Below are 105944 nucleotides of genomic sequence, written 5' to 3'. Positions count from 1 at the left end.
TTAGGCCCCGGGACCGCTGGAAGTAAGACCACGTCACAGCAAGAAGCAGGGTTAGACAGCAAGCCCAAGGCTCCTGCCAGCAGAGGGACTCGGAGAGCAGGAGCAGGGCCTGGGAAGCTGCTTCCAAACCCCAGACAGAAAAGTCCTGGCCTCTGGGAAGTCCTTTGGCTCAGGCCTCTGAAGCCTCCGTGTCGTCATTCCCTGACCCCTGCTAATCTGATACAGGGAGGCGGGGGAGAGAGTCCTTGTCCCCAACAAGCTCTCATGTTAAGGGCGAGTCACAGGACCCACCACAACCCTCATAAGAGACCAAAGGCAGAATAAAGGTCAAGGAACACCGAGCAAGAAATTCTGACCCAGAAGGGCTTCATGTAGGAGGTGATAGCATTTGAGCTGAGCCTTAGAGAACTGGTGAGCTCTTGCCCTGGCCGGTTTGGCTCCGTGGTTGGAGCATCAGCCTGCAGACTGTCTCAGGTTTGATTCTGGTTGTGGGCTTGATCCTCAGCCCCAGTTGGGGCGCTGGTGGGAGGCAACTGATCACTGAGTCTCTCTCACATTGATGTTTCTCTCTCTCCCCCCGCTCCCTTCCACTCTTGCTAAAAAAACAAACAAACAATGGAAAATATATCCTCGGGTGAGGATTAACAAAAACAAGAAAAAAAGAATTGGTGAGCTCTTAACAGATGGAGATTTTTTTATCCAATAACATTAATTATGTAGCTCATCTTTATGCCATTGACTTTTCTTTCCAGAATAAGTCTGCCATTCCATGAGTTCAGTTTTCTTTTTCATCATTCAGCGGTGTTTTAAATTCCCCTTCATATAGTTTTAATGCGTTTCTTTTTTTTTAATGCATTTCTTATTAAGTCTATTCTTAGGTCCTTTACCTTTGTGTTGCTATTGCAAATGGGATCACCGCTCCATTATACCTTCTAAGTGGTTGTTGTTGGTATAAATAGGGAAGCCATTGATCTCCTTAGTTTAATTCTGGACCCAGACAGCTGATCGAATGTTCGTATTGGTTGTTTTTTTCAACAGATTCACTTGGATTTTCCAGATATAAAACTGTATCATCTGTAAATCAGGTTAATTTTACCTCCCTTTTTCCATTTTCTAAGGATGACTGAACATCGAGGAGGGCATTCCCCCTGATTTCAAGCCTTTCGTGTTCCGTGAGGAGGGAGAAGAGAGAAATCTGCATCTACTGTAGTAGCTCAGGGCCCTGACATATGTTCTTTCCTTTGCCACCCTCTCTTCCTGTACATAGTACACTAGTTCCCTGTCTACACTACGTATATTTTAGATATACACACCTATGATAAAGTTTTGCTTGTAAATTAGGCAGTTTCACAAATGGCAGATTTGTTCTTACTGTAGATCTTAGCGACCTCAGCATACAATATTTTTTTCTTTCCCAATTAAGTCGAGAACTTTCACCTTTTCACTTAAAGGAAGCACTTTATGGTTTCTCCCCGGCAGATCTGAATCCCAGCATCGCGATGCTTATGCTCTGGGGCCGTGAATAAGTAAAATAAGGGCGACGTGAACACAAGTGCTGCGATGCCGCGACAGTGGGCTAAGTGGCTACCGGGCGCCAAGCAGCCACAGTTGGACACGCTGGACAAAGGGATGACTCACGGCCCGGGCAGGGCGGAGCAGGACAGCAGGAGACTTCCTCATGGGACTCAGGACAGTGAGCGATTTAAAACTTAGTTAAAATGAACTTGTTGACCTCTAAAATTTTTTATTTAACATTTTCAGACCATGGTTGACAGCAGGTAACTGAAAACTTGGAAAGCAAAACCATGGATAAGGGGGGACTAGTGTACATCCCCATCACTTTTCAAGCCTGAGAACAAATGTCACTTCCTCTGGGAAGCTCTCCTTGACTTCTGGGCCCAAGTCTGTTTGCCTGTACTTCCCCATCACAGAGATCAGCAGGTCCGTTGTACCGCACTGTGGGAGGGTGGGGTTCGAGGGAAACAGGCTGTGAGCCTTTGGGGGAGCACATGTTTTCAGCCTGCCCAATGTCCATCTCCCCCTCAACTCCCCCTTGAGGTTTTCCTCCTTTCATTAAGCCCAACTTTGCCAAGACTTAAAGACCAGCTCAGGACAACAGGTGAGATGGCACATACTTCGGTGCCAACTGCGCTGCACCAGCAAATGTGGAGAGCAGAGAGATGCACTTTGGGCTGAACCCAGTGATCAGGGAAATCCTCAGAGACGTGGCTGAGTTCAGGCCTCGGGGGGGGGGGGGGGGGGCTGTGTGCACACCCATCCTCACAGGGACGCTTGGGCTCAGGCTCCACTCAGGCGCACTGCACTGCATCTGACAGCGGGCAGTCTGGGCCTTGGGTCTCAGCCTCGGTGCCTAGGTGCCACGTGATTTGTCATGGGCTAGACCTCTGGCTACTGTTCTAGTTTGTGTGATAGAAAAACAATTCAAATTGGCTTTAACAAACAAGGACATATTCTGATTCGCATATATTAAAAGTCTAGGCGTAGGAGGGCTTCCGGCATAGCCTGATCCAGGGGCTCCTGCCACATCCTTGGGACTTGGTCTCTTTGTCTCTTAGTTTTTGCTGTGCTCTTAGCCAAGCTCTCCCCTAGTGATGGGCCCTGGCTGCTGCAGACTCTCATTCTCTCGGGAATAACTGAAGGAAAGAAAGGTTTTCTTCCCGAATTCTTCTAGGAAGAGTTCTATGGTTTATTCTACAACTGGGATGTCTTGGTCCATCAGTTTTGAGCTGGATGGAATCTGACCTGGAGTCCCGGGTGGTGTACATGCTCCACGCGCCGACCAAACCTGTACTCTGTCGCCCCTCCACTGCCGGTCGTGATTTCAGTTGCGGAAGGATGCAGAAAGGAGGGCTTCTCACAGAAAGGGAGCCCTCAGGCTGCCACTCCCCTGCGAGCAGTCAGGAACAGTCTTGCATCCACATGGTGCAGAATTCAGGACAATAAAGAGAAGCTCGCTTCTGCTCATTTTAATAAAGTGATAATATATACATTAGGAATGCTTTCGGCAGCAAGTAACTAAGACTTAAAAATGAGGATTTAGCCTGGCTAGCGTGGCTCAGCGGTTGAGTGTCGACCCATGAACCAAGACATCACAGTTCAATTCCCGGTCAGGGCACATTAGGGGGTGTGCATGAGGCAGCCGATCGACGATTCTCTCTCATCATTGATGTTTCTATCTCGCTCTCCCTCTTCTTCCCTCTCTCTGAATTTAATTTTTTAAAACGAGGATTCATTTTTCTCAATCGTAACTGAGTGATGCTGTGTAGACTCAGCTGCTCGATGGTGCCACGGCACCTCTGTGGTTCTCGTAGCATTGACCTCGGGTGACAAACCAGCTGCTGCAGCCCCAGGCATTGTGCTCACATTTTAAGCGCGAAGCGGAGGTGCCAGCCACACCTTGCTCCTGTTCTGGATACAGTGAAGCCTTCCTGTGAACCTTGAGCGGTTTTCTGCTCCTATTTGACTGATCAGAACTGAGAAATACAGCTTCCCTAAGCTGCCAGAGAGGGTGTGAGAGGAAACATTTAGCCTTTCTAGACTCTATAGTGGCAGAAGCAAGAGAGAAGTAGGTAAGGAATGCCAAATAATGCCAAACACAGCAGTTTATTGTAAACATAGCAGGATAATATTTGGGGGGCGTTAACCTATGTTATTTCAATTTTCCGATATTTCCTTTTTTATTCCTTGTCAAGCCAAAGCCTGCGCTTGTCCCCCCGAGAGAGGAATGTGAGTGAGAGGGTGGAAAGCAGAAAAGAGCCATGAGTCTGACTTCTTGGTGTCCCAGTAGCGTATGTCCTTATTGGAGAAACATAAAGACCAGAAATAGGACTTGTCACCTTCAGGTCAGTATTCTCCTGAGGTGTGGCAGGGGTTGGGCCTGGGGGGTGAAGGCAGAGGAGAGATGATGAGTCAAAGAAAGCATTCAGGAATTCTCTGAAGGCCAGGCCCGGAGCCCCACTTCTTCTGGGGAACAGGACGGCAACACTCCAGAGAGAGAGTGAGAAGCCCGAGAGCAGGCGGAAGACGGCGTCCCAGACTCGCCGGGCCCCCAGCAGGCACAGCAGCCACAGAATTAGCCCTGAGCCTGGAGGATGGTCCAGAGAGACCGACAAGCTGCACAGACAGAAACAAGGCAACTGTAAGAGCTGGAGGTCGGGGGCAGATGGCTGAGTGCTGACAGCTTGGGCAGAGGACTTCAGAACAGATACCGCTTCCACAGTGGGCACTTCGAAAGTCACCCAAGAATTCATAAGGGGGTAGTGCCGTCCTGGCTTGCAATAGAAATGATGCTGAGTTATGACAAAATGTAAAGGTCAATGCTCAACCACTGAGCCACACTGGCTGGGCCCCATTAACTTTTTAAAAAGTAAGTAGTTCACCAGTTTTTTTAAAAAAGAACTAAAGCCCTGGCCAGAGTGGCTCTATTGGTTGGAGCATCATCCCGTAAACCAAAAGGTGGTGGGTTCGAGTCACTGCCAGGGCACATACACAGGTTTCAGGTTCAATCCCCAGTTGGGACACATTTGGGAGGCAACTGATGATTGCTTCTCTCTCACATCCATTTCTCTCTCTCTCCCTCTCTTTAAAAAATCAATTAAAAAAAAAAAACCTTAAAACAAGGTCCGGACAGCGTCGCTCAGTGGTTGAGTGTCGACCTATGAACCAGGAGGTCATGGTTCAATTCCCAGTCAGGGCACATGTTCAGGTTGAGGGCTCAATCCCCAGTGTAGAGTGTGCAGGAGGCAGCCGATCAATGATTCTCTCTCAGCATTGATGTTTCTATCTATCCCCTCTCCCTTCCTCTCTTAAATCAATCAATATATATTTTTTTAAAAAACTTAAAACAAGAATAAATTTACATTTGTCATTCTTTTTTTTTTTTAATATATTTTATTGATTTTTTACAGAGAGGAAGAGAGAGAGATAGAGAGTTAGAAACATCGATGAGAGAGAAACATCGATCAGCTGCCTCCTGCACATCTCCTACTGGGGATGTGTCCGCAACCCAGGTACATGCCCTTGACCGGAATCGAACCTGGGACCTTTCAGTCCGCAGGTGACGCTCTATCCACTGAGCCAAACCGGTTCCGGCACATTTGTCATTCTTCTTCTCCATTTTCCCCATGCTCCAACCCCTTTGTGGTAACCACTGTTTACTTTTTTGTTGTTGTTAATCCTCACCTGAGACTATTTTTTCCATTGATTTTTAGAGAAAGTGGAAAGGTGGAAAGGAGGAAGGAATGGGGGAAGGGAGAGAGAGCGAGAGAGAGAGAGAGAGAGAGAGAGAGAGAGAGAGAGAGAGAGACATCAATGTGAGAGAGACACATCAATCTGTTGCTTCCCCACACATGTCCCAACCGGGGCTGGGGATCGAACCTGCAACCCAGGTACATACCCTTGACCAGGAATTGAAACTGTGACCCTTCAGTGACCGTTGATGCTCTAACCCAGGGGTCCTCAAACTACGGCCCGCGGGCCACATGCGGCCCACCGAAAACATTCATCAGGCCCGCCGGGTGTTTTTGCCGCCGCTGCCTGTCCTCCAACTCGTCCCGGGCCCGCAGTGCGCATGTGTGGAATGTCTGAGAGACAGGGAACTGGCCCCCTGTTTAAAAAGTTTGAGGATCTCTGCTCTAACCACTGAGAATACCAGCCATGGCCACTTTTCACTTTTTCCTCAGGGTTTTTTAATGCAATTACAAATACATTTTCATATTTCCCATTTCTCCCATGTCTTACACAAAAGAAGGCACAATAAATATACAATTCTTCCTCTTGCTTTTTTTCATTTAACCGTATACCCTAGCAATGTTTCCAATACAGTACATAAAAACTTTCTTCATTTTTTTTGTAGCACATAATGTTCCATTGTATGCATGTACCATAGTTTATTTAATCAGTCTCCTATTAATAGCCTCTTGGGCTATATTCAGCCCTGTGAGGAAAAGTCAACAGCAACCACCACCAACATACACCCATGTGTGTGCTTGCACACACACACATTTTTATCTATATCAAGTAGCTGTGTAGCATAAATTCCCAGAAGTGAGACTGCTGAGTCAAAAAATAAATGCATTTGTACTTTTGATAGATAATGACAAATTGCCACTCACAAGAATTGTACGAATTTGCACAACCCATCTGAAATGGACACAGGGGCCTTTGTTCTTTTACCTCACAAGAGTCAAAATAGAAATGAAAATATTTACAGCTCATACCATAAAAGAAGAGCTCTTCTGCCTGATGTATAGAATTCTTAAAATCAATAAGAAAAAGACCAATGAACCAAATGTGGAATCTAAACTAATAAAATAGGTCCAGAAGCATGGTTGCATAGAACAGACTGACAGAGCTCAGGGGGCACAAGAGGTGTGGGGGATGGGAAGAGATTAACTAAAGAATTTACGTACATATATGCATAGCCCATGGACACAGACAGTAGTGTGGTGAAGGCCTGGGGTGGGACAGGGACTGAGTGGAGGGGAACCAAACTGAGGGGGGGGGGGGATGGGGAACATCTATAATACTGTCAACAATAAAAACATAAAATCAATAATAATAAATAGTTGGCTGGGTGGCTCAGTTGGTTGGAGCATGGTCCAGTACATCAAAAGGCTGCGAGTTTGATTTCTGGTCAGGGTGTGTATGGGAGGCAACTGGTCAACGTTTTTCTCTCACATCAACGTTTCTGTTGCTCTCTCCCTCCCTCTCTCTAAAAATAACTGCAAAAACATATCCTTGGGTGAGGATTTTTTTAAAAATAGTTGGCCATAACTTTTGTTTGTGTTAGTTTTTGCTGTGTAGAATATTTTTAATTTAATTTTTTTAAAGTTATGATTTCTGAAGTTTGTTTCTCACCTGGAAAACACTTTCTCTTTGAGATTTTTTTTATAATTAAATTTCACAACAAACGTTTTTATTTTTTTAATTCTCACCTGAGGATATTTTTCCATTGATTTTTAGAGAGTGGAAGAGAGAGGGGGAAGACAGAGAGAAATATTGATGTGAAAGAAGCACATCAATTGGTTGCCTCCTATATGAGCCCCAACCACCCTGCATGGGTGGGGAGGAGCCTGCAACTAAGGTACATGCCCTTGACCAGAATCAAACCTGGGACCCTTCAGTCCGAAGGCCTACGTTCTCTCCACTGAGCCAAACCGGCTAGGGCCACAACACACCTTTTTTAAAAATATATATATTTTTTTATTGATTCCAGAGAGGAAGGGAGAGGGAGAGAAAGATAGAAACATCAGTGATGAGAGAGAATCATTGATTGGCTGTCTCCTGCACACCCCACACTGGGGATTGAAGCCACAACCGGGCACGTGACCTGACCAGGAATCAAACCATGACCTCCTGGTTCATAGGTTGACGCTCAACCACTGAGCCCCGCCAGTCGGGCTCTTCTGATTCTTTTATAGTTTTTTTTTTTAATTAAATCTTTATTGTTCAGATTATTACATTTGTTCCTCTCTTTTTTTCCCCCCATAACTCCCCTCCTCCCAGTTCCCACCCCACCCTCCGCCCTCACTCCCCACCCACTGTCCTCATCCATAGGTGCACGATTTTTGTCCAGTCTCTTCCCACATCTCCCACACCCCTTTCCCCCCCCAAGAATAGTCAGTCCATTCCCTTTCTATGTCCCTGATTCTATTATAATCAACAGTTCATTCTGTTCATCAGATTATTTATTCACTTGATTCTTAGATTCACTTGTTGATAGATGCATATTTGTTGTTCATAATTTGTATCTTTACCTTTTTCTTCCTCTTCCTCTTCTTAAAAGATACCTTTCAGCATTTCATATAATACTGGTTTGGTGGTGATGAACTCCTTTAGCTTTTCCTTATCTGTGAAGCTCTTTATCTGACCTTCAATTCTGAATGATAGCTTTGCTGGATAAAGTAATCTTGGTTGTAGGTTCTTGGTATTCATCACTTTGAATATTTCTTGCCACTCCCTTCTGGCCTGCAAAGTTTCTGTTGAGAAATCAGCTGACAGTCGTATGGGTATTCCCTTGTAGGTAACTGAGTTTCTTTCTCTTGCTGTTTTTAAGATTCTCTCTTTATCTTTTGCTCTTGGCATTTTAATTATGATGTGTCTTGGTGTGGTCCTCTTTGGATTCCTTTTGCTTGGGGTTCTCCGCGCTTCTTGGACCTGTAAGTCCATTTCTTTCACCAGGTGGGGGAAGTTTTCTGTCATTATTTCTTCAAATAGGTTTTCAATATCTTGGTCTCTCTCATCTTCTGGCACCCCTATAATTCTGATGTTGGTACACTTGAAGCTGTCCCAGAGGCTCCTTACACTATCCTCGCATTTTTGGATTCTTTTTTCATTTTGCTTTTCCGGTTGGATGTTTTTTGCTTCCTCGCATTTCAAATCATTGACTTGAGTCTTGCGCTCCTCTGGTCTGCTGTCGGGCGTCTGTATAATATTCGTTATTTCAGTCCGTGTATGCTTAATTTCTAGTTGGTTCCCCAATATAAGATCGAGGGTCTTATTAGTTTTCGTGTAGATCTCATTAAGTTTATCGGCAGCTTCTAAACAGTTCTTGAGAGACCTTAAAAGTGTGGTTCTGAACTCTATTTCTTCCATTGACAATTTTGTCCTGTTTCTTTGTCTCCGCATTTTGTTATGCTTCCTTGGTGCACCCCCTAGTGGTCTTTGTTCGCAGTCTTATAGTTAAATCTTGATTGTTGTAGCTAATTCCAGGGAGGGTTTGACCTCCAGGCCAAGTGGCTATGAGAATCAGCTGTGTCAGCAGTGAGAGAACTTCTGTCCTCTAGGGAGGTGCTAATCTAGCCTTTGCCTGAGGCTATCCGGCAAATGCCTCTGTGCAGGGCTTGGGCGGGGCGGGTCTCACAGGATCAACAGGGTGGGCCGGAGAGAGCAGTTATGGCGGCTCTCAGTCCTGTCCCCAGGGGCTCTGCCTCTCTGAGTCCCAGCACCCGCTGCAAAGCTCGGAGAGAAAGCTGCACTCGCTCTGACCGAAGCCAGACAGTCCCGCTTCTCCCGTTTGAGTCTGGGTCCCTAAAGACTCGCCCGGATCCGGTGCTCAGAGTCTGAGACTCCCTCCCGATTGAAAACAACAACCGCGCCCTCCGCCGCCAGCCCGCTCCGCGCACTCCGCACCTCAGAATTTGGCTTCAGCACTGCGGCTCCTCTGAGTGTCCGTATGCGTTTCTCTTTCCTCCTAGTTGTAGGACTTCCACTCAGCCAGCGTTCCTGTGGTTCTGGGTGATGTCCCTTCCGTTTTTTGGTTTCACTTTTGAAGTAGTTGTTCAAAGCAGCAAACTCCGGCGTTAACCTATGCCGCCATCTTGGTTCTCTCTGATTCTTTTATAGTTTTTATAAACCTTTGAAGTCTTGGATCCTCCTGTGGTTTCCTCTGCCTTAATGAGTGAGGTATCCAGTAAGTGAGATCCAGATTTGTATTTTTCAAGGGCTACCGAGTTACCCACCTCTTCCTCGCAGATTTGGCCTGCCCAGGTGCCAGGTATCAAGCTCAAACCTACCCCTTCTTCACTCACTTTGCAATGCGGAGAGTGGGGCTCCGTAAGCCACCTTTCTGCTGGGTCAGTGCTGGTGGTGGAGTCGGCCCATAGGCGGGGGCAGAAGTAACCTTGGAGGCTGGAGGGGTGAGAGAGACTCACATACACCCCGGTTCCTGCAGCCCTGGGCAATGCTGATGCTAAGCGGTAGCTTGAGGGGCTTACACCCTCCCAGTCCACCAGTTCCCCCCAAAGTCATCCCAAATAAGCACACCCTTGATCTCCATCACTGTCTCAAAGCAAACTCCTCTTCCACTTGCAATCAGATCGCTGTCCCAAATATATCTACAGAGAAATTCTGGAAATGATCTTACTTGGGACTCGGAAGGCGAGATCCTGAGGCCTAAGGGGCGGCTCTCCCAGATCCAACACCCGCTTGGCTGACATCTGCATGCCGCTCACCCACCCACGAAACTTCTCTTTGCGAGCTGTGCCCGCCCAGGTGTGTGGGCCCAAAGACAGCATTCCCCACCCCTCACGCTCTGTTCCTCCTCCCACCTTAGATCAGGAGGATGAAGGACCTACGCCTGGAGACAGAGTCCCCTGGTGCCAGGGATTCCGCTGGGCTGGGCACCCAGCACCCTCCCTGAGGCCGCCGGGTCTCTTCAGTGGTGGCAATTGCCCATGGCTCTTTGGGTGGCTCCATCACAACACAGGGTCGCGTGGCGCTGCAGCTCTCTCATCCAACAGAAGGCGGCTGCTCCCAGAGGAAGAGTCCACTTCTTTCGTATGGGTCCCCAAGGACAGACTTGGGGCTCGTGGGTGCAGGCCCAGGGCTCTTCCCACTGCCAGCGGCTGCTGGGGAGGTAGTACATTCCCCATCCCTGGCCCTTGGCCTGGAAGGCGTGCCCCTCAAGTGTTACTGTATCTCACCACTCACCTCTGCGTCCTTTATCAGGGAGGCCATCCACGACCACCTTATCTAAGATTGCAAGCCTCCCACTGCATCCCTCTCCCTTGCTCCACTTCCTTAGCACTTTATCGTCATGTAATTTATCGTGTTTATTATCTGTCTCCCACCAACAGAATAGAAGCTCCACGAGGGCAGGGATTTTTACCTCTTTTGTTCATCACTGAATCCCTGTGTCTAAATAGTCTCTGGCACATAGTAAGTATCTGTTGCTGAATAAATGTCTGTGGAACACATTCCTCCCAACCACCTTCCGAGGTAACTGCTGTTTTTATCTCCATTTCACAGCTACAGAAACTGAGGCACATAAAGCTTGAATAACTGGCCTTAGCAGCAGCCCTGGGTTTCGAACCCCAGGCACTCTATGCCCAGGGCCTGCGTCCTTAACTCTACACTATATTGCACTTACAGAATGCTATTGCAGCATTGTAACAGAAGAAGCCTGGAAACGCCGAATTTTCCCATCAGTAGGGGAGTGGTTAAATAGATTACAATGCTAGGCATCCTGTAACAGCATATAAAAGCAACCTATAAACGAATTAAGCAGATCTATATGTGCTTCTTTGGAACAATCTCCAAGATATTGTTGAGTGAAAATAGAAAGGTGCATTGCTTGTGCTCGTGTCTGTAAGACATAAACAGGGTCCCAGGCACACATCTGTTGGCCGTGCATAGGGATAGTCCGAAGGGACCCTCTGGGAGCTGTTGACAAGGTGGAGAGCCTGGGGGTCTCCAGTGGGAGGAAGCCTTTGCGCTCCATTTTGTACTGTTGGGATTTTAAATCATGCACATGATTTACATTTTTATTTTTTTTTAGCAACATAAATCTTCCACATGGTTTTAAAAAAATTTAAAAAGGTGTACCTAGCCAGTTTGGCTCAGTGGGTAGAGTGTCAGCCTGCAGACTGAACGGTCCCAGATTTGATTCCGGTCAAGGGCACATACCTGGGTTGTGGGCTCGATCCCCAGTAAGGGGTGTGCAGGAGGCCGCCGATCCAGGATGCTCTCTCATCATTGATGTTTCTATTTCTCTCTCCCCCTCCCTTCCTCTCTGAAATCAATAAAAATATAAAAGAAAAGAAAGGTACAGGGCTTATATAAAAATCGGCAGTCCCCTAGCCACCCACTCTGTACCCCAGGACTCTTCCTGAAGGCAGTGGATTGAGCCTTTAGCTCTCCTTCTGATTGCCACTCTCTGTCAGGGTTTTCAGACTTTAAGGAGCCATGACTCACCTGGGATCTTGTTAACATACAGGTGCTGACTCAGCAGGCCTGGGATGGGGCCCAGGACTCTTCATTTCTAATAATCTCCCAGGTGATGCTGATGCTATGGTCCATGGGTCATACGTTAAACAGCAAGGTTCTAAATAATCTGCTAATACAGGTTTTATCTTACTTTATAATATAAAAAATGAAATTTAGATAAATGATGATGGGGAAAAAATAAATTAAATGGCTGCCTTGGCCGGTTTGGCTCAGCAGATAGAGCTTCAGCCTGCAGCGTGAAGAGTCCTGGGTTCGATTCCAGTCAGGGGCGTGTACCACAGTTGCAGGCTCCTCCCTGGCCCGGGCCCTAGTCGGAGCGCGTGCAGGAGGCAACCAATCCATGTGTTTCTCTCACATCAACGTTTCTCTCTTTTCCTCTCTCTTCCACTCTCTCTAAAAATCAATGGAAAAATATCCTCGAATGAGGATTTAAAAAAAAAAAAAGCCGGGTGGGCTCAGTTGGTTGGAGCATCATCCTGTACACCAAAAGGTTCCAGGTTTAATTCCCAATCAGGGCACATATTTAGGTTGTAGGTTTGATCCCTGGTCAGGCTCGTATGGGAGGCAACTGATCAATGTTTCTCTCTCATATCAGAAAAAAAAGGAAAGAAAACCTATACCCTTGCCCCACTCTCCCATAGACAGGCATCCTGTCTTCGTCCTCCCAAAGTAGTTATATACCCTTTGTGGTTAAAAGAATTGTTGGCATTTATATCGTTATGCCTGTATATATAATATTCACAGCTCAGCCACATAGTATACTATGACTACATTTCCTTTCTTGTACAACTTTTTGTTTTCCCTGGAGTTAAAATTGCTTCTCTCTCTCTCTCTCTCTCTCTCTCTCTCTCTCTCTCTCTCTCTCATTTCACCTTCAGTAATGCATTCTCGAACCCTCCATGCAAAACTGAAAGCTCTTCTTGGCAGATTTAAACAAATCACATAATCTACATCTTGGAGCCTCTGTCCTTTTGGTCCAAATCAGATTGGTGGTTCCATACATTTCCTCAATTAAAAAGACCCAAACGTGGACTGGTAAACAGTTTGTGGCAGGAAGCAGAGAGGAGGGTTCGGAGCCTCAGCTATGAATTAGGCCCCCATAACTGCTAACTGTGTTTATTCTCCCTTCTTCCTTCCGAGGGACTCCACTGCTGTCCCAGTTTTATGCATTTGGTTGTGCAGATAGAGACTGAATTTCCCATCTCCCTTGCTGCTAGGAGACAACTGGGTGGTGACAGAATGAGTGGAAGTGAGGAATGCCACGTGATCTCACTCCATCTTGCCTCCTTGAGGACTAAAACATGAACTGATGGTGCCCAGCCAGCATGGATCAGTGGTTGAGCATCAGCCTATGAATCAGGAGTCACGGTTCGATTCCTGGTCAGGGCACATGCCTGGGTTGCGAACTTAATCCCCCGTGTGGGGCGTGCAGGAGGCAGCCAATCAATGATTCTCTGTCATCATTGACGTTTCTCTCTCTCTCTCTCTCCCTTCTGCTCTGAAATCAATAAAAATATATTTAAAACAACAACCAAAGTACTCATAAGCCACTTCAACCAAGAGGACCACCTCCCTCCAGACTGTTGCCTGAAGAGGAATAAAATCCCACCTTGTGATAAAGAAAACTTGGACCAAACCTGGTTTGCTACAAACCGTGTTGTCATGCACAAGCTCCTTCGGGTAAGACACCGGCCTTCGTGAGGCAACATTCTAATCAGCTGGACCGCCACCTCCACCCCTCAGCTGTCACCCACTCAGGCAGCCAATGATCAGAATCAGACATTTTTAAAAAATATAACACTATTGATTTCAGAGAGGAAGTGAAAGGGAGAAAGAGATACAATAGTCAATAGTGAGAGCAAATCATTGATCGGCTGCCTCCTGCACGCCCCACACTGGGGATTGAGTCCACAACCCGGGCATGTGCCCTGACTGACAAGCAAACTGTGACCTCCTGGCTTTTAGGTGCTTAACCACTGAGCCACGCCGGCTGGGTGGAATCAGACGTTCTTTTTTCCAGTGTCTGGCAGAACCAAGAATAGCTAACCATTCTCTTTCCTGTAAAAGAGAAAGGTCTCTTTCTTTCTTGCCGGGAGCCGGTCCATCCTTGCTGTTTCAAGGGACCTGGCATTTATGGCATACTGTTCTTAATATGTTTGCTCACCTTCTTGGCACTGTGTTTTAACCAAGGTCACCTCTCTGAGAAAGGTTGTTTCCCCAGGTAGGGATTTTCCCCTGAAGTTAGGGAGGGAATAAAACCCCTTAACTAAGTGCCAGGCGGGTAATTAATCACTTTAACTACAAACAATCATGCTTAAGCTACATAATCTTTACTCCCTGGAATGGAGATAAGAAACGCCCTAACCTTTGGAATAGAGATTGATAGGATTGGAATCAACTGGTATAAATACAGATGTAACAAGACAACAGGACACAGAACCTAGAGACAGAACCTAGACACAGAACCTACACAGAACCTAGAGACAGAAGAACTTCTCTGGAGAGAACATGGCAAAAGATCCTGGACAGAAACTGGCCACAGAACCTAGAGACAGAACCTAGCAAGAGAACCTGGCTGAAGAACCTAGAGACAGAACCTGGCTACAGAACCTGGATAGAACATGGCAAGAGAACCTGACTAGAACCTGGTGACTGAACCTGGCTGGAGAACCAAACCAGAACTTGGCTGGAGATCCTAACCAGAACTTCGCTGGAGATCCTAACCAGAACTTTGTTGGAGATCCAGACCAGAACTTCACTGGAGATCCTGACCAGAACTTGGCTAGAGATCCTGGCTAGGCTGCTGAGGCTGCTGATCAACTGAATGCTGTCTCTGTGTCATTCCTTCTTTGCCGACTCCGTCCACACCTTTGGGGACCTCTGGACCTGCTGGGGTTGGACCCCAAAACTTTCTTTCTTTTTTTTTACAGAGAGGAAGGTAGAGGTATAGAGAGAAATATTGATGAGAGAGAAACATAGATCAGCTGCCTCCTGCACACCTCCTACTGGGAATGTGCATGCAACCAAGGTACATGCCCTTGACCGGAATCGAACCTGGGACCTTTCAGTCCACAGGCCGACGCTCTATCCACTGAGCCAAACCAGTCAGGGCGGGAAAGGTCTCTTTCAACCAGCATGGTCCCTTTCTCCTTCCTCATGGCAAACCTGAAATAAAACTTTTGGCATATGGTCCTAAGTAATCTGTCAGAAGACTTGTTTGAGCCACTGTAATGTGGGGCCTCTTTGTTACAGCAGCTTGGCTGCACCCTACTTACCAGAGCGAGAAGGGCCATCTCCCATGCACCCCCACCATTCATGGGGGTAAAAGGAAATAGAGAAATTAATAAAAACAAGAGCGGGGCCCCGCATGGACCAAGAATAGCAATGTGCTGCGAATGGAAAAGGATTACTGAAGCCCTCTGCCCACCTAAACCCAAGAAAGAAAAGAAGGGAGTGTGGGGGAGCATGGAAATTAAATGTCAGAAAGGGATCCAAGCCCTGGCCAGTTTGCTCAGTGGTTAGAGTGTCTGCCCACAGACCGAAGGGTTGAGGGTTTGATTCCCGGCCCAGGGCATGCACCTCCGTTGCAGGTTCGTCCTCGGCCCTGTCGGGGCACGTGCAGTAGGCAACCAATCGATGTGTCCCTCTCACTTTGATATTTCTCTCTGTCTTCCCCTCCTCTCCATCCCTTCCACTCTCTCTAAACAAATCAATGGAAAAAATATTCTCTGGTGAGGATTTTTAAAAAGAAAAGAAAGGAGCGGACTCGAGCCAGTCTGCCCCACTGGGAAGCCATGCCTCAGGAGCTCCTCGTCTGGCCTGGGATGGCCCGTGTCCGTGGGGGCCTGGGGCGGGCGGTGGGGGGGACGAGGTCTAGAGGCCAGGGCTGGGTCTGGGTAGACAGGATGTGAGGCCTGGCAGTCACCATTCTCCGTGCCCTGGTTCCTGGGTTCTGGAGGCCACAGCACTAGCTGGGAACCCAGCAGACAGCCGGGCGTGGGCCCTGGGTCCATGGGGGAGGCCTGGGTTCTTTGGGAAGCAAGCAGGGACTCTCAAGGTCGCGACATCTCAGGCCTCTTCCGTTCTTGGAGGCTCATTGTGTTCTGGAAGCATTAAGAATCCCGAGAACAACATGACGAGGACCGCGGTGTGTCTTACATACTTATGCCTGTCTGATTAATGCTTTTCACACACACACACACACACACACACACACGCACGCACGCACGCACGCACAGTGTGACACAGTTGTTCTGTTCACAAGGTAATTACAGGCTCATAAGGATGTTAACTCGGGAGAGGGGAGTCTGGGCTGGGACGCACTCTTATGCCCCAGAAATGTTCCCAGGTCTCAGTCCTGTCAGAGAAATTGTCTGGCTCTGTAACTGAATGTGTAACTTCTGGTAGAAACAATGTCAGTTAGTATGAAAGGCTCTTCAGGAAAGTGAGGCCTGGGCAGCTCCTCCCCATGCCCAAGCCAGGTCTGCGCCGGGCCTGAGCGGGCCACGTGGTGAGCAGGGCAGCCTCCTCCAGGCCCCAAACCAGCAGAGCCAAGAGCTGCAGGCCTGACTCAGCCTCCCAGCCTGGTGGGGCTGCTTCTGCTGGCTCACCTCTGGCCGTAGGTCTGATGCAGGGCGCAGCAGGGGCCAGCAGGGGCCAGCAGGGGGCATGGTCTCTTTTGGGGGAGGGACCAGAAGGTGAATGGCTGAGATTTAAGGACTTAGACCCTCCAAGATGCTTGAGGCAGAGTTTGGAGCTGCCTGCTGACTCTTATCATCCCTCCTCGGGCTGAAGTCAGGGGGTCAGGGGTGGGAGAGGGAAAGGTTGGGTGTCAGGCTCCTGGGAACTGGGTCTGAGCCTCCAGCCCCACTCCCAGCCCCAACCAGGCCCAGCCACTCAAACGGGAGACAGTCAGAGCTTCGCAGCCACTGAGAATTAAAACTCATTGATTTTCCCCATTAGCTAGAGGAGGCCATCAGCGTGCATTAAACCAGGCACAACAGCAGCTTTGTGAATAATTAACGTTCGCAAATGACAACCACGCCCCCTCCCCCCCAACCGGGAAAGGCAAGGGGTGACTGGAGGCCTGGGGCAGCCTGACCCCTCTTCTCCCACCTCAGGGAGCCGCAGCCTGGCCTGCCCTTCCTCCTCCTGGTCCCCTAACGCCCACTCCTCTTCTTGCCCCCTGTCCTCTTCCCAGAGAAACCCCAGGTCTGAGGCACATGATCCTGGCTGCCCTGGAGCCTGGAGCCGGCACTGACAGGCGCTGGGAGTGCCGCTCTGCTCTGCTGTGTGTCCCCACGTGGCCTCAGAGGGTCTGCCCTTCCTGGGCTCATAGGGGTTGGATTCGCTGGCCTCTAAGTCTCTAGGTCTGTGGTTCCAGGGAGGGACAGCGACCGGCCCAAAGCACGCAGGTCTGTAGCAGAGCCCACCCTGGAACCCAGTGCCCTGTGTCATCGCCCCAGCCCAGCCTAGGGGACTCCTTAGTGCAAGTCAGAAAAAGTCACCCCCTTTGGAGAGACTAATTCAAATAAGGAACCCCTCTGGGTGGGCCAATTAGAAAAAGGCACCCTCCTCCCCACGCTGTCACAGTTCTGAAGGTGCAGGGCGTGGAGACCAGCCCCCCCGGCACCATCTGCCTGGGTCCCTGTGCTCAGCCTCAACAACTCAGCTGACCCCACCCACCTCCTCACCCCTCTGCTGACCCACGTTCCCACTTCCATCCTCCTCCCACCCGTCCTTCCTCCTCAGAGCCCTGGGAGGGCCCGATCTGGATCTGGTGTGCATACCTCCCACACCCCTGGCTGTGCGAATTGTAAATTGCAGAGGAGGTGAGTGGGACTGAAAGCCGGCCTGCTATCCACACGACAAGCTGGTTGGGGCTGGGGGTGCGGGTGCGGGGTGGGAGGCTGCACCCGCCCAGAGGGAGCACTGGTTCCTAATTCACACAGGGCACCATGTGGATGCCTGCGGCCCCAGGGGCCTCCCACCAGGAGCCCCAGCCCACGAAGGCAGGAGTGGGGTCTGCCCTCTTCCTTGCCGGGTGCCTGGCACATAGCAGGTGCTCAAGAAACATTTTCAAGCAAACAGCTTCTCCTGGGATTCCCCCACACCCACCCTCTCACACGCCTCAGCGGCACAGATGGCTGTGTGCAGTGCATCTCCGGGTCCCACGGGAGCTGTGTGCGGAACATCAGGGCAGGCCCCATGGGAAGCCGGCCACGTAACTGGACCCGGAGGCAGTGATGCTGACTGTTAAGGGAGCAAGGGGCGGGGAGGGGGAACCCAGGGAGCTGAGGGGAGATGTGTGAGTGGAGGCATCCGGGATGCTCTCAGGAGCTCAGAGCCCTGCCCATCCCAGAGTCCCAGAGGTGCTGCCCTGAGCCACCAGCCTCACCCGGCTCCCCGAAGTATGTGTGGAGGGTGCAAGTGGCCAGGGCTCTCTGACCGAGGTACAGATGCTGGAGGTGGCTTCCGAGGGTCCTTCGAGGGGCAGGCCAGGTTCAGTCGGGGGCAGAACGGAGGCCACGCCCTTCCCTCTGCTCGGTGGTGGCGGCGTGGCCATCTGCTCTTCTAGCTCGCCACCCCAACAGCTCTGGCAGGGAAGGAGTTAACCTCCCGGCTTCTCAGCAAGAATGTGGAGCTATTAATACCCACAGCCTAGCGGTCTGCCAGAGCGGCTCCCAGTCCCCAGTCCGAGGGAGCAGGGAGCAGGGACTGAGGGAGAGAGCTCCAGTCTAGGCAGAGACAGAGCCCAGCGAGGACCCCAGGGCCCAGAACTCCTCTAGGGGACAGTGTGGGCACTGTGCCAGCCTCACCCGGCCCTCTCCCACCTTCAGCTGCGGGTCCTGACCCTCCCTCCTAGAGGCCACCGGTGCCACCCACTTCAGGAGAACAAACTTTCTTAGGGAAACCAGCTCTCCTGCCACGCTGGCTGCACAGGGAGGAGCAGACGCCTGGACGGACAGATGAACAGACGGTCGGGACACCTGAGCCTCTCCTCCCAGCCTCGCCTCTGACAGGCGGCAGCAGAGTGGGCAGCTGAGGGCACGGGGGCCCTGCTGGACCTTCGTCCCACAGTGAGCCCCTCTGAGCACGGGCGTCCAGGCGCTGCCGCCCAAGGCCCAGCACTTCTCCTGGAAGGCCCGTGGGCCAGGGCAGGAGTCCCGGTCGGACAGAGCCCCGGGCTCTTCCACCCACCAAGGCGACGGGCAACCTGAGTGCAAAGGCACAGGTGGCAGGGGGGCGGGCGCGAGGCCCCGAGGCCAGCAGGCTGCTGACCCTGGAGCACTCTGGCTCAGGGACCCCTGCCCAGACCGCGGAGGATGCTGCCGAGCCGGCCACCCGCCACCCCTGCCCTGTCCTGGAGCTGCCTCCCGCCTGGCCCCTGGGCTGTGGGCCGGAGGATGTGCCCGCCTTCTGCTTCATCTGCTTCCACAGGGAGGAGGAGGAGGAGCTGCTGGAAGAGGTCCCACTGCAGAGGTCAGTGCCCCTGGTGGGCAGTGGGTGGGCAGAACTAGCGACTTGGGGCCCCTGGGGCCTGGCAGGCCTGCGCCCGAGTCTCTCGGTCCACTGCTTACCGGCCGTCGCCACCTCCCTGCACCAGACTCTCAGATCCCCCACCTGTCCCTCCTCTGTCTCCCCTGTCCTGGACCCACCGGGACCCTCTGTTCTCTCCCATGTGGTCATGGCCCTCCTGCTCAGAGCCCTCCCTGGCTCCCAGCTCCCACAGGATGAAATGGACACTCAGTCGGGCATTCGGAGGCTGTGTGTTCTAACTGACCCCACCCACCCCATCTCTCTCTGCTCCCTACACTCACCCTCAGTGAAACCCTGCCCAGACTTCTCTTCCCCAGCCCATCCCGGCCCAGCTGCAATGCTTCCTCCTCCGGGAAGTCCTTCAGGGACGCCCAGCTCCACCCGGAGCTGAGAGTCACCTTTACTCCCTGCACTGAACCGACCACTAGTAGGGTTGAATCTTTGAGTGGAAATATCTGTGTGTGTATATGCGTGTGTGTAAGGGGGGACCAAGGGGAGTGAAGGGTGTGTGACTGGGTATATGAGTGTGTGATTGTGAGTTCACGTACAGTTTGTGGGAGCACGTGTGGCTTCTGCGTCACCATGAGGAATAGGGTTTGTGCACTGTGCCGAGGTCGGGGTTCATTGTCTTTATTGCCAGCTCTCCCCACCCCCATCTGCAGGGAATGCATTACCCGACCGTGACCTCAGGCTCCCAGGATGGACAGCAAATCCAAAGGGAAGACAAAGGTCACCTCTGCTGTGACCCAGCCCGCCCACACCCCCGTCACCGCCCAAGTCAGCGCTGCCCTGGGTGGGGAGAAGGGCAGGCTCAGGGCCAGCCCAGGTGCCCCTCGGGCCCTTTGCCGGAGAGCTGGGGCTCGGGTGGGCGCCTGCTGCCTGGGCCGCTTCCTCCCTGGATCTCTGTTAGACCCCTGGTCTGTAAGTTTCCCTCTGTGGGCCTTTGTCTCCTCATCTGCGAAATGAGGGGATGCTCCTGCCACGGTCATCAGTGACTGAGCACCCACAGAGGCCAGGGCGTGCCATGGGGCTGGAGCCCAGCCCTCCCGGGGTCACAGCCTGCTGGGCGAGACAGACAAGCAAACAGGTCAGTGTGGCCGAGCGCTGGGCGCCTGGATAGGCGTGGGTGCACTGTGCGCAGGGTCAGGGAAGACTGGCCACCCCAGGAGCCCTGCTGCTCTGTCTTATAGTCCAGACCAAGTTAGGGGACTCAGAAAGCCAGATCATAGGTGCGGAAGTGCTTCTCGAACTCCAAAGCAATGAACCCCTAAACATCGCTATATTTATTGTAGGAGTTCAAAATGCTTGTTGAATGAATGAATGCATGAATATGACATGGGGAGACAGGACATCAGAATCATCTGAGTTGGTTGTTAAAAAATACACGCTGTCCTGGCGACTTTGCAGTCTCGGGTCTTGGAGGAGATGGATGTGTAATTTTAATCAGCCCCAGTGAGCAGCTTGAGCAAACCAGCATTTGGGAACCCTGAGAATCAGAGGCAACCATGAGTTCCTGCCCTCCTCCCTCATCCCCCCACCCCCCATCTCCCACCTCCAACTTTGGGGATCCCCTTACAGGGGAAGACCCCGCTGCCTCCTGCACTGGCAGCATGGTGGCCTATGTTTGCAGGCTACTATCCAGCTGGTAGATGCTAGCCCTTTAAGTCCTGGGGAGAGGACACCGCCAGGCTGGGCAGAGGCAGTGACCACAGGTGCCAGGTGGTGAAGCTAAAAATACTGAGTGATGTGAACACGGAGGCTGCAGGAGCCTGGCGTGCTGCTGGGGTGGGGGGAGGGGGCCCTAGAGTGCTCTGCCCTCCCAGAGGAGGGCTAGTGGGCAGAGGGGTTGGTGGGTCACCTTGGGGGCTTAAGCCTGCCCCCCACCCCCTCCTCTCAGCGCCAGGATTCCCTCCCAGTAGGGCTGCCATGTTAGCCGCCGTGGGGCATGCTGATTCCACTGCATCCTCTTCCCTGTGACCTGGGGAAATCATGTCTTCTCTTGGGGCCTCTGCAAAGTTAGATAGTTGAGCTTTCTCAGGCACTTTGAGGGACAGAGGCGATGAGGGGTGTAGGTGACCAGTTCAGTCATTTGTGGATTCAACAAACTTCCCCTGAGGCCTCCTGGGACTGGCTGCTGAGGCCACAGAGATGAACATGGCCCAGGCACCTCCCTGGAGGGAACTGGTGAGGACAAGGCACACCATGCATGCCATGCGTGTGCTGCGATGGAGAGTGAGCACAAGGGACATGGCATGCCATGTGTGTGCTGCGATGGAGAGTGAGCACGGCGCCCTGGGCTCCTGGGTGCTGTGAGGAGCTGCCCACAGAACACAGCTGCCTTTGATGAAAACTTGTCAGCAAAAGCATCACCCACAGCGCTGCTCACCAGCCACCTACATAGGTGCTTTGAGGTAGTCATTAAGGTTGTAACAAATGCGCCTGGAACTCACAATGCCTTGGCTCGGTAGAGCCCATATCCTGCTCATGCAGAGTCTAGGGGGGTTGGGGGGAGACTCTACGCCCTCAGCCTTTTGGGGACTCCGGCTCCGCCCACCCTGTGACTGTCACCACCCTCTGCAGCCCCTGGAAGGTGAATAAGAAAGAGAACGGGGATCACGTGTGAAACTTCTATGAGCCAAAGTTGGAAGTGGCCCACTTCACTTCTGCCCACACTCATTAGCCAGAACAGCTAATTGTAAGCAAAACTGGGGAATGTAGTCCAGTTGTGACCATTTCACGGGGCTCTTGGGTAAAACACCACAGAAAACAGTTGGTACGCGTGAAAGCACCTGGTATATAATAGGCGTCCGGTGTGTTCATTCATGCCCTCATTCCACAAATCTCACTGAGCACTCGCTGTGAGCTACTCGAAACTGGGCAGTGAAAATGCCATCCCTGCTCTCACGGGGCTTATATTAAAGGGGGAGTCAAAGAAAACACAAGCAAGCAAATAAATGGATCTGATCACCAATAGTCAAACACACTGTTAGAGACATAACCAGAAGGATGGTGGGGACATTGCTATTCCTACCTAAAGAATGAGAAGGGCCCTGGCCGGTTTGGCCCAGTGGATAGAGCGTTGGCCTGCGGACTGAAGGGTCCCGGGTTTCAATTCCAGTCAAGGGCACATGCCCAGGTTGCGGGCTGGATCCCCAGTAGGGAGCCTGCAGGAGGCAGCCAATCAATGATTCTCTCTCATCATTGATGTTTCTAACTCCCCCCCTCCCTCTCTGAAATCAATAAAAATATATTATAAAAAAGAAAAAGAAAAAGAATGAGAAGGAGCTAGGCAGGATGGAGGTAAGAGCATCCAGCAGGAACAGAGAGTGCAGAGGCCTCGAGGCAGGCTAGTTTGGTGAGTGTGAGGGAATATCCAGGCAGTGTGGCCAGGGTGAGTGAATGATGGGGTGAATGACACAGTGGATGGGGGGAGGCAGGAAGGGGTAGATCCCATAGGCTTTGTGGACCATGTGAAAATGGATTTTTCTCTGGATGGGATTGGGAAGGCTTTCGGGGCTTTTAATTAAGTTCAGGAAGCGATATATAACCTGATTGACATTTTAAACAATCACTCCAGCGGCTCTGGGGAGAATCCATGGCAGCTGGGCCAGAGTGAGCACAAGAAATCAGTGCGGAGGCCATGGTGATGGCGGAGGGGGCGTGGCGGTGGCCTGGGCCAAGGCCGGCCTTGGAGGCAGTAGGTGCCTTCTAAATACGTTTAGGAGACAGAACTTGCTGATGGTTTAAGGAAGAAGGGGATGGAGAACAAACCTGGGGTTCCTGGGTTGGATGATGAGAGGCCCAAGAGAGAGAAGAGGCATGGTGAGAAGCTCAAGAATCCTGCTACGGAAGCTTCCAACTTGAGAAGCGCGTGATGTCCAAGAGAAGATGGCAAGGGGGGGCTTGACAGTAAGAGTCTGGGCCTTAAAGGGGGGCTCTCTTGGCTGGCGATAGACTACCAGAGACAACACCAAGGTGGCCTTGGAAGCCATGATGTTACACTAAAGAGAGAGGGGAGAGGAGAGGCCCAGGACCCAGCCCCGAGGAGCTCGGCGATTTAGAGGTCACCTGAAGGAGAAGCCAACGAGGGTGGAGGAGAAGGAGCAGCTGGCAAAGTGGGAGGAGAGCCAGGGGTGTGGGCGGTCATGGAAACCAGGAGAAGGGTGTCCTAGGAGGAGAGAGGGGGTGGGCAATGGACTTCAAAGGTGCTGAGCGGTCAGGAAATCAGGGTGGATTCAGTGACCGATTAAGTCAGAATTGCCTTGGATAAGAACATTTCCTGGGGGTGTAGACAAGAGCAGGGCTGAGTGGAGGCTTCTGGTTAAAGATGGTGCGTTGAAATACACATTTCAGTTCTCTATGTCCTGAGTCCCCATTAAAAGGAAGTGAGAGGGTAATTTCAGGTCCGTGCAGTAGCCCCCTATCCACGGTTTCACTTTCTGACCAATGAGTTATCTGAGGTCAACTGCGGCCGGAAAGTATTAAAAGAAAAATTCCAGCCCTGCCCAGTGTGGCTCAGCTGGTTGAGTGTCATCCCGTACACCAAAGGTGGTGGGTTCGATTCCCGGTCAGGGGCACATACCCAGGTAGCGGGTTTGATCCTGGTTAGGGGCCCATGTGAGAGGCAACCAATCAATGTTTCTTTACATCAGTGTTTCTCTCTCTCTCAGATCAATTAAAAAAATAATAAATAGCCCTAACCGGTTTGGCTCAGTGGATAGAGCATCGGCCTGCGGACTGAAGGGTCCCAGGTTCGATTCCGGTCAAGGGCATGTACCTTGGTTGCAGGTACATCCCCAGTAGGGGGTGTGCAGGAGGCAGCTGATCGATATTTCTCTCTCATCAATGTTTCTAACTCTCTATCTCTCCCTCTTCTTCTCTGTAAAAAATCAATAAAATATATTTTTACAAATACTAATAATGATTAATTAATTAAAATAAATAAATAAAAGAAAAATTCCAGGAAAAAACAGTTCGTACGTTTTAAATGACACTCTGTTCTGAGGAGCATGACGAAATCTAGCACCATCAGGCTCCATCGCCCATCGCCGTGCTTGTGTTCAAGTCGCCCTTATTTTACTTCATCGTGGCCCAAAGCGCAAGAGTAGCGATGCTGGCCATTCAGATCTGCCGCAGAGAAACTATAAAGTGCTTCCTTTAAGTGAAAAGGTGAAAGTTCTCGACTTAATAAGGAAAGAAAAAAAATCGTATGCTGAGGTCGCTAAAATCCACAGTAACAACAAATTTTCTATTTGTGAAACTGAAAGAAAAAGAAATCCATGCTGGTTTTGCTGTCGCACCTCTAACCGCAAACATGACAGCCACAGTGCGAGGTAAACGCCTCGTTAGGGAGGAAAAGGCATGACATCTGTGGGGGGACGACACGAGCGGAAAATGTGCTCTGACTGATGGCGACCTGTTGCCGCAGAAAGCAATGCGCCTATGAAGGCTCCAGCAAGGACTCCCCTGACACGAGGGACACGCGACCATTTCCTGCAAGTACGGGACGGTCACCCAGTCAGGAATCGGTGTGGACGGAAAAATATAAAAATTACCGGAGAGAAAGAGAGACGACATTCACATAACTTTTATTGTTACAAGTGTTCTATGTTATTATTAGTTACTAGAGGCCCGGTGCACAAATTCATGCATGGGTGGCGTCCCTCAGCCTGGCAAGTGATCGGGGCTGATGGGAGGCAGGGGAAGGGGACAGGTGGCCAGGGGTAGGGACCTCGGGAGGTTGGCTGGCCAGGGGCAGAGACTGCGGGAGGTTGGCTGTGGGAGCACACTGACCACCAGGGAGCAGCTCCTGCGTTCAGCACCTGCCCCCTGGTGGTCAGTGCATGTCATAGCAACTGGTTGCTTGGTCGACCAGTCAGTCAGTCGTTGGGTGGCTTAGGCTTTAATATATATAGATCGTTGTTAATCTCTTAATATGCCTAACATAAATTAAACCTTATAGGTATGTACAGAGTGGGGCAAAAGTTGGTTTACAGTTGTGAGTGCACAAATCACAAAGTTTATTCTTTTTTTAATAAATATTTTTTTGTTGATTTCTGGAGAGCCGGGAAGGGAGAGAGAGAAAAAAAAAACACACAAAAAACAAAAAACATTGACGTGAGAGCGAAACATCCTTTGGCTGCTTGCCTCCTGCACACCCCAACCGGGCACGGAACCAGCAACCTTCCCATGCATAGGACGCCGCCCAACCACCTGAGCCACACTGGCCAGGGCCAGAGTTTATTCTTGTATTGTGATTTGTTAATTATTGTGTTATTTCCCATGCGAACAACTGTAAGCCCACCTTTGCCCCACCCTGTGCGTATAGGTAAAAACAGCAGACATAGGGTTCAGTATGATCTGCGGTTTCAGCCTCTGGGAGTCTTGGAATGTGTCCCCCATGGAAAAGAGGGGGGGGGGAACTGTATATTAGTCTTTTGTTGCTGCCATAGCAAATTATCACAAATTTAGTTACTCAAAATCAAACAAATGTATCATCTTAAAGACCTCATGTCAGAAGTGCGGCACAGGTCCCTTTGGGCCAAAGTCAGGACTTTGGCAGGGCGACTGTAGGAAGCTCTTGCTGGAGGAATTTCCGGAGGCTCCAGGGGAGACTCCCTGTCTGTCTTTTCCAGAGGGTACCCGCACCCCTGGCTCCTGACGCCCTCCCTCCGGCAGAGGGCGTCTCCCAGGCCCGCCTCCTCCCCTCACATCTTTCCCTCTGACCGCAGCTGGGAAAGGCACTCCCCCTGTCGGGTTCCTGTGATGAGACGGGGCTCATCATCCATCTCTCTCTCTCTCAAATAATTTTTTAAATTTTTTAATGGAAAAAAAATCAGAAAGAAAATCCAATGCAGGCTGGCCGGTTTGAAACTAATTTGATAAAGAAAAGTCCAGAAGTAGAACCAACTCCGTTCAGCCCCTTCCTGCCATGTAACACAGCACACAGGTCCTGGGGATGAGAGCACGGACATTCGGGGCCGTGATTCTGCCACCACAGTATGAATCAGAAAGAATGACGTGAAAAGGGACCGGCAGCAAACATCTAAATCTGGAAGGCGGATGAACGTGGCCTGTGCCTGAGCAGTCCGAGGACACTGCCCCTGAAGTGCACTCTAAGCCAGGAGTGAGAAAGGCCAAGGGGCACCAGAGCTTACCCCACAAAACCCCCAAAGGCGCCCGTGTTAATGAACTAAGCACCCTTGGAAGTGGGAGCAAAGCTGGGGCCCAACACAAGAGGATTGGTCCACCAAGGGCTCTAACCCTCAGATTTCCTGCCCCACTCCGCACCGCCCCAACAAAGACAGAAGGTTCATTGTCCTGAGAGGATAAAACAGGGTCTCTGAGCCCCGGACACAGCAGGACAACTGGGAGGGGCAGCCCTGTGACCCACCAGCGGCTAATTTGACTGCTCCATCCTGGATGCGGGAAGCCCCCGCCGCCCGCCCGTCCCATCACCTGGGCCTCCTCCCCTCTGGCTCCCGGACAGTGAAGCCAGGGCTAAATTCTCCAGACAGGGCACTCCAGGATTTAGTCCCTTCAATCTCGTGAACAATAAGCATTTTGTTACTGTTGTTTCATTTCCTGTTTGCTTTCGTTTTCTTCTCCCTGCCTACTGTTTTCTCCAAATTGTTGGGTTTTCTCCTGTTTGTATTAGTCCTCTTTCAGCGTCCAACTGGCCAGGAAGAGAATACCTAAATAGGTTGGCATCAGAGATTTCCCAGCGAAACAGCCCAACCCCAACTCTCCGTATTGAGCCCCTGAATCAACCAGCCCTCCCACCCCCCGCATAGGCCTACTCAGCAGCCTTCTTTCATACACCGTTTTTTATATTCCTTAATCAATTATAGGAAAAGGCAAAGGTCTTAAGTGGTCCGTATAATGAGTCTTGGCAGTTGTGTACACCTGTGCAACCCATACCTCACTCAAGATACAGCACATTTCCATCTCCCCAGAAAGTTTCGTCATGCCCCAGTCAACACCTCCCCCACCAGAGGCAACCGCCATGCTTCCAAGCTCTTAGACATGAGCAGATGACCAGGGGTCATCAATATATGAGAAAAACCTCCAATATAACAAAAACAAACAGAATTTTGAGGAAACAATATGCAGGGGGGGGGAAACTTAAAACTATTGTCACTATATTCAGACTTAGGAAGATATATGGCACATTTGCAATAAAAATTAGATGCTGTTTTGGGGGGGAAACACTCTGAGAATAAACAAAACAAAACAAAAATGTTCTTAGATAATATCCCAGCAGAAATGCAAACTTACTTAAAAGGGGTCAGCAGCCCTGACTGGTGTGGCTCAGTTGGTTAGGCATCGTCCCCTGCACCAGGAGGTTACTGGATTTCCTGTCAGGGCACATGCCCCAGTTGTGGGCCCATTGATGTTTCTCTCTCTCTCTCTCTCTCTCTCTCTCTCTCTCTCTCTCTCTCTCCCATTCTCTTCCTCTCTCTCTCTAAAAATCAATAAACTATTCTTTAAAAAAATAAAATAGGTCAGCAAACTACAGCCTGCAGGCCAAATCCAGCTTCACCTGCTTTTTACATAAAGTTTTATTGGAACACAGCTACACCCATTTGGGTTTTTTTTTTTTAAATCTTTATTGTTGAGAATATTACAATGTCTCCCTTTTTTCTCTCTGTTGCCCTCTCCACTGGGCTCCTGCCCTGCCCCAGGCCTTCACCACCCTATTGTCTGTGTCCATAGGTAATGCATATATGCATATAAGATCTTTAGTTAATCTCTTCCTGAACCGCTCCCTCTCTGAGATTCATCAGTCTGTTCCATGTTTCCATGCCTCTGGTTCTATTTTATTCATCAGTTTATTTTGTTATTAGATTCCTTGCTCATTTATTTTGATTTTTAGATTCAATTGTTAATAGATATATATTTATTGCCATTTTATTGTTGTTGTTGTTGTTGTTGTTGTTGTTCTTCTTCTTCTTCTTCTTCTTCTTCTTCTTCTTCTTCTTCTTCTTCTTCTTCTTCTTCTTCTTCTTCTTCTTCTTCTCCCTCTTCTTAAAGAACACCCTTCAACATTTCATGTAATACTGGTTTGGTGGTGATTAACTCCTTTAGCTTTTTCTTGTCTGTGAAGCTCTTTATCTGACCTTCAATTCTAAATGATAGCTTTGCTGGGTAGCGTAATCTTGGTTGTAGGTTCTTGCTATTCATCACTTTAAATATTTCTTGCCACTCCCTCTGACCTGCAAAGCTTCTGTTGAGAAATCAGCTGACAGTCATATGGGTACTCCCTTGTAGGTAATTAACTGCTTTTCTCTGGCTGCTTTTAACTTTAACTTTAACCATTGGAATTTTAATTATGATGTGTCTTGGTGTGGGTCTCTTTGGGTTACTTTTGTTTGGGACTCTCTGTGCTTCCTGGACTTGTAAGTCTCTTTCTTTCACCAGGTAGGGGAAGTTTTCTGACATTATTTCTTCAGATAGTTTTGAATAGCTTGCTCGCTCTCTCTCTCTCTCTCTTCTCCTCTGGCACCCCCATAATGCAAATGTTGGTACGCTTGATGTTGTCCCAGAGGCTCCTTACACTATCTTCATATTTTTTTATTCTTTTGCTCTTCTGATTAGGTGTTTTTTGTTTTTTTATTGGGTATTTTTTGCTTCCTCATGTTCCAAGTCGTTAATTTGATTCTCAGCATTCTCTACTCTACTGTTTATTCCCTGTAAATTATTCTTCATTTCAATTAGTGTATCCTTCATTTCTGACTGGACCTTGTTCATGTCTTAAATTCTTACTAAGATTCTTGAAAGTTTCACTAAGTCCCTTGAAGCTCTCATTAAGATCCTTAAGCAGCCTTATCACCATTGTTTTGAGCTCTGTATCCAGTTTGCTTTCTTCCATTCTTTTCATTTGTGACATGTTTCTTTGTCTCCACATTTTGGCTGCTTCCCTGTGTTTCTTTCTATATATTAGGTAGAGCTGTACGTCTCCTGGAATTGGTAGAGTGGCCTTGTGTAGTAGGTGCCCTATAGGGCCCAGTGGCTCAGCCCCCCCACTCCCCCCAGTCACCTGAGGTGGGCACCTGAGGAGGCCTCTGCAGTGGAGATATCTTTCTAGGTGCATCCCCGTGTGGGCTGTGTGCACAGTTTTGTTGTATTTAGCCTTGATTGCTGTTGGTGTAACTGAGAGGAATTGACCTCCAGGCCAATTGGCTGTGAGGACCAGCTGCGACTACAGTGGGGGAGCTGCTGTGCAGGAGACACCCCCATGGAGCAGGACTTGCTTCGATGGGGTTTTGGTGCTCACTGAGTCTGTCCTTTAGTGTGTCACTTGAGGATGTGTAGAGTTGTAATCTGGTATGGTCTGAAGTTGCCCACCGGTGCACTGGCTCTGGAGCCTCCTAGGTGGTGCAAAGTTAGCCATTGCCTGGGATCACCCAGCAGCAGCTACAGAGCAATCTGTAGATGGCTTCTCTTGTATTAGGCTTGGAAGTGGCCAGGCCAGGCCAAGCTGTGAAGCAAGGCAGGTTGGCGCTAGTGCTGGGTCTTGGTAGATATGGGGCACACTGATACCAACTGCTGCTTGTTTCAGAGGTTTTAGACATGTCTGAAGCCTGAGTCAGGACAGGCCATTCATATGGAAAAGCCACTGCAAACAGCTTTGGTGGGGCTGCAAATTGGTTGGGGTGGAGTCTCAGGGAATCACCAAGGTGGAATGAACAGAGTGAGCCATGCTGACGAAGACTCAGATATGGCTGTCAGTCAGCTCTGCGATGGGGAAGGTGTCATCATAGTAACCATGACCCCTATGAGCACCCCTGTCTGGGAGAAAGCTGCCCCTGAGTGCTTGCTCTGATGCCAGATAATCTAGTTCCTCCCTGTATGTCCTTGGGAACCCCCGCCCCCCTCTGAGCAATTGCCCCAGCATTGAAGCCTAGAGGGATTGAATCCAAGTAAATCTGGGCACCAGCCCTTTTCAGAGGAACTGCCTGGGTCTCCAGCAGCCTCTGTGTCACTCAGCCACAGTCCCTGCTGTTTTTTACAGCCTGAGGTTATGGGACTTCTCTTCCCAGATCTGGAACTCTTGGCTGGGAGTATGGTGTGGGGCTGGGACCCCTTGGTTCTCACGAGAGGCTTCTGCAGTGGTGATAGCCTTCCCAATTGAAAAAAATGCCATATGTTGGTATAGGCCAGCCATGGGCAAACTACGGCCCATGGGCCGGATCCAGCCCGTTTGAAATGAATAAAACTAAAAAAAAAAAAGACCGTACCCTTTTATGTAATGATGTTTACTTTGAATTTATATCAGTTCACACAAACACTCCATCCATGCTTTTGTTCCGGCCCTCCGGTCCAGTTTAAGAACCCATTGTGGCCCTTGAGTCAAAAAGTTTGCCCACCCCTGGTATAGGCCCAGCCCCTTCCACGCTCCACCTTTCCTACCAGTCTCAATGTACTTTCTTTACTTCTCTACTTGTAGGACTTCCATTCGGCCAAATATTAGGCAGTTCTGAATAATGGTTGTTCTGTATTTTACTTGCAATTTTGATGTGGTTGTGGGAGGCAGCAGGTACCAGCATTTACCTACGCCGCCATCTTGGCTCTCTACACCCATATTTTTATGTCCTTCAATGGCTGTTTTCACATTGGTAGAGTTGAGTAGTTGTGACAGAGACCACATGGCCTGCAAGGACTAAAATATTTACCATTCGGCCCTTTAAGGAAAAAAAAAAAATGCTGACCCTGAATTAGAAGATAAAGTTGAGGAAGTTTTCCATAAAGTAGAACAAAAACTGAAAGACGTGTCCATTTGGATCCTCTAGTAAACAGATGCTGAGATGACACTAGGAGTCCTGGGGTGGGAGGACGATGCCTGTGAAAATAAAGGAGGAGGAAACAGGATTGGCAGGCAGAGTCTTCAGACCCTCTGACACCTGTGGAACAAACAAAGGAGGGAGAGCCTGACTTTGATGAAGATCAACAAAGTCTTGGCCAACCCAGTGGGGTCCCCAGAGCAAAGACTGTCCCTTAGAGGAGCCCCACATTGGGCAGAAATGGCCAGGCCCTGTGTCCCCACTGTGCTCAGTCATTGGCTGGCACTGCCCGAGAAGACCTTGGTCTTGGTTGCAAGGCTGTAGTGGGTCTCAGAAGCTGTTGGTCAACCACAGTCCTCACAGCTGAGTGACAAAGTTCTGTCTTGAAAGGAGAACCCGTGGGGTGTCGTGGCTGCCACGCTGTGGGGGTAGGAAAGGAAGAGTAAGAAAGGTAGGAGACCAGCACAGGAACCTCACACCTCAACAAAGGAGCTCCAGAAGGAGAACGGAGAAAACAATGGAGAGGGAATAGGCAAGGAAGCATTTCAGACGTTTATCAGAACGAACCTGAATGTTCAGACTGAAAGGGCCCGCTACGTGTCAGCAGACCCACACAAGGCCAGGCGCCAGCGAACGTCAGAACAAGAACAGCCACGAGATTCTACAAAGGGTCAAGAATCAAAATTTCATCAGACTTCTCAGCCACCGTCTTAGAAACCAGAACATCCGGGAGCTGTATTAAAAAGTATAAAAGAAAATTAATTTCAGCCTAGGATTCCATACTTGGCCAACCCATGGATCAATCAAGGGTAGGAAAAAGGGCTTCTCAGATTTATGTGGGCTCAAAAATTGTATCTCTTTCTTAAGAAAGCTACTCGAGAATGGCTCCAGGAAAAACAAAGAAACGGGGGAAGCCAACGCAAGAGAGAAGTGACGGTGATGGTGAAGGGAGCCCAGAGCAGCATTTCGGGGCAACAGACCTGGAGGGCCGGCAGTTCACACTGGAATAAGTCAGAAGGTTCTAGAAAAGACTTCCTCAAGGAGATGAAATTGATAGAATACCTAATGTCTTTGAACTTTTGAGAGATTGATATACAACTTGGAGAGAATGCGGGTTGAATTAGCCATAAACACATAGAAAAACAAACCCTCCCCTTTACAAAGTTATTAAACCCAAGAAAACAAAACATTTGTTCAGAAAAAGGAAACAAATTTAAATTTAAAACTCCTGCTCTGCAAAAGACATGCTTAAGAGAATGAGAAGACAGTTTGGCTCAGTGGATAGAGCCTCTTCCTGTGGACTGAAGGTTCCCGGCTTTGATTCTGGTCAAGGGCTCGCACCTCGGTTACAGGCTCCTGGTGGGAGGCAACCAATTGAGGTGTCTCTCTCACATTGGTGTTTCTCTCTGTCTCTCCTTCTCCCTTCTACTCTCTCTAAAAATCAATGAAAAAAAAATATTCTCGAGTGAGGATTTAAAAAAAGAAGACAGAGAGAGGGAGGGAGGGAGAGAGAGAGAGAGAGAGAGAGAGAGAGAGAGAGAGAGAGAGAGAGAGAATGAGAAGACAAGCCAAAATAGAATGGGAGAAAAATATTTACAAGAAAACATCTGATGTGATAGAAACTGTTTACCTGATAAAGAACTGTTATCCAAAGTATACAAAAAACTCTTAAAACTCAACAATAAGCAAATGAACAACCCAGTTAAAAAATGGACAAAAGATCTGAACAGACACCTCACCAAAGATGATATACAAATGTCAAACAAGCATTTTTAAATGCTCAGCATCATATGTCATTAGAGAAAAAGGAAATTAACACAACAATGAGATACCACCACACACCTCTTAGAATGGCTGGCGAGGATGCCGGCGAGGGTGTGGGCAGCCGGAATCTCCGTCACTGCTGGTGGGGCGCACGTGGTCCAGCCAGCTTCTCACAAAGCTGAGCTTGTCTTCCCGGAGGATCCAGAAGCAGCACTCCTTGGTATTTACCCAAATGAGCTGAAAGCATGTCCACACACAAACCTGCACATGAATATTTATAGCAGTTTTATTCATGATTACCAAAAACTTGGGGGCAACCATTATGTCATTTAATAGGTGAATGGATTAAAAACAAACAAACAAAACAAAAAAACTATGGTACACCCATATAATTGCAATAAAAAGAAATGAGCGAGGTTGCGGCCTGGGCGGCAGGTGCAGCTGGTCCCGTTGTGCTGCGGCTCCAGGCGGCCTGCAGTCCGCGTCCCGCGCTCCCACCCCCCACCAGCGCGCCCCTCAAGGAGCCTGGTCCCCAAGGCCCCATCTCCTCCGGCCCCGCTGCCACCCGCGAGGGCTGGTTCCCCGAGATGTGCAGCCTGTGGCCGGGCCGGGCCCTGTCCCTGAGCTCGCGGTTCCAGGATATCCTTGCCTTTGCAGCAAGAGCTAAGGCAGCGTGCAGGTGTTGGACAGGGTCACCCAGAGCACGGAAAGGGGCGAGTTCCCCACCCAGAGATGATAGCCAACCAACCGCTCTGCAGCCACCCCAACGCACTCAAGGTGCTGGTCATGCAGGTGGGCAGGGGTGTCCTGCGGGAGGGGGCGAAGCATTCCCCTGTGGAGTCAGGCATCCAGGGAGAGACTGACGGGGTTGTCACTCAAGACCCTAAGAAGATCCTGCCCGGCATGGCCACTGGCTACTCCAGCGCAAAGCTGACCCTCCACGTGGGCGAAGGTTTTCAGGTCATGGAACAGAACCAGACGCCTCCAATGTTATCATCACCGAGTCCTCGGACCCCAGGGGCCCTGCCGAGAGCCTCTTCAAGGAGCCGGATTACCAGCTTGTGAAGACGGAGCTCAGGAGACCTGGATCCTCTAGGGCCCGGGTGGGTGCCGGTGGCTGCACCTGGGCCTCATCAGGGACATGCGGCACTTCTGCAGGCGCCAGGTCGGCTTCACCCTGAGCAGAGAAACCCCCGCACCAAGTCCAGGTGCCGGTGCAGGAGCTGAGGCAGAAGCAGGTGGAACAAGGCAGCTCAGGTACTGCAACTCTGACAGGCACCCGGCGGCCTTAGTTTGCCCGCGAGGCCCTGAATGATGTGAGCTGAGCCCAGATGCCGCTGACGACACCGCCCAGGACCTCAGGCCAGGTTGCTCCTCCGGACAGGACCCCTGCCGGTACCCCAACAGCCAAGTGTTACAGCCCCAGAGTGCTGCCCGGCTGCCCTGCTGGCCAGACTGTCTGAATCCCTGTGTTGTTCACCCCCCGAGCCTATACCAGCTTGTACGGCGCGTCTCCACCCTCTGTCACCCTCACTCACCAAACACATGTATTTATAACAAACGAACAAAAACAAAAAAAGAAATGAGCTGTTAAGCCACAAAAAGACACGACAGAACCTTAAATGGGTATCGTTGAGTGAAAGAAGCCAATCTGAAAAGGCTGTATGATTCCAACAACATCCATTCTGAAAACGCCAAAACTATAGAGACAGTAAGATCAGTGGTGGCCAAGAGCTTACAGGAAGGGCGGGAGAGAGGGAGGAAAAGGGGATTTGTAGAGCTGTGAAACTGTTCTGTATGATCCTGCAATGGCAGGTCCATGACACTTTGCATCTGTCAAAACCCATGAAATTCACACTCAGAGTGAGCGCTGTGTAACTATGGGCTTCAGTTAATTACAGCCCCTCGGTATCCGTTTGTCAGTTGTAACAAGTGTAGCGATCACGCCGTTCATCATAGGGAAACTGGGAGACGAGGCTGTAGATGCACTTTCTGCTCTATTGTTCTGTAAACCTAAAAATGCTCTAAAAATAGAGTCTATTATGGAAAGGGAGACAAAAAAAGACATCATAGTATTTCACAAAAGGCTGTAAATAATGTTCCCACAAGGTGTAAGCACTCCCAACCTTACCAATAATATGATACAACTGTAATGGGAGGGCGGAAAATAAGAAGTGGGGGGGGGGGGGAGTGGGGGGGCATGGCTATAGCTTGTTTGGCTCAGTGGATAGAGCTTCGGCCTGCGGACTAAAGGGTCCTGGGTTTGATTCTGGCCAAGGGCACATGCCCGGGTTGTGGGCTCCATCCCCCAGTAAGGGGCGTGCAGGAGGCAGCCAATCAATGATTCTCTCTTGTCATTGATGTTTCTATCTTTCTTTCCCTCTCCCTTCTTCTCTGAAATCAATAAAAATATCTTTAAAAAAAAAAAAACAATAAAGAAGGGGGAGAGGGTAGGGAGTCGACTCCATCTTCCAAAGTGGGACATGGGTAGGTGAGGCCTAAAGGGGAAAGAAGCGATGCAAACATGCCGTGCAGGACACACAGAGGCGACCATCACTAAGAGTTAAACTGATTGTCTCTAAGAAGTGGGAAATGGGAGTGAGGGCTGCCCGTGTTTCTTGATCCTAAGCTATGGGCATGTTTAACTCAGATAAATATCAAAACCACATTTACAGAAGGAGATGACCATCAGAGCAAGAGGCGGGAGGTGGCAGAGCAGAAGCAGGAGGCAACTCCCTCAGAAGCTTTGCCCTGTGGGGGGCGGGGGCATCGAAGGCGGAGGTGGAGGTGCCCAGCCTGCAGCCTGTGCCTGGTGCCGGTGCAGTGGGGGTGGTCCTGGGACAGAAGGAGGACAGTACGTGGGGAGCGAGGGGAGTCCTGAAGAAACAAGGTCCCTTCAAACGCAGGGGAGGGGCCGGCCTCCGGAGGAGCCCGGGGCGTGTGAGGAGCTCGGAGGGTCTGTGCTTTGATGCCGGAGGCCCTGGGACTGCATCTGATCCAGGCTTCCTCAGCGAAGGGGGAGCCAGGTGTGAGGGCAGAGGAGAAGGTGGGAAAGGGAGATCCCACACCTTGCCATGCAGCGTGGGGTGCGCCAGCCGGCAGCACAGGCACCAGCTGCGGGCTGGTTAGGTGAGCAGAAGCTCGGGCTTCCCCGAGATCCCTAGGAGATTCACAGGCAAATTAAAGTGAGAAGCGCGGCCAGAGAGTGGGAAAAGCACCTGCTGGCACTGAGGGCTGTGGGGCGGCAGTGAGCGCCCCTTCAGACCGTGCATCGGAGGGGACAGTCCAGCCTGGGGTGGACGCTCTGAGCGGTGCTGGCTCGCTCAGTGTAAGCAGCGAGCAGGATGGCTGGTGGTTTGCCAGGCAGGAGGGGTTTCCAGGGGGCGGCTGGGGTGATGGTGGGCAGTGCCCGAGCGGCTGGAGGTGGGCGGTAGTGGCAGAAGGCGGCTGGTGAGCAGTAAGAAAGCGATGGGGGCAGTGGAATGGGGGTCTCCATGAGGTCAAAGAGCTGTTGCATGTGGGTACCAGAGCGAGTGATGAAGAGGATGAACAGGACTCTAGTGGTTTGGCTCAGTGGATAGAGTGTTGGCCTGGGGACTGAAGGGTCCCAGGTTCCATTCTAGTCAAGGGCACATGCCCGGGTTGTGGGCTCGATCCCCAGTAGGGGGTGTGCAGGAGGCAGCCAATCAATGATTCTCTCTCATCATTGATGTTTCTCTCTGTCTCCCTTTCCCTTCCTCTCTGAAATCAATAAAAATATATTTTAAAAGGAAAAAAAAAAAAACAGAGAGGATGAACAGGGATATAGAGGAGGACAAAAATAGAGACCTCAGGGAGTGGGGTGAGGTAATTCTGTCTGGGTATGAGCTGGGAGCCGCGGTCAGGGAGCCGCAAGGCCTGCTGTAGGCTGCCCAAGACCAGCTCCGTCCTCTCCGCTGAGGTCTGTACCCCAAATAGCTGAGGACAGTGAGATGAGACAAGTTTATTTGCCCTGGGTGTGGCCTGGGCATCAGGGTTTTTAAAGCTACATTTATAACATGGAGCAGAGTTTGAGAAACACAGTTGAAGACAGAGAACCATGCTCTGACAGAGAGAAAGAGATGGTCGGGGGAGCAATGAGAAGGCACAGGGGCTGGCATGGGAGGGGGTGGCTGACCAGAGAACATGGTCTTGGGGAGCAGCTGGTAAAGGGGCGCATGTCCGGGTTGGAGATGAGCTGATGGGGATGTTGTGGTCTTCCCCTGTTGAATCAGGGAGTGAACAGGGTGAGAGAGACAGAAAGACAGAAACAGAAGACAGAACCCAGGGGAAGGAAGGAAAGGAAGGAAGGAAGGAAGGAAGGAAGGAAGGAAGGAAGGAAGGAGGAAGGAAGGAAGGAAGGAAGGAAGGAAGGAAGGAAAGAAACGGAAGGGAAAGGAAAGGAAGGGAAGGGAAGGGAAGGAAAGAAGAAAGGAAGAAAGAAAGAAAGAAAGAAAGAAAGAAAGAAAGAAAGAAAGAAAGAAAGAAAGAAAGAAAGAAAGGAAAGAAAGAAAGAAAGAAAGAAAGAAAGAAAGAAAGAAAGAAAGAAAGAAAGAAAGAAAGAAAAGAAAGAAAAGAAAGAAAGGAAAGAAAAGAAAGAGAAAGAACGAACCCAGGGCCTAGCTGGCCGTAGTCCGTCCTGCACTGAGGCGGAGAGGCCACTAGAGGGAGCGCTGCGCGCACACATGCGGGACTGGCCCCCGCAGGCAGCCGGGGGTATGGTTCAAGGCCTCTTTTTCTGACAGCTTCTGTGTTCCAAGTTCAGATTTTGCAGCCACGCCCCCTGGGTTGGCCTCCAGGTCCCACTATTTCCAAGGCCCCGTGACCGTGGCCAGGCTACCCGACCATTCCGTGACCCAGTGTCACCAGCGGTCCGAGGGGCCAGGGTCGCCCGCCCTTCCTGAGGCTGGCGGGAGGATGGATGAGGCCCAGGCCACGCTGGGGCTGGCTGGGCCACCGCCTCCATCTCTCTCTGCTTCTCCTGCAGCCCCTCAGCCCAGCCCTGCCCTGCCCAGGCCAGAGCCGGAGCCAGAAATGGAGGCCAACCTTCTTGGTTAGGGAACAGCAGAGGCTGAGGTGGGGGTGGCCTCCGTGCCTCGGTTTCCTGCTCAGTCTCGCTGTTGCTCTTGTCTTGTAAACCTCACCGGTGGCTCGTCCTGGCCTTGGCCTCACCCTTCCGGCTCCCGGACCAGCACCTGCCCTCGCCTGGTGCCTGGTAACCGTGTGACCCGTGGAGCAATGTCACTGCCTGGGGCCCAGGTGGCTTCGAAGGGGTGCTTCTTCCCGGCCATTCTCCTAACTGCCCCTCCCCCCTCCCGCCAGGCCAGTGGTGTCCTCATCCTCAGGTGTGCAGATGCCCCCACCCCACCCCCGCCCCCTCGAGGCTGCGGGCCTCTCCCACCCCGGCAGCCTCTGTTCTGTCCTCACTCTCACGAGGGTCTAGCCAACTCTGACTTTTAAAAAATGATTTGCCAGTATTTAAAAACTCAGGATGTTGCATCCTAAGATCCGGATTTCTAACTTCTCTTGAAAAATTGGAAGAGTCCACATTCCCACATGACAGCGGTGGGCCCCAGGGGCGGGAAAGCCGCCACTCAGATGGGCGGGGCTCTCCAGTTTACCACGGCCCCTGCCCAAGCCATGTGCCCCATTCACTGTGCCCCCTGGCCCCTGAGAGGATCTCAGTCACAACCTGTGTGGGGAGAACTGTAGGAACTGTGCCCAAGAGGGTTCGTGCCAACATGCCCACACTGCAGCCTTGCAGCACTGGCCGCTGGCAGGCAGAAGTGCAGAGAGGGAGGGGTGGGGTACCCCAGAAATGAGAGCAGACCCTCAGGGACAAAGGATTCTGGAGACCAGAGGGCTGCTCAGGGTCCTCAGCTGTTCATAAAACTTCGTGGTCCAGCTGCCCAGGGCAAACTGCACGCGTGCACGCTCACACACACCACCCCACTGTCCAGTCCGTCAGCAGATCCTGCCACTCCTCGCCTCCCCTGCTCCCCCTGCAAGCAGCTGTCTTCTCCCACCTGGCTGGGTGCGGAGCCCTCCTCACTCCACTCTTACCCCCCACGGTCTGCCTTCCCACAGCAGCCAGAGGAAGCCTGCTGAGACCTAAGACACGCCTCCCACCTCACTCAGGTCAAAGTGCAGGCTCCGGTGGCCCTGAATAGACTATCCCCGTGGCCTCCAGCTCCTCCCAGGCTCCCACCTGCAAAGGCCAAGACCCTCCCCATGAGCCCCAAACGGGACAGTGTGTGCGTGGGGAGCCACCCCAGCATCCACTCTCCTCGCTGGACTGGTCTGCCCTCCCCGCTGCAGCTAGTGCCTTCCAGGGTCCACGCATGGCCCCAGCCTGGGTCGTCCTGGCCCTTGCAGTTGTGGGGCTGCAGCTGCACTCGGTGGCCCCACAGGACTCAGCCACCTGGGGATGGTGAAGCGAATCCCAAAGGCACGCAGGCCTCGGGGCCTTTGCCCTGCTGTTCCCTCGGGCTGGGTTACTGCACCTGGCCCCACCCCACCGCACAGGGCTCCGGCTCTCACCTCCTTCAAGCTTCTGCTCAAAGGTAGCCTCTGCGAGGACCTCCCTGTGCGCTCTGTCCCCTCCTGGCCTCATCGCCTCCCTCACACATCTCTTGACGCGTCTCTCTCATCAAACATTCCCTGTTTGTTGTTTTCTTCCCTCACTGGAATGGATGAGGGTAGGATTCTTCTGTCTTGTTTATTGGAAACAGTGCCCAGCACACAGGAGACACGAGATAAATATCTGGTGAATGAATGAATGAATGAATGAATGAACATGGAAAATGAGGGCCATAACAGTGCCAAGTATGCACAGATGCAGGGGCTGGGGCCTGAGTCAGATCCTGCGTGTTGCACGGGGCGGCGGTGCAGTCGCACAGGGCTGAGGACCTGGGGTTTGGCGCTCTGGGCTTGGCATCTTGCAGTTCTGGTCGTTTCATCTCTGGGTCTGTACGTGAAGTCTGACGGGACAGTGGAGCGTGCCCCAGGAGCTTGCCGCCCTCCCAGGTCCTGGCTGGCTCTGGGCACCCACTCCTTGCCCCCACCCAGTCACCGCTCTGTCCTTCGTCTGGCCGGGGGCTGGGCGTGAAGATTCAGTGTCAGGCGTGCAATGGGGTGGCCTGGGGCGCCTGCGAGGACCTGCCCTGGTCCCACATGTATCCCTGTGCCCAAGGGAGCAGGACATTAGGTAGCAAATAAGAAACACCATGACAGCCCTGGCCGGTGTGGCTCAGTTGCTTGGAGCGTCGGTTGGTACACCAAAGGGTGACGGGTGTGATTTCCTGTCCGGCACATACCCAGGGTGAACAGGACCCTGGCCGGTGTGGCTCAGTGGAGAGAGCGTCAGCCTGCAGACTGAAGGGTCCCGGGTTCGATTCTGGTCAAGGGTACATGCCTGAGTTGCGGGCTCGATCCCCAGTGGGGGGCACAGGAGGCAGCCGATCAATGATTCTCTCTCATCATTGATGTTTCTATCTTTCTCTCCCTCTCCCTTCCTCTCTGAAATCAATAAAAATATATATTTTTTAAAATTTAAAGAAACACCATGACAGCCTGAGAGAGAGGCCTGGGTAGGAAGGAAAAGCTTGTTCCTGCTTTCTGAAAGGGACCATCCCCCTCCCCGTTCTGTGTGCACCGGCCCTGATGTCAGGTGCTCACACCTCACAGATGTTGAGTGCTTCGCCCCTGGGAACTGCTGCTGTTATTCAGGACCCTGCAATTAGAGAGAAACAGGGCCCCAGCAGAGAAAGCCCCCCGGCCCCTGAGACAGCTGCTGGTCTTTCTCTCCCAGGTGACTGGCCCGGGCCAGGAAGAGAACATTCCCCGTCCCCGTGGCCCCTTTCCGGGTCTGCATGTGAGCAGGGGCTGAGGATGAGCCGGGGCGAGCCCCTTCCTCCCTGGCCTCAGTGGTCTCATCTGCCAGCTGGGTCCGTGCCCTACGCATCTCCCTCTGGTGGTGACAGTGGGTGTGCATGTACTTTGCCAACGAAATCATGGGTAGAAGTGCAGGTGGTGGTCATGGTTCCTCTGAAGGGTCCCTGGGTCAGGGCTCGATGTCTGCCGCCCCGCCCCTGAAATGTCCAAAGAGGGTCTAGCTTTAAGCCTTGAGGGATGGGCGACAGGAGACCAGGCCTGATGGTGACTTCAGGCCCAGGTGTCAGCAGCGTACATGGCCCTGAGGAGGTAACTGCAGACCAGACCCTCGGTGGCTGCAGCCCCCGGTGGTCCCCGCAGGTCCTGGGAGTGGCCTCAGTGGCCTGCGACCCCTATGGTGTCTGCAGACCTTAAGGGCACCCGGAAGCACCGGGCATCTCCTTCCCCTCCCTCCATCCGCCTAAGCCCCCATCTCTCCCAGCCTAGAATTTGAACAATTCTCCAGGATCCACTTAATTAGCCAAGCTCGTTAACTCCCACAGGCTTCTCCTCCCCACCTAATTAACTGACTTAATTAGGGCTTACAGGCCGGCTCCACCCAGCCCCCTCCTGCTCCTACCCTGCCCACCTCCTCCAGGCCCCTGGCTCAGCCACGCCTTGCCAGGCAGGGCACAGGGCATGGATGAGACCTCCACCTGTGTCCCTCCCATAGCCCCAGGGCACCAGGACAGTGCCCCTCCCCAGCAGCCCTGCGGCTGGAGTGTGAAGGGGGACAGGGAGGTGGGTGGGGAGAGGGATGGAAATGTCTAAAATGAAATCGGATGTGAGGAGGAGGTGAGGCTGGCGTGGATGGATGGGCTGAGCGGCAGGCGGTTAGGGGCCTGGATTCTGGAGCCTGCCTGGGTTCGAGTCCCAGCTAGTGTGCGAACTTCAGCGAATGCTTCATTCTGTCTTAGATACATAATGACCATACCACCCCAGTGTTATTGTGAGGTTTAAATGAGTTGATAGGGGGCAGGCTAGGGGGGGGTCAACGGGGTAGGAGGGAGGGCGAGAAGGGGACATATGTAATACTCTCAACAATAAAGATTTAAAAATGTTTAAAAAATGAGTTGCCCTGCGTAAAATGCTCGGAGCCCGCCTGGCACGGATCTGTGCTGTTACAGAAGTGGGTGGGGAGGAGCAGAGGTCCTGAGGGTGAGGGGCTGGAGGATGGAGGGGAAAGCCAGAGGGTGCTGCTCCTAGGCGTCAGGGGGACCCCCAGGCAGCCTCTGAGATGCCAGGAATGGACAAGGCCTGGGACCTGCACTTGGGCTGCTGACTGGGAGGGACCCCTGGCCTGAGAGAGGGGAGGGTAGAGGGATAAACAGCAAGAAGAGCTCATCCCAGGGTGTCCCTTTCCCGCGTCAGGACCTCTATACTCTGTGCCTCAGTTTCTCCAGCTGGGGGAAGGCCTCGCCTTGTGGGGGTACCTGGCGTACTCTAGATGCCTAAGAAATGTCTAGAGCCTCAATCCTGAGCAGGGAGATGGCATGAAAAGCATGTGGGCCCGGCCAGTGGGGCTCAGTGATTGAGCACCGACCTATGAACCAGGAGGAGATGGCTCAGTTCCCAGTCAGGGCACATGGCCAGGTTGTGGGCTCCATCCCCAGTGGGGAGCGTGCAGGAGACAGCCGATCAATGGTTCTCTCTCATCATTAATCTTTCTATTTCTCTCTCCCTCTCCTCTCCTCTCCTCTCTGAAATCAATACAAATATATATATATTTTTTTTTTTAAAGAAAAGCATTTGTGGGGAGGAGCTCAGCTGCCCTTGACCTGCCCTGGGACCAAAACAAAGCAAAGCAAGAGGGCTGTGCCGGCAGCAGGCAGGACGCAGGACGCAGGTCGGACACAGGGCGAGGCTCCTGGGGCTGGAGTGGAGGAGGACACGCTCTGAGCTGCCGGGCAGGCTCCGGGGGAGAGATGGCCCACCGGCCAGTGCGCGGGAAGAGGCAACATGGGGCCCTGAGCACTGGGGTGGCCCTTGGCCTCTTTATCTCACAACTTCACCTGTCCTGGTGTGATTAGTGTAGTGTCCCCCCCCCCCACGTGAGTGGAAACTCCTGCAGACGAGGATGGTCCACCCTTTCATCTTAAAGTCCTCACATGGCAGGTCCCCACTAACAATGGGAGTGAATGGAGGCATGGATGCCTCGGCCGGGAGTCCAGAGGCTCCTGATGCTTAGAGGGAAAGGGCCCCCCTGTGGCAGCCCAGGCCCCCACTCTGCACGCTCAGCGATGAGCCCCCCAGCCCCTCACGTGGCCCCAAGAACAACCACCCTTAGGGGGCAGGAGCCGGTCTCCAAGGATTCAAGGACTCCGGGGCAGGCTGAGGTCCCTCTGGGAATCCCCTCGCACCAACTGGGATGCTGAGGACGCAGTGACTATGGGGGCAGGGAGGAGACTCTTGAATTTACCCCTGCCTTTTTAAACCCTTCAGAAATCCACAGTTATATCTGGTGCAAAGAGCGTGGGGTTGCAATTGATAGAGACCCAAGTCCAGCTGACATAAGCACAAAACGGACTCCTGGATTGCACACCTGAAAAGCCCAGCCTCCAGGCCTGGCTGGATCCAGGGGCTCAAATGATGGCAGGAGGGTCTGACTCTCCATCCCTTGGCTCTGCTGTCTGCTGTGTTGGCTTCCTCCTCCAGAGGGTCTCCCCGGGGAGCGCTCCAGGCCGACATCCCACCCTCTGCCAGGGCAATGGGAAGGGAGTTCCACCCAACCGGCTTGGCTTGGGGCACAATCACAATGGCCAGGGGCTGCGTTGCAAGCCGCCCCTAGAGCCGACCGGGTAAGCCCCTCCATCGGAACCCCTAATGAGGACAGAAGGGTATGCCAAGGAATGTGGGTCCCCGAAGGAACGCTGGGCTCTGTTGCTAAAAGATGGGGGACATCTGATGCTGAACAGCTGAGTTCTACTCCACTGGAACAGGTGGGCATCAAGCCAGACCCAGGGCCCTGTTCTAAGGACTGGTCGTTGGTAGCAGACTGGGGGTCTGTTCCCCGCCCATAGCTCCCTGGCCCCCTCCCCACTCCAACTTGGCAGCATCCTCTTCAACCCCCTACCCCCAACCTCCCCTCCCGCCCCCCCCCCCGCCCCGCCCCGGCCCCAGGGCCTTCTCTGCTCCAGCCTGCTCTGCCTGCAGCCCACAGCACTGCCTTCCCTCGGCAGCTCCCACCAAGGGACGCCAGGAGCTGGGGTATAACACGTGTGCTGTGCACTCAATGCATTTTCTACACGGTCTCTGAGAGCCCCCATGGGGTTCGCTGCCAGTTGCTTGCAGCAGTAACCTGCCTGATAACGCCCCCCTGGTCACTGCCTTCCTGTTTCTTCTCCGCTGGCCTCCCTGGGATCGCCCGCCAAGTCAACTGTTTGCTCTCAAACCGGCTTGTGCAGGGTCTGTTTCTGGGAAATCCAAACTAGGACATCTTCAAAGCCAGCCCCAGGGGTGTACCAGACAGCGCCGTTTCTTCCCGAAGGCCTACGGTCCCGGGGGTGCCAGGAAGGCGGCCTGTTCCCCAGGGGACTGGGGACTGGACCCACTCTGAGTAGCCCTGCCTGGGTTCTGAGGGTCCCGGACGGGGCCCCCGCTCTCCGGAACGAAAGACAGTGGAGAGGAGAGGAGACCCATCCAGGCCTCACTCCACACCTTCCAGAGAAACAGCCACATCCCATCCCACGGGCACCAGCATTCAGAGCCGCCAGAGCAACGGGCATGGATGCCAGGGGACCAGGCGGTCGGATGTACTCCCCGCTCCCATGCTTCTCCGAGGCAGAAATGAGGTCATTTTAGATGGTTCTTGGACCTGGTTTTAGGAAACAGAAACACACAATGAAAACGTTATTTGGGGTTTTCTTCAAGATCCCATTTAAAAACACTTCCAGCCCGGCCGGCATGGCTCAGTGGTTGAGCATCAACCCATGAGCCAGGAGGTCACGGTTCAATTCCCAGGTAGGGCACATGCCTGGTTGCAGGCTCGATCCCCAGTGTGGGGTGTGCAGGAGGCAGCTGAGCAATGATTCTCTCCTATCACTGATGTTTCTCTCTCTCCCTCTCCCTTCCTCTCAATAAAAATATTTTTTAAAAAAATAAATAAAAATAAAAACACTTCCACTGAATAGGCTTTAATTACTTGGAAAGAAAATACAGAAAAGTGAAAACCTGTGCAGATCCACAGCTAGAATCAATGTAAACATTTTATCATAATTGTGTCAGATGTTTTTAATTTTAAAAAAAAGAAAAGAAAGAAGTGACAGAGGAGGATGAATTCCTGTTATCTGCCCCACCCCAGGCCCATTTCCTGCATTTTGTTCCCAAGGGCAACACCCCATCATTGAGATGTTCTCCTCGTATCAGTCAGCAGGCTTTTAGCTGCAGAAACAGAATTCCCTTCAAAGCAGCAAGTCGGACTCAGCAGCTCCGCGCCGGCACAAAGGGCAGGCCTTCCCTCCCCACTCGGCGGGCAGGGCGCTTGCCAGCATCAGTGGCATCCTGCTGGCTGGGTCACACTTGCATTTCCACATCAGAGGTGGGAGCTCATCAGAACTCTCGCTGGAACACTGTGTTTCTCACTTCAGCAGAAACTCCAAAAAGGCACGGAGAGACTCAGAGCTCCCTCACCCCAGCTGCTGTGCACCCGGCGGCGCTGCCCGCTGTCTCGTCTGACCCTCAAAGGTTCTGGAGGGATTCCTGGTTTCCCTCCTCAGCAATGACTTAACTGGGGCTCCCTGGGGCCCTGGAAGCTCCCGCTGCTAGTGGAGCTCCTGTCAGCAGCTTCTTCTGTAACCTTCACCCAAAATGTCATCATCTTCAGCTCCCTACACCCAATTGGCTCTGAGCTGCTCAGTCACCTTGCCACCAGGGTCCCTGATTATGCTGTAGGGGCTGGTCACCAGCAGCAACATCCTGGGCATGATGGTGGCCATGGGGGAGGGGTTCTTCCTATACAACAAGACCTTCATAATGCAGGCCAACAAGCCAGGAACACCTCTCTGTCATGATCTCTCTCTCTCTCTCTCTCTCTCTCTCTCTCTCTCTCTCTCTCTGTCATGATCTCTCTCTTTCTCTCTCTCTCTCCTCTATCCCCTCCCTTCCACCCTCTCTAAAAATCAATGGAGCTGGGCCAGCATGACTCAGTGGTTGAGCATTGACCTACGAACCAAGAGGTCACCTTTCGATTCCCAGTGAGGGCACATGCCCAGGATGTAGGCTTGATCCCCAGTAGGGGGCGTGCAGGAGGCAGCCAATTGATGTTTCTCTCTCATGGATGTTTCTATCTCTTAAAAAAATCAATAAAAATATTTTAAAATTGATTTTAGAGGAAGGGAGAGTGAGAGAGATAGAAACATCAATGTTGAGTGAGAACCATTGATCGGCTGCCTCCTGCACACCCCACATGGGGGGCTGAGCCCACAACCTCGACATGTGCCCTGATTAGGATTCGAACCGTGACCTCCTGGTTCATAGGTTGACAATCAACCACTGAGCCATGCCTACTGGGCTGAAAACATGAAAAAAAGAAAGAAAGAAAGAAAGGAAGAAAGAAAGAAAGAAAGAAAGAAAGAAAGAAAGAAAGAAAGAAAGAAAGAAAGAAAGAAAGAAAGAGAGAAAGAAAGGGAGAAAGAAAGAGAGAGAAAGGAAGGAAGGAAGGAAGGAAGGAAGGAAGGAAGGAAGGAAGGAAGGAAGGAAGGAAGGGAAAGGAAAAGGAAAGGAAAGGAAAGGAAAGGAAAGAAAAGAAAAGAAAAGAAAAGAAAAGAAAAGAAAAGAAAAGGAAAAAAGAAAACATTTCTTCCCTCTTCCTCTTTCTCTAGCCTCCCTCTACTGCTGGCCCTATGGCTCATACTTCTCCATTAGTTTGTTTGAGGCAATAAGGCCTTACATGAAGAGGATTAGAACAAAATTAGGGTGAAATCTGAAACTTGGGAACACTGGTGGGACAGGGAGGGGTGAGAGAGGAAAGGGAGATGTAGAGGAGGTATCTTGGAGGATCCCTTGTTTCGGGAATAAAATATTCTACACAGGAAGCGAAGTGTATAAGGCGCAGAGGTGTGAGAAAGCAGATGTTTTAGGCACACTGGCTGAGGTCAAGGCTGAATAGAGAAGAGGTGGCTTCAGTAGGGGACCCCATAGGCCAAGGGGTTGAACCCCAGGATAGTTACGCTAGAGCAGTGGTCGGCAAACCGCGGCTCGAGAGCCACATGCAGCTCTTTGGCCCCTTGAGTGTGGCTCTTCCACAAAATACCACGTGCGGGCGCACACGTGCAGTGCGATTGAAACTTTGTGGCCCACGCACAGAAGTCGGTTTTCGGAAAGGAGACAGACGAAACAAGTATACAAGACGAGTGTGGATGGGAAAGTTGGAAGGGGTCGACCTCAGCGAACGTACCAATCAGATTGAGGACGTTTTTAGCCAAGGCCAGCTTAGGAGTACCCTAATTAAGTTAATAACAATGTACCTACCTATATAGTTTAAGTTTAAAAAATTTGGCTCTCAAAAGAAATTTCAATCGTTGTATTGTTGATATTTGGCTCTGTTAGTTTGCCGACCACTGCCCTAGAGGTAACTGGGAGTCATTGGCAATTTTAAGGAGAGGAGCAACCCAATCCACTTTGTATTTTGCAGAGCTGATGGGCACATAGGAGTTGGGTTCTAGAAAAAGAAAAAAAGTCTAGGTAGAGGCAGGAGGGAGGCAAGTTAGGAACTAAGACATTGTTCTCGCTAGCAGAGGTTTCATACAGATGCCCCATGAGCCAGATTCGGCTCCCCAAAAATGTTTCATTTGGTCCATTCAGAATTTCTGAATTTTGGAAATTTAGAAGATGTTTTGTTAGAATATGGCTTCCCTGCTTCTGCTGAAAAAATTATCTGTCCATGAAGGGCCCACAATGCTCCAGTTTGCTTCACCCCCACCACTCCCTACCACCTGACACCTGGCCCCAGTCACTAAGGTATGTGACCTATAAGTACTTGAGTTTGCAACCCCTGGCTCTAAAACTTCTAGAAAAAGTCAAGGTAGTTGGGAAGAGTATGCTGGGTGAAAACAAACAAAACAAAAAACTCATCCCTAAACAAAGAGTTGGAAGAAATAGAGAAGGCATGGGGTTTGGGGGAACTTCCTCCTTAGGGAAGCAGTGTTGCTGGGGCTGCGTGGATGAGGCTAAAAAGGAGACAGAACGCTGTCCCTATCTCATCTCCATCCTCATCCACCTCACTTACAGGCCAAACAGACCATGTTCCTGCACACCTGGGTGATTCCTTTGCACATGGTGCTCCCTGTGCCTGGAATCCCCTTTCCTCCCTTCGGTCTGGTGAGCACTGCGCATTCCAAAATGTCACTGCCTTTTACAACCGGTGGAGAGGCGGCTGGGGCTGGCCATGACCCGCAAAGCCCCAGTTTATGACCTCTTCTCTGGGTAGGTTGTTAGTTCTCGAGGTCTGGCTCAAATAGGATGGATGGAAGCATAGATGGGTAGCTGCATGCATGCGTGGATGCATAGGTGGCTGCATGGTTGCATGGGACACAGAAGAACGGATATAAATGAATGCATATCCTATTGCAGAGCTCTGATGTTTCCCTCCTTGAAATAGACACAGGCTCCACCCCACAAGAGCAGACTGGGACAGTCTGGGACAATCTGGTCCCGCAGGGCCAGGAGGATGGACCAGGTGACCCTCTCAGACTCCCCCGAGTCCTCTCTAACCTCGTTCTCGCCCCCTCGTGGGCTCTGACCTAGAAAGACGGGATGGGAAGATAGAGAGGAAGCCCACCGGCGCTAGGACCCAGCGAGGCCGGAAAGCGGGGTGGGGGCGCCGCGCGCTGCTCCCTCCGCGCGGGGAGAAGCGGCGCCCCGCCGCGCGCGGCGGGTTGGCGCGGCGGGAGGGAGAGCGCGCGCCGGGCGAGTGCGCGTGCGCAAGGGCGCGCACCGAGCGGGACGGACAAAGGGGCGGCGGCGCGCGGCGCGGAGGGTGGAGCCGCGAGCCGGGCCGGCAGGTGCGCGCGGGGCGGAGGGCGGAGCCGCGATGCCGCGATGGAGCGCAGCCCGGGCGGGCGCCGGGACCGGGGCCGGAGCGCCAGGCGGAGCGCGAGCCCGAGCCGCAGGCAGAGCCCGGACCGGGCCGGCGTCCGGGACCGCGGGGCCGGGCTGCTCGTAGCGGCGGCGACGGAGCCCCCCAGCGGCTGAGGGGCCTCCTCCCAGCGCTTGCGGGCGGCCGGGACGCAGCGAGCCCCCGCAGCCGGGGAGCGGGGGGATCCCCCACGACATCCAGACCCAGAGCACCCCAGGAAAGCGGGGGGAGGCCTCCAGAGCCAACACAGAACGACTCCCCCGCCGGGGACGGCGAAGACTTCCTCCGTGTTCAGGAGACAGCGACGTCCCTGCGGTGCCACGGAGACTCCCCTCTTCGGTCCGGGCGCCCCCCAAGACCGAGAACGCAGTGACCCTCCTGTCCGGGAGCGCGGCGCCCCCCCCAAGATCCCGGCCAGTACAACTCCTGACCTCAAGGCACGAAGACCCGGCTCAGAGCGCCCTGCATCAGGGAGCCCTAGACCCCCCAATTCCGGCGCACAAACCCCAAATCTAGGGACCTGAGGACGGAAGAGCTATTCCTCACCAGCAAGAGGCCTCGGGGACACCCCTGCACACACACACACACGCACACACACACACACACACTCAAAGCTCCAGGACCCGGCGACTGAGCCCCTCGCGGCGCCCCTCGCATCCCAGCCGGCGGCGGTGGCGCCCTGAGCCCCCGGGCCGGGCTGACGGGAACCGAGACGGCGCCCAGGCCCCCCGCCGCGGCGTCCCCGCGGCCCCCGCCCAGGTAAGCCAGGCCCAGGTGAGCCCAGCAGGTGAGTGGCCCCCGAGGCCCCTCGACCTGCAGGTGGGGACGGTACTGTCGCGTGCGCTCTGCCCCCTCCCCAGCGTCGCCATGGAGCCGAGGCTGAAGGACGTCTCTTTGTGTCTCGCTTGGAGGAGCCGCGCCCCCTCCTCCCTTCCCCCACCTCTCACCCTCGCCTTGGGGTTCGGGCCCAGCTCCCGGCCCCACGGGAGGGGTGGTGGCAGAGCACCGTGCGCCACGGAGAGGGGGAAAGAGGGTAGAGTCCCCCCCCCTGCCCCCCCCCCGCACGCTCCCCCCACAAAAAAACACACACCTGAGAGCCTGGAGCAGTTGGATCCTCGGTCTTTGGAGTATTTATATTCCCCCCACCCCCACGGCCAGGCTGAGTTCTCAAGTGAAGTCCCTCCTGGGAGAGGATTTGGGGGTGTTCACAGGTCAGGGGACCCCTTGTGTGTGGTCCTAGGGTGATGGCTGGGGCTTTGGGCGTGTGTCTTTGTGAGAGGGCAGGGAATGGGTGTGTTCAGGAGAACGGGTGGGAATGCCTTCTTTTCTCTGACTCCACTGCCCCCCAGCCAGGTCGCAGTGGGGGGGCTTCACCCAGGCCACCTGTGCTCCCTGCAGGCAGGGAGGGGGCAAGCCCTTTCCAAAGTGAGGCACTGGTTCTGGGGAGGGAGGGAGGGAGGGAGGGAGGGAGGGCGTCTGGATGAAGAAGCCATTTCGGGTCAGGCTCCTTTCTGTCCCCTGGTGCCCCAGGGGCTGCCTTCCCTTCTGACCTGACCTCCAAAACGCCCAGGGCCAAACCGATTGGGTCAGCATGTCCCGGACACCAAAGGGCGTTCCAGGATGTATACACGCTAGCGTTCCAGGATGTATACACGGCAGTGCCCACTGCCGCCACCGGGCCCTGCAGCTCATGGGACAATGGGGGGGGGGTGCTGTACCCTGACATTCTGACATTCTGTATCAGAAGGGGCTGACTGGTGCCGAGGAAACACTTTGGGGTTTCCACCCGCCTCTCCTCTCTGGCCCTCTACAGGCAAGCAGCAATGCTGAAGGCAGGACGCTGGGTACAGGTAGCCCCACCAGGAGTTTCTTTGTTCATCTCTTCATTGAACAAACTGAATCTAGCAGGCACTGGAGTCAAGGTTCTCTTTCTCACTTCATCCCATCTTCTTTCCTGATCGTCAGACCCCTGGGATGTTCTCAGTTTGCCCGGGCCACACCTGAAGCACTTGATCCCCATCTTGCTGCAGACTTGGGGTCCCTGAGGCTGCGTGGCCAATTCCTCCTTCCCCCTTCCCAATACCGAGTACCCCCACCCCGTCTGCTGCTGGCATTGACCCAAGGGGGAGGACGTGGTCAGCAGGGGAAAGGGCAGGAGGTGCTTCTGGCCGGATCTCTGGCAGCCCCTCCTGCAAATTCAAGGACAGTTGAGGCGACGCCCCTCAGCACAGGCTGTGGGGGAGCCAGCTGCCCTGAAGACTGGGTGATCTTGGGCCAGCGTGTGACATCTCCCAGAGATGACAGAGGGAGCCACTCACTCACTCTGTAGCTGGAGGGGCGGATGTAGATCGCATTTGGGCCTCAAGAAGCATCCAGGTGTGTCCTCTCCGTCTCTGCAGTGATTCCCACAGTGGGTTCCCGGGAGCCTAGGGCCTTGCCCCATGACCCACAGGCAGGGGAGTGGAGGGAGAGACCGAAAAGCAGAGATGGGAGTCACTGTGACTAGGGGAAACCATCAAGAGGTCAGAGGGGCGCGGAGAGTAAGACCTCCCCTTCTCACTAACTTGCAGTGGCTCCCTGTTGAGTCTGGACTGAACCGCAGTTAAAGCTGTGCAGTGTGGCCCTCAGCCGCCTCCCCAGTGTCATCCCCCATTGCGCACTCATCATCCTGTACTTCACCTCTGGCTCATCTCCCTGTCCCCTCCCTCGCTCCCTCCGTCACCTGGTGCTGTTCCCCAACTTGAAAAGCTACATTATTGGGAGGCTCAGGAGCAGCTCTCTGCCTCTACCTCCCCTTTTTATCTGGCCTGGGCTCACAGAGTGGAGAGCTGCATTGGGGCCCTGGAGACAGTAGAATTTGTCCACATGTGCTGTGAGCATTTGTCTCCACATCTAGACCCTGAGCTCCAGGACACGGGACCAGATGTCTCGTCCCCATTGCATCGGTTTTGTCTAGCCCCAGACCCAGCATAATATACAACACATGTTATAAAATACAGCTTCTAGACACATTTTGATGATCCGAACAGTGTTTTTCCTCATATTTGCATTTGTTGCCAATGCTAAAAAAAACACACACAAGAATTTCACATACAAATATTGATTTTGGGCTCCTATTGAAAAAGCAGATGATGTGGCGAGCTGAGGCAAGAGCCAGAGTGACAGTGCTGACCTTTAGACAGAGCACCACACTCCAGCCTGCCCCCAACCCCACCTGGCCTGTTCACTCAATAACATGATAGGCGGCTGGCTCTGCAGGCTTGGGGTGGAGGCCAGAAAGTGTTTGCTCTGTGGGTGACCTTTGCCTGTATGTGTCTTGCACACGCAGGTATTCTCTACCTCCCCCACGGCCTCGTTAGAACATGCACGGAGCAGCACCCCGCTGGGGTCCTAAGGCTGTGAGGAAGTGAGCCCGAATTCCCGCCAGAGTCTCAGTAGCCTGGCCCACTTTCTCCTCTTCGCCCATCTTGTGCCCCTCCCCTACGCTAGAAGGGTTCAGCTGCCAACAACTTGGTTTAACTGTCTCACTTTCCCAGGAGCAAAAGTTCAAGGTCCTAGGCCCAGGTCTTGCTGAAGATTCTTGGGGGAGGACTACACTCTGGGCTCAGTTTACCCATGCGTCAGAGAGGAATTGGAAGCCATAAGCTTCCTCTTTGTTCCGACTTTCTACAGCTTGAGACCAAGCTGCTCTAGTTTGAGTCAGGCAGGAGGGATGGGGGGGCCTAGATTCAGAAGTCACTCAAGCCCTAACCGGTTTGGCTCAGTGGATAGAGCGTCGGCCTGCAGACTGAAAGGTCCCAGGTTCCATTCCGGTCAAGGGCATGTACCTTGGTTGCAGGCACATCCCCAGTGGGGGGTGTGCAGGAGGCAGCTGATCGATGTTTTTCTCTCTCATCGATGTTTCTAACTATCCATCTCCCTTCCTCTCTGTAAAAAAATTAATAAAATATGTTTTAATAAAAAATATCAACATTCCCTAAACAGGTGCTTAACCTCTCTGAGCCTCAGATCCCTCCTCTACAAAATGGGGGATGACACTTGGGAGGTGGCTGAAACCAATGGGCGTTGCCAAGTAGCTGGGCCAGGGGGCAGAGGCCAGCGCTGGGCACCAGGTACTCGGCATGGCCCTGGGAAGGGAGTGTGCCGCCTTCCTGGATGAAGGTCTACAGCAGCCCTACGCTGGAGGGACAGCAGAGCACCATAGTTGAGAGCACAGGCTCTAGACCTTGCCTGGGTTTGAATCCCACTTAGCTGCTGTGTGACCTTAGGCAAGTCATTTAACCTCTCTGAGCTTGGTTTAATCCTGTGGAAAACAAGGATAATGCCTACCCCAGGGTCATCAGGGCGAGTGAGTTAAAGCATGCAAAGGGCTAGGACCTGGTCCAGCGCGTGAAAAGTGCTCAGTAACTATTGGCTCTGATTTAAAGTTGCACTGGCAGGTGGGAGACTCAGCCTCCGGTAACCACCTTGCTTTTCCTATAGCCTGTCTGGGGAGGCTATAGGACTTTGGTGTTTGAGAGGCTGTGTGGTGCTTTAGAGCAGGGAGGAGTCCAGGTGCAGTGGCTGGGGTTCAAGCCTGAGGGCCTGCGAGGGCCCGCCCAGTGCCTTGGCCCCTGGCTCTGCCCGAGGGTGGCCTGGCCTGAGGCCCTCTTCCTTCCCAGCTCTGCTGTCCAGGTGCTTGGCCTGCCTGGCTTGTCCCCAGGCTTTCTGCCCTAGGCAGCTGGGCCTCAGGCCAGAGCCTGGATCAGCATCCCCAGTGGACTCAGGGTTTTCCCCAAACTACCCCCTCCCTCCCCTACTCCTCTGGCCTCAGGAAGCTGTGGCAGTGGGGCCTGGAGGGGCCAGTTGAAGCCCACTCCCCTCTCCTATCCACCCACCTTCCCCAGTCCCCACCGCAGCCTGGCTACAGTCTGGAGGTGGAACAGGTCCAGACTCTCAGGTCAGGCCCCACTCTGGGAGCCAAGTAATATTCGGGTTGGAAGGAAGCAGGGGAGCATTTTTTCAATGTCAGGCACTCCATGCCCAGCACCGGCCATCGCTTTCTCATTTAGTGCTGAAAACAGCACTAACCCAGAGTGGGGATTTGAGCCCAGCTCTGAGCCCCCAGAGGTTTGTGTGAAACTGGCTGCAAACTGCCTGGGTTTGAATCCTACCTCTACCATTCATTGACTACATGACCTTGGACGAGGCAGTTGTCTTCTGTGCCTCAGTTTCTCCTGATGTGGAATGGGAATAATAACTGCTCCTATTCCCTAGGGTGGTGGGGAGGATTAAAGAACCCCTTACAGGTAGAGCACATGTAGCAGTGCCGGCTGCTTAACTGTTCTCATTACTTCTGCCACACGCTGCGGGATATGCAAATGAGCTGGTCTGGCCAGGGGAAGTCACTGCCCACCCCACCCGCTCTCCTCCCTTGGCTTTCACAGTCCTGGGAGAGGCAGAGAATGTCCTCAATGCCTCTGGGTATTGGGATGGCCCTGGGGGGCTGGGGTGTGGGCTACACAGAACAGGGTCGCTGCCTCCTCCTGGTCAGGACCCAGCAGGCTGCAGAAATCCCCGCCCAGGGCAGTCCTGCCATAGCAGGGAGATCCTCGTGCCTGCCAGCTCCGACCCTGTGTCTCCTGGAGGAGCAGGGGGCCCACATTTAACATGGTTTAGTGGTAAAAAGTACCACCTCTAGATCCTGCTGTGTGACCTTGTGCCAGGTGCTTAACCTCTCTGAGCCTCAGATCCCTCCTCTACAAAAAAGGTGGATGTACCCTAACCAGTTTGACTCAGTGGATAGAGCGTCGGCCTGCAGACTGAAGGGTCCCAGGTTCGATTCCGGTCAAGGGCATGTACCTTGGTTGCGGGCACATCCCCAGTAGGGGGTGTGCAGGAGGCAGCTGATGGATGTTTCTCTCTCATCGATGTTTCTAATTCTCTATTCCTCTCCCTTCCTCTCTGTAAAAAATCAATAAAATATATATATTTTTAAAAAGGTGGATGGTACTGTACCTACCTTGTGGGGTCACAGTGAGGATTAACTGAATGAATGTGTAAAGTGTTATGCATGGCACTGAGTATCCACTAAGGGTTTGCTCTTAATATTAGTTCTCAAAAGCCCTGAGCAGAAGGGAATGTTAATGCCACTTTTTTATTTTATTGATTTGAGAGAGAGAGAAACACCAATCAGTTGCCTCCCGTTCCTACCCGACTGGGGATCGAACCCACAACCTGACTAAGAATTGAACCTGCCACTTTTTAGTGTATGGGATGATACTCCAACCAACTGAGCCACACCGGCCAGGGCAGCCCCACTTTTATTTTTTATTTTTTTTAATATATTTTATTGATTTTTTACAGAGAGGAAGGGAGAGAAATAGAGAGCCAGAAACATCGATGAGAGAGAAACATCGATCAGCTGCCTCCTGCATGCCCCCCACTGGAGATGTGCCTGCAACCAAGGTGCATGCCCTTGACCGGAATCGAACCTGGGACCCTCGAGTCCGCAGGCTGACGCTCTATCCACTGAGCCAAACCGGTTCTGGCAGCCCCACTTGTATAGACTAAAAAAAAAAAAAATAGAGGCTCAGGAGTGAAGGTCTTTACTCAGGGTTTCCTATCTAGAACTTAGGGAAGACTCTGCCCACTTTTCCCTCATTCACTTAGTCTACAGGGCAAGACCTGTCAGAAAGACCCAACAGGACCTACCCTGGGCTCCCGCCGCAGTCCCGGGCATACCTGCTGATCAGCTTTCCTGCCCCCACACCTCTGCTCACGTGGGGCCGCCGCAGGTGGGAGCTGCGGGTGGAGGAATCTGCACCCGGGACTCAAGCCCAGGCCTCCCTCACCTCTTCCCTCAGCCTCACTCCAGGGAGAGTGGTGGAGTCATGTTGTCTCCACCTTTCGGGGCCTGGCACACGGATGGCTTCAGGAAGGGCTTGCTCAGGTCCCGAGTTTGGCGTGCATCTCGCTCAGAGCAAAAGGCAGGTCCTGGCTCTGACCTCAGAGGCCAAGTGCATTGCCATTCCTTTTACCTCTATCCTCACCTCCTGCCCCTACCCCTTACCCGCCACCCTGCACCCCTGCTGGCCTCCACTGCTCCCCGAGCACACCAGGCACGGTCCCCACGCCTCTGCCAGGAAGGCTCTCCCTCCACAATATCCACATGCGCAGCATTCCCAGGGCCTTTCCTGACCCCGCGTACAGTTTCATTCCCTACACTGGGCATTTCCTCGCGTCTCCCTTTCCCCCTCTAAGGTCTCCCTGTCTGACACACATCTCACCTCCTTTGTTACTGTCTGCCTCCGGCTAGAATATAAGCCCTGGAGAGCAGGGCTGTGTGCTTGGCTCATGAATGTATTGCAGATCCAAGAGCAGTGCCAGGCACAGTGTAGGTGCTCAGCAAATCCTCACTGAGCGTTCTGGAGCCAGGCGTTATCTCTGAGCCACGTCGAGCTGTGCGACACTGGACACGTCACTTAATCTTCCCTTCTCTGAGTCTCGGCTTCCTGAACTGACAGGTATATACTCTAGTGGGAATAAGACAGTTGTGAAGTTGAGTGAGTCAATATATGTAAAGTGCTTAGACTCTGAGTGTTTCATAAATGTTGGCTGTTATTAATACTTAAATCTGTACCATTATTATCCTTATTCTACTGATAAGAAAATGGAGGCACAGAGAGAGTAAGTGACTTACCTCAAGCTTCATGGCAAGGAACAGTGGTGACCTGGGTCCACCCAGGAATGCCTGTCTCTGGGGTCTGGGCTCCCAAGCTAGGCTACATCCCCCGTTCCATCCCTCCATAGGGGCTCAGGGAAGGAGGGAGAGGTGAGGGCTGTGGCTAGGGAAGGGCTCTTCTCTTCAGGGAGCCTCTGCTCCCCCAGCCATCTCTCCAGTGGCCACCACCTGTCCACTGATGGACACCCCGCCAAGGGCCCTGGCCCAGCAGCCAGTGGCGGGTGCCTACCCTGCCCTCCGCCCTCCACTCCTGTTGCTACCCCTGAGTGTTGGGCTGCCCACCTCACACAGGCAACAGGCCCATCCATGCCTCCTCCCACACCCACAGAGGCTGCCACAGGTAGGCTGGGAGCGGTGAGGCTGGGGCTCTCACCGCCCCATAGGGCGCCAGGTGCAGTGGACAGCGCCACAGGCTGTTAATCACCCCCAGGATGTGCCTCAGGGGAGGGGCGGGGAGGGAAGGCTGAGAGCAGAGCCAGAAGCCAAGCCTGGCAGGGAGGGCAGTGGGAAGAACCTGTTCCCGGTTTCTATTGCTCAGTCTTGGGACAGTCCCAGTTCTTCCTCTTGGTCTCCTCACCTGGGAAGTTTGTGAGCTGGGTCACATGATCTCCAAAGTCCCTTCTGGCTCAAGCATGTTCAAGGGCCACTGGAAAGGTATGGATGGGCGTATTGCCATTTATTTAACCAAATCTGCAGATTGACACTTGGGTTGTGTCCAGCCTTTCCAGCCCTGGGGGCCTGGGTTACCACTCTGCAGCACTTCTCCATCCTGGCTGCCTTGCACTTGGTGCTGGGCCTGTTTGGGTGCTGTCCACGCCTGTGGTGCTGAAGACAATGGGACTAGCGGGCGGCCTGGGCTGCAAACCAGAGACCAAGTGCAGAGAAGATAAAGCAGAGAAAGTTCAAGGTTCCGTCCCTGGCTCTGACCCTCACTGGCTGAGTGTGACCTTGAGCAAGTTGCTTAACCCCTTTGGGCTTCAGCATCCATATCTGTAAAATGAAGATTGAATGGCAGCAGCAACGTAAAGCATTGGCATGTTGAGAAAATAGATGATAATTTTACTCTATTATTTTAGAGACAGTAAAGCATAGTGGTTAAACTTTTGACACTGGAGTGGTGATGCCTGGATTTGAATCCTGGCTCTTTTACTGGATAATCTTGATCTCGTGCCTCAGTCTCCTCATCTATAAATTGGGATGATTAATAGTCCCCATGTCAGGATGTCGTGAGGATCAGGTGAGATCATTTACGTGAAGCAGTTGTCACATGACAGGCGTTCCCTAAGTGCCAGCTGTTATTATCACTTTCCTCCATGTCTGCTGTCCTTGGGGCTGGGGTTAGAGGGAGGCAGCACCTTGTCCTGCCGACTCCCTGGCCTCTAGCCCAGCCCTGCCACTGGCTTTCTATGTGATTTTCAGCAAACCACTGTTCTCTTCTGGCCATCAACCTCCGCATCTGTAAAATGGGGCTAATGATACCCTATGCAGGCCCCTAGGAAAATAGCTTTGTTCCTGTAGGATCGCATACAGGACAGCCAAGATATAAAAAGTTACAACTTCCCAAACACTTAAAGAATTATTCACCCAGCGTTTGTCACGCCCTGACTAAGTGTTAGAAATAGGAAGATGATTAAGGCATGGGGCTTGCTTTCAGGGAGCTCTCGGGTTTCTTGCTGAATTGTTAACCCCCTTCAAGGCTCATTCCGGTGGCACCTCCTCCAGGAAGCCACCCGAATCCCTCCTGCCCGTGCCCTCTGGAAAAGCTGGAGCACTGACCATGGCCTTCCTGGCTGCAGGTTAGCTAAGGCCTATTTTCCCTGCCTTCCTGATTGGCAAGCTTACCCCCAGATCTGATACATCGCTTGGACCTGCTTGCCTCGTGTTAGCACCTAAGCAGTGCCTGGGCTCGAGTACGTATGCTCCTCTGCAGTCTCCAAGTTGCAAGTTACATAAACTCAACTCAGACCTGCTTATGGGAAAGGGAAACATTTTGATTCATGAAACAAACATTCAGGAGTATAACTGGCTGTAGACATGCCTGACCCAGGTGCTTAGAGCCGCAGTGACCTGGTGGATGGGAAGATCCGCTGGTCGGCCAGGTCTGGGTGGAGACAACCCTACTGAACCACAGGGGCCGAGAGAGGCCCTTCCCTGAAGAAAGAAATTGGTGCCAAGCAGGGGAAAATATCACAGGCCCATTCACAAAACCACTGAAGGGGGCCAAGGCAGTGGGCGTGGGGGGAATCGGGGGCATCTGTAATACTGTCAACAAAAAATTTAAAAAAGAAACCACTGAAGTGCGTGAGCTAGGCAAGAGCCAGATCCAGTCTGCTCTTCAGAAAATTCATCTGATCGCATGTATAGGAGCGGGGGTTGGAGGGGAGGAACCTGGAGGCAGGCGAGGGGAGAGTGCGGGGGTGTGGGGAGCTGATTCAGACATGCAGGCTAAGGAATGAAGCTGCAGCCTCTGGCTTTACAGGGGAACACAAGTGAAGCAGGCGAGGGCGGGCGGAGGGGTTCCCTGTCCCACTCAGCACCTGAAATTCCATCTGGTAGCTGCTTTTTCACAGGGACTTATTTTAATAATAATATCGACCCAGAGAGGTGACCCACCCAAACAGCCATCCACTCAATGGCATCTTTCCAGGTGAGGGCTTTGTTAAGGATACCCCTGGGAGTGCCTGTGCTTATAGCCCAGGGACCCGGAATCTTAGAATCCCAGAGTGAGAGTAAGAAAGGCCTGACTGATAGCACTTAGTCCGACTTGGCCTTCTACCTATTCCCAGACAGATGCCCACCCAGGGTCTGCCTCCCCGCCGCCCCACTTCCTCCCTGCTGCGACTTCATCTTTGAATTGCTGTCTGCCTGGATCTGCCTTCAGGGGCCTTGAAGGGCACAGTATATGGGGTCTGAAGCCTGATGGCCTGAGTTCAAATCCCAACTGTGCTAATAGTTAGCTGTTGGCAAGTTATTTAGCCCGCCTGTACCTCAGTATTCTTTCCTGTAAAATGGGGATAACAGTAGCTATCCTACCTCCTATCTAGCTCCTACCTCCTAGACTTGTGATTGTTAATGATTTAATTTATAGTGTTAGCACAGCATCTGGCAAATGGTAAATGCTCAGTAAATATTAGCCAGGCCTGGCCGGTTTGGCTCAGTGGTTGAGTGTTGACAGGAGGTCATGGTTCGATTCCTGGTTGGGGCACATGCCCAGGTTGCTGGCTCGATCCCCAGGAGGGGGGCGTGTAGAAGGCAGCCGATCAATGATTCTCTCATCACTGATGTTTCTATCTCTCTCCCTCCTTTCCTCTCTGAAATCAATAAAGATATAAAAATAAATAAATATTAGCCAGTATTGTTTTTCTCTCAGGATAAGGACAGGCCCCCTTCTCTTTACAGGCTGCTCGCCTTCCACCTACTCCTGTAACTGCATTCTTACCATTTGGTTGCCAGTGTTGTCACCATCAAGATTACCTTCTCTAGCTACACTCCAGGCAGTCAGACACACTGAGGTCCAAGTCCTACTCTTTTGCTCACTTGCTCCATAAGCCTTGAATTAGGATAACGCTAGCTTCTATAACAAATAGGCCCCCATATCTCAGCAGCCTAACACAATAGAAGTTTACTTCTGGCTCGTGTAAGATGCCGAGTGGGTAACCCTCCCACACCCAGGGACCCAGGCTCTTCCTATCTTGTAGATCCACCATCCTTCAGGGTCTTGGAGTCCTCCGCATCAAGTCAGCATGCAGAAGAGAGAATAGAGAGCCCTGGCCTGTGTGGCTCGGTTGGTTGGGCATTGACCTGTGCACTGAAAGGTTGCTGGTTCGATTCCTGGTCAGGGCCTGTGCCCAGGTGATGGGCTCGATCCTTGGTAAGGGGCATGCTGGAGGCAGCTATTTTGATGTTTCTCTCTCTGAAATAAATAAATAAATAAATAAATAAATAAATAAATAAATAAAAATGCTTTTTAAAAGAAGAAGAGAGAATAAAGACATGAACCATTCTTAAAAGTCCTAGCCTAGCTGTGACACACACATCATTTCTGTTCTCATCTCATCAAGGAAATCAAGTCCAGTGACCACAGCTGGACACAAGGGAGGTGAGGGGGTAGTGCCCACAGCTGCCTGCCAGCAAAGCTCTGTGTTATAGGAGACAAAACAGAGTTGGTGGGCAGTTGGCTCTCTTTGCTGTAACCATAATAAGTCAACCTCTTGGGCCCCGCTCCTCATAAAATAGAAATGATCGCTCAATGTGGCCTGGCTGTACAGCTCTATACATTTACTAAAATCATCAAATTGTACACTTTAGGGGAATTTTGTGATATGTAAGTTATACTCAAGCTGGGTGGGTTTTTTGTATGTGTTTTTTAAATCCTCACCCAAGGATATTTTTTTGTTGATTTAGAGAGAGGGAATGTCAGGGAGAAACACACCGATTGGTTGCCTCCTGCACATGCCTTGAGCAGGGCCCGGGCCGGGGAGGAGCCTGCAACCAAGGTACATGCCCTTGACCAGAATCGAACTGGGGACCCTTTGGTCCGCAGGCTGACGCTCTATCCACTGGACCAAACTGGCCAGGGCTGCTCAAGCTGTTCTCAGGAAATAGGAAGTGTGCCGCCCTCCTTCTCAGGATGCTTGTGAGGACTTGGTGACGTTTTTGCCAAGCTGCACTATGTGTGCACGAGGGAGCAGGGGATGGAAAGGAGGCCTGAGTGGGGTTATGCATTGGGGGTAGTTTTCATGGGGCACCCAGCTCAAGCCACCTGCCAACAGGAAGTGGTAGTGGTTCCATCTTGCCTCTGGCTTGGGAAACCCTAGCCCGACTCTGCGGCCCTCCCCGCAGGTGGAGGAAGGCCCAGCCCATAGGGCCAGAGCTTTTGTGGTCACAGCCCAGGCTGCTGCCAGGAAGGGGGGGCCGCCACCCTCCTGCCTTCAGCAGCACAGATGGAAGCCGAGGGCTTCCCTTGGGGCCGGGGAGGACATGCATTGAGGTGCCAGTCATGTGGGCCCCGGGGCAGCACAGTCAGCTTGAGAGTGGACAGATGCAGTGCCAACGACACAGGTGCGGCCAGCAGCCCCACTGCCTGGGCCAGGCAGCTCGCAGCCGCTCCATAGAGCGGAGGCAGTGACGATGGTGGAGGTAAAACTTGGGTGAAGGTCCCACTGACGCCAGACGAATGCCTCCGGCCTCAGTGCCCCCCGAAGAAAGGAACTGGTCCCTGTTGCCTAGACTGCTGTGAGGATTAAGGGGGTGATGCACGTGAGCACCTGGACCAGTGCCGGCACCAGTGCGCTGTCCACAGGAGCTGAGTGAGTGTGGGCGCGCCCTTGGCCAGGCTCCGCCCTCTTCCAGGCCTCACTTCCCTCACCTGGATATGAGGGGCCAGAGGTGCTCCCGCTTCCTGACTTGGGAGCCCCCCAGCACTAGCTGTATGACCTTGGTCAGGCGAGTCTGTGCCTCACTCCCCTCGCCCCTAAGAGGGGGTAATAATAATGCCCACCCGTGGAGCAGGGAGGAGGGAGGTCGTCCTTAGGACGGGCCTGACGCAGCTGCTGCTGCTGTTGTCATTATTCTTTTCTTCTTCGTCTGGATGTGGAAGCCGAGGCCCAGAGAAGCAGCGTGACTTGCTCAAGGTCACCCAGCCGAAAAGTGGTGCACGTTAGGGTCAAGGCCGAGGCTGCTGAGCCCCAAGGCCCGTGCAGGTTCCGTCACTCCCCACCGCACCTCTGAAGTCACGTGCGCAGTAAGTGGGTCAGAGGCAGTGAGTACCTGGGGGGATGACGCAGCAGCGGGGACCGTGTGTGGATTCATTCCTTGTCTCCTGCTGACACCTTGCAGGGAACAGGCCTGTAGGGACAGGGAGGTGGGCAAGGAAGGCGACCCCCAAAACTGGACCCTAGGAACCAAGGCCATAGATAGAAAGAGTTTAATCTGATGTAGCCCCAGCCCCTCGTGACCTATTGATGGGGACAGGCAAGGAACAGCTGAGACACCCCAAGATACTCAGGGTCCTGAGAGAGACATAACCTGTCTGAACCCTGGGATCCGAAGAGACAGGAATGGGGCAGGAGGGAAGGCTTCTTGGAGGAGCGGGACCTGAGCGTACTGAGACCCAGGAGCTGGCGGGGGGTGGGGGGTGAAGGCAGGTAGCAGGAATGTGGAAGAGGCTGCAGAGAGACATTCCAGCTGGAGAGAGGCGGTGCAGGGCAGTGGTCAGCATGAACTGAACCTGGGGTGAGGGGGCAAATGGTGGGGCTAAAATCCACTCTGTGGCTGTGCCCCTGACCCAGCCTGGTGCCCAGCCAGGGCAACTCTGAGGCCAGGGTAGCCGGGAGGAGCCAGGCACCAGCAGACCCTACAGGACGGAGCAAAGAAGGGCTCCTAGCACCTTGCAGCTGCCCGTCAAGCTCCCCAGTGAAGTGGACACAGCCCGAAGTGGGAGCATTGCACATGTGCCTGCACACGGGCCCACCCACCTCAGCAGCCCTGGGGGGTCCACACAGTTCAGGAGAAGTGGGTCAGCCCAGTGTGTCTCCCTAGTGGGCAGCAGAGGGCGTGTGCTCATCAGCACCCCTGGGGAGAGCCCCACACTCCACAGAAGGCAGCCTCACTGTTCCTGCTGCATCAGAGCTAGCGACTCGCTGTCCCCGGGATCCTCCAGGCGGGGTGGATGTTGACAGGGGGTGGGAGAGCTGACCCCTTCCAGCCCTGAAACCAGGGAAGACTATGGTGGGAGATAGTGCCCACATTAGCCCAGCTCCCACTGCAGTCTCTGCCCCAACACCATCTGGTGACTGCAGCCAGAGGGCCCAGTGCTATCCAGCCAGGCGCTGGGATTGCAGAGACGTGGTGACGGTGTATGGCCGGGTCGGGTTCACCACACTGGGGGGGTAGAGGGAGGGGGCAGGATGGGGGCTCTGGGGGCCTGCCACCATCCCCCCCTCTGGGGGTCTGACATGGGCTAGAGACACTGAGGGCATTCATGTGGCATTTCAGATGGTCTCCTGGCATATGTTCAGGCTGAGAGAAGTAGGAGAGGAAAAGCAGTGGGCAGGGGAAGCTTCTATTGGAACAGGCTTATTCATGAATGGAGGAGGGGGGGCCGAATAGGGGGGCAGGATCCTGAGGAGGAAGGGTGGGAGCCAAGCTGAGGAGGGAGAAGGGCCCCCAGCTCCCAGCCAGCTGGGAGACTGCAGATGGGGCTGGGTGGGAGGCCAGGAAGTTCCCTCCTGATGTTCCTCCTCCCTGTGAAGTGGGAGGCTGGGTCGTGCAGAGGGAAGGGGAAAGCAGAGGAGGGTTTGGGTCTAGGAGAGGGGCTGAGCCAGGGTGAGGATGCCCGGCTCACGGAGAACTCACCCGGCTCCCAGCCTCTGGTCGAGCGCAGCCAGAGAGAATGTAGATTATACTGAACCTGCACACCTCACACAGAGAGCACTCTTTGGGCCAGACACCAAGCACTTCACGTCTGTTAACTCATTGATCCTCACAACAGCCCGGAGGGAGAAGGGACTCATCCTCCTTATAGATGGGAAACTGAGGCACAGAGAGATGAAGTACCTTGCCCAAGGCCAACCAGCTAGCGAGTGACAGAGCTGGGGTTCAAAGCCAGCCGTCTGGCTCCAAGTCTGTGCTTTCTCTCAGCCATGGGCAGTCTTGCAAAGGGTGGCTGTGAGGGTGTTGGGTGGCACACCTGGGATGGAGGTCGAGGGGCGTGCAGGGAGCAGAGGAGGCTCCGAAGTGGCAGGCTTCTGTCAGCACCGAGAGTGCAGTGCCGGCCGCTCCTGCTGCTGCACACCCAGCTCCCCAGTCTAGTCCCCCCCCCCCATCAGACAAGAAATGCAGGCCCAGAAGGATTCACTGTTACCCAGGCCTGGACTCCCCACTGCAGCTCTCGGCCCCCAACACCATCTGGAGACAACCTGTACCTCTAGGGAGTGGGCGTGTCCAGCTTTGTGGACACTGAAGGGGTCAGTGGAAAGGGGAGAGGGCGGGTCTGTGGGACAGGTGCTCTATCCTCGTGTCTGGGGCCCAGGCAGGGTCCTGGGACTCCAGCTGTGACTCTGTGTACCTCAGCTGGCTATGCTGTCATCTGTGGTGGCGGAGGGATTATAAGCTGTGGTGGGTGTGTGGCCATATCTGCACCACCTGCCAGAGTGTTTGTTCTGAGACTGTGGCTGATGTATTTGATAACATGACCTCTGCCCTCAGACCTGGTCTTCCCCACTCCTGCCTTATTTTTGTCTACAGCCCATACCCCCTTTTCTCGTAATGTATACTTCATCTGTTCACCAGGTGTATTACCCACCTCCCGGAAGGTAAGTCCCCTGAGGCAGGATTCTTACCTGTGTGTCCAGTGCAGTGTCCCCAGGGCCCTGTGGCACCTGGTCAAGGGCAGGTGCTGATCAGCACTGTGAATGGGACCACTTCTGTGAACTCTGTCCCTGGCGTGCCTTTCTCTCTTTCTCTCTCTCTCTCTCTCTCTCTCTCTCTCTCTCTCTCTCTCTCTCTCTCATTTGATGCTGAATTTATTGCGGGGCCGGAAGCTTTTGTTCCTTCCATTCCTTCTGGGACATCTTTTCTCCTGTGCACTCCTCCTCCACTGGTGTAGGAGCCGCCTGCCCTTTCTCAGCAGGGCCCTCTCAGTGCGGCAGGGAGAGCTCGTGCGGGTTAACCCGCCGTGAGCTCTGTACGTTCTGCCCGCATCTTGGCGGCTTTGTTCACCTGGATGTGCTCGATGACCAGATAATCTACATCTGAGCCCTTGCGCGCTGCATTACTCTCTGCATTTTTAAGCACATGCAGCAAAAATTCAGCACTCCGTTTTGGCCACCGGCCCCGTGTCCAGCCCCACGGTTTGGCCTGGGCACGCCTGCCAGCTCCATCATTGTAACGACGAATGGCACACATTGCTTCTGTAGAGTGAACATGAAGATTTGAACCTCTTGATTTGCATGATTTTGTGGGGTTTTCTGGGTCAGCTGAATAGCAAACCACTTCTGGAGGTCACCTCTAGCTGCTCTGAGGAAGAGTTATGGCGTCTTTGTGTCAGTACCATCCCTGACACTGGGTCTGGATGACAGCAGGAGACAGATAGGCTGGCACTACCCAAGTGGGGGGTGCCAGCTCAGCTGGTCCAGAAGCTTTGGGGAAGGTAATGCAGCAAAGATGCTTGTTGCCCATTGTGGTCATCCTGGGCCTGGCACCTGGCCTCCAGGGGTTCTAGGTGCTGGGGAGGGAAAAGGTAGGTGGAGAATGGGTCCTGACCTGATGCCACACCCCCCACAACAGGGAGAAGATGAGCGTGGGCTGCCCAGAGCCCGAGCCACCCCGCGCTCTGCCCTGCTGTGGGCCAGGGACGGCCCTTGGGCTGGGGGCAGGCGTGCCCCTCCTCACTGAAGACATGCAGGCCCTGACCCTCCGCACCCTGGCTGCTAGCGACGTCACCAAGCACTACGAACTGGTGCGGGAGCTGGGTAAAGGCACCTATGGGAAGGTTGACCTGGTGGCCCACAAGGGCACAGGTGAGTATCTGTAAGGCGGCTGGTGTCATGGCTTGGGTGGGGACTTAGCTGGGGCTCTCAGGGGCTCTCTGCGGGGGCCAGGAGGCTAGCAGGGAGGAGAGGCAGTGGTCCCGGTGAAGAGGATGCAGCCTAGGACATCTGGAGCTCAGGAGGAGGCCAAGGTCAGGCTGGTGGTGGTGGGAGAATCACCAGCATATCAGTGATAGCTGGCCCCAGGGAGATGGGCAGACTGTGGGTCCTCCAGAACAGGGCACCTGCTTTGAGGAGGGTGGGCGATGACCCTGTGAGAACAGCGTGGCAAGCTCCGTTCCTCAGAGAGTTTCAGTCAAGGTCATGCAGAGGGTTTGAGCTAGGATGAGGCCCCAGTCCTCAGGTCCAGAGCCTTCTCACTTAACCACAGAACTTGCTGCCTTCCCCACACTGTAGGCTCACAGCAGTGCCCACTCAGTCGCAGATGGGGTCTGCATGAGCTCCCACACTTGCACACACCTGGGGCAGGGGGCTCTATGCCGACTGAAGGCAACAGGAAGGTCACTGGACATGAGGTCACCTGAGCTTCGCCACCTGCTTGCTGTGTGACCTTAGGCACGTGACTTAACCTCTCTGTGCCCAGGTTTCATCCTCTGTAAAATGGGGTAGCATTAGTGCCCAGTTCATAGGATCACTGTGAGGAGTCAGTTGTGAATGTGAATTGCTGAAGGCAAGGCAAGTGCTCTGTGGATACACAGGTGCCTGCCCAAGCACACAGTCAGAGATACTAGTATGTGCCTTGCAGGCCCTCGCCTCCCTGTGTTTAATTCCTTCTCATTCATTCATCCATTAAACAAACATTCGTTGAGCACCTACTGTGCACCAGACTCCTGTAGGCACTGGAGATGTAGCAATAAACAAAACAAAGGTCCCTGCTCTTGGGAAGTTGTGTTCTTGTTGGGGGAGACAAACGCGCTACGTAAGTCTAGTATGTCAGGAGGAAAATGAAACGATGGGGCAGCTGCAGGCTGGGTGCAGAGGACCCAGCTCGAGCCCTGACTGGCTGCACGGCCTTTGGCAAGTGCTTTCCCTTCGCTGGCTCTGCCCTCTGGGACCCCATTGTGCCTTGTGCCTGGGACAGGCTGTGCAGACAGGCATGGGTGGTGTCAAGTGCAGGAGGGCAGGAGCGGGGGCCTTCACCACTGTTGCCCTGCCAGGCATGAAAATGGCGCTGAAATTTGTGAACAAGAGCAAAACCAAGCTGAAGAACTTCCTGCGGGAGGTGAGCATCACCAACAGCCTCTCCTCCAGCCCCTTCATCATCAAGGTCTTTGACGTGGTGTTTGAGACCGAGGACTGCTACGTCTTTGCCCAGGAGTATGCGCCCGCTGGGGACCTGTTCGACATCATTCCTCCGCAGGTACCTGGGGCGGTGGCTGAGGATGGGGAGCCGGTCTCCAGGGCCCCAGAGTGTGGGTTGGGAGGAGCCAGGCCACTCATTTACTCCATGAGTATTTACTGAGCCGCTGCTGGGAGGGCAGGGACTCACAGTGAACAAGACCAAGGTCCGGTCCTGGTCCCCTCGGGGACACAGACACTGGGCTATGAGCCAGATGACAGGCTGCGATGAGCACTGGGAGGAGCCGCTAGAGTGAGGGATGAGGGCCCGCAGCGGCCTCTGCAGCTGCAAAGGACCCGGTGGAGGCACCGAAAGGGAGGACAGGGCCGCAGAGGCTCCCAGAGCAGCTGCCGAGGGGGGAAGCAGGAGGGTCCCGGCACCGGCTTTGCTGCTGGCCGTGCCAGGTTTGAACCTGCTCTGCCGCCTACTGATCAGTGACTAGGTCAGTGGTTCTCAACCTTCCGAATGCCGTGACCCTTTCATACAGCTCCTCATGTTGTGGTGACCCCCAACCATAAAATTATTTTCGTTGAAACTTCATAACTGTAATGTTGCTACTGTTATGAATCGTAATATAAATATCTGATATGCAGGATGTATTTTCTTTTCTTTTTTTTATATTTTATTGATTTTTTACAGAGAGGAAGGGAGAGAGATAGAGAGTTAGAAACATCGATGAGAGAGAAACATCGATCAGCTGCCTCCTGCACACCTCCTACTGGGGATGTGCCCGCAACCCAGGCACATGCCCCTGACCGGAATCGAATCAGGGACCCTTCAGTCCGCAGGCCGTCGCTCTATCCACTGAGCCAAACCGGTTTCGGCAGGATGTATTTTCATTGTTACAAATTGAACATAATGAAAGCATAGTGATGAATCACAAAAACAATATGTAATTATATATGTGTTTTGCGATGGTCTTAGGCGACCCCTGTGAAAGGGTCGTTCGACCCCCAAAGGGGTCGCGACCCACAGGTTGAGAACCGCTGGACTAGGTCTCTCCCAGCCTCGGGGTCCCTACAAGAGAAATGGGCGTAATAGGAGCCCCTGTGGAGTTGGTGAGACAGGACAGATAGGGTGCTTCACACAGCAGGTGGCCCGTGGTAGGTGCTCAGTACCGCCTGTCGCTGCAGTTACTGGGGAAAGGGCCAGACAGGGACCAGAGATAACCCGGTCGGTGCGGGAGAGCGGCAGGCGCTGGGGGTAATGGGGGTGGGACCAGAGTGGCAGCTCTGGCGGAGGGGAGGGGAGGGGAGGGGAGGGGAGGGGAGGGGAGGGGAGGGGAAAGGTGTGGGCGGGAGGTGGAAGGAGAAGGACCGAGTTGGGGGCGGGGCCGGCGGCCCTGAACGCGCCCCCTCCCCCGCCCCCGCCCCCGCCCAGGTGGGGCTCCCCGAGGACACGGTGAAGCGCTGCGTGCAGCAGCTGGGCCTGGCGCTGGACTTCATGCACGGGCGGCAGCTGGTGCACCGCGACATCAAGCCCGAGAACGTGCTGCTGTTCGACCGCGAGTGCCGCCGCGTGAAGCTCGCCGACTTCGGCATGACGCGCCGCGTGGGCTGCCGCGTGAAGCGGGTCAGCGGCACCATCCCGTACACGGCGCCCGAGGTGTGCCAGGCGGGCCGCGCCGACGGGCTGGCCGTGGACACGGGCGTGGACGTGTGGGCCTTCGGCGTGCTCATCTTCTGCGTGCTCACCGGCAACTTCCCGTGGGAGGCGGCCTCGGGCGCCGACGCCTTCTTCGAGGAGTTCGTGCGCTGGCAGCGCGGCCGCCTGCCGGGGCTGCCGTCGCAGTGGCGCCGCTTCACCGAGCCGGCGCTGCGCATGTTCCAGCGGCTGCTGGCGCTCGAGCCCGAGCGGCGCGGCCCGGCCAAGGAGGTCTTCCGCTTCCTCAAGCACGAGCTCACGTCCGAGCTGCGGCGCCGGCCCTCGCACCGCGCCCGCAAGGCCCCGGGGGACCGCCCGCCCGCCGGGCCGCTGCGCCTCGAAGCGCCCGGGCCGCTCAAGCGCACGGTGCTGACCGAGAGCGGCAGCGGCTCCCGGCCCCCGCCCCCGGCTGTCGGGCCCGTGCCCGTGCCCGTGCCCGTGCCCGTGCCCGAGGCTGGGCTGGCGCCCCCGGGCCCGCCTGGCAGGACCGACGGCCGCCCGGACAAGAGCAAAGGGCAGGTGGTGCTGGCCACGGCCATCGAGATCTGCGTCTGAGCCGCCCTGCCGCCCTCGGGCCGGGCGCCGGTTCCTGGGCACGCAGCCGGCTGGGCGCTGGAGCCGCCCCGGGCCCCGACAGGCGGGTGGCGGCGGCGGTGGAGGGAGTAGTAGTAGTCTAGGCAGGACGGCAGCCCAGCCCCGGCGCCCGCCCATCGTTTGAAGGGCTGGGGATAGACACCAAGGCCTCTGGCCTGGCCTGTGGCGCCCATAGGAGCCAAGCCCCACAGACCCGAGCGTTCGGAGGCCCCCTGACACCTGGAGCAAGGGAGCTTGCGGGTGGACTCCCCAACACCTCCCTGACCCCCAGAACCTCGACTAGTCGCCCCTGGCCCTTCGCACCCCCTGGCAGAGCATCCCCCAGCCCCGCCCCAGTCCTGCCCTCCTGCCCCTGACACACCCTGGGCACAGAAAGGGACAGGAGTGTTGGGGCAGAGAAGAGGCTGAGGCCCCTGGGCGCTGCTGGAAGGAGGACAATGAGCTGGGAGCAGGGTGCTGCTCACCTGCATCCTGCGGGCTCCCGGGAGGCTGGAGGGGAAGGGCCGGCCCCTTGCAAAATGTAGCAAATGTCTGGGTGTTGCAAAGTCTGTGCCCAGGCACAGGCCCTAGGAACCCAGTGACTCCCCCACCCATTCTGATGAGGACGCCGATCGCAGGAGGGCAGCTTGCCCTGGGCCACCAGACCTGAGAGGTGGAGGTCCCGTAGCCCTCACTCTCCTCCTCAGAGGGCAGAAGGGCTCCCAGGGCAGGGACCCCGGCACCCCTAGGGTAGGGGAGTGTAGAGCCCAAGGCAGGGCCCAGCTCCCCTGCCCGCCACACCTTCCCCAGGCCCAGGGAACCTCTCAGATCCCCCCAGTCCTGGCTGCCCAGCCCAGAGAGTGCCCTGGCTGGCGGTGAGGTGATTGGTGCCAGAAATTCCCCTGGGTCTCCGCTGGGTCAGCCTCGGCCAGCCCTGTCCCCACGGCGCACATTTCCGGTCCTGGCTGTGACGCTGCGGGTGTGAGAACGGGTGCCGAGGAAACAGCAGGGCGTGGGTGTGCTGTGTGAGCGCACAGAGTGCACACGTGTGCGTGTAGCCTTGTGTGTCGAGTGACTGCGTCAGAGGCCTCAGCAACTCCTCCCTGCTCCAGGGCTCCTGCCGGGCAGCTGCCGGAGGGCACCAGGCCTGCTTCTCACCACCCCCTCAGGGAATCCGCCAGGAGGCACCCGCAGGCCGGTTCAGGCCCCGGGCAGCACAACCGCGGAGAGGAGCCCAGCCTCACCCAGGGCTCCCTCATCGCCCGGCCCGCTGTGGAGGCCCAGGACCTGCAATAACCTCAACATGGTGAGGCTGCCCCTCTGCCTGGCAGGGCACCATTCACCACCATGCGCCCCACCTGCCAGGTCCCTTCTGGCCATTGGAGGGGGCTCTGTAATGGGCCAGGCTGACCAGAGGAGCCCCGACCACCCTCTGGCCTGGAGCCCCCCTCCATTCACCCCTTATTCCCACCGCACAAAAGGGCTATAGGTCCCCCTGCCCTGCCTGGGTCCAGTTTACAAACAGGTTGCCCCAGGGCCTGGCCCCCACCCCTCGGTGTGCGCCCTCTCAAGACCCACCTCGCCAGCAGGCATCGGGGCCTCCACACGCCAGGTAAGTAGCAAACCCCTTCTTTCACCAAGGGCCAAGGCCCGTCACTGCCCCGGACCCCGGACCCCGGAGCCCACCACCGGCACCTCTCCTTTTGCCTTAGGCCTTTCGACATCCTGTCTCCTGCAATAACAAGGAAGCGAGATTCCAAGTAGATGTCCCTCGTGCGTCCTCTCCCTCTCTCTGTTGAGATCCTCGTCTTAGTAGCTGGGATGTTAGCGCCGGGAAGGGACGGTAGTTGTGTGGCCCAGCATCGTCAGGGCACAGCGGGGCAGGGACGCTGACTCAGCAGGGCTGGAACCAGGGCTGCTCCGCTGTGGCCGCGGCTGCCCCGGCTGGCTGCGCTGCGGGTTGGTTGGGACCCTTTGCCCCTTAGGAGAGGTGTTGGTCACAGATGTTTACCTCAGTTTATGTCACTGTCGAAGAAACAAAAAAATAAATAGCAAAAAGTAACACCGTAGACATGAAGACTTAGAAAACAACAAAAAAAAACTTTAAAGAATCCTCCCCTTGCTATTCCTCTGTGAGGTGTGTGTGTGTGTGCGCGCGCGCGCCCCACGTCTCTGTCCCGCCCTGGGCAGGCCCCCTGTCCTTTGGTGCTTCCCAGAGGCCCCTCTGAGCTGGCCTGTAGGGTGTGGGGAGCCCCCTGGCAGGAGGCAGGGCCACAAGTTAGCTAGCGGGTCTGCCAGGCCCCTGAGCAGAGCCTCAAGGCCACCGATGCTCCCTGAGCCGCTCGCTGTGGCCGATGGGACAGTTGTGGTGGCATCGTAGCCAGGCTCAGGGCCTGGGTGGGACCCCCCAGCCCCACATATATTGACCCCCTCCCCATGTGTTTGTAAATACTCTGGCATCCTTTGGCCCTGAGGAGGTTTTTAAATGTGTTATTCTCTATCTTGACAATTGCTATAAAATAAAAAATTCAGAAAAATTACCACTGGGTGGCTCTCTTGTCTCAGATACAGGGCAGTGGGGTCCGCAGAATTACTCTGGAAACGGAAAACGTGACAAGTGTCTGCAGTCGGGCAGCTACTCCAGGCCTCCTGCGACCTCAGACCTAGAGGAGGCTCAGGCAGGGCCTGAGCATGAGGCGAGCAAGGACCCTGGGTCTGGGGGAGGGTGGGGAGTGGCCCCTGCCTGGGGGGGCTCCTCACCCTGCGCCCTCCGGAGCTCTCCAGGCTCAGCAGCCAGCGTGAGTCTGGCCACAGATTAGACGGTGAAACCCTCCAGTGCCCCAAGGCCCCAGCCTCACCCCTACTCCTCTCCCCTGTGCGGCCTCCCACCACATTGCTCTCACCCACAGCCTGGACCCTTGTCTTGGACTCTCCCCGACCTCCCGAAACCCCTCCCTCCAGGTCCCACTCACAGGTGAACTCCTGGGTGCCCCCCAGGGTACAGGCGCTGCCTTACGCTGAGCACTCAATGCCCCGTGTCTGTCTCCGCCCCTCCCCACCAGATGGGCGTTCCCTAGGAACAGTCAGTGCTGGCCTGGCTGTGTGGCTCCGTTGTTTGGGCGCCATCCCGGGCACTGAGAGGTTGCAGGTTCGATTCCCGGTCAGGGCACATGCCTGGGTTTCGGGCTCCATCCCCAGTGGTGGTGGTGGGGCGGAGGGTGCAGGGGGCAGCTGGTCCATGTTTCACTCTCTGACATTGATATTTCTCTTTCTCCCTCTCCCTCTCTCTCTAAAAAGAAATAAAAACATTTAAAAAAAAAGGACAGTCAGTATTTGGCAAATTGTTACTCCCCTCCCTGGCACGTGACAGCCCCCCTCCCCCCAATTTGTCAAATGAGTGAGTGAATGCCCAGTGCTATTAGGGGCTCAGGGTACAGCAAGAAACAAGACAAATGGTCTGTCCCCTGCAACTTATTTTCTAAAGAGGAAAATAGACGTTAAATAGGTTACACAGGGGCCAGCCCCAGCACGGCCCCGCCCGCCGGCCGCCCTGTGCACCCTGAACTGCACTTGCTCTCCGCACAGCCACCTGCTGCTCCCCCGCGCCCCCGCCATGCCCCGACGTGGCCGGCAAAGCCCACAGGCTGAGTGCTGAGGAGAGGGACCAGGGCTGCCAAACCTGAGGGCGGGGGCTGGAACGAGCGGGAAGGCCGAGACACATCTTCAAGCAGGTCCATTTCCAAGACTTCAGCCGGGCTCTTGGCTTCATGACAAGAGTGGCCCTGCAGCTGAGAAGCTGGACCGGCGTCCACATCACCCTGAGCACGTGCGTGTGCAGGCCTGTCGGACGGGACGTGAACCTGGCCAGCTTCATCCAACAAGTAGCAGTGACCATGACCTCTTGAATTCTTCAGGGAAAGGGGTCACTGAACTGGAAATCTAGAGAGAAAACAGGGGAGGCCCCCCCCCCTCAAATGCTGCTGCAGTCAAAATTGCCGTGTCCACCTTGCGGCCTCCATTCAGGGGTGAGTCCTTGCTGTGGAAAGAGATGCCAGCATCTCTGCCAACACCAGGAACTCAGACCGTTTCCCCCCACACGATGCCCTTCATCTTGGGGCCCTATTAAAGGCACCCTCGTTTGAGTAAGATCTTCCCATTCCTTACAGCTTCCCAGCAACAGTAATGACTTTCTTTCCAGGCCGTATTTTGCTCCCTTTCTAATTCATTACCCAAGAAACTGTGGTAGAAGCTGGGTCTAAGACAGAATCTTAGAAACTAGAACCCTAATGGCAACCCCCTCCTATGTGATAGAAACACATGCTCTTTATGCCTCAAATAAAACTTGTTTCTCTTGGGGGGAAAACAGTTTACATAATTATCTGTGAAATAGGAGTTGGGGGAAGGAAAGTGGGGGTGAGAGGGGAGATGAGGAAAAAAAATCCACTCAGACCAGATCAGAAGGTGAAGTACTCCTACCCAAGAATTTGATCTAAATCCTGTTATTTCAAAACATCTGCCAATTGGCTGCAATAAGGGCGGGTGCCTTCACTTAACAAGAATACTTGGACCCTGGCCCAGGAGCTCCGTTAGAGCATCATCCTGATGCGCCAAGGGTATGGGCTCCACCCCCTGGTCAGGGCACACACATCAACCCGTCGCCCTGGCCAGTGTTGCTCAGTGGAGAGAGCATCAGATCAGCCCATGCACGAAAGGGTCAAGAGTTTGATTGTGGGTCAGGTCAAGGGCACGTACTGGGTTGCAGGTCGATCCCAGCCCCAGGTGAGACACCTGCGGGTGGCAACCACTGCTGTGTCTCTCACATCAATGTTTCTCTCTCTCTTCACCTCCCTTCCTTCCACACTCTCAAAAAATCAATAGAAAAAATATCCTTGGGTGAGGATTAAAAAAAGAGAAACAATCAACCAATGAATGAATAAGTGGAACAACAAATCAATGTTTCTTTCTCTCTCTAAAATCAATCAAAAATATTTTTATTTTAAGATATATATATTTTTTAAGACAGAATACTTGGACTGTTAAAAGGTGGAGGGGAAATCTACAAATGCTAGCAATATCTCTGCATCCCTTGCTTGATGTGAAAATATCACCTTTCTTTCTAACTCCCACTGCGTCGGAGAAGGCCGGCCCTTACCACTAGGGGGCCTCAGTCTTCTGTGCTGCTGCTTCTGCTCGCCGCTCAGCATCACGGCTGACCTCAGGCATCCCCTAGGGCCGCGATTTTCAACCTTTTTCATCTCATGGCGCACAGAAACTAATTACTAGAATTTTGCTGATCTATAAAAAAATATAGGTATAATTTGGATTCATTCACACCAGATGGCTATGTGTTGGCTGTCGTCATTTGTCTATCTGACGCTCTAAGGGAAAAGAGGGGAGGGCCCCTGGCTAAGGAGTCAGGTATTGCATGTCTTAAAAGTTCTTGCAGCCACCGGTTGAAAAACCGCTACTCTGGGGTGTTATAGCCCACCTCCTGCCGGGCCCAAGGGGCTTGATCCGAAGGGTTCCCAGCCTCACCTACACGCTGTGTCAGAGCCAGCCCAGCCCCGTAGGCCCTTAGGTCTTTCCCTTTTGCCTGGGTCACCTCCCCTTGACCAGGAACGCTTCCCCCTGGGGGCACTTAGGTTCCTATAACATTGAACTTCAGGAGGAAAGGGCTTGTATTCTTGATTACTTTTCCCCCCAAGAAGCATCATGAGCCCAACTCCTCACCAGTGGCAGCTAAGCCTCAAGGGTCCCAGTGTAGCCGTCACACAGGGCGATGCATGCTACTCACTCACATCGCTGGGGGCGAGAGTCCCCAGACGGCATCTCTCGCACAAACGTGCAAAGCCCCACCCGCCCAGCTCGTGCCTGGTTCCGGGTGGAAATGTGGGCGTGAGGCGAGTAATTTAGAGGTATTTACTGGCAGCTGAGGGGATGAGAATGTTCGTCACCCAGCTTGGGTTACTGAGCTCCGGGGCAGTGGGGGAGGCCAGGGGGCTCCATTTGGGGACAAAGAAGGGCAGCCTTCAGGGGAGTTAGGCTGTATCGTTCACACACTGTACTGTACACTTGAAGTTTGCTCAGAGTATATGTATATCTTAAGTGTTCTCACCACAAAAAAATGAGGTGATGGATATACTTATTAGCTTGATTGTGCTGATCATTTCACAATATACACGAATATCAAAATATCCATTTGTATACCTTACATGGGTACAATCTTTATTTGTCCATTTTACCTCAGTCACGCAAAGAAGAAAAGGAACTGGTTGGCTGGGCACGGCCTGACTCTGGAGGCAGTGAGCCCAGCGTGGGAGCCCTCGGAGTTCAGGGAGGGGCCTGGCGTCCTCAGGAAGTGGCAAGGGGCTCCCTCCAGTCCTTCTATTTCAATGTTAAAGGAAAACGGAGGGTGGCTGCATAAGGTGGAGGATTGGGGCTGTTTAATTAAGGTTATGATAAGGACCATGGGATGCCAAGAATAATAGAAGATGTAGATAAGGACATCAGTTTTTGCCTGCTCAGCTCCAATTCCCCCCCTCTTTGGGTGACGGCACCCCACATTTCCCTTCCACGATTTTTTTTTAATTTTTTTATTGATTTCAGAGAGGAAGAGAGAAGGAGAGAGAGATAGAAACATCAATGATGAGAGAGAATCATTGATTGGCTGCCTCATTCACGCCCCACACTGGGGATGGAGCCCACAACCTGGGCATGTGCCTTGACCGGGAATCGAACCGTGACCTCCTGGTTCATAGGTTGACGCTCAACCACTGAGCCACGCCAGTCGGGCCCTTGCATGTTTTTGATCCATGTGGTCAAGTGGGGCTGGCTCTACCTCTTGGCTCCAAGGAGTGACCACGTGACCGAGGTCTGGCCAACCAGCCTCCTGCATCCTCTGAGCCTTGGAAATTGGCTCAGGCGTGGACATGCAACCTGGGTTAGGCAGCTCCTACACCTGTTCGGGAAGAAAGTGTTCTCTTTTCATGAGAGTTGCTAAGCTTGTGGATGTCAGCCAGGACCTGCTGGTAGCCATCTGTGCCACCACTGGGGGAGAGTCCAGCCAAGCATGCAACCTACAGAGTGAATGAACCAGGACCAAGAGCTGAGGAAAGATGGGTTCTGATCACATTATTTGAGCACAAGGATCCATGACTGAAATCAGATCTAAATGGGTTTTGCAGTTACATGAGTTGATATATTCTCACAAATCCATTTGCCAGGCCAGTGTGGTTCAGTGATTAAGCGTCCACCCATGAACCAAGAGATCCCTGGTTCAATTCCTGGTCAGGACACATGCCCAGGTTGCAGGCTTTACGCCCAGCAGGGGGCGTGCGGGAGGTAGCTGATTGACATATCTCATCGATGTTTCTAGCTCTCTATTCCTCTCCCTTGCTCTTTCTCTAAAACCAATAAAAACATATTTTTTTAAAAAAAAATCCATTTGAGCCCTAGCTGATTTGGCTCAGTGGATAGAGCGTCGGCCTGCAGACTGAAAGGTCCTGGGTTCAATTCCAGTCAAGGGCACATGCCCGGGTTGTGGGCTCCATCCCCAGTAGGGGGCGTGCAGGAGGCAGCCGATCGATGATTCTCTCATCATGGATGTTTCTCTCTCTCTCTTCCTCTCCCTTCCTCTCTGAAGTCAATAAAAATACCTTTAAAATTAAAGAAAACAACCTTGAGGCCCCGCCCCCCCCAGTAGGCGGGGCACTCGGACTAGCTGAGTTGCCCACTTGTGCTTTATGCCAAGTGTATTCTTTTTTATTATTTTTATTTTAAAAAAATATTTCGTTAACTTTAGAGAAGAGGAGGGGAGAGAGAGAGAGAGAGAGAGAGAGAGAGAGACGTTGATGTCTCCACACACACCTCAACTAGGGATCGAAGCAGCAACCCCAGTATGTGCCCTGACCTGGAATCAAATCCAACACCTTTTGGTGTACAGTTCAACACTCCAACCCAGCCACACCGTCCAAGGCCCAAATGCATTCTTAATAAGGCTACTTGCTTTGCCTCGTTTTGTTTTAATATATATTTTTATTGATTTCAGAGAGGACAGGAGAGGAGAGACATAGAAACATCTACACTAATAAAAGAGAAACATGGTCATTGGCGTACGACCGCTACCCTTTTCATTGGCTAATCAGCGAGATATGCAAATTAACTGTCAGCCAAGATGGCGGCCGGCAGCCAGGCAGCTTGAAACTAACATGAGGCTTGGTTGCCTCAGTGACGGAGGAAACCAGCGTTCCCGCCTGCCGCTGCCTCTGAGCAGGCAGTTTAAGAAACACTGTAACGAATACCACCGGACTTCAGCCAGCAGTTTCGCAACATTGTAAGCAAAGGCCAGAAACCTACTTTCAGCCGCAAGCCTCAAGGTAAAGCTGGCCCAGAATAAAAAAAAGAAAAAAGAAAAAAAGGAGCGGTTGGGAACTTCAGTCACTCCCAGCCTGAAAACAGCCCTCAGCCCCTCACCCAGACTGGCCAGGCACCCCAGTGAGGACCCCCACCCGGATCCAGGACACCCTTCAGGGCAAACCAGCTGGCCCCACCCATGCACCAGGCCTCTACCCTGTATAGTAAAAGGGTAATATGCCTCCCAGCACCGGGATCAGCGTGACAGGGGGCGGGGCCCCAACCCCCTGAGCAGCCCTGCTCTGTGCCTGATAAGGGGGAGCTCCCCAACCCCCCCCCCCCACGGGCCCTGCTCTGTGAGTGATGGGGTAGAGCCATAACCTCCCCATCGGCCCTGCCCTTAGTGTGAGAGTGGCGGTGCCCCAACCCCCTGATGGGCCCTGCTCTGTGTGTGATGGGGGCAGCGCCCCAACCCCCTGATTGGCCCTGCTCTGTGCATGACAGGGGGTGGCGCCGCAACCTCCCCATCGACCCTGCCTTGAGTGTGACAGGGGACGGTGCCCCAACCCCCCAATTGGCCCTAGCCTGATCGTGACTGAGGGTGGCATCGCAACCTCCCAATCTGCCCTGCTCTGTGCATGACGGGGCGGCGCCCCAACTCCCGAATCAGCCCTGCTCTGAGCCCGACCAGGGGCTGCACCCAGGGATTGGGCCTGCCCTCTGCCACCCGGGAGCAGGCCTAAGCCAGCAGGTTGTTATCTCCCGAGGGGTCCCAGACTGCAAGAGGGCACAGGCTGGGATGAGGGATCCCCCTCCCCCCCGAGTGCACAAAGAGAATCATTGATCGGCTGCCTCCTGCACGCCCCCTATTGGGGATCAAGTCTGCAACCCTGGCATGTGCCCTGACCAGGAATTGAACCATGACCTCCTGGTTCATGGGTTGATGCTCAGCCACTGAGCTAGGCCGGCGGGGCGCATGTCCCCTAATTTACTTCACCATCTTACTGTTAGTTACCGGAGTTACTTCTAGTTTTTCACTGTTACAAAAGATGCTGCAGTGAAATTCTTCATAGTCTTGCCTTTCTTTAGAGTAGCTCTTTTTTTCCCCCCCCATTAATCCTCACCTGAGGACATTTCCATTGGTTTTTAGAGAGGGGAAGGGAGAGAGAGAGGGAGAGAGAGAGAGAGAGAGAGAGAGAAACATCAGTGTGAGCGAGAAGCATCAATCGGGTGCCTCCCACACACGCCCCAACCAGGGCTGGGGATCAAACCTTCAACCTGGGTGTGTGCCCTGAAGGGGAGTGAAAGACCTTCGGTGTACGGGACGAAGCTCCAACCAACGGAGCCACAACGGCAGCGGCTGGAGCCGCCCTTCAGGAGAATTCCCAGAAGTACAATTTCTAGGCGGGACAATTGATAGGAACATTTTTACAGTCCTGGGGAAATGTGGCCAGATTGCTCCTCACAGAGCTGCACCTGCCTCTTTGGGGACCAGCCTGGCTCTGGTGCTTTAAAATGCTGAACCCCCGCAACAATCCTGGCTCCTAGGATAGCAGAGAACGGAGGGAGGCCTGGTCCCTGGAACATGAGGGCAGACTCTGCAGCCATTCTCTCTCTGGGGTCCCCAAACCCTCACCTCCTTCCTTCCAGCCTCAAAAGATGCCCCACGTTTCTCTGCTGTCGCCTGCTTCCCCTTCCACCCCTGGGACAAACAGTCTGAAGTGACTTCCTCAGTGACCTTGAGGTGCAGCGCTGGTTCCCTTCCTGGGGCGGCAACGGGGAAAGAGGCGTTTCTCTCCTAACCCACCCGCAGCGCCGGCTCTGTCCTGCCCCGGCCCCGCGTGGAACTCCGTGAGGATCCTGGAACGCAAGGTCTCAGCTCTCGGGCTGAGGCCAGAGCTGGTCACTGCAGCTCTTAACCCGGCTGCCCGTTAACATCACCTGCGTGGAGGGCTTTTTAAATATGTAAGGAGGAGAAACAAGGTGAGTGACCCCAGGAGGACAAAATCTGGCAAATGCAAACGTGGGGTATTCTACAGACAGCTGGGCTCCTCATGGAGTAAGCAGGTGGGAGAAGGAAATGGGGGGGGGGGCGCTCAGTGCTCCTCAAACTGGAGCACGAATGAGAATCTCCTGGTTACACAGGGTCCTGGCCCAGCCCAGAGTTCCGAGGCAGGAGGTCCAGAGTGCGGCCAACGCTGCGTGTTGTTTCCTTAAAATTTGCTTTTATGGATTCTACAGGGAGAGAAAGGGAGAGGGATGGAGAGAAGAAACATCAGTGAGATCAGCTGCCTCCTGCACTGGGGATGGAGCCCACAACCCAGGCTTGTGCCCTGACCAGGAATCAAACCAGGGACATCTTGGTTCATGGGTCAATGCTCAACCGCTGAGCCTCACCGGCCAGGCTGATGCTGCCTGTCAAGAGGTTCCGGGCACAGCTGGCCCCAAACCTCACCGCGAGTCACTTTCTGCACCACTGGAGACTGCGAAGACATCGCAGCCAGCTGCTGTGCACACAGCTTCCTGGGGCCTGGTTTGGAAAATAAGCATCTATAAAATGCCCTTTGGGAATTACTGGGTTCATTTGAACGTGGGCTCAATGCATCTTAGGAAATATGAGAGAACCATTGTTCCTTTTCTTGGGTATGATAATGGCTATGGGAGAAGTCCTTATTTTTAGCAGATTCATGCTGAAGTATGTAGGGGTTAAGTGTCATGATAGCTATCACTAACTTTTAAATGTTTCAGCAGGTCCCTACCCAGTTTTCTCAGTGGTTAGAGCGTCGGCCCATGGACTGACTGAAGGGTCCCAGGTTCAGTTCTGGTCGAGGGCAGCATGTACCTTGTTTGCAGGCTCAGCTCCCCGCCCCGGTCAGAGCAAGTACGGGAGGCAACCAATCAAAGTGAGAGACTCACATCCATGTTTCTCTCTCTGTCTCTCCCCCTCCCTTCCACTTTCTCTAAAAGTCAGTGGTAAGGATTAGCAATAAATAAAATAATATAAAATAATAAAATAAAATGTTTCAGCAAAATACATGCATATAGACAAAGCGCATGGCAAAATGGTAAAGATCCAATCAGGTGACAGCTAGCTGAGTGATCAGTGTGCCATTCCTTCAACTCTTCTATGTTTGGACAATTTAAAAATGAAAAGCTGCCCCCGCTGGTGTGGCTCAGTGGATAGAGTGTCGGCCTGGGAATGAAGGGTCCCAGGTTTGATTCCCGTCAAGGGCACATGCCCAGGTTGTGGGCTCCATCCCCAGTCGGGGGCGTGCAGGAGGCAACTAATCAATGATTCTCTCTCGTCGTTGATGTTTCTATTTCTCTCTCCCTCTCCCTTCCTCGCTGAAATCAATAAAAAATATTTAAAAAGGAAAGCTGGGGGTGGGCAGACAGCAGATGGGTGCTTTGAATGGTGGATGGGATGAGGCTGGCCCTTCTTGGCAGCCCCTCTGGTCCTATAAGGACCTCGGATTCCGTCCTGAGTGCACAACAGCCCTTGCAGGTTTCGAGCAGGGTGTGACATGATCTGATTTTTAAATGTGTAGCTGTTTTCCAGCGCTCCCCCTCCTGGGGCGCCGTTGCCCCTTCTCTCCCCCTCTCCTTCCTCCAGGCGGTCCCTGGGCCCCTCCCTTTGCTTCTGCAACTTGTTCCCTGAGCCCACACAGCCAGCTGGCTCGCTTCCACCTCTGTAACTTTCTAATAAACTTCTCTTATAAAAAAAAAAAAAAAAAACACGTGTAAAAGCTGTTTTCCTTTGAAGCCTGGCAAAATGAGCGGCATAGAAACGGTTGGCGGCCCAGCACCAGGAAGCTGCTCGTGTCTGCGTCAGGAAAGCAGAATCTAGGGACCGGACTGGACGCCAGAGCCCCCTCAGGCGCCGATCGCTGTGACTAAGCCTGGATGCTTGGGTTGATCCAGAATAATCTGAAACCAAACACTCACAACCAGGACAGGTGCTGCCGGGACAAAGTCAACCTGGCTCCTGGACCCAGGCTCTGTTCTCCCCGCAGCCCCCGGAGCCGCGGGGTTGTGGGGGGACAGCGCTCCCGCGGCTCCTGAGGCCGAGGCTGGCCCTCGGGGAAGGGGAAGCCATTAAACTGCAAGGACACGCTGTCGCACGCGGGACCTTCCCCCGGGACAGACAGACAGACAGACCCTGGCTCTGGAGGCCCAAGCAGGGAAACCTACCCTCCCAGGATTGCTGGTTTTCTTTCCACTTAACCGACTTCCCTGATGATATCAATGATCCATACGCGGTATAAAGACGAACGATAGTGTATAAAATTCTGAGAAAGTAGAGGCAGCCTGGGTCCCACGGCCGTGCCTGGTGACTGCGCCTCCCTATCCCTCTGTGAGGTGAGGCGCGAGCAGACCCAGACGCAGAGCCGCCATCGCTGGGGTCGCCCGCAGGGCCTGCTTGCGATGGGCAGACTTCGCCCTTCTTTGGGCTCACTGCCCACCCTCGTCCCTCCTCCCTGCGTCCCTCCCCTGGTGACCAAAGCCCACGGCGCCAGGCCAGCGCGGCCTCTCCTGCCTTCTCTAGCCCACGTGATCCCGCCCAGCACACAGATGCTGTGAAGGGGACTGCTTTTGTTTTACAAAGATGGGGTCCTTTTACCCACACCTCTCTCCGCTTCACTCTCCTCACTCCAGAACGCTCGGTGGCCTATGCCGAAGCCACTGGGATCCATGAGTCTAATTTATTCTGTCTCGGGCTGCATTGTTCTATGGTGCGGTTGTATCACAGTTCACTCAACCATTTCCTCAGGCGGACACACACGTCGTTTGCAGTTTCATGGTGTTTTTTTCCTTTTCTTTTAATTGATTTCAGAGAAAGAGAGAAACATCGATGGGGTTTGAACCCACAACCTGGGCCTGGGCCCTGACCGGGAATCAAACCCACCATCGTCTGGTTCGTGGGACAACGCTCCAGCCAGCTGAGCCGCACAGGCGAGGGCTGTTTGCAGTCTTTGCTGCTGTAAACCCTGCTACAATAATGCTTTAAAAACGCATTGGGACAGAATGAAATCTGAAAAATAATGGCTGAAACTTCCTAAGTTTGATGGAAACCATTAACCTGACCATCCAAGAATCTCAGCGAACATTATTATGGCATGCACACTCTGCTCAGAGTTGAGCCATACGGTGAAGTATTATTTCCTTTCCTTTCTGCACAGCCTTTTTCTCCTGTTATTATTTTTTTTTCATTGCTTAGAAAAATCTATGTAACTTATTAACTAGAGGCCCGGTGCACAAATTCGTGCACAGGTGGGGTCCCAAGAGAGGTGGGGGCAGGGGGGCGGGACATGATCGGCCCTCCGGGCGGTGGTGGGACACCCTTGCCAGTCCGGGATCCGGATCTGTCTCACTGACATTCGCACTGGTTGTCGGGAGCCACCTGGCTGCCACTTTTATATTGTTTCTTCCTTGCGGAGAGTCTAGGGAGGGGAAGTGGCTGCGGTGCCCGAGGCCAACTTTCAGGAGGCCAGTGGCGCTGTCTGGATCCTGCTGGCAACGCTGGTCTGTGGGTGCCTGGCCCATTCTCCAGAGATTGGACCTGCAGGACTACTGAGGAGTGAGTGGCTGCCAGTGGGCGGGTGGGCCACCAGGAGGGGCCTCAGCTGAGCGGTGCTCCTGCTGTGAGAGCGCACTGACCACCAGGGGGCAGCTCCTGCGTTGAGCGTCTGCCCTGGTGGTCAGTGCGCGTCATAGTGGCCAGTCATTCTGGTCGTTCTGGTCGTCCTGGTTGTTCCAATCATTCCTGTCATTCCGGTTGTTCTGGTTGTTCAGTCGCTTAGGCTTTTATATATATAGATAGATTCACCCCAAACTCAACAGCTGTTTAAACTGTTTCTCAAGATGTCCTGTTATATTAACTGGTTTACAAATTCAATCTTTAAAAAATCTCTGCTAGCGCTCCTGCCCTGCTCCCGTTTGGCCTGACTGCTCTCTGCCTGTTATCCCGGGGCCTTTCTCATCTCATCACTTCCCCCAGGAGTCCCTACCAACCCCCCTTTTTTAAATCCTCACCATGTTTTCACCGATTTGGGAGAGAGAGAAAGAAACATCAATGTGAGAGAGAAATATCAATCGGTTGTCTCCCATACACACCCTGGGGATCAAACCCCACAACCTGGGTATGTGCCCTGGCCAGGAATTGAACCCCCCACCTCTTGGTATGTGGGATGACACTCCAACCACTGAGCCACACGGGTCAGGGCTTCCCCTCTTTTTTTTAAAAAAAAATATTTTATTGATTTTTTTTTATGGAGAGGAAGGGAGAGGGATAGAGAGTTAGAAACATCGATGAGAGAGAAACATCGATCAGCTGCCTCCTGCACACCCCCTACTGGGGATGTGGCCGCAACTAAGGTACGTGCCCTTGACTGGAATCAAACCCGGGACCCTTCAGTCCGCAGGCCGACGCTCTATCCACTGAGCCAAACCAGTTAGGGCTGGGCTTCCCCTATTTTTAATGTTGGAGTTCCTATTCCTGTATCAAGTTCTATTCCTTCTACTTGGTTTTCTCTCTTACTTTAGTGGGTATAGCGCCAGCTCATTGGGACTTTAATTTGCTGCTCCCTGCTTCCTGGTGAAGTTGCTGTAGGGCCATGTGCTGTTGCTTCTCTGTGAACATTCTTCATACCCTCGGCCAATTTCCTTGTCACCGTGTGTCTCGTGGCTGTGGATCTGTAAGGAGTGTTCGCGCATTCCAGCCATGGCCCGCCATTCGCCTGCCAGGTTTGCAAATACCGATCAGCCCGCACTTTGCTTAGGGTAACTTCCCGTAATTGTCCCTCCAACTTGAACACCGATCCATCTAAAACAGCGGTTCTCAACCTGTGGGTCGCGACCCCTTTGGGGGTCAAACGACCCTTTCACCGGGGTCACCTAAGACCATCGGAAAACACATATATAATTACATACTGTTTTTGTGATTAATCACTATGCTTTAATTATGTTCAATTTGTAACAGTGAAATTGGGGGTCACCACAACATGAGGAACTGTATTAACACTAGAAAGACTGAAATTTAGTATATACCTATATTGCCCAAAAGCAGTCAAAATGACTGCATTGTGAAAGAATAATATCAGAGCACTCTTCACTTATGTTCCTTAGCTTTTCCAATAACTCACTTCTATTCGACATTTCTTTCATGAATTTAGGGCGCAAAAGAAATAAAATAAAGAACTTATTAGAACAAGTATCACTGCATAAAGATTCGAATAACAAGTACTAGTTTAGCTTATTGAGTAACTGCAACTTATCAAGTATCGACAATTTATCATGTACTTGTATGTTATCATGTGACGGTAATCGAAAAAAAAATGAAAACTGTTATTTCAATACAGAGCCGAACTGGTCATATAAGAAATTTACTCAATTCAATAATAAGAGTCATTTGATTATTTAAAATTTCCCAAGCAGTCAAAATGACTGCTTTTGGGCAATATAGGTATAACACATATATATGTACCGGAAATGAAGGAGGGGGAGGTAACTACAATTATTAATAAACGCATTCATATGTTGTACAAAAGGTCACATAATTCTAAGACATTGTGTCCTTATATACATAATTGTTTTTCTAATTGAAATTAAAAAGCAGTCAAAATGACTTCCTTGGGCAATCTAGTGTTAAAGGGTCGCGTCGGCATTAGGAAGGTTGAGAACCACTGGTCTAAAAGAACTGTGGTGGCCTCGGGGCTTCTTGGTTTAAAATTTCCCCTCAATCCCTAGATTGTACGAATCGTTTCCTACGTTTTCTTCGAAGACTTTTTTAAAAAATGTATTTTATTGATTTTTTTTACAGAGAGGAAGGGGAGGGATAGAGAGTTAGAAACATCGATCAGCTGCCTCCTGCACGCCCCCTACTGGGGATGTGCCCACAACCAAGGCAGATGCCCTTGACCGGAATCGAACCTGGGACCTTTCAGTCCGCAGGCCGACGCTCTATCCGCTGAGCCAAACCGGCTAGGGCTTCTTCGAAGACTTTTACTGAGCCTTTGGTTCATCTGTAATTTACTTTTGCCTGTGGTTTGAGGTACTGACCCGATTTTATTTCTTGGTTTTTTCCGAATGGACGGCCGATTGGGCCGGCACCTATTACTAAGTAAACTTCCTCCTCTGACTGAGCTGAAGGTCCACTTTTGTCATGATTTCATTCCCAGAGGTGACAGTGGCCCCACGTGGGGGCTGTGTAGCTGCTCTGATTGCAGGTCTTCGGTATTGTCCATGTGAAGTGAAATGTGGTGTTAGACCACAAAGTAGAAATAAATAAATAAATAAATAAATAAATAAATAAATAAATAAATAAGCGTATCTAATTTTGAAAAAGCCCATTGGTTGTTTTTTGAACTCTTTGAAAACCTTGTTCCGTTGACATCATATGACAGTGATGGCGAACCTTTTGAGCTCGGCGTGTCAGCATTTTGAAAAACCCTAACTTAACTCTGGTGCCATGTCACATATAGAAATTTCTTGATATTTGCAGCCATAGTAAAGCAAAGACTTATATTTTTTATATTTCTTTTATATATTTAAATGCCATTTAACAAAGAAAAATCAACCAAAAAAATGAGCTCGCGTATCACCTCTGACACGTGTGTCATAGGTTCGCCATCACTGTCATATGATGTCACCTCTCCACTCAAAACCCTCCCGTAGCTTCCTGTCTCAGGCAATCAAAGCTAAATTCCTTCCTGTTCCTCCAAGCTCCTGTGTTTTGGGGGGTTAATAACAATGTAAAATCATTTTAGATACATCCAATCAACAGCCATGAGGTGATATAAGAACAAGGTTTGAGCAGCATCAATTTGTGAGCACTCAGGCCTTTTTGACGTCTTAGGACGGCTGTCTGCCTCCACGGTCCACCGTTTCTCATCCTTGGGATGAAGGCAAGAGTCGGAGGCAGGGCAGGTGTCGGTTTGTGGCCAGGGACTGGAAAGGTAAGGCCCCTTGTAACACTGTTGGAGAGAGTCTTGACTGGATGTCTTTCCCAATCTTCCGCTCCTGGGAGCCTCGTTGGCATTTTAATTGGAATTGCATGTGGGGACATTCATGTTTTTTGTTGTTTTTAAGTCATCCCTTTTTTTTGTTTGTTTAGTTCATCCTCACCTGAAGATATTTTTCCATTGATTACCAGAGAGTGGAGGGGAGGAGGGGGGACAAACATTGATGTGAGGGAGACACATAGATTGGTTGCCTCCTGCACGCGCCCTGACCAGGGCGGGTTTGAGTCTGCCACTGAGAAATGTGCCCTTGACCGCACTCGAACCCGGGACCGTTCAGTCCAAGGGCCAACGCTCTGTCCACTGAGCCCAACCAACAAGGGCAAACCATCCCATTTTTCTGATGTTAGTTCTTTCTCTTTCTCCTGCAACATGTTTTTTTCCTTCATAGAAGTCCTGCACATTCCCTGTTAAATTTATCTCCTAATAATATAAATGTAAGTGAGACATTTTCTTTTTCCAGTTTCTACCCAACAATTTCTTGCAATATCAAGGTTATCTTATCTCTCCTTTTTTTCTTTTATTTTTTTTTAAATTTTTTTTTATTGATTTCAGAGAGGAAGGGAGAGGGAGATATAGAAACTCAATGATGAGAGAATCATCAATCAGCTGCCTCGTGCACGCCTCCTATTGGGGATCGAGTCTGAAAACTGGGAATGTGCCCCAACTGGGAATTGAACTGGCAACCTTTCGGTGCACAGGACAATGCTCAACCAACTGAGCCACTCTGGCCAGGGCTCAACTGACTTTTCCATGTCAATTGATATGATCACATTGTACTGTCCTTTAGTGGGAGGTAAAGAATTACGTTGATCAATTATTTGATATTAAACTGTCTTGCATTCCTGAAATAAGCTCTATTTGCTCAAAGGTTATCCTTTTGATATACAATTGTATTTCACTGGTCAGCATTTTACTTTATTTTGTAGTTGATTTTAGAAAGAGGAAGGGGGGAGAGAGAGGGATTTGTTGTTCCACTTAAATAGCCCGATGCTATAGGGGAGGTCCCTGAGGCCCAGAGAGGGGAAGCTCCTTGCTCAAGGTCGCACAGCTACGAGTAAGTGCTGGAGCCCAAACCCAGGTCTTTCTGACTCCAGGCCTCCCAGGCCCTCTGTCTCCCCCGAGACACCCACAGCCCCCACAACCCGCTGTGCCCCAACCTCTCAGGAGGGACAGGCAGCACCCCTGTGCACCGCACCTTTCATACCTGCCCCCGCATGAGTCACTCGCCAGCGCCGAAGCGAAAGAACGCACCCGGGGGAGTGCTCCCTGCGAGTGCACTCTGGGTTCCTGTCTTAGTCACCACTTCTCTGGGTTCCCACCCTTCCCCCAACTGCCAGGAGCCTCCAAATCCCTGGCCAGAGCTGCCTGTGCCTGTGCCAACTCCCTCCCCTCAACTAACCGCCCCCACCACTGGGCTCAGGCACCCAGCGCGGTGGGGGCTGGGGGTGGGGCACGGAGGCTGGGGCACCAGGCCCTGTAACCACCGTTGGCTTCCCTCCACCTAAGTGAAAGCAGTGAACTTGCCAGCAAACGCAGACACTGACACCTCTACCTGCTGACTTCAGCCAGGCCCTGCTCTCAGCCCTTTGCGTCTTGTAAGACAGTTAATCCGCATAAAAGCCCTTTAAGCACTACTGTGTCCCCCCCCCCTTTTTTTTGTAAGTGGAAGCAGTTTATTGACGAATTCCCTGCAGCGCGCAGGGAGGGCGCCCAAAGCAGGTTGCATTTGTCCCTGTTTTTTAGATGAGGCAACTGAGGCGCAAAAAGAGGACGGGCGTGACCTGTCCAAGTTCCAGAACCAGCAAAGGCCAGAGCAGAGGGTCCAACTCAGTCTGCGGGCCCCGTCGTGCACGTGTTGAAACCGAATAACCAGTGAGTCCGGGCTGCCTGTCACTACTTGCACCAATGAAGCAGCGTTGACTCATGTACGAGCGTTTATTCCAATAACGTGGGCAGCATGGAGAGCAGCAGGTCACCCACGAAAATCGGCCCTATCCCCCACCATAAACAGCTGCCTATATGGGGTAGAAGGACAAAGAGTATACAGGGAAGTAGGCAAAAGGAATAAGAATGGGTAGCCCGACTGGCCAGTGTGGCTCAGTGGTTGCTTGTCGATCTATGAACAGGTCTCCATTCGATTCCTGGTCAGGGCGCATGTCCGGGTTGCAGCTCGATCCCCAGTTTGGGGTGTGCAGGAGGCAGCCAATCCATGATTCTCTCTCATCATTGATGTGTGTGTGTTTTTTTAATATATTGTAAGAGAGGAAGGGAGAGGGAGAATGAGAGAAACATCAATGCTGAGAATCATGGATCGGCTGCCTCCTGCACACCCCCTACAAGGGATCGAGCCTACAACCCAGGAATGTGCCCTGACTGGGAATTGAACAGTGACCTCCTGATGCATAGGTCGACGCTCAACCACTGAGCCACGCCGGCTGGGCCATCATTGATGTTTCTATCTCCCTCTTCCTTCCTCTCTGAAATTAATAAAAATACATTTTAAAAAAAAGAATGGGCATAATGGTTACAGATTACAGGCATGGGGGTTGCAAAGGATGGCTACCCAAGGCCCTGGGACTCACAACAATGTTGTTAATCTTTCCTCTGTGATGATAGGCAGTTCTCAGGTAAGGAGGATGGACCGCATTTCTAGGTTAACTCCCAGGTCCCAGGGCATACAACTCCCAGTCAGCTTAGAATGTGCTTTCTTTAATCAGAACAAAATAATCATGGTTAACAGAGTGTTAACGTGAAAACATTCAAACCTGTAAAGAATTTTTGTGAGTTTATTTGAGCCAAACTGTCAACTATTGCCAGGAAGCATAATCTCAGCGGATTGGGATAGTGCTCCAGAGAATGGCAGTTTTTTACGTATTTTTATACATTGCAATCAAAGGAGGAGATGTAGGTGGGTTACAAATTCATTACCTGGGTGGGTACAGGCTAGGTAACAGTCAACAATTAACATCATAACAATGAAGGCATGTGGGGTGTCCGTCTTGGGGCCCCGGGGGCATTTGGTTGTCCCCTGAGGGGCCCAGAAAAAAGGGAAGTTACAAGTTACCCTGACATTTCAATAATATGTTATCATAGATGCAAAAAGACAATAGGCTCAATTAAGGTAAAGATTGACCTTGTCAGAGAAGATACCAGCCTAGGAGGTGACTGCCCACCATAAGGGCTTTTAGTTAAAATTTAATTTCAGACCATCCTTTGTGGTGACTTTAGGTCTTTGAGTTTGTAAGACCGCCACGCAGGCCTCCCCTGAGCTTGTCAGGTCAGCATGTGGTCCCTTTTGCCCACTAGAGCGTGATAATATTTTTTACGAGAGGCCCAGTGCACAACATTCGTGCAGGGGGCGGCGTGGGGGGTGTCCCTCAGCCCAGCCTGTGCCCTTTTGCAGTCTGGGGGCCCTCAGGGGAGCGGGCCTAAGCTGGCAGTCAGACATCCTCAGTGCTACCGTGGAGGCAGGAGGGCTCCTGCTCACCAGCGGTCAACCCAGCTTCTGGCTGATCGGCACTCCCCCTGTGGGAGCGCACTGACCATCAGGAGGCAGGTCCTGCGTTGAGCGTCTGCCCCCTGGTGGTCAGTGCACGTCATAGTGACCAGTCGTTCCACCGTTTGGTCAACTTGCATATTACCCTTTTATTAGATAGGATAATTATAGCTGGTCCCCACTATTCCATTTCTCCCTCCCGCCCCTAACAATGTTACCGGAAAGGGACCAGGCCAGGAGCGGGTCTGCCTCGGGTGGCCTGTTAGTGTGTGGGTTCCTGACATGCCGGCAGGATGTTATAGCACGAGTTCGGGTGACTTTGAGAGTAGGTTTTTCAAGCCAGGGACAGTGCAACACGGAAGGGCTTAAGGTAGAAGAAGCAACAGGAGAGAGACAGGCGGCTGCTTTGGCTCTAGAAATGTTATGGGAAAGAAGTGAGCCAACACGGGGCTGCTGCCAGCTCAGTGAGAGTCAGAGAAAAGGGGGCCTTGGGGACAGGGTCGGGGTGAGCCCGGGAGGAGCTGCTGCTGCCCACTGCTCCCCTGGTTGCAAGTCTGGTGGGGACCCTTCCAAGGGAAAGGCTCAGGGTTTTAGAGGCTGGGTGTTTGGGGAGGTCTTATGGGGGGGTCTCAACAGAATATTCATCAGCTTTATGCTGACGTGCCCTTAACGTCACCCCTCGTCCTGGGGTGTGGTGGCAAATGGCCCTGATTGGCTGTCTGCTCTCCTTCTCCCTGAGCAGGGTGCTTTAGGCTATTTACCCTCGGGCTGGAGAGGAGAAGTGTAAACCATTTACTCTCAAGTGTCCCTGGTTAGGGAAGATAGGATTTTGTGATTTGCTAGATGGCCGTAAAGTGCTTGGGCATTTAACTGTCTCAGTTTCCTTATTCTGCTTGTCCTGGTCCACTAGCCTGTCTCACACAGACTCGCTACAAGATCCTGCCTCTTTGTCCTGTTGACTTTCCCAGCCCTCCCCTCCGGGATCGGGATCGGCACTCCCTGCCTGGGCCTCCTGCAGCCCCTGAGCCCAGCCCAGCCCGAGGCCCCGAGAGCAATAAGCAGGGCCTCCCTCTGGAGAAGGCACCAGCTCTGCTCAGTGCTTTCCTTTACCTGAACACTCGCCTCCTCTCCAACGGACAGTCTCCACGCCTGTGCAACTCAAGGGCAGCAGCGCCTCCTCTGGGAAGCCCTCTGGGATGTGCCCTGTAGAACCCTACGCTTCCCCTAGTGAATCCCAAACTTGGTAGCTGCTTGCTGGGACCTTAGGCAAATTACTGAATCTCTCTAAGCTTCATTTTACTAATCTACAAAATAGGGCCAGTGATATCTCAAGGTTTTTTTTAAAAAAGTGTTCTTTATTTTTATTGAATTTATTGGGGTGACATTGGTTAATGACATTATATAGGCTTCAGGTGTGCAGTTCTATAAACACCATCTGCATATTGTGTTGTGTTTTCATCACCCCATCAAGGGGTTGTTATGAGTCTGAAGAGATAAACTGGGCAACGTGCTTATAACAGGCCCGGCTCACAGTAACTGCTCACTAACGGTGCCCGGGGCTGTGACTGTCTGTGAATGTCTCTCCCACGGAACTAAGAGCTCTGCAAGAGCAGAAATGGTGTCTGCTTCCATGCTGCTCCCGGAACCCAGCACCTGCAGGTGAATGGAGGCTGAGGGCTGGGGCTCAGGGCTCACTGAATGGTCAGGCAGGTGTGGGGGTCCAGAACAAGTCACCCCCCAAGATGTGCCTCTGTGGCCCTAGCCGGTTTGGTTCAGTGGATAGAGCATCAGCCTGCAGAACAAAGGGTCCCAGGTTCGATTCCAGTCAAGGGCATGTACCTCGCTTGCAGGCTCCTCCCTGGCCAATGGCCCTGGTCTGGCTCCTGCAAGAGGCAACCAATCGATGTGTTTCTCTTACTCTGATATTTCTCTCTGTTTTTCCCTCTCTTCCGCTTTCTCTGAAAATCGATGGAAAAATATCCTCAGGTGAGGATTTAAAAAATAATAATCTATATAATAAAAGCCTAAGCGACCATTATGGCAGAACAACCAGAACGACCGGTCACTATGATGCACACTGACCACCAGGGGGCAGACACTCAACACAGGAGCCGCTTCCTGGTGGTCAGTGCACTCCCACAGGGAGAGTGCAACTCAGCCAGAAACTGGGCTCACAGCTGGCGAGCTCAGCTGCGGTGGCGGGAGCCTCTCCAACCTCTGCTGCAGGCAGGCAGTAAGGAGCGAGGGGTCCTGGACTGTGAGAGCCCCAGTCTGCGAGAGGGATGTCTGACTGTCGGCTTAGGCCCGATCATAAATTTCATGCACCGGGCCTTTCATCTATATATAAAAGCCTAATATGCAAATTGTCCTCACGGGAGTTCCACCGGGAGACTGATCACTTGGCTATGATGTGCTCTGACCACCAGGGGATGGTGCGGAACAAAGGGAGGCCCTGGCTGGCAGCTGGAAGGCCCCGATCGTCCCTGATCGCTGGCCAGGCCTAGGGACCCCACCTGTGCACAAATTTGGTGCACCAGGCCTCTAGTAATAAATAATTTTTTTAAATAGATTTTATTGATTTTTTACAGAGAGGACGGGAGAGGGATAGAGAGTCAGAAACATCGATGAGAGAGAAACATCGATCAGCTGCCTCCTGCACACACCCCACTGGGGACATGCCCACAACCAAGGCACATGCCCCTGACCAGAATCGAACCCGGGACCCTTGAGTCCGCAGGCCAATGCTCTATCCACTGAGCCAAACCAATGAGGGCTAGTAATAAATAATTTGTTAAAAAAGATGTGCTTCTGTGGCGTTCTAATTGTTTTTGTTTGTTTTGCTAATCCTTACCCAAGGATACTTTTTTCCATTGATCTTTTAGAAAGAGTGGAGGAGAGGGAAAGACAGAGAGAAACATTGATGGGCCTGGGCTGGACCCTGCAACCAAAGTACATGCCCTTGTCGGGAATTGAACCTGGAACCCTTTGGTCGGTAGGCCAACACTCTATCCACTGAGCCAAACCGTCTAGGGCTGGATTGTTTTAAGCTAAAGGCAATTTAGCTTTAGGTTCATGAGAACCTTCTGCCCCTCCCTAACTACCTCGAAGAACTTGAACCTGAGCCGGGGCCTTGCCCAGAATGAGAGACTCTCAGAGATAGCCTCTTGCCTTCCCTACAGGGCAGAGAAAACCACCCACTACTGAACGCCTGCCCTTCACATCCTGCAAGGACCCTTTGAGGCCCCCAAGGCATCTCACCTCATCCCTCGCTCAGAATGTCACGCGCGCCCATGCTCCTTTCTGTCTTGGAACCTCTCACACATGCCGGGTCTCTCACTCTCTGCTGTATGTGGGGTTCCCATACATGTGCATGCATTCAATTTGGTCATTTTCTCTTGTTCGTCTCTCTGTCTGGCGATGAGACCAGCAGAAAGAACCTTGCAGAGGGAAGTTCCCCTCCCCAGCTCTGGGCTCAGCCTAGATGGGCTTCTTGGCCAGCCGGGGCCATCGGTAGCTCCCCCTCCATGGGCTGAGATGAGGATGAACGGAATTGCAATCCGCAAAGCACGGAGCCGGGGCTGGCCCGCAGTCAGGGCCGCATGGTGTGGTCGACACAAAAACAAGCAGCCGTGGCCCCTTCAAGTGCCAGCCTTTCTGTTGACACCTGGCCAGCTCTCGCCAGGGTCCAGGAGCCCTTCTCCAGACACCTCCTTCATGCCACGCCCTGGTGCCAACCATCCTCGAGGTCCTGGGGGGCCCAGTGCTCCGTGCCTGGACCACGTGGGACAGTCGGTCCACAGAATCCAGGAGTGGAAGGAAACAGTATAACTTTATTTTTCAGCCCCACCCAATTTCCCCCCCTGCCCCCACCCCACCGCCTCCGACAGCACGTTGCAGGCATGTTCAGGGAAATTCAGTCCAAACTGGGGATTTTTCACTCACGTTGCCGTGCTCCTCCCCCAGCGCTGGCCTCTGGGCAGGCCTGGCGGGCAGTGAGGGGTGGGCAGGCGCTGAGGGGTGGGTGACAGGGCAGGGAGAGCAGGTCTGACCGGGATCAGCTGGCTGCTGCCTTGGTCCCACCCGCTCACTGCCGGTGGCGAGGGGTGAGCAGGAGCTGTGGTTTCCCTGCAGCTTCAAGGCTTCTCCTCGTGTTTGCCGCTGCGAGCTGTCTGGGTCTCCTGCCCCACGCCTGGCTGGCCATCAGCCTCCAGCTACAAGGTGGAGTCACCCCGAGAAGAGCGAGCCTCCCTGTTGGCAGGCACACTAGCCATTCCCCCCAGCTACCTCTGTGTCCGACGGAGTCTGCAGAGACTTCTGGAAGGCCTCCTCATTATGCAAAGGCCGTGGGATACCCCCTCCAGCTTCCCCCAGAAGCGTCGCCCCTCCCCTCCCTGCCCTGCCCCCTCACGCCCCTGGGTAAGCTTGTCCAATAGCAAACAGGACCCTCGGTTACATTTGACTTTCAGGTAACCAACAGACACTGTTTTGGTGTCAGCATGTCCCAGGTATTGCCTCCTCGCCTCCTGGCGTTTTTTCTGCTGAATATGCAGCACGATTCCTGGGGCTGCGTCTGTCTCTAAGGACCTGGCTGAGCACAGGCAACTGGGGCGGTTGTTGGGCCCCCTTGCCCGCAGAGCCCCACACTCCTTGGGGACCTTTTTCTCTGCATTTCCTTCCCCCCCCCCCCTCCCACCACCCATCCCCGCCCCCTGGACTGGCCCGGAGCAGAGGTGGGGAGGACACCCTCCCCCGTGCCCAGCATCTCACACTCTCCTCGCCACCACCTCTCCAGCGCGCTTACCTTTTCTCTCTTGCTGGTGGGAGAAACCCGGCCTCCCGCTGGCCTCCCCTCCCTGTCTCTTCTGCCTCACACCTGGCACAGGCCCCTGAACTGGCGGTTTGGCTCTGGCTCCACTTCCAGCTGCTCGTGTGTGTGTGTGTGTGTGTGTGTGTGTGTGTGTGTATGTGTGTGTGTGTGTGTGGGTTTGGGGGGGGGTGTAGAACACAGAACACTGTCTGATGTCTCACTTTAACAGGCTGCCAGTCAACCCTCCAGGCCGTCCTGCTGTGCACACACACAGTCTCTCCTCTGAGTCTGCCCATTTGACAGATGAGGACACTGAGGCTCAGAAAGGTCAGGGCTTCGCCCCAGGTCACACAGGGGCCTCTGCTGAGGGCCTCGGGGCTGCCCAGTGCAGGCCCCTCTCCTCACTGGAGACCTGGCCCCTAGGGAGGGACTGAGCCGCTGAGTCTTTGCACGAGGGAGCCGCTCCTGCAGTGCCTGGCGGAACCTCATTTCCACGGCCCACGCGGCCCCTGTGACATTTCCTATCTGAGGATCAGCCGCAGCGCGGGCCAGAGGAGGGAGGCCCCTCCCGCCCGTGGGGACGAGGAATCTGACTGCCTGAGTGGTCGGCCCATGTGTGTGGCTCACGCAGGCCAGGCTGATGTCGGAGTCAGTGCCACCACTCACCCAGGTCCCGGGCTGTCATTGCGTGGCTCCAAGCCTCAGTTTCCTCATCCCAATAGGGTCAACAATACTGTCTACACAACAGTGCCAAGAGAAGGGTTTAAAATGGCCTTAAAGAGCCCTGGCTGGTGTGGCTCAGTGGATAGAGCGTAGGCCTGTGGACTGAAGGGCCCCGGCTTCGATTCCGGTCAAGGGCACATGCCCAGGTTGGGGGCTCGATCCCCAGTGCGGGGCGTGCAGGAGGCAGCCGATCCATGATTTTCTCTCATCATGGATGTTTCTCTCTCCCTCTCCCTTCCTCTCTGAACTCCATAAAAATATATATGTATTTTAAAATGGCCTTAAATAACCAAATAAATGGAGAACGCTTGGTGTGTGTTACCTGCTGCACACTGCTCCTCCCGGGCACTTGACATATTAATACTTCAAATCATTTACTCCTCCCAATCACCCGATGAAGTAGGAACCATTACTATTTCCACTTTATAAGCCAAGAAACTGAGGCAGTGATGGAGTGACCTGCTCGAGGTCACTGGCGTGAGTATGCGCTGTTCACTGGCACAGGGCACGTGTCAGGACAGAGCAGAGGGCTCCGCAGACCGGGGCCGCCCCAGAAACGGCCCAGGAGCAGGCAGGCAGGGGCCAGGGGCCAGCAAGTCAGAAACGGGCCCCGGCGACTCAGGACGGGAAGTGGTGCCGTGTCACATGAAAGAAAACACAGCGAATGGCGCTGGGACAAGGTCAGCCATCTGAACGAATAGTGGCTGCTCCCTGCCTCACACCGCCCACTGGGATCCGTCACGTTCAAGATCCAAGTGAAGCAGCAAGACAGCAACAACACTGAAATAACCCACAGCAGAACTGTGTTTTTAAGCTCAGAGTAGGAAAGGCCTAACGGTGGCACAAAACCTAGGTTAACAAACCCAGCTACGTAAACACTAAAAAGTTCTCCCGGCAAAAGCCCCGTGAGGTAAGCGGCGTAACGTCAGGCACCGTGGGGTCGGGAGACTTGACACCTCACTGTGTGTGTCGTACGTCAGAAGGCGGCTGAGCATCGACCTATGAACCAGGAGGTCACGGTTCGATTCCTCGTCAGGGCACATGCCCGGGGTTGTGGGCTCGAACCCCAGTGGGGGGCGTGCAGGGGTCAATAATTCTCCCTCATCATTGGTGTTTCCATCTGTCCGTCTCCCTTCCTCTCTCTGAAAGGAATAAAATATGTTAAGATTTATAAATAAATAAACAAATGACAGAGAGTGGAGCTGAGAAAGTGACAGAACGGGAAGTATATTTGCTCCTCATATCACAGATGAAGGGCGCCTTTTCCTAAAACGGAAAGCATTCCTAGAGATAAGTAAGAAAGAGACAAACTGATGAAAAGGGCAATGGCCACAAAACAGGCCACAGGAAAGGAAACACAAGGGACTCGTAAGGCACAAAAGGTGCCCATCTTTGCTAATTATAACAGAAATGCAAATTGGAACAACAGTGAGATGCCAATGGCACCGACCGTTTGGCAGACCATGGCTTTCAATAGCACTCTGAGTTGGCAAGGATGTGGGAGCGGGCGCTGGGGGACCCTGCTGTGGGGGAGTCAGCGGGCCCCTCCCCCGGAGGGGAATTTGACAGATTCTATCAAAATAACAGGCTCCTTCGCTTTGACCAAATGACTTCACTTCTAGGGATTCGTTAAGCAGAAATACTCCCACATATGCAAGACGACTTATGAATAAGGCAACCTTTCGTTTTGTACAGAAGGGAGCCACATGGCCAGCACTGGAGAACCAGGGAGGGTGCACCCAGGCCGGGGCCTGGCACAGAACAGCCTCCATCACACAAGGAGCGTGAGAACCACCCCGTTCCGGTGAAGGAGGGGGCGCACACGCGTGGATGTGCTTCCATTCACAGGAAAGGTCTCTGGGCCACAGGACGCCGCTGCGCCTTGGACAGGGACGGAGGGAGGGGTGGTGGGGGGAGAGCTTGCCCTGTACATTCCGAGCACGGACCGTCATGCGCATCTGAAACACGGGTCACATTTTAATTTGAGGCTCTGTCAGGGTAGCTCGGCCGTTGAGAGTGTCGTCCCTACAGCGACAGTCCCCGTATTATCTTTTCATACCATTATTTTTTCCAAAAATATTGCTTGGTTTTTTATTTGTTCTGTACTTTGTTTTTTCAGGTAAGGAAGGCAAATTCAGCCAGCTGATTCTGTGCTTATCTTACTGCTGTCCTGGTCAGAAGAAACTATTGGTCTGTTGTTTAAATTACGAAAGACAGCAAGGTATTCGTAAATGATCTTACAATAAACAACTGGTCAGGGCGCACACAAGAGGCAGCCACTGAATGCATAAATAAGCGGAACCACCAATTGATGTGTCTCTCTCTCTCAAGACAAACAAAAAACCCCACACACAAAAAAAGAAAAAGCACAGTAAATAATAATAATAAAATTTTAATTTAAAAATAACACAAAGCAGGCAGGTGCTGCGAGCTCTGGCCAGTGGTTGCCCCGGGGCAGTGCAGAGCCGGGGGCCACCAGCCCTTTTGGGCTCCAGGCGAGGCGGGAACTCAGCTTCATGGGACGGTGCCTGAGCCCTCGCCGTGCAGCAGGGGAGCCTGCAGCTGCCTTCGCGTGACCGGCTGCTTCCTTGGTTACAGGACCGTCATGAGGCCACAACATGCTCAGGGGAAGGAAGCATTTCCCAGCCTCCCCTGCAGTCGGGGTGGCCCATGACAGGGAGGCGGCGGTGTCCCTGACGCAGAGGCATGAAATCTCTCCAGTGGGGGCGTTAGGTTGGTGGGACGGGCGCCCCGGCTGCTCCCCGGCCCTTCTCCCCCTTCTTCCTGCCAGAACACAGACGGGAGCGGCGGCAGCCACCTTGGGACTCAGGATGGAGCTGGGTCCCTGGTGACCTGCGGCTGGCTCACCCGCGGGGGCTGCGCGCTGTCCACGTGGGTGCGGGTGTGTGTGCAGGTTGTGACCGTTTTCCGGAATACAGTCGTGGAAGGCCTTATTGGAACACAATCAATATGACAGCCGTTTTCCAGCAGGCGGGAAGAGTCTCTAGGACAGCGGTTCTCAACCTTCCTAACGCCGCGACCCTTTCATACAGTTCCCCATGTTGTGGTGACCCCCAACCATAAAATTGTTTTCGTTGCTACTTCATCACTGTAATGTTGCTACTGTTATGAATCGTCATGTAAATATCTGATATGCAGGATGTATTTTCATTGTTGCAAACTGAACATAATTAAAGCATAGTGATGAATCACAAAAACAATATGTAATTATATATGTGTTTTCTGATGGTCTTAGGCGACCCCTGTGAAAGGGTCGTTCGACCCCCAAAGGGGTCGCGACCCACAGGTTGAGAACCGCTGCTCTAGGAGAAAGGGCGTCCTTGACTAATTTGCTCAAAGGCCCAGCCGCCTCGCTCCAGTCCTTTTTTACACCCAAGAGAAAGAGACCTCATCCAGCCTGAGTCACTCAGTGAGGTGTCTGTTGCTGGCAGTCAAATTTCTAACTATATAGTTAGTTCTACTATATATTAGTTCTATTATATATTAGAACTATATATTAGTTCTGATATAGAACTAATTTTTTAAAAGTTAAACAGAAAAAAATCATCCTAATATCTCTATGGAAGCTCAAGGAACCCCACATCGCCCAAATAATCTTGAGAAAGAACAGAATTAGGAGACCCATGTTTCCTAAGTTCAGAGCTCATCACAAAGCCACAGTAGTCACCGTGGCCCGGTAGGCCCCGTTGGTTCCAGAGTCGTCACGATACGCCAAGGTTGCAGGTTCGATCCCGGTCAGGGCACATACAAGATTCAACCAATGGATGCGTAAATAAGTGGAACAAATCACTGTTTCTCTAAAAATCAATAAATAAAGTTTTAAAAGTGATGGTAGTCAAAACTAGCGTTAAGACAGACATCTATGCCAATGGAACAGAATAGAGCCCAGAAATAAATCCTGTGTACGTGGTCAAATGACCTTTGACAAGGGTCCCCAGGCCACTCAATTGAGAAAGGACAAAATTTTCTTTCTTGTTTTTTAGAGAGAATTTTCATAAAAGTGTATTTGAGCCATGCCATGCCAGAGTGGCTCAGCTGGTTGAGCATCATCCTCTGCACCAAATGGTTGCTGGTTCGTTTCCTGTCAGGGCACATGCCTGGGTTTGGGGTTTGGTTCCTGGCCGGGCTGGCAGGGACACAGAATGCAGCCAATCAATGTTTCTCTCTGTAAGTGTGTCCTTGGGTGAGGATTAAAGGAGAAAACACACACACACACACACACACACACACACACACAATAAACTTTAAAAAAAAACTTTATTTGAGCCAAACCGATGACATTTGTCAGGGAGCAATATCTCCAATGTTCTCAAGGAAAGAATTCTCAACAAATGGTGCTGGGGACACTGGACATCCGCATCCAGGAGAATGACGCTGAACCCTTACCTCACACCACATAGAAAAATGAACTCAAATGGCTTCAAGAGCAAATGTAAGACCTAAAACTATGCAAGTCCTAGGAAGAAAACAGGGGGAAGCCTCGAGGCATGGGATTTGCCATGAGCTCTTTGATACGACAGGAAAGACACAGCAACCAAAGCAAACCCTACATCACACTTACAAGCTCTGTGCATCGAAGGACACGACACAGAGAAAGGCAACCCTCAGAACAGGAAGAAATATTTGCAAATCATACGTCTGATAAGGGGTTAATATCCTGACAGTATAAAGAGCTCCTACAACTCAACAACAGAAAACACATAACTGGGTTTAAAAATGGGCAAAAATTGAATAGACATTTTTCCAAAGAATATACAAATGGTCAACATGCATCTGAAAAGATGCTCAACATGACTAACCATTAGGGAAATGCAAACTAAAACCACAATAAGAACCCTAGCAGGTTTGGCTCAGTGGCCTGTGGACCAAAGGGTCCTGGGTTCAATTCCCATCAAGGGCACCTACCTTGGTTACAGGCTCCTCCCCGGCCTGGGCCCTGGTTGGGGCTCGTGCAGGAGGCAACCAATCAATGTGTTTCTCTTTCATAGCTGTGTCTCTTTTCCTCTCTCTCCCACTCTCCCTAAAAATCAATGGAAAAATATCCTCAGGTGAGGATTAACTAACAAACAAAAACCACAACAAGGGATTGGGGTGGGGGGAGAAATGGGGGATGAGGACACATATGTAATACCTTAATCAATAAAGAAATTTTAAAAATAAATAAATAAATACATAAAAGTAAAAGCAAAAAAAAAAAAAAAAAAGCCACAACAAGATATCATACCAATTAAGAGAGCTACAATCGAAAGGAACGTGTTGGTGAGGCTTAGTGAAATCTGAGCCCTTGTGCACTGTTGATGGGAATGTAAAATGGTGCGGTCGCTATGGAAAATAGTATGGAAGTTCTTCAAAAAATTAAAAATAGAATTACCACATGATTCAGCAATTCCACTTTGGGCATATACCCAAAGGAATTAAAAGCAGGATCTCAAAGAGATATTTGCACACCCACATTCAGAACAGCATTATTCACAATAACTAAGAGGCGGAGGCAACTCAAGTGTCCAGCATCAGATGAATGGAAAAACAAAATGTGGTGTATACATATATACAGTGGACACATGTCACCGCTACGGCCTGGTGAACCTTGAGGACGTCCTGCTAAGTGAAATAAGCCAATCATGAACAAACGAGTACTGCCCAGCCGGTGTGGCTCAGTGGTTGAGCATCGACCTATAAACCAGGAGGTCAGGGTTCGATCCCCCATCAGGGCACATGCCCAGATTGCAGGCTCGATCCCCTGATGGGGGGCGTGCAGGAGGCAGCCGATCGATGATTCTCTCTCATCGTTGATGTTGCTATCTCTTTCTCCCTCTGCCTTCCTCTCTGAAATCAATAAAAATATATTAAAAAACAATTAATATATTTATTAAACAATTAACAATTACTGTCTGGCTCCACTTATATGAGGTCGCTACAGTAGTTGAATGATAGAAACAGAAAGTAGAATGGTGGTGGGCTGTTGTTTAGTGAGAATAGTTTTGGTTTTGCGGGATAAAAATGCTCTGGGGACCTGAGAACAATGTGAACAGGCCTAAGGCGACTGAATTGGGGGTGGGTAGGGGCTGGGAGGAGGGGAGAAGGTGGAGAAATGAGAGATATCTGAAATACTATCAGCAATAAAAAATATATTGTAAGAGATGACTGAATTGTACACTTAAAATTCGTTAAAATGGGGAGTTTTCTGTTTTTCTCGCCACAATTAAGAACAATTTGAACCGTGTGGTGGGCCCCAGCTTGCAGTCTCTCCTGTAGAGAGCACTTCCCCGAGCCGGGCATGTGCCGCGGGCGGCAAGGCCTGGGGGGGCTGTAACTTGGGGGCCGCAGGCTTCCCTTAGGGTCTCTTTTCATTCATTCATTTGACAATATTTACCGAGCACCGGCTCCACGCCACGCTCTCGGCCCCTGACCCGGCCGAGCAGGGAGCTCACCATCTAGAGCAGCGGTTCTCCACCTTCCGAATGCCGCGGCCCTTTCATACAGCTCCTCATGCTGTGGTGACCCAACCATAAAATTATTTTCGTGGCTACTTCATCACTGTCATGTTGCTACTGTTATGAATCGTCATGTAAATATCTGATATGCAGGATGTATTTTCATTGTTACAAATTGAACATAATGAAAGTATAGTGATTCATCACAAAAACAATATGTAATCATATATGTGTTTTCCGATGGTCTTAGGTGACCCCTGTGAAAGGGTCGTTCGACCTCCAAAGGGGTCGCGGCCCACAGGTTGAGAACCGCTGATGTAGAGTGTGACAGGATGAACACCAAAGGTAGGAAAAGGTCAGCCTTACGACACCAAGTCACTGGGGCGACAGGGTACAGGTGATGGAAGGGGACAAGGTTACAGGAGCAGGCAGGAGAGGCGTGGGGGCAGCTCCAGGCAGAGGGAGGTCAGCGAAGAAAACACAGAGGCAGAACCGAGCCGGGCTGTTGGGGGACAGGAGAGAAAGGCCAGCGTGGCCGACGCTGGAGCGAGGCCTGCGGTGAGGGGCGCCTGGCTCCCAGTCTGGGGTAGGGAGGCCTGGGAGAAGGAGGGCTCCACGGGCATGATGCCAGTGACCAAAGGCTGAGGGGCAGTCGGAGGTCAAGCCGGTGTCCTGCAGGGCGGTCCCCTCACCGTCTGCTGGCTCCCAGCCCTGTCCTGTGCCCCCCGGGGCCCGGCTTCCGCTCAGGGGCCCTCGAAGCAGCAGCCAGTGCTTTCTGCTGCTCGCTACCAGGCGCTCTGAAGAGGCGCAGGGTCTCCCAGCCCCGGTGCCGCCTCAGTCACCCCGGCATCCCCTCTGCTGGAGTCCCCGCTCTGACTGACATGTGGCCTTGGGCAGGCGATGGGGGTGGGGGGGTGCTCTTCTCTGTGCCTCAGTTTCCTCTTCTGTAAAGTAGGGTTAATAACAGTACCCACCTCATGGGAATGTTGTGAGAATTAAAACAGAGAATAGCGCTAATCGGTTTGGCTCAGTGGATAGAGCGTCGGCCTGCGGACTGAAAGGTCCCAGGTTCGATTCCGGTCAAGGGCATGTACCTGGGTTGCGGGCACATCCCCAGTAGGGGGTGTGCAGGAGGTAGCTGATCGATGTTTCTCTCTCATTGATGTTTCTGACTCTCTATCCCTCTCCCTTCCTCTCTGCAAAAATAAATCAATAAAATATATTTAAAAAAAAACAAAAAACAAACAGAGAATAGCAGGCAGGACCCACCACACAACACGTGCTGCCAGCCATGGTACAGATGGGACCACTGAGGCTCGGGGACGAGTGGACTGGCGCAGGCGCACCTGGGAGTCTCCCTCCTCTCAGCCCCTCACCAGCCCCAGGCAGCCCCCCCCCCCCGCCACCCGTCAGACGCCCTGGCCGTGCCTCCCCCCTGTCCCTCCTTCTCCGGGTCTTCCTGAGCCTCGCTCTGGCCAGGCTGCTTGGTTTGGTTTGATTCTTGCCCCAACCTGCTGGGGGTGGGGGGTGGGGGGGGGATCATCAGGCCCCGTCCATGGAGGATGGGACTGAGGCCCAGAGAAGTGACACAATTCCTGCCGATCTCTGTGCGCCAGGGCTGGGAGGAAGACACAGTGGATTCTGGGCTCCCCCCAATCCAGCCCCAGTCTCCCCCCCCAACACACACACATTATCTCTAGGCAGCAGCAGCTGAGCCTCCTGGTATCTCTCTGATCCCCCAAATTTCCGGTTCCCCAAAGACAACTCAGGATGTGGGGAGGGAGGGGCAGGGAGACAGGAGAGAGATCACAGAGAGACAGAGATGAGAGAGGGAGGGAGGGTGGGGGGGAGACAGAGAGAGAGAATCCAAGACAGAGACCAAGAGAGACAGGGCAGAGAGACAGGGCAGAGAGACGGGACAGAGAGACAGGCCAGAGAGACAGGGCAGAGAGACAGGCCAGAGAGACAGGCCAGAGAGACAGGGCAGATAGAGCTTCCGAGGCTGAGAGCGAGAGTCAGAAAGGGGCCTGGGTGACCCAGAGACACAGAGAAAAGGGGGGACAGTAGGGAGAGACGAGAGACTGAGGCCAAAACAAAAGCAGCCAGTGGGACAGGGAGAAAGGGGGGCAGAGTCGGGCTCGGGTGTGGGGTGCTGGGGGAGGTCCCGGAAAGAGAAAGGAAATTGGTGAGCCTGGGAGCCACGTGGGAGAGGGTGAGAAACGCCGAGAGGCCCCCAGGTGCACCCGGAGGCAGGCGGGCGGGACAGGGGCCTGCGTGTGGGCAGGAGGGCCGGGAGGAAGCCAGAGGCCCACACCCCCCTTTCCTGGAGCTCCAGGGGCCCCCCAGCCGCACGGGGCACAGTGCTCCCAGCGTCCACCCTTCGGTCACCCAGCCGCTGTCCTCCAGAGAGGGGTCAGCTGGGGCCCTGCCAGCAGCCCACAGGCCCTGGGGCAGAGCCCACGTTCCCCCCACACCCCCTCCGCCAGCAGCAAAGGTCAGAGGTCAGGTGGGGGGGTGGCTTCAGCTGCCCAGCCGCTCAGGGTGGGGGAGCCTGGGGGCCTGGAGGGGGAAGAGGCACTGGGAGAGGGTGGCCTTGGGGCCAGGGAGAGAGCACCAGCACGCTGTCTGTCCGGCCACCTGTCTCTCTGAGCCTCAGTTTCCTCAGCTGTAAAGGCGTGAATACGAGAACTTGCTCAGCGTTACAGTAAGAACCGACTGTGTGCGGAGTGGGTGGCACACGCGTGGCAGGGGAGGTGCTGCGAGTGGGCCGGGAAGGTCGTGCTCCCCAGCATCCTGTCGAGATGAGTCAGGGCCCTTTCATTTGCAAATGACGACGCCGGCTGCAGGGAGGGTGTTAGTAACTCCTGCAACTGAGCCACCCGAGGGTGGACCCAGGTTCCCCACCAGATGGATCCAGGGCCTCCACCCACAAGCTCGGGAACCGTGCCCCCGGCCTTGCTCATCTCCCCGCCGCTTCCCTTCCCTCCGGGCGCCCTCCACGTGCAGCCAGGCACGTCCTGCCCTGCGCCCCGGAACGTGGAGGGCGCCCCGGCACGTCCCGCCCTGCCCCCCAGAACGTGGAGGGCGCCCCGGCATGTCCTGCCCTGCCCCCCGGAACGTGGAGGGCGCCCCGGCACGTCCCGCCCTGCCCCCCAGAACGTGGAGGGCGCCCCGGCACGTCCCGCCCTGCCCCCCGGAACGTGGAGGGCGCCCCGGGACGTCCACGCCCTGCCCCCCGGAACGTGGAGGGCGCCCCGGCACGTCCCGCCCTGCCCCTCCTGAGCGCAGTCTCGGAGGAGAGGCCGAGGGCGCGGAGAAGCCCCGGGCACAGCTGCCCGCTCTTGGTGGGGTCGCTCCTTCGGTCGGCCTCTCTGTTGTCTCCTTTTACGCTGTGGGAGTCAGA

General features: G+C 53.2%; 1 protein-coding gene and 2 pseudogenes across 2 annotated transcripts; all 3 read left to right on the top strand.

Moving 5' to 3' along the window:
* The first annotated feature begins 15880 nt into the window (after positions 1-15880).
* Positions 15881-34974, top strand: LOC132232481 (spermidine synthase-like; annotated as a pseudogene).
* Positions 18444-72228, top strand: SBK1 (SH3 domain binding kinase 1). Of its 2 annotated transcripts, none has more exons than XM_059692446.1 (4): positions 18444-19230; positions 65870-66102; positions 67290-67492; positions 68852-72228. In XM_059692446.1, the coding sequence occupies exons 2-4, from the start codon at positions 65877-65879 to the stop codon at positions 69668-69670; spliced, it is 1248 nt and encodes a 415-aa protein (XP_059548429.1). In that variant the 5' UTR covers positions 18444-19230; positions 65870-65876; the 3' UTR covers positions 69671-72228. The 2 variants fall into 2 exon arrangements, with proteins under 2 accessions (XP_059548429.1, XP_059548428.1); XM_059692445.1 differs by lacking the exon at positions 18444-19230 and adding an exon at positions 48687-49617.
* An 853-nt stretch (positions 72229-73081) lies between these two features.
* Positions 73082-73593, top strand: LOC132232480 (pterin-4-alpha-carbinolamine dehydratase-like; annotated as a pseudogene).
* Positions 73594-105944: the final 32351 nt, after the last annotated feature.

Source organism: Myotis daubentonii, chromosome 4 (assembly GCF_963259705.1).
Source record: "Myotis daubentonii chromosome 4, mMyoDau2.1, whole genome shotgun sequence".
NCBI classification, from domain to species: domain Eukaryota; kingdom Metazoa; phylum Chordata; class Mammalia; order Chiroptera; family Vespertilionidae; genus Myotis; species Myotis daubentonii.
Note: the sequence above shows the minus strand (reverse complement) of the source record. Positions and strands in the feature narration are given on the sequence as shown.

Coding starts and splice junctions, on each gene's coding strand:
- SBK1 (XM_059692446.1), top strand. CDS start 65,877: ATGAGCGTGGGCTGCCCAGAGCCCGAGCCACCCCGCGCTCTGCCCTGC. Junction 66,103..67,289: donor GGTGGCCCACAAGGGCACAG/GTGAGTATCTGT, acceptor TTGCCCTGCCAG/GCATGAAAATGGCGCTGAAA. Junction 67,493..68,851: donor TCGACATCATTCCTCCGCAG/GTACCTGGGGCG, acceptor GCCCCCGCCCAG/GTGGGGCTCCCCGAGGACAC.